Source organism: Hippichthys cyanospilos, chromosome 12 (assembly GCF_059441005.1).
Source record: "Hippichthys cyanospilos isolate Australia breed blue-spotted pipefish chromosome 12, RoL_Hcya_1.0, whole genome shotgun sequence".
NCBI lineage: Eukaryota > Metazoa > Chordata > Actinopteri > Syngnathiformes > Syngnathidae > Hippichthys > Hippichthys cyanospilos.
The window spans coordinates 12,913,287-13,019,968 of NC_142380.1; the positions used below are offsets into that span (position 1 = coordinate 12,913,287).

General features: G+C 38.9%; 7 protein-coding genes across 15 annotated transcripts; 3 read left to right on the top strand and 4 right to left on the bottom strand.

The window, feature by feature from the left end:
- Positions 1-2,915: 2,915 nt before the first annotated feature.
- Positions 2,916-11,574, top strand: mcm6 (minichromosome maintenance complex component 6). Its single transcript, XM_088429495.1, has 18 exons — positions 2,916-3,108; positions 3,513-3,659; positions 3,867-3,977; positions 4,095-4,182; positions 4,255-4,416; positions 4,494-4,659; positions 4,741-4,886; positions 5,642-5,792; positions 5,875-6,016; positions 7,319-7,460; positions 7,702-7,809; positions 9,174-9,329; positions 9,408-9,536; positions 9,611-9,775; positions 9,868-9,991; positions 10,508-10,681; positions 10,921-11,060; positions 11,150-11,574. The coding sequence occupies exons 1-18, from the start codon at positions 3,011-3,013 to the stop codon at positions 11,258-11,260; spliced, it is 2,460 nt and encodes an 819-aa protein (XP_088285621.1). The 5' UTR covers positions 2,916-3,010; the 3' UTR covers positions 11,261-11,574.
- A 418-nt stretch (positions 11,575-11,992) lies between these two features.
- LOC148414940 (uncharacterized) lies at positions 11,993-13,769 on the top strand. 2 transcript variants are annotated; one of them, XM_088429564.1, is made up of 3 exons: positions 11,993-12,066; positions 12,690-12,897; positions 13,028-13,769. In XM_088429564.1, exons 1-3 carry the CDS (start codon positions 12,003-12,005, stop codon positions 13,197-13,199), a joined length of 444 nt encoding a protein of 147 aa, XP_088285690.1. In that variant the 5' UTR covers positions 11,993-12,002; the 3' UTR covers positions 13,200-13,769. The 2 variants fall into 2 exon arrangements, with proteins under 2 accessions (XP_088285690.1, XP_088285691.1); XM_088429565.1 differs by having other exon boundaries at positions 12,025-12,066; positions 12,678-12,897.
- On the bottom strand, positions 13,426-24,543 carry LOC148414941 (protein lifeguard 3-like). The gene is made up of 12 exons (XM_088429563.1): positions 24,330-24,543; positions 19,792-20,145; positions 17,717-17,784; positions 17,398-17,462; positions 17,263-17,316; positions 17,130-17,180; positions 17,012-17,051; positions 15,160-15,197; positions 14,995-15,082; positions 14,615-14,710; positions 14,451-14,504; positions 13,426-14,371 (listed from the first exon to the last, which is right to left on the bottom strand). The coding sequence occupies exons 2-12, from the start codon at positions 20,138-20,140 to the stop codon at positions 14,225-14,227; spliced, it is 1,050 nt and encodes a 349-aa protein (XP_088285689.1). The 5' UTR covers positions 20,141-20,145; positions 24,330-24,543; the 3' UTR covers positions 13,426-14,224.
- Positions 24,544-25,892: 1,349 nt separating this feature from the next.
- Positions 25,893-32,516, bottom strand: LOC148414942 (caspase-8-like). Of its 2 annotated transcripts, none has more exons than XM_088429483.1 (12): positions 32,426-32,516; positions 30,899-31,056; positions 30,591-30,769; positions 30,392-30,497; positions 29,141-29,270; positions 28,450-28,505; positions 28,314-28,362; positions 28,183-28,223; positions 27,681-27,792; positions 27,101-27,228; positions 26,554-26,945; positions 25,893-26,254 (listed from the first exon to the last, which is right to left on the bottom strand). In XM_088429483.1, exons 2-12 carry the CDS (start codon positions 31,004-31,006, stop codon positions 26,095-26,097), a joined length of 1,461 nt encoding a protein of 486 aa, XP_088285609.1. In that variant the 5' UTR covers positions 31,007-31,056; positions 32,426-32,516; the 3' UTR covers positions 25,893-26,094. The 2 variants fall into 2 exon arrangements, with proteins under 2 accessions (XP_088285609.1, XP_088285608.1); XM_088429482.1 differs by lacking the exon at positions 32,426-32,516 and adding an exon at positions 32,172-32,323.
- A 1,461-nt stretch (positions 32,517-33,977) lies between these two features.
- Positions 33,978-42,271, bottom strand: catip (ciliogenesis associated TTC17 interacting protein). Of its 2 annotated transcripts, none has more exons than XM_088430517.1 (9): positions 41,991-42,271; positions 40,834-41,019; positions 39,468-39,523; positions 39,298-39,384; positions 38,283-38,450; positions 37,087-37,211; positions 36,919-36,995; positions 36,770-36,837; positions 33,978-34,862 (listed from the first exon to the last, which is right to left on the bottom strand). In XM_088430517.1, the coding sequence occupies exons 1-9, from the start codon at positions 42,106-42,108 to the stop codon at positions 34,767-34,769; spliced, it is 981 nt and encodes a 326-aa protein (XP_088286643.1). In that variant the 5' UTR covers positions 42,109-42,271; the 3' UTR covers positions 33,978-34,766. The 2 variants fall into 2 exon arrangements, with proteins under 2 accessions (XP_088286643.1, XP_088286642.1); XM_088430516.1 differs by having other exon boundaries at positions 33,978-34,955; positions 41,991-42,270.
- A 1,479-nt stretch (positions 42,272-43,750) lies between these two features.
- On the top strand, positions 43,751-51,234 carry LOC148414944 (granulocyte-macrophage colony-stimulating factor receptor subunit alpha-like). 4 transcript variants are annotated; one of them, XM_088429863.1, is made up of 10 exons: positions 43,751-43,786; positions 44,226-44,298; positions 45,827-45,879; positions 45,960-46,114; positions 46,219-46,394; positions 46,678-46,811; positions 47,112-47,256; positions 47,979-48,084; positions 49,502-49,583; positions 49,729-51,234. In XM_088429863.1, exons 1-10 carry the CDS (start codon positions 43,769-43,771, stop codon positions 49,810-49,812), a joined length of 1,026 nt encoding a protein of 341 aa, XP_088285989.1. In that variant the 5' UTR covers positions 43,751-43,768; the 3' UTR covers positions 49,813-51,234. The 4 variants fall into 4 exon arrangements, with proteins under 4 accessions (XP_088285989.1, XP_088285992.1, XP_088285990.1 ...); XM_088429866.1 differs by having other exon boundaries at positions 46,678-46,793; XM_088429864.1 differs by having other exon boundaries at positions 43,752-43,786; positions 44,229-44,298.
- A 2,480-nt stretch (positions 51,235-53,714) lies between these two features.
- LOC148414945 (uncharacterized protein CXorf38 homolog) lies at positions 53,715-66,307 on the bottom strand. Of its 3 annotated transcripts, XM_088429907.1 has the most exons (8): positions 66,244-66,307; positions 60,990-61,117; positions 57,924-58,058; positions 56,537-56,665; positions 55,355-55,390; positions 55,059-55,208; positions 54,803-54,979; positions 53,715-54,529 (listed from the first exon to the last, which is right to left on the bottom strand). In XM_088429907.1, exons 2-8 carry the CDS (start codon positions 61,011-61,013, stop codon positions 54,401-54,403), a joined length of 780 nt encoding a protein of 259 aa, XP_088286033.1. In that variant the 5' UTR covers positions 61,014-61,117; positions 66,244-66,307; the 3' UTR covers positions 53,715-54,400. The 3 variants fall into 3 exon arrangements, with proteins under 3 accessions (XP_088286033.1, XP_088286031.1, XP_088286032.1); XM_088429905.1 differs by lacking the exons at positions 60,990-61,117; positions 66,244-66,307 and adding an exon at positions 58,562-58,818; XM_088429906.1 differs by lacking the exons at positions 55,355-55,390; positions 60,990-61,117; positions 66,244-66,307 and adding an exon at positions 58,562-58,818.
- Positions 66,308-106,682: the final 40,375 nt, after the last annotated feature.

Sequence of the window (106,682 nt, forward strand, 5' to 3'; positions counted from 1 at the left end):
TTAATACAATACGACAGGTGAAACCAATTGCCTCCTGACGGTGTTCATAATGACCGCCATGTGTGGATGGAAACATGGCAAGGATATGGGAAGCGCCACGGGAGAGCTGAATGAAATAATAAAGCGTTTAATCTCGCAGATGGTCCTGAGAATGAACCCAGCCTTAGTCAGATTTCTTATGCAGGAGCCCGGTGTTCCTGTGCTCATTGTAAAGTGGGGTGTGTAAACAAGTAGTCAGCTGAAAACAGTTGTATAGGAAGTACCTCTGTGGAGGATATCTGAGGACAATTGATCAGGAGCAGAAGGGATTCAAGTCACTGTGGAGACTTAACTTGGCAGCAAATTAGTTGGGAGACCGACAAAAGGCTAAAAAAATATGGCAATCAGGAATGGCTGTTAGGAGAGATGCCGGGACACTCCATGGGCAATACTGAAATGCACTGTTTGCAATGTATGTATGTAAGTATGTATGTATGTATGTATGTATGTATGTATGTATGTATGTATGTATGTGTGTGTGTGTGTGTGTGTGTTTGTGCGTGTGTGTGTGTGTGTGTGTGTGTGTGTGTGTGTATGTATGTATGTATGTATGTATGTGTGTATGTGTGTATGTGTGTATGTGTGTATGCGTGTGTGTGTGTGTGTGTGTGTGTGTATGTATGTATGTATGTATGTATGTATGTATGTATGTATGAATGAATGAATGAATGAATGAGTTGGGGTGGCCGTGGTTCAGGCAGTAGAGAAAGTCATTCAGTTACCGAAGGTTCGCCTGTTCAAATCCTACTGTCTGAGTCATGTGTCCTTGGGCAATCCACCTTACCTACGGTGGTTGGTCGAGGGGCCATAGGTGAAATATGACAGCCACGCCTCCATCAGCCTTCCCCAGAGTAACTGCGGCTGCACAATGTAGTTTGCCACCACTGAAGTGTGAGTGCATGAATAATGTATATATAGATATTGTAAAGTGCCTTTGGGTGTCTAGAAAAGCACTATTTAAAAGTGATGCATTATTATTGTTGTGCCCTTGAACAAGGACATTACATATGTATGTATGTAATCATCCATCCATCCAAAGAATATTTACTTTTTCCATATTTTTCATTGCATAGATTCAAAGCAAACTAAGTAAACCCAAACACGAGTAAACCAAGGAGACAGATTTTGAATGGTGACTGTTTCTTCAAGCAGAAAAACAACAACAACAAAACACAAAAACTGAGCTATTGAAAAAAATTCTTTGTGAGAAGGAAATTGCCTAAAACCTAAAACTTAGCCACACTTAGCAGATACAATTTAACATCAAGTGTTTTCTATACTGGCAATGATTCTCATGCAGAAATGCTTGACAGTTTTTCTCCATCTGGCTAATTTCTTTAAACTTATTTCTTTAAACTTAGAACAAAATGAGCATTTGGTCAAACAGTCCTACAGCGCAACAATACAACTCATTCGCTAAAGTTCATAATGCTCCCAAAACACTTCACAAATACTTCTATATTGTCGCTACTATATTGTGTCGCTACCACATAACTGCAAAAATCCTTCTCAGATGGTTTGACTCATTGTGTGTTTTTGTCCCCAAAATTCTGTAAGGTGGAATAGAACACAACAAATCCCTTACAAAAATGTGCATCTTTCCCCAAACAGTTTTGGTGTCAAAATTGCATTCCTTTCTCAAAACAAATAATCAAAACATGGTCCCTTTGTGTGAGAATTGCTAATTAATATGAGATGTTTTGTATCTGTGGAAAAGGTCTACTATCGAATTTAATGATGTATAAATGAAACAAACAAAACATATACAAGAGCAAAACAAGAGCAACACAAGAGCAATAGCATAGGTTTGTTCATCCGTTTTGCTTCTGTCACAATTTACAGTGCAGTAAACAAAATGTTCAATAAATGCTCAATAAATCATATATGATGTTCATAACATTATATTCTTGACTCATTTGGTCACTTGAACAGACCATTGTCTGGCCTATTTCTTCGAAAAATGAGCTTATTACAAAACCATTTGCAAAGTTTCACTTAAACAAGACATTGGCACTTTAATGGAATCAATGAGAAATGACATTTTGTTGTGATCGATTACAAGGTTTTTTAGGGTTTTGTTTCTGTAATTTTGAGAACATCAAAGCAGTAAAAGGCAAATTGGCAGCCCTCTGAGACTGATTGAAAACGAGTGGATGTTCTACAAATGCAATACTGTACAAATCAAGATTGCTGAAACTAATATAAACTAATCTAAACTGTTTAAGATGGTGAAGCTGCTGAGGCAGACAGAACATATTGCAACGGACTATTGAATTTGACTTCCCCGTTAACCACTGGAACCAGAACACCCATGAGTAATACTAAAAAAAATATATATATATATATATATATATATATATATATATATATATATATATATATATATATATATATATATATATATATATATATATATATATATATATATATATATATATATATATATATATATATATATATATATATATATGATAGACTGTTAGAATAAACTAATTTGATTTATTAGAACAAATATTAGAATTTAGGTAAGAAAGACAAGTCACTTCGGTTGGGTTATTTTGGGCTATTTTCTGCCCCCTGTTGGACACTTGTGAAACTATATTCAACAACAATGCCATGACAAACTTAAAAAAACAGCAGTGAACCAAGACTCTGCCATACACTTTAAAATACATAAAATGTAGAATAAAAGCGATCAATCGAAATCATCTGGTCTAAATGGTTTTTTCCTAAATGTCATTGGGCACGGTGGGACCTAGGACTTCCTGTAGTTGAAAAGCCTAAGCTTGATTGGCTAAAAACGCTGTGATATTTACATACATGTTTCAATTGGACGACTAGGGCGCGCTAAACGTCACGTGATGTAGTTTTTCGCGCGAAATCGGCCCTCGTTTTTCTCGTGTTTGTCTGTACGGAGGCAGTGTTTTTTTCAAGTTTAAGGTTTTCTACTCCAGTTTTGGATCATATCAGCATGGATGTTGCCACAGCGACCGCAGACAATGCCGTGGAGCAGGTGAAAGACGAGTTGGCGGACAAATGTCAGAAGTTATTCCAGGCCTTTTTGGAGGAGTAAGTCGGGCAAAATTCTTCACTGCGTTGTGATTATCGAAACAGTATGCTTGCAATATGCAGTCAAACAGAGGTGGTAAAAGTACTTGAAAGTATAGATACCTGTTTAAAATAAGACCGGCAAATGTAAACGTCATGTCGTTGTTTCAGCAGAATTATTAAACTTAAGCGGAAGCCGAAGTAGTTCATGTCAACGAGGTAAAAATAAAACGCTGTCATGATCGTTTTAACCCTGAGCTCACTGAGTAATCTATTCAAGTACGGTAACGAAGTATTTATTCCTCGTGAATACATGTCCACATGCTGCAAGTAAAAGCGCTGTATAGTTCACTCCTATTTTACTGCTTTCCACCACTACATTCAAACAATGGAGATTTTGCTCCTCCGTATCCTGCTGTGTGCAGGTTCCAGACTGCAGATGGAGAAGTTAAGTATGTCCGGGAGGCTGAGGAGTTAATCCGACCCGAGAGAAATACACTGCTTGTTAGTTTCATTGATCTTGAGGTCTTCAACCAGGAGCTGGCAACCACCATCCAAGAGGAGTATTACAGGTGCGTAGTCTTTGAAATTGCATTATGAAGGACTTGATGCATGCTCATGTGTCCAACTGAACTTTATGTCTATATATTATTATTATTATTATTTTGAATCAATGAAAATAATAAACAGTTTGATGTTGTTAGCTGTCTCGGTTTCATCTGTGGTATGGCCACAATACCATATGCGTGTCAATGATTCTTGCTGTCCGCTGTTTTCAGAGTTTACCCTTTCCTCTGTCGGGCCGTCCGCAATTTTGCGAGGGATCATGGGAATGTTCCGCTCACAAAAGAATTCTACGTGGCCCTTGAAGATATTCCTACTCGACACAGGTAAGATGCATACATGTACATGACACACTGAACCTTTACAGCTGAATTTATTTTTACAGTTTTATTTCCTATTGAGTGATGATAAGATGAAATGATCAAAGTTGCTTTATGCTTAAGGATTCGTGAGCTGTCATCCATGCGCATTGGCACCCTGGTAAAGATCAGTGGTCAGGTTGTGAGGACGCACCCTGTCCACCCAGAACTGGTCAGTTATCTGGTGGCACACTTAAGTGGTGGCCTAAGCTGTTTTTCTTCATTAGCGTCCTGGTGCTTTCAGGTGAGCGGCACCTTCCTCTGCATGGACTGTCAGTCGATGATCAAAGACGTCCCTCAGCAGTTCAAATACTCGCCGCCCGCCATCTGCCGCAACACAGCTTGCAACAACCGCTCCCGCTTCCACCTCGACACGCACAAGTCCAAATTCATTGACTTTCAGAAGGTAAGTTTGAGTTTACATACGTGCGCGAAAGATCATGCAGTTCTCTGATGATGCGTTTTATCCTTTGGTACGCTCAGGTGCGTATCCAGGAGACTCAGGCGGAACTGCCTCGTGGTTCGATTCCACGCTCCCTGGAGATCGTACTGAGAGCTGAGGCGGTAGAAACCGCTCAGGCCGGCGACCGATGTGACTTCACTGGGACACTCATCGTGGTCCCAGATGTCTCGCAGCTCAGCACTCCTGGTCGGGTTTCAAGTTGTTCTCTTCATTTTCGAATTGGGACTGCTTTTTTTGAATATATAATTGTGTGGATATCTTTCCCAGGTCTTCGAGCAGAAACCAGCTCAAGGGTAGGAGGACCTCAACGCTCCGAGTTAGAAGGTCTGAGGGGATTGAAAGCTTTAGGAGTTCGAGAACTGTCCTACAGATTGGCTTTCTTGGCCTGTAATGTCGCCCCTACAAACCCTCGGGTAAGAGTGGGAAATTGCAAAATTGACACCATTTTGGGCATAATGCACTTTGGCGTCACCGAAGTTTATTGAAAGTTTGCTATGAACTCATGCAAAAACTATTGCATGTATTGATAGGTTTTTGCATGAAAATTAATGCGTGCGGATTGAAATTTATATTCAAACCGAATCATCAAAGTTTAGAGTTTTAATCAACTACCTTGACTTAGCCCAGTGCTTCTCAATTAGTTTTTTGGAAAGCCTTGCCAAAGGAAAGTGAAAGCATTTTGCCCCCACCATCACTTGCAGCAATCACTATAAATGTGATCATTATGTATAGAAATTGTGCAAATAAACCTTAACTGTTTCATTTTAAACATTACCAAAGGAAAAAAGCAATATTAGCGTTGATAATATGATAGCCCGCAAACAGCCTCCATGCAAAACATCAAAAACAAGCTACAAGCTGGTGCTGATGAATGGCATTTCACGTCATTTCAAATCTGGAAATTGTAAGTCAAGGTAAAACTCTACAGGAAGCTTTTCTACTTAACATTTAAACTTTTTGGGCTGCTGTACAAGATTAAAAAAAAGCGAACCACTATAAAAAATGCTAAGACTATACAGCACGTTGGCCTGATCAGCGATGAGGCTGTAAAATACTTCAATTTCAGTTCACTGAAATTGAATTTTTTTGGGGAAGATTTTGGTCATTTTGACAATTTTGCGACTCTTGAATTGTTGAGCAAGCGTTGCAATCTGATTGTCGATTGCAGTTTGGTGGCAAGGAGCTACGGGAGGAGGAGCAAACGGCTGAAAGCATCAAGAGCCAGATGACCGAGCGAGAATGGGAGAAGGTGTTTGAGATGAGTCAAGACAAGAACCTGTACCATAACTTGTGCACCAGCCTCTTCCCGACCATCCACGGTCAGCATTCCAAACGAATGAATGACACATGCGCTTGGTAAGCCATACTGTACGTTGTTTGAACGTGGTTGCGATTGTGTAGGTAATGACGAGGTGAAGCGTGGCATCCTGCTGATGCTGTTTGGGGGTGTTCCCAAGACCACTATGGAGGGAACCTCGCTGAGAGGAGACATCAACGTCTGTATTGTTGGGGACCCCAGTACTGCTAAAAGCCAGTTCCTCAAGTAGGTGCACAAACAAGCGTACTCCAAATGATCCCTAATGTTTTAAATAGTTCGCCAATATTTTATGTTCATAGTGACTGATTTTATGAGTTTGTACACAGTAGTTTCTTACTCTTTGGGTAATGCATTTATTTTCAAGTCAGCACTTTATTCCCACCATGAAATCATTAAACACAATGACCACACTTGCACAGGAGCTGCTGTGTGCCACAGCTCACAGTGAGACACACACATGCATACTCACCATTGTCCGTGGCATCTCACCAGGCCCCGCCTCTTTGAGGCATAATTATCAATCACACAGAGCACAATAAACTTTTTTCACTGTGCATGTTAAGCTTTCTGCAGCTCCCTATTACGTTTATCAGTTTCAAAATAAAGGCCTTATTTGGCGTTGTCTTCAATCCATCTTTTAACATATTTTTTAACTAGAAATGTAGGATTGTAGGAATGTAAATCGTCTGAAATAATCAAACATCAAAAATCAATCACCAAATGACTTATGGAACATCATGCAACCATGATAGTGTTAACAAAACAATAGTGATGCAGTTTTTATCTGGGGCTTATTAAGAGGAGGTCATTTTTGCACTGGAGCAGGTGTCAGGTTCTGGCAACATTTTAAACATTTAATAAACAACAAACGGGAAGGAAGAGAACTAGATTCCTTCTCAGATCTCCTTCCGGTCTAACTGCATAGCTCATCCGCACCTCATTTATTCATTTAGGTTGGCCCTGGTTACAAAAGCTATTGCTGCCCTTAAGGGTTGGGGGAGACATCTGGCAACAATGCAAACAGTTTGTGATCATGGGGGATGCAGTTTACGAATCCATGCTGCTATCTTCTTTACCAGGCACATCAAGAGTGACCCCAAAATGCATTGTTTCGCTCATTGGTCGGGTCGCGGTGCCTGTGTCTTTTTTTTTACAGCTACTGGAGACAAGTCACCACCTCACACCTTCTTAATAAACAAAAGTATCAAAAAAAAAAAATCCATACATACTAATCTACCAGTATACCTATTGAAAAAAAACAAATATGGTATAACCTATATGCAATTATTAAAAAGTGAGAATCTTCCATTTAACTTGTATTTTAACTGTTCGCATCCTGTTTCCAATATATTTACACTGTTAAATTTTTTTTTTTTATTGATCAGTGAAAATGGGATTCAACCTTGCATTTGTGTGGCTAAAACTATTAACATTCCCAGATTTCCACCTGTTACTGATAGGTAATGAATATATCCCGCTCTTAGAGTAGACCGTTCTTGACCTGACAGAGTGTGTCCGCGTGTGTAGGCATGTGGAGGAGTTCAGCCCCAGAGCCGTGTACACGAGTGGCAAAGCGAGCACTGCTGCAGGTCTGACAGCTGCCGTCGTCCGAGATGAAGAATCCCACGAGTTTGTAATTGAGGCGGGCGCACTGATGCTGGCTGATAACGTAAGTTCCTGTCTTTTCGGCTTTGTTTAATCAAACGAAGTTTATATGTATCACACTCTTTGCCGTGGATTCATTGTCTTAGTTTGCAGCTCGGAGTGTATTTATCATCATTTAATTTAGAGTACAACATTCAATATGAAAATTTCTCTTTGTTTTGTGAACATGAAAGTAAGATGCATAATTATGAGTAACGAGTAATATGCTCGAATCCAATTGGTCTAAATAAGTGTATGCTTTCAAGGGTGTGTGCTGCATTGATGAGTTTGACAAGATGGACCTCAAAGACCAAGTGGCCATCCATGAGGCCATGGAGCAACAGACTATAAGCATCACAAAGGCTGGAGTCAAGGTAAGATTAGAGACTGAAGTCAAGCTAAGCAATATTTTAAAAAAAAATTGTTGACAAGCAGATTATCACTACAATGGCTTTGTGTCCGAATAACTGAATATCACTGTAGTATCCCTAACCAAAGTACTATTTGGTAAACACTTGAAGGCTGTAACATATTGTGAAATCCTTTGAATGGCCCATTTTATTTTCATGTTAAAATGATTGAAAACTGGCCACCTTTATTATACACGGATTTATAAAAAAAATTGACGTACTTTCATCCAACATTATATTTCATGTCATGGTACAAGTTAAAGTTGTATAAACTACCTTGTGGTATAAAGAAATGAATAATCCTCTCTCACCAATTCCAAAGTTCCTAAAAGTTTGTCGTGGCCTTATAATTCTTATTCCCAACGTTGCACTGAAATCAAGTTCAACCGTGACTTGAAGACACTTAAAGGTGAAGTCAACCTAACATGTGAAAACTTTCTTTTTCTTTAAAATGAGCCTGTTTTCTAAATAGTATTATTAACTGCAACTGGGTCCACACTCCAAAAACATGCAGGGAACTAGTTCAAGGTGTTCCCCCCTCTACTGCCCAAAGGCCGCTTTCATAGGCTCCCGCATGCCCGCAACCCTTGTGAGGAAAAATGGTAAAGACAATGGATGGAGTGGATGTTCCACCAGGTATTTATTCCCCCCAAAAAAAACAAAAATGTTCAAAACATTGCATTCATTCACTGAGGTGTGGTGCCATATTTGATCTTTTGTTCTTGTTAATTCGCAAGATTGTGATGTACAGTATATCTGCCTTGCTTCTTTTTTACCCCGCCTTCATATCAACACATTTGCAGGACATTCAAATGCCCATGTCCCATTGCCAATACTAAATCATTCATTAATGAACAGTCAATAATTTATTATGCAGCTTTACTGAGTTATTAGTTTTTGTTTAGAAATGTCAAGCTTGCTAAATGTAGTAAAGCTACATAAACAGTGATCATTCGCTACGGTGACTTCTGCACTCCACGTTCAAAAATCTACTTTATTATGCTGATGCTCTATTAAAAATATTTTTAAGGATAATTTGGGATGTTATACTGTATATGTGCGTGTAACATACACCTGATTGAAGTGTAATATGTTGGTTAGTTTTGTTATTTATTTATTCACTCAATTCCTATGACAATACAGTTTAGATTATTTCCCAAATTTCAATTTCTCCTTGTTAGTAGAAAATTTTCATTCCTTTGGAAGACTAAGCACAGCGGTAACATCTTGCGCAACATCGTATTCTTACGCTACTGCACCAATGAATCGCTTGCGTGCCATTCGTAACCTCAAAATGTTGGGAATCTTCTATGTGTCGTCATCTCCAGGCCACCCTGAACGCTCGCACATCCATCCTGGCGGCCGCCAACCCTGTGCACGGGCGCTACGACCGCAGTAAAAGCTTGAAACAGAATGTCAACCTGACCGCCCCCATCATGAGCCGCTTTGACCTCTTTTTCATCCTAGTGGATGACTGCAACGAGGTCAGCTGCTGCCCCCCCCCCCTCGTCCGTGACCAGATGACCGCGGCTGAAATGAAGAATGCTCCGTTTGCGTTGCAGGTTACGGACTACGCCATCGCCAGGCGTATCGTAGATCTCCATTCACGTGTGGAGGAATCTGTGGACAGGCTGTACTCATTGGACGAAATCCGGAGATACCTGTTGTTTGCCCGGCAGTTCAAGCCGAAGGTACGTCCACCAATTCTTGTTGTCGGTGAATCGACAATTAGTAAACGAGGACGGTTGCCTATATATTTCGACAGATTTCCAGCGAATCTGAGGAGTTCATTGTCGAGCAGTATAAGCGTCTGCGGCAGCGTGATGGCTCGGGTGGTGTGACCAAGTCAGCTTGGCGGATAACTGTGCGACAGTTGGAGAGCATGATCCGCCTTTCAGAGGGCATGGCTAGGATGCACTGTTGTGATGAGGTAGGTCCACATAGAAAAATTTCAAACAAAAATGGAAACAATTTAGCTTGAACGTTTTGAGTTACATATTTTTCCTTCATTCACAAATCCAGGTGCAGCCAAAACATGTGAAGGAAGCATTCCGACTTTTGAATAAGTCCATTATAAGGGTTGAGACACCCGACATCAACCTGGAGCAAGATGATGAACAGGAAGAGGAGGAGCTTCCCGAGGAAGGTGCTGATGGCTTTCATGCATGCTTACATCCACAGCCATACCGCACATTGTTTTGTCAGCCATTTTACTTGAGGTAGTTAGCCGCAGTAGCAAACTTATTGATACTGAATCCCAGTGAACAGCCACTGTAATGTGATGGGCTACTGTAGCACGAGATGACTTGCGTACAATGAGAGGAGGCTGGTGCACACTGCAGTTGCCGATAATGGCTTATGACTCGAGAGGGAAAAGCACTTAACGAATTTGGCAGATTTGGATGTTGTCGTATTTTTTTTTTTAAATGAGTTTTACAGTCATGTTATGCTGTCAAAAAAATTATGGACCAATACCAAGTCCCAACACGAGCTGAATCAAAAATTCAACCTTTTACAATGATGGCAGTTTCTCACGACTGTGATTTTTATTGTAAGGTGATTAATGCTGTCTCAGCTTTTGATCAGAATTGAAAAGTCGAAAGGATTTTTCCCACTGAAAAACTTTTAATCGATTGTCTTGTTTTAACCACTAAAAATGCAGGAAACATTCCTAATGGAGTGAGTGGCGAAGTCAATGGAATAAACGGGCATGTCAACGGTGTGAACGGCCACTCTGAAGCTGGCACTCAGTCCAAACCGTCTCTGCGTCTGTCCTTTGCTGAGTACCAGCGCATCTCCAACTTGCTCGTCCTGCATCTGCGCAGATCAGAAGAAGGTAGACTTATTTAGCCTAGCCAAATCAGATGTGACAAGCATTTAACTCAGTAGTTGGAGAAAGCATCAAGAAGTCAACCTTGATGCACCTTTTTCATGCTCAAGCTTAACTGAATGTTCTAAATGAAGACTTGCCATTTAAAAAATAATGTTAAAAGGTGCCAAACGTAATTCAAAGTGATAAAAAGCTTCATTCTTCTCTCGTGTAACAACTGTTGCTTGGTATGATCGTGCCTGCAGCTGAAGAGGAGGAGGAGCTAAAGAAAACTGCAGTGGTTAATTGGTACCTGAAGGAGATTGAGTCGGAGATCGACTCGGAGGAGGAGCTCATTAATAAAAAGGGACTGATCGAGAAGGTCATCCATAGGCTGGTGCACTTTGTGAGTTGACCTGCTGCTCAAAAAAAAAAAAAAAAGCTTTGCAAGTCTGGCTCCATTCCTTCATGCTGTTTTTTTTTTTTTTTTTGCAGGATCATATCCTCATCGAGTTGTCTCAGTCGGGCCTAAAGGGCTCAGAGTCTGCAAGCACGGAAGAAGAGGTGGTTCTGGTTGTCAATCCCAACTACACCATTGAGGACTGAACTTGTTTTTCTCTCCTGCTACTTTGTTTCCTTTATACAAATGCAACCGCTGACACAAAAGTTCAAAAAATAAAACTGTTATCATGTTTAATACAAGTTCATTCCACATGGCAACCGTTGCTCAAAGAATGGAGCGTTTAAAGTTCACTTATCACATTTGATGTAAATATGCTGTTCTTCTGATTCAAATGTTTCAAATTATGTAAAAGGTGATTCTCAATACAATCGTTTCATGTGCTATAGTATTTTCCATTTTGACTATGACGTTTAATGGTTTAAGTAAATAAAAAAAAAATACACTTTCGGACGACTGTTTATAAAGTCTCGTGTATCCATCTATCGGTTTTTTTCCTGCTATTCATTGATCGGTAGGTGAGCTGCCGCCTATCTCAACATCATCTTAAATGTGTATGTACACAAATGCATTCTTAAATTAATGAATTTCAGATAACCGAGTTCAACAGAGTGAATTTGCATTTTCGTCATTATATTAGAGGTTCAGTCCAAAACTTGAAACGGATAAAATACGAAGTCTTTTCCAGAAGGAAATTGCTACCTAATCTACATAGTAAAAATGATTGTCCCTTATTTGACACTAATATTCCTTATGGTGAGTTGATTAATTAAATATTAGGAGATAATTTAAAGTACACTTAACTGCTTGTATTTTAGGGTAATGAGTGACATGACAAACATTTTCCACTAGGTGGCTAGCTGCTAAACAAAGCTGGAGACACTACGCATGTGCAAAACATTGCGTAATAAAATGGCGGCGTACAGGGCGGTCTTTGACTCTGCTTGCAAAGGTAAAGTGTGTTGCTCTCAAATGTTTACACTAGAACACTTCTATACGATAACTATCGACGACTTATAATTTGCCACAGACAAACTGTCCTTTTATAATTTGTCGAATGCAGTTTACGATTGTTACATAGACCGTATCGTTTCGTATTTTAAATATACTGTATCTCCACATTTAGCTCATAACCATCAGACATCTTCTAGAAAGTAGATGGAAAATATCCGTCAAGCCGACATGTGAGGCGAAACTTGGTGCTACAAGGTTTGGGAAGCTACTAACTAGTGCAAGACCTGCCTACTTTATGTGAAGAGTCGTAATACTAATACAGTACAGTGGTTTAGTAGCAAGATTGATTGTATAATTAATGGACGAAAATGGGACTAGAAATCGGGACAAAAAACGTGATACTAGTAAGACAGTAGTCCTAGAAGCATACACTTTCTGTTTTTTTAATAGTGCATTGTATTGTATAAGACAAACTGCATATTACTTCTGGGCATAAAGTTGGGAAATAAGAAATAATATAATGGTTTCCATAACAGTCAACACAATATCTTATGTAAAGTTTGTTTTGCTTTTTTTTTTTTTTTTTGGTCGGTCCTACACTGGTTATAGCTCTTGTTCCAGGCAGTCGGTGGTTGGAAATGAGCCTCCTTTCCCCCACACCCCGGCAGTTTTTGAGGCTGCAGATCGCATCCCTTTGCAATCATAGGACAGAGCCAACAAGGAGCCAAAAGGATAAAGATGATACGAAAGAGGAGATGGAAAGTGAGGCTCCCGAGTACATTCCCCTTAGAAAGGCTAAGAATCCCATGATGAAGATTGGGTATGCATGGTGAGTTTTGTGCGCTTATGAAGTACTATGCACTGCTGATGCATGTTCTATTGCAATATGGACTGTGTCTTCCCTCTAGTGACACTGTCCTTATCACTGAGCTACATTCATTTTCTCTGCTTCTGTCTAGGATGATAGGCCTCCCCACTGGTATTATTGGCTTCCTGTTGGCTAAGAGGCAAGTGGACAAGAACCGTTTGAAGCAACTGAAGATTCGACAAAGGATGCACAAGTCAAACGAGGGAGACTTCGAAGGAAGCCGCTACCGCCATACTACGGGGACTGTTAAACTTGACCAATAATGCCTTTGACGCCTGGACCTGCTGTTTAAAAGTCTGATCATCAAAAACACAGACCTTGTCCTGGGACTTCATCTGGGAGTATTCACTGAAAAACTCTTATCCTGCAAGGTCCCTAAGGGAGGGAAACTTTATAGAAAAAGTTTGTTTTAAGGAGTTATATTGTTTGCTCGTTTGTTTCTTTAGTGTAACAAAGAATAACTTCTGTAAAATCAAGAGAAAACAAAGCTTACAAATAAAACTATTTATTATATATGAAAAGCCAAACAAATATACTTACAAGTCATACCACAGGGATCACCAACTCTTCTTTCATATGATATCCAGCAGTGATTAATGATTCAGCAAAAAAGGAATCAAATACCAACCAGCAACACTTCCTATAGATCTCTACAGGTGTTTACAATATTACAATGTCCCATCACTATAAGCTTTTTTTTTTTTTTTTTTAAACAGACCACTGCCACCTGTTCATTTTTTTAATGTGGTGTGACGGAGTTTGTGGCAAAACAAAATTTTGACACATGAATTCCCATTATAGCAAGAAACTGGCATACAAACATTATGCAACAACTATACAGTAGTAGTTAAGGCATGTAACCCGGTAAGTGTTGAATTTAACCAATCCTCATGGAAGCACAGGTCAAACGCGAGTAACAGTTACAAACAAAACCCGGCAAAACATTGACTAAGTTGAGGCATTTCAGCGCTACGTGAATACAAATTTAAATATATATAGCCCACTGTTTACTTCAAGCCAGCAAGACTGGCAAAACTTTAAAACTGGAATACTTTTTTGGAGTACTGTATACATTATAAATGTAGAAATATAGTCGAGATTGCCTCGGAATGTCTTGCACAGTATTTGAATCTGAAATTCAGCCCTTAAGTACTAGCAATTGAGTGCAGCATGATTGACATGATATACATTCTCTAGTTATGCGTGGAAACAGAGCAAAAGCCTTTTAACAGCACGAGGCGCTATTGGAGCAACTAAGTTGGTATGACTGCTTGTGTACCCCCAGGACTTATTTGCTTGAACCAATAATTTGCAGCAAGAAGAGGAAGATCTGAATGATGTCGACGTAGATGTTAAGTGCAGCAAATACATATTCCTCAGGACTGATGGAGTACTTTCTGTTACCGATGAGGAGTTGTGTGTCATACGCCAAGAACTGCAAAGCAAATACAAACCAGTTCCAGAATGGTTTAGTTTTTTAATCATCCCAAACATGAAGGCCTCTAAATACTCACCAGAGTGAAAGCGATGGCTCCGATAGCAGCGTAAAGCATGTGAAGCCAGTAGATCTGCCAGAGCAAAAATAAATAATCATTCCCAATACAAATCAGTCATTTAAAATGTGTCAGTATGGACAATGATGCCAGGCATCGGTTATTGGTAAGAAGGTGACGCTCACGTATTTGAAAGACAGCACGATGACAGTGATGATGCCGGTCACAAAGACGACAATGCCGAGCACACAGAAGAAGCCCCGGCATTTGGTGAAGTCCACCTAGACAAACAAACCATTCAAAGTGATGATATGAGCCCTCAGGCCTTGTTCCATTTCACTACCGTTTTAGCTTGTGCGTGGCCACTTTGGGGAACGAGTATTACAATCAAAACCCGATTGCGCAAAAAAATGACGTGCTACAACTAGCAGAGGAAGCTTCAAATTTTTAAATCAAAATTATTCGCCGATGGTCAGCAAAGAATATTCCTAAAGTACTTTTTAAAACAAAAGGAAAAATCTGCTCCACAGGAGTGCATGTCAACAGTAGATTACTAATAAAGTACCTTAGTCTGGAAGCAGAAGACGGTGACGGCGATGCAGACGACAACAGTGATGGCCAAAGCGAGAAACACTGCCTTTGTGTCATAGAAACTGAAAGCACCAATGAACACAGTTATTCAAGTAAAATACTTGGGCATCAGTATCACATGAGAGCGCTTTGTTTTTACCTTGATATGGAACCAGTCATGTAGGACAGTGCTAGGGTCTGTATAAAAAAATATATTTGCATAAGTTATTCTTAAAATTACAAACATAAAACGTTTCTGAAACCTTTGGATAGTTGCACACCACTCCAGATGAACAAACACAAAATATGGGTGTAAAACTGAGCATTGCCTTTGTTACTTTGTGAGTTTTCAAGTATTCGGTTTTTGATACTTTTGGAGTTGTGCCGACGCATGCTCTGGCCTTGGCCTTGCCGTGTGACATACTGTATGTAAGGAGTCAGGAGTAGTTACTCGGAAGTCGACAGGAAGCGGGTTATTTCCTTTTTTTTTTAAATGAACATAACCAGTATTTTGTGAATGTATGTGGGTGTATTCTGCCTAGTGCCGGAGGACAGCTAGGATCGGCTCGGTCATGCTCGTGACCCTCGTGAGGACAAGCGGTTAAGAAAACGAATGAATGGATTTGGGGAAATTTTTATATTGATTGGGAATTGCAGTAAATGAGGAGCTTGATTAAATATTTGGCATGCCTCCATTCTCAATACTTCATTCTCTTTGCCTTCAAAAAACAGACAAAACAAATTTTGTAAAACGTGTGGGTGATTAGAATGTAAACATTTTGGGTCCAGGGACAGTTTCCAGAAGAGACATTTTTCCAAGGACCCCTCATAATCCTAACACAAATTCCACATTCCTAGTTTAACTGCTAAAACCAACCATAGACATTTCTGTCATTACTTTTTTACATTTCCACCTTCCACACCAATTATTTGTGTTTTCTTCAATGTGGAATTGCATGCCAAAAAAAGTCCAAGTAGCAATGCTTTATAGCACTGTCATCCATACACGGAACTTGTCAAAACCACAAACAAAACTAGAACGTCAGCTATCACAACTACAGTCATTTAAACACGCTCCACTTGCAGATCACGTTTCACTTCCTGGTCCATGCAAACTGCATTGAATTCTGCCTCTCTTCATTTCAGTTTCAGTACACTGCACCATCACCTTGTAGAAAAACATTGTATTATTGCTATTGAACTCAATTCATGGATTTTTGCCATATTTCTCATCACTGTTTATTGCTCAAGGTCAACACCAGGATCGTATGTGCAACTATTTTTCATTAACGCCTTTATAAGAACTGCGTCCTTTCCGGTCATCTTCAAAATGGACACTTATTGTTTAATATGTCACAATGTGTTAATTTGGCACTCTGATTTGATTGCAGCCTGTTGAACCTGGAAGGGGCTATCCGCTTGTGTATTTGTGATCTTCTCTGTGATCTTTCACTTGCGAAGCACTTTGAAACGGTTGTGATTAAGGGATATATACTGTACATACATTTGATTGGAATTATGCTTGGTTTTGATTGTGAGTTGTTTTTAGCAGAATTTGTAAGTTAGTTTGTACTTATCCCACTTTAAGTGAAAAAAGGTGTCAAAGGCCATTCTCATAAAGTTGATGAGGAAAGCGACCGTAACATTTTGATGGCTTAGATCCTTCACACAGTTTGTACTGCATGTATGACTAATGTCACAAGGCTCTTAATGCCGTTGGCTAAAAAGAGCGACAAACTGTCCTAAACTGTCCGTGCTTCCACTGCTGTCAGCAGCTGCACAAAGTAGTAACACATTCACATACAGCCACCAACCAACAAATAACACAAAGGAAAAAGAACATGTGTGTCATGAAGGGCTTTGTGCCAAAGTGCGCTGACTCAATCCTGCTGCTGCTGTCTCAGTGAGACACCGCCCAAACGGAAACTTTCCTGAGGACAGTTCTATACACTTTGTGATTCACATGCAGTAAATGACGTGTGGCATATTCAGATTAAAACTATCCAACTTACAAAGATGAAGAGCAATATCAAGTTCCATGGATGCTTCCTCCTAAAAATAGAATGTGGTTTAATTCAACCCTTTTTGCTTTCATGTTTTTTTTTTTCCTAGCTGTGATCGCACACTTACCGGGGGCCCTTACAGCAGACCAACACAATGTGGGTGACAAAATACACAGCACTGCGAAAATGAAGCATTCCAAATGAACACTCGCGCACTTTCTGGATCATGGTTTCAAATTTTGAAATGCGTCACAACTCACTATGATGCCCAATAGACAGCCTGGTTCCGCTGTACGAAATATCTGACCGGTTGCCTGTGAGAAACAGTCCAAGTCAGTTCACAAGAAAGGAAAAGCGGGGTAAAACAAATTAAAAAATATACAAATGATACTCACACAAAGGTGAAAACGGCCACAATGGCTGTTGTGACAAGCAGCTGGGATGCCAGAATCAAATACACCTGACAACACAGGCAGAACAGAAGACATTTTACACCATTGTCGTGTAAGTAGACCATCGAGAACAGGGAAGAATCTAATATCGGCCGGGACAATTATCAGCGCCGATATTTGACATTTGCCAAATATTGGCAATGGTCGTCTGTCGCAAACCGAGATACCGTAAAAACTTATGTAAAATGTGTGCTGGGAAGGAGGGAAGGTTTCATACATTATGGTTATGAGAGTCGATGTTTTTTTTGGCCGTTTGTTTTACCTTTCTGATGAAAGCATGCCGAATGCTCAGACTGTCCCAGTCGCTCCCCCTCGCAGCAAAATCGTCATCTGCCAATAACAGAGCAGAATTATGAACGGTCTGCAGTTGGCTTTATTCTCACAATGACAAGATTAATTGCAGGTGAACATAATGTACATAATTATTATTAAATACAATGTACATTATTATTCATTTTCATGTTTTCTATCACTTTCACATAAAATATAAAGTTCTTATTATTTTAAAGTGAAACTCCAGCACTGTTCAACTTTACAGCTAGAACGATGAAAATTGTAAGTAGTGTAATCATGTTGCAAAATTTCAGCTTCTGATGGTCCACAGGCTTTTAATTGCATTTCTGCCACTGCCATGGGTAAGTGCAGTTAATACGCTGTAATATCAGTGAACCAGCCTGGACACATGCTAACATGATTAGTATGTGTTGTTTGTTCTGCTCAAATAAATGGGTGGTGCTAACTGAAAACATTAAACTGTGCTTACTTTAAACCACAAAATATTCAGATTAGTTTTTAGCAGATCCATTCCAATAATCAGCCTGACATACTGTATTTCATTTAAAAGCAAATTACAGTAATGACCAATAACATAATTCCCAGAGCTCCTATTTCCAGCTAATATGATACACCAAGACGTCACATTTATTTTGGTTTAAGATAAGAGAGGAGAAGCATTTGATGTATGACAGTCATGGTAAACTAATGTGCTCGGTAATTTCATAAGTATGCACAACTTCTCCAAAACAGAAAAAAAAAAAACTGCAGCTCTGCTTCAGCGCAACCAACATTTTGCTCCCTGTCCCCATACACACAGAGCTGAAATACACCTTCAACTTCAGTTTGCTTTGTTATTACTATTTTATACGTAGTGTATATGTGGTGTTGATGTGTTGCTAATGTACCGGTTGAATATATGCAAAAACACGAGCAGGACCATCAAAACCATTACTGGCTGATTATCAATATTCACAAGCCAGTATGGTGCCTATTATATGTCAGAACCAAATAATCCCCACAAATAGCCGGGGTCGACAGAAAATATATATTTTTAGAAGAAAAAACAAACAAATAAAACACCTTTCCTTTTGCTTCACAAAATGCATTGTGTGGAGCAATTAATAAACTTATAAGGACATTAATTCGTGCCATGCTTGCTTGTGTTACAGTACTTCTAGCTGAAAGTATGTCATCTTTAACACATTTAAACTTATAGTGAAGGTGCTATGTGTTTTATTACTTTTTTTTAACTATGACTTTAGGTTGTGTACGTTTAACGTACTGCCATCTGAGTCAATCCATGGCACAACTTCCTAGCATTGCTTACGACTTGTAAACATGAAAGTTTGATTTGTTTTGAATGACAGGTCTTACAGGATGAGCTCATCAATCATCAAATTTCATGGCATATATTCATGGATAACCCTAACCCTTTTCTCTCACCCTAACTCATGGATTTATGTTTAGTAAATGACATCAGTGTTAGTTATATACAACTGCTGTAAATGGTTCACGTACATAAAGGTTAAAAGTTAACTAAATCAGCAAATATCAACCATTTGGGCAATTATCTTGTTTAAAGAGCAATATTGACCCTACAATTTACAGCATTTTTTTTTTTTTTTTTACTGATGGACTTTGCTTTCATTTCATTGTGTTCATGACATCATGATGCATAGAAATCTTTGACAAGAACTGTAATGTAAAAGAAAATGTATCAATTCATTCTTAGACTTAGTGGTAACCTAAAAATGCCCCCGGGAGGGGTGAAATAAATCTATATAATCTATTTAGGCGAGATTGGTAAATGGCAATGTAAAATGGCAGCCAGTGGCTGTAATCTGTAGCGTACACCCACATTGCTCACTGTGTAGCTGGCTTTATATTATCACCATAGTTTTGCCCTTAAAGTTCTGTCTTTTTCGTCCATCAAGCGCAAATGCAAATTTACTTGAGAAAGACTATATGTATGCCTGTTATTTGACAGTTCTTGTTTTTCACCTGGACTGTCAACACAAAGTTTCATGTACTGCGTTCACACATGAAAAGCTTCTGTCTTACCAGAGTTTATAACAACATCTGCAGGGATGGTTCGTGGGACCATGGGAGGCATCGGGGGCTGACCGGGATAGCCGGCTCCAGGAGGCCCAGCGGGATGAGGTTGTCCTGGGTACACACCAGGAGGATAGCCTGGCTGACCCGGGTAAAGAGGTGTGTTTGGGTCGGCGGGGTAGGGAGCGGGAGGCTGGCCTGGCTGAGGTCCGCCAAAGCTTGGGAAGCCATATGCAGGGGGTGCTGGGAAATTGCCGCCCTGGGGGTAATTGCCGCCCTGGGGGTAATTGCCTCCCTGGGGTGCATATGGTGGGACATGGGAGTCATCGTACCCTGGAGGGTAGTCTGATCTGGACATGTTGCCTATGAGGGCAGGAGAACAGTCAATTGTTTAACACACATTGATGGAAGATAACATCTTAAAGGAAAAAAGCCGATTAAGGCTGTGGCTAACACTGTGTGGTTCATGTGAAAATGATTTCGTCAAAGTGATTAAAAACATCTTAGGTTAGGCGACAGTCAGCGATCGACAAATAAACATTATGTAATACTTAATTTGCATTAGGCGTCATGTGTTCTGTGAATGTACACAAAGCCAAACTAATGTGTGTCACTTGCAATGTAACAACACAATCAGTATTCTGTATGTGTGTGGAAGTGGAGAAAAAAAACGCATTAAGGAAATATATTTTATATTAAATCAGTGCCAATATGGACACGCCCCTTTGCCCAACATACAGCTTCTATAAAGATTCACAAGAGAAAGGAATACATCAAAAAAGGATCTTGGAACATTTGTCTTGAAACAGTCTATCTAAATCTTCCAGCAACCTTAGTCCTCTTCTCTACACTCTCCGTTTAGCCCTTTTCATAGGTTTTTAAATGGGGTTGAGGTCTGGGGACTTCTGCTATGTTGTGCATAACAGTGTGCCTCTGCAAGGACAATTATATCTATTTTAGGCCTCTTAACAGATGGTAACCAGAAGTCTCAATTATTATGGAGAGCTTAAATAGCTAAATACTGTAAAAAGAATTTGTTGTCTGTACGTCTAAATATGTTCTGTGTTACCAGTATTCAAGAAAAATACAACCATAATCCCGGCATTCTATTTTGCCTGTGACTTTTAGGGAAATACACAGTAAAGGAATTCAAGAGGAGGCCCCACCTTGGAGTGCCATGACGTCACATCCCCATTAACAAGCAACAACACTCACTGAGTGGAAAAAGGCTTCCTCCTATCTAGGGAAGCGCTTTCCAGAAAAGGCCAGACAGTGTACCACTTCTCTGTGATTACTGTAAAAGGCTTGACAAGGCGGTCTGGGTGGTAGAAAATTAAAACTTTTGGTCTCATTGAATGGTTAACCAATTGCATGTGATTTCATGTGATGTTATATCAGAAAATGTTTAGCTCAGAACATCCTGACAAAATGTCTTGATTATGATTTTCCATTTCTGGCCCTGCTGCCATAGTCAGGTTAGGTGACATACCAACTGACATCTTACAAAATAACAAAACATTTTACAGCTTAACAGGGTGGGTGCTGCTATTTTAGTTCTTGATCTTTACTGACAACTCAAACGTTTTCAAAACTTTATTTACCAAGCCACCACTTTTTACAGTTCCATTCTAAAAGAGGCTTGCTCACTCCAGGCTGGGTGTTGAGACAAATGTTTTTTCAATAAAACTGCGCGGAAAACCTGCCATTAATGAAACACTTGATCGTTACTTCTATGATGGCCTCAAATAGCTTGTTTCTGGAATATCATTTGCTTTCTTCAAAACATTAGTGCAACCATTTGAAAAAAACACCTAATAGGAGAGAAATATAAGTATAAAGAAAAATTATTTACAGCGTGCATGCTGATGACATCTTAATCGATTGCGTTGCTGCTAGAATAATTCATGTTTACTTAATCCCGTCATGCATTTTCTGTCATGACTAAAGCGAAAATGCTCAGGTTTCACACTCAACTCACTACTTTTAAAATAAAAAAAATATTTATTTTGGATTTAAAAAAATACAGAATGGTAAATACAGAATAAACAACCATGCATCAAGCACACAAGATAACAGTACTGTTCATAAAGAAAAAAACAAAAAATGTTGCAAAATAAAAAGGGATCTTTCGCAAAAAAAAAAAGAATTTTTATTTATGTTTTTTTTTTTTTTTTTTAAAGAAACTCTCTACATGGGTAGAATGTCAATTTATTTTCAAACACACTACCTTAGTTTTTTATTCATCATGAGCCCTTATCCCGACAATGGTCGTGAGCGTGCTGGAGACTATAGCAGCTGTTTTTGAACAGAAGACACCCTCAACTGGTTGCCAGCCAGTAGCAGAGCACAGAAAGATAAGTAACCATTAAGACACACAAACACATTGAAAGGGAGTATGTGTAATTTTTTTGCATGCGCCTGTCGTTACGAACACATTTATTTACAAGTTTTTGAAATTTATAATCATTTAATTTATTCATTTTTAACGAAAAACGGTCTAAATCTTACAGTGTCACTTTAAGGTCAATTTAGAGTCTCCAATAAGTGTTAGAAAAAGTTGTCTGACCAAAGACTTATATCCTTTGTGAATGGACAAACAATGTCATTTACATTGCCACTTGCTAAACCTTGTCGAACTCTAATACATTGATTTGTCTGCCACATTTTCACATTATTTATTGCCTCTATGGGAAAAATGCAATGTGTGGCTTACGGATGTGCCAACCAATATGGACAAAGTATGTTTTCTTTGCTAATAAAGTGATTTTTTTTTTCTTATAAGGTACGGCTATTTGTGAGTGGTACTGAAGTGATTCATCTGCATCATATTCCCAGAGCCTTCAACAATAAAATGAAACCAAAGCTCATTAGAAAAATAAAAGGTTTTTGCAAAATGTGAACATCTGACTGACATAAAACATGCAATGAAACCAGTGTTTCAGCCAAAAAAATTGTTAATTGCAAATTTGGCAATGCAAAATAGCTGGCCTCCGACTTCAGTCTCGAGCTAGTCCATTTGTATCTAAGTCTATGGGTCAAATTCATTTGAAAGTGCTTGCAGTGCTAGCTTTACTCCTCCTCGTGAGTATTGACATTTTTTGCAGTCACATCATGTAATATATAGAATAGAGTAGCAGTTGTGGTCCACATGCTCTTTTTGAAGAGTAAGGCACTTGGCTTATGATTCTGGCTGCAAATTTGATTCTAAACTTGAAAAAGTTATTTAAAAAAAAATAATGTCTGCATTTATCATTCTGTCTGTCAAAGCAGACTGCAGCAGATCATGAAGATTCTTTCAACGTTTATAGATTAATGCTGAAATCATCCATCCATCCATTTTCTATAGCCCCTTATCCTCACTAGGGTTGCTGGCTTGCTGGTGCCTACCCCAGCAGTCTTCAGGCGGAAGGCGGGTGACACCCTGGGCTGGTTGCCAGCCAACTGCAGGGCACACCAAGACAAAGAAGCATTCACGCTAACAACCAACCTAAGGACAACTTGAAGTGTCTAAGACACCTACCATGCATGTTTTTGGAAAGTCGGAAGAGACCGGACTGCTTTGAGATGATCCACGCGAGCTTGGGGAGAACACGCAAACTCCAAATAGGAAGGCTGGGGCAAGCTGGAATTGAATCCAGGACCCCTGATCTACGAGGAAGACGTGCTAACGTGTCGTGCCCTTGCAGAAATCAGTGTCAATGAAAACATTTTGAAACAAAAAAATAATTTTGTATCAAATTGTACACTGAAAAAGCAGTCACATACCCATCAAGATTAGGAGATTTGACTTTCCAAGAGGCCTCTGTTTTTTGGGTTTGGTCATGTGACGTACACAAGCACTCTGTCAACATTTGCTCTTATATGTACGTCTACCTACAATGCAAACTAAAGTTGCTTCTAATTTCCTGTAATTTACGTTTTGGATCACAGTGTTTGTGACTCAGCCGGAAAAATTGGTGTTACCAATATGTGAGAATTTGCAATTATAAATATTGAACAGGTTTACCATTTACATGTCCAATTTTCTTGAAAACTCAAGGAGAGGGAAAAATATTTAACACACACCACAGGATAATATGAAAAGGTGTAAATACTCACATAGGGCCCAATTAGGAGTATTGCCCCATTTCTGAAGGCCATTCGTAGAGTTGAAAATACAAGCGGGACTTAGCTTCAGCGCACATATACACCAAAAAGTCGAAAGACATTCAGCATATACAAACGTGGGTATCTCAAAACCTGTTTTTTATTGAAATTATTGCTTAACGTCCGTCTCTTACGTAACCATTTTTTCTCCGATGCATCAGTGTGATAAATCTAAGCAAGCTGGAGCAGTACCCCCACGTTTGACAAAGAGAAGCGTTAATTCTCCATGAAAGTCCACTCACACAAGTATTTTCATTCGTGAGTCTGCTTAAACAAACCCTACTTCAAAATGGGATTGGAGTTACAAACTACGTACTGGGCTAAACAAAACACAACCAACGGCAGCTTTCCGACGGTGCAGGAATTTAGTTGAATACAAACCAAAATGCAGCACAACGTACCGAGTGTGCGGTCCCACGGAGAGTTCAAAACTTGATGACTTTTCTTTGCGAACGTGGAAAACTAGAGACTTCAGATTGGGTCTTCAGCCCCGCGAGACTCCGCGTTGCCGTCGAACATTTCCCGGAACACGGTAGATCCAAGCAGCTGGGTGGAGTCCACTGGAATCTGCCTCGCACACCCAGGCCGCTGTATCCATTGTTGAAGGCCAGCCCATTCCAAGTCTTGTTCCCGGTAGCAAATGGACGTGACGAGCCCATGCAAATGGTGTCATCTCTTTCTGCGCTCATAGTTTATTACATAAACACGTATGAGGCCATGTTAGAACACGTTCAACATCAATTAGTATCAGGAAACGGAATTAAATAAATCCTTTCCCCCGTCAAGCTAGTGCTTTGAACATTACAGTGCATCCTGACAGTATACAAGCGCTTGAAACTTTTTCACCTTTTGTCTTCTGAACGCCCCATTTGCAACTTTATTAAATCATTGTCTTACCTCAACATTCCACACACTATATGACAATGTAAAAAATGTATTTTTACACATTTTTGCTATGTATCAGATATACAAACAACAAACCCCCATTTAGATTAGCATTCACAGCCTTTGCTTAATATTTTTGGTGATCCACCTTTGGCAGCAATTACAGCCTCGTTTTTTTTTTTTTTTTTTTTTTAAATATGATGCCGCAAGCTTAACACACCTATTAGGGCCCTGGCTGGGCCACTCCTGGACATTTAGAGTTAGTCTGAAACCAATCGTTTGCTATTTTGGCTGTGTGCTACTGGTCATTCTCCTGCTGAAAAATAAATCTTCCCCCATGAAGCAGTTCCCGCTGCATGATGCTGCATTAATTTTGCCCACTATTGTGACAAGTCTACCAGTTCCTGCTGCTGATCTTCATTGCTGATGTTGCCTCAGATTCACTTTGGGGGTGGTATTGGCCTGGTTTCCTCCAAACATGACACCTCGCATCCACACCAGAGTTCAATCTTTGCCTCGTCAGACCACAGAATTTTGTTTGTGTGTCATTCAGTTGCTTTTTGGCAAATTCCAGAAAGGCTGACATGTTGCTTTTACTAAGGAGAGGCTTGCATCTGGTCACTCTACCATACAGGCCTGATTGGTGGTCTGCTGCAGAAATGGTTGTCCTTATGTAAGACTCTCCTCTTTCAGATCAGTGGGAAAAAGATGCACCTTAGCTCACTTTTGAGCTTATGGCAAAGGATGTGAATATTTATGTAAAAGTGATTTCTTTATTTTCTATTAAGGCATTTTTTAAAAAGGTTGAAAAAAATCAATATGTCAAACTTATGAAACACCCTGTATACAAATGAACTGTAGCTCTCATTAAGAATGTGCAAAATAATGGAATGACAGTGAGCTGAAATCCCCCCAAATAAATGGCATTTTATTGAATACTTCATATCATGGTAAATATTCTTCCCAAGAAAGCATAACAATTACTAAAATGCTATGCACTTTTATAGATTTAAAAAAAAATCAATTAAACCCGGTTAAAGTGTTTTTATTTATTTATTTATTTTTTTGGGGAGGGGGGTGATTGTGCAAAATCCCAAAGTTGTATTGCATATATAACTAACACAAGGCATACACAATAAGCAGCACATTGACAAATCAGAGAAATAATCTCCACAAACAATTATAAATATTATCACCAGAAAATAACATCTGAATTCTTTTCAGATTTTTTTCCAGAGTGATTAACAGTAAAAAATGCAGTCCTTTCTTCTTATTATTTTTTTAGGAGGCTTTCATTTGGTCCTCATCTACAAATTTTAGGATCAGTGTCCTGGTGAGGGTGTATTTAGGCTCAGGCATTTGCTTGTGTTTGAGATACACTCCTTTGCTGACCTCTCTGTTCACACGTGTCAGGACAGAGAGAATATCTTCGTCAAGTGAGCTGCAAACATCAAACATCACATTACGACCAATGACAAGGACATGCTTAAAGAGAAGAACATTAGATCATTTTATAAAGGCCCTGAAATGCATTTTCTTATAACGTTTTGCATGGTTTTGATGTGAAGGACTGTGTTGTTTTTTTTTTTTGTTAAAATGAGGTTTTCTCTTTTTAATTCTCATTGGCAACAAAATTCTGCCATTGCCACCTCGACAGTGTTGTTGATTTTGGTAGAAGTTTAGTATGACAAAAATCACAAAAATGTATGAAACGAATGTATTAAAATGACTTCGTCTCACCTCTCGGCAGATCGTCTGAGCTGCTTGCACAGTTCCTGGATGTAGATGGAGCCTGTGTTTATGTTTCGAAATGACTTGCATTCTGGCACAGTGGCCATACCGAGCAGAAAATCGGCATCTGCGGGCACCGTCTCGCCGAGGATGGGACCAGCATCTGCTTCCAGTTGACTCGGTCTGTCCTCATTGGCAACTTTCGGCTTTCGGGGGCATGGCAAGGATCCTGTCTGAACGTCTTTTCCTTGACACGCTTGGATGAAAAACAGTTTGGGTTTGCCTGCTAAGGTGGGGGCGACTCCACTTGTAAAAGGCTGAGTCAGTTCTCGTAGGAACACCTTTTCCTTATCCGTCCCATAGACACAACCATTATCCCCATGGGAGAGCACACACACAACCTAAAAACCAAAGAAAATGAAGTGCGGCCTTAATTATGGTGAAAATGATTGTAGTTGAAATCATGGCCTCAGAAATGATGAAACAAAAACAACGTGATTCTGCATAACCTGTCCGCAAGCTTTATATATATAAAAAAAAGTGCCATCTTGCTTACCAGAGCATCATTCTCTGAAAAATTTCTTGCAGCAGTGCGATCTAGCACCTCTCTTATCTCTTCTGCAGTCAAGTTTTTATAGGGATCCACCAGAAAACCAAATTTAGAGAACAGCGAGTGCAGAGCCTCTGTGAAAAAGAAAAAAGAAATATTTTCAGTTTTTGGGATCGTTACCCATTCCTATGCAGCTTATCCTGTTTGGACCCATAGGGTTCTGACAAAAGAAGGTCAATGGAGAAAAAAGGTCATAAATCCAAAGGGCCACATATTCTTTCTACCTTGTACTGTGAATGTAAATGTGTCATCAATATGACCTTGGACTCTGACTAATTTGGCTATTTTGAATTAGACAGCACTCAGAACCAACAGACTGGATGCTCTTTACTTAAGAAATTATCCACTGAATTAAAAGAGGTAGAAAATATAGAGGATTTATAGTAGTCACACTACAATTTGTGGAAAACAAAGATGAGCTCTGCATCAAATGAGGGCGCTATCTCCGTCAGGATTTCTTTTGTTGAAAAATACTGCCCCGCTTTGCATCCAAAATAGAATATTTTTCATTAGTAGAGGTACGCACGCTCATCGTGTTGAGTTCCGCCCCGTCTCGGCAGCGCCGCATTCACAAATTCCTCATTGCTGATGATCACACACACACCACGAGGGATGTGATTCATTGCGTAGTACTCTGTCTGTGGCACAAGCACACAAACAAATATATAAAGTTAAGATAATGATCAAGAAAGTCAATGGATAAATACCTTTGTAGTTTTTATTGTTGCACACTACAAAAACTCTGAATCCTACCCAATAAAAGCTTCTTATTTCCCATAGAACTTTCCCACTGTACTTGACAAAAAGTGTTGTTTGAAAACAACAAAGCTTGGAAACATTAAGTCTAAAACTGGGAAATATTAAGTAAAAAACTTATTTTAATGTATAATTTATTAAATGTTTGGGTTTTTTTTTGTTTTTTTTAGGAGGAGGGGGTACTCGTAATACAACATTTGACCACCTTCTAGACATATATAATCTTGAGTAATGAAATAAAATATATTAATCGATATATAAAAGTCGGATACCTGATCAGAAAGCGACGAAGGCTGGTTGTTGGTTTTCGTATCTAAAGAAAGATTAAACAAAAAGAGTCACAACATACTGGCAACATATGAAAATGCCATGATTTGTGAGTAATGAAGTTTAAAAGACGTACTGGGGGATTTACTATCAGATATGGACACAGAATGGGAGATCTTGACACTCTACAAGAAAAAAATCACAATCAGTTGACCGACTGCTGTTACTTTTGGCATACCTAAAAAGAAAAAAAAAGACATACAGATACACACCTGGAAACCACTAATGAGTGAAGCAGGAGTTGGACTGGCCGACTGCAGAGGTGCACCTACAAGTAAGTGTCATTTCAATGTGCTATACTTGTACGTGATTTTAAGCATGTCCATGTTGTTGTTTTGTTTGACGTGAATCAAAATCTGATGGGTGAAATCCTAGGAGTCAGGGAAATCCAGCTGGATCCCGCTGTCAGAGCGATTGACACACTGGCAATGGATTTTTACGGTTTAGTTGAACACATTGCTTATGCATTTAATGTGTTTAAAAATGGCTTAATGAAAACACTGGAGTATGGCAAAGTTCAGTCTAAAGAACTTTTAGTCTGATGTGTGAGCGTAGAGGCGCCCAATATAGGCTTGGAGGTGCCCAGTGGGGGTGTGGCCTTTGTCTTTAGGCTACTTTAATAAATCCAACCTTTAATGGATTATATTGTCTTCATATATCCACTCACATTTGTGTAATTTTAGAACAGTAATTATAATAGGCTCACATGTACAGTATATTGAAGATTAACATGGGACATCATCTACGTTTTTCTCTTTGTCTTGTTTTCTGTGTGGATTTTAGCTTGAGCAGACACACCTCCACATGATCTTATCTGTAAAACTTTCTCAACTTGAATGATCAATCAAACAGAAATACTATTTCTTCGGGGCTAAAGTGGTCATTCAAAGGCCGCCTCAGTACCTTGTGCGAATTTCTGAACCGTCGATGCCAGTTGTAGATCTACTTCCATCAGTACGGAATGCAGCTCACGTAGTTCTGACGGGGACAGTAACCCCACTTTTTCCAGTTCAACAAAGATGTCCAGCGCCGTCTGGAATTCGCAGAAAACAAATTCAGCGAGTGTACAGAGGTGCCAGCACACAGAAAAAGACACAAGTTACTATTCAAATATGACAGAAAAAAAGCAATAGAAAAATAAAGCAATAGATCTACAGGCAGTGTCTTCTATATAGTTATATAGAATAAAATAGTTATTAATAATAATAGTTGTATAATAATAGTTTTTATATAGTTATACCGTATGTAGGGCTAGCCAAAGCAAACTATATCCTGTACAACTGAGCCAGCTTGATCTCTATATCCCGCGAATAGTTATTTTCTTTTTTTAATCCCCGTAAATGTCTCGAACAATATTCTATTGGGTTGGGTGATACAGCGAAAGAATTAAATGTCAACTTTCTCTAATAATTCTGGACAATTATGATTAATGAATCAGATCTAATGGAAGGAAAAAAAACAACAAACATAGATTTAAGGTTTGATTTTTTTTTAACAATTCTGTGGAAAATATTCAGACAAAATACCTAAAATATAAGACTCACCTGTGTTTAGAACGTAGCCTTACTTTTAGGGTCAAATTCTGGTATTTTCGATGTTATTGGGTATAAGAGGCACCAACAGTTTGGCAATAAGGTAAAAACTATACCAAAACAGAATAAATCTAACTTTTGTCAATTTTTCATATTTTCTTGAGTTCATATCCATAAATTATATACTTGTTGCAGATAATGCGTGTTCCAGATTTTGGCACCTCTCTAAAATCAACTGGTCCAACCCCCTGGAGTACCAGTGGTACAGCGTTATTCCCTTCAGAATTCAGTGATTTCCTTTTTATATTATTCTAAAAATAATGTGAATGACAAAAGAAAAGCTTTCTTTTAGTGCTTCCTGAAAATATAAGGAGGCATGCATTCTTAATAAAACCACTGAAAAACATTGATGATTTGCCTGTTTTTCCAAAATTAAAGGACCATTCTGAGACAGTGATTCCATAATTTTTAGCAGATGCTGTTCCCAATTAAAATTGGGACCTATGCCTCTACAATTAATTTTCAAGACAAAAATCTTACACGTTATAACATTCTAATGTAAAAACAGGAGGTTGCAGTAAGAGTTTGAAGGATGCAACAAAACTTGCTGGGGTGTTCTCACTTTGCAGTCATCCAGTGGTCTCCTGCCAATCTTGCCGCTCAAGAGAAATTTCATCTTTTGAAGATTTTCTTTAGTTGTTTCATCATATATATGGAACAGCATAACTCTAGTCACAAAGCATGGAGGATTTGAATATAGAATTAGCTGTGAGCACAAGGTAATTAAGAAAAAAAAAACATAGGATCTCTAACGCTTTTACCTGTAATTTGACAGATGTTCAATAGGATTTGCATCAGTCTCCTCCTCACCCTGTCTGTTGTTCTTTAAGAGGCTGAGGAGATCATTCCGTCGGATTGTGTGCAGAAGCTGATGAAGAAATTCAATGTTCAGGAGATCTTTTTCTTCTAGTCTGGAGAACAAAACTTTTGCATCTTTGACCTGTATTGAAAAGACCAAGGAAAGAACACAATTTAAACATAAGGGTAACCCTAACCCTAAATTAATGCAAATGAAATGACATGATTAAAAAAAAAATGTTGAGCATAAAATACAGTATGTAATCCTCACTCCCTCAAGATGTTTCCAGTTGACAACATCACGGCACAAGAAGCAGAGAGCGGCCACTTCGGAGGAACCCAGAGCCTCTGAGATTTCCATCAATTGCCACCTCTCCATCGCAACCCCACTTTGGAGGTAAACCTCCAGACACTTTTAAGGAGAAATGGCTGAACAGAACATAAACATTAAAAGGTGATCGTTACATTAGAGACATGTAAACGATTCAAATACTAAACAATGCTTTTGTTATAATTAAGTTAATAGGTTTGATTTGATAGATTGAGCAAAGATACAACAAGCAAAAGATTCTGTCGGGAGGAGAAAAGTGGTCGTGATCATTTGAAGCTCCAATGACTGAAAATATTTTATAATTTATGGCATTGTTGTGGTGAGGTGCAACAAGGAACATCCGGACAAGAAACAATTGGAGCAGGCAGCTGATAAGAAGGGCGGGTGGACATAATCAAACCAGCAAGACACACAACACAAAGCACAAGAAAACATGAACAAAACTATCATTCAAACACATAGACCCAGACCATGACATATAATTGCTTGCTTGATTCATTTCTTGTCTTCAAGAAATTACCTTTGGACCTTGCATACTTCCAGTTTCCATATATTGCCCTCAAACAAAAAAGTTTGGACACCCCGAGCTAGTCCAATACAGGGCTCCCCTTTTGAGAGCTGTGTTTGGGGTACTGATCGGAGCAAACGCCCACTGATTTGACATACAGTTCTGAACCAGCAATTTTTCTCAAATCACCTTACATATATTATAATTATATGAGTAATAATTTTAATATACATGATACTATTTGAAGACAGTGATAATGGTAATAATTTCCCTCAACAATTAGGAAACTGAGCAACATCATATAGTACTTGTTGTGATGATAACTTCTTCGACATTCCAAGAAAAAGTCCCTTTACTGGTAAACTACAGTTGGAACAGAGTTTGGACACCCCTGTTCTAGGAGCAACCCGGCGGCGGCGGGGGTACAATTTGGTGCCCTCTCAGTATTCTGTAGCTCCCATAAGCAAAAGCAAAATGATTATGTGGAAACAAAAGTTTTTTGTTGTTGTTTGTATTGATTTACAATAATTTATTAGCGCATGACTGACAACGCGTAAACAGATTAATATCGCAGCGAAGTGACGTCATCAAGACGAGAATAAAAGCGACACAAACGTATATCGGAGCGTCAACGCCGTATTTGTATAAGCAAGCCAAAATTATTCAGGTAACAACGTCAAGCCGAGTTAAGATGTTAAACCTTACCGCTGATGGAACGTTTGTCTCTTCAAGACCAAAACAGCACACTGTTTTACAGGTTAGCGTGACAACTGAAGGGGAAAAAAATCAAAAACTTTTTTTTTGTTTGTCTGATAACTTTGGAGCTCAATGACAACTTGTAACGCAGATGTGCTTACTTTTCTTCTTCTAGCGGTTTAATGAGGAGTGGAAACTATGTTTAAGGTACATTTACTGCTACCTACTGGTTAAAGTGTTTAGTTCAGGGGTGTCAAACTTACTTCAACTCAGGACCGCATGGAGGAAAATCCACTGGGTCAGACGAGTACAATCATGGTACTGTTTTGCTATGCGCGCCAGCCAGGTCCCAGCGTGTGTGTGTGTGTGTGTGTGTGTGTGTGTAGATGCGTGTGTGTACATGTGTGTGTGGACAAGCGCTAGTGCCATTAAAGTGATCAGCAAGCTATTTTGCTCAAGCATGGCAAATGGTCACTTCTGCTTCTAAGTGTTCATCCACACGCAGGCCATATGTTTGACATCCCTGATTTACTCTAAAAATGTTAACCATTTAACCTAACTACATGTACTTCCACTGCAGGTAATGCATCCTAATTTTCCAGTATTTCTGTCAGCTGATATCTTTTTCCAAAGATGGCTCATGTCTACTTTCCAGGTCAAATTTGACAATTCCATTTGTCCTCGCTGACATCATCTTATTTGAAATGTTTAGTGTGTTCAAATATCTAGTGTGTCTGCCCACCCACACTTGTTATCTAACATAAAAGGAATGATAGGCTCATTTTTCAAATGCAGCTGAGATCATCTCTTAATGAATGGTTTAACAAAATGCATGCAACTCATGTTAACTGTGGGTTGTTATTACAAACGGTCTGTGTGATCTGTCAATATTTTATCATTTCTTTGCTTAAACTGGAAATCTAAAATATTGCCCCACAGTTGATTTAAAAGAAATCTGAGCATTGTGATTTTCTCCTGTGCAGTTATTGAGTCTTCTTTTGGTATTCGGATCAAATCTAGACAAGACTTGGTCTTGCCTTGCATTCAGGCCCAATGTGTTATCTAAATAGATAAAATGTTAACATGCTAAGTTGGTATGCTCACATTTATTGTAACAAGGTGCTCTTCAGCATCTACACAATACTGCACAGTAGTTGGTCAAAGGGAATGTTGATGTAGTGAAAAATCCACATTTGCTCTAATGCTGAAGGCTTTTAAGACATCAGAAAAACAAATCACAGTTCCACCTAATGATTGACCAATTATATTGACGACAGAAAAACAAATCACAGTTCCACCTAATGATTGACCAACCTAATATTTTTTTTTTTTATAATGAACATTAAAGTTCATCTGCATTTAACAGCAGACTATACTTTCCTCTCAAGAGATTTTAGACAAGCGCTCTAATTTTGATGTATAAGATAGTGATGTCGTAATCACAGGCTTGCTGGTGATTATTGAAAAATCACATGAGTCAGCCTGGTTTGTTCAAAGGTGATCAGTAGGAACAGTAATGTCAGGCTGTCAGCATCTTTGTGCACTTGTTTTACATCTATTAAACTGCCTTTGAAAATTAGCGCTGCTGGCTAGTGGATAAATTATGCTAGATGCTACTCTAAATGACACCGCACAATGCAATTTCTGAGTAATTGGCGTTTGTTCTGAAAAGATTTCAGAGCAACGTCTTGCTCTTCGTGGGAATTCATGAGCAAGCTTTTGTGTTGTGCAGTATAGGATGAGTCAAATCGTTATGCCGCGACACACTGCCAGAAAGGGACTTCAAAACAAAAGCGTACCAAGGCATTGCCCATATATTATTTGGTATGGTAGGATTTATTAATTTTTGGCAACACGTTTTACAGTCATGCGGGAATTAGCAAGCAGCGCATTCTCCTGTGCACTTCTGGACCAACAAGCAAAAAGACATCCATAATAAAAAATACATACAGGGATGAGAAAACGCATCTTGCAAGCTCTCGTCCTCTATCACTAATCCTAAATTCACATTCCAACTTTTTCACAGTAGGTAATCACTTCCTTTTGAGAATTGAGAACATTCTGACATGACAAGTTACTATGCTCACATAGCACGATTAAGCAAACTGAGAAAATGCCCCAGAACAAACTGTTGGAAAGCGTTTACCATCTTGCTAGCAAGTAACATGAAAACAGAGAAAAAGTTCGTTACATTTGGTCTTGCCTTGCATTCAGGCACAATTTGTTATCCAAATAGGTAAAATGTTAACATGCTAAATTGGTATGCTCACATATATTGTAGCAAGGTGCTCAATTCAGCATCCACACAGTACTGCACAGTCATTGGTCAAAGGGAATGTTGATGTCGTGACAAATCCACATTTGTTCTAAATCTGAAGGCTTTTAACTGCAGCAGCAATTTCCCCACAAACTGTGTTAATAGTGACACAATGACTTACATAAATCCCCACTCTTAAATAAGACCTAGTGGTCATTTAAACCTGCAGTACAATCATAAAGTATCCAAAAAATACTTTCTTGTGATCACACTAATGCCATGAGTCACACAAAAAACAAAAGTAGCGAATGATAATTAGTGAACACTATATAAAACAATCTGACTTTTCATTCTGTTGAGTTATCCACATCTGTGTCCAGGCCTATAGACGAGGTGAAGGGAAGGAAGTATTCTCTCGCGAACTGGAAGACGTCATCGGGTTTCTTGAGAAGCAAAAATTGCAGGAAGTCAGATATGAGCGCACGGATCTCTGGGTGGGCTTTTAAGTATGACGCATGATCATCCTTCAGTTCCTCCTGCAACATTTTCACAAACACACCCACACAGTGAGCTTTCTCCTTGCGCTGCCTTCTTTACCTGAAGCCCCTTGCAGACTGCAGGAGCCAAATCAGAAACTTCCTGAGGCACCTTGGTAGTTCAGAGTGCTCCCCTCCGTTCACACATAAAAACATTTCGGGTATGGAATGGTTCAGTCAAGGGTCTACCAGGGTCGAGGGGGGCACAAATGCTGATTGGTTGGTTGACCTCGGGGATGTGTTCAGGTATTGCTATATCCTCGCTATCAGCAGCCGCCATTATGTGACTCAGCAGTTGCTTTCACAGTGGACAGTTTAATGTTTTAAAATAATGGAAGGAGAACATTAGTCTCTTTCAGACTGCAGGAACCAAATCAGTAACTCTCTCATGTACCATGGTAATTTTGATTTCTCCCCTTGGGCTTATGGCATACTGTCAAATGGGCAGGGCAAAATTTGACCCTTATGTGGGCATGGCTAAAATACTACAACCCGAATTCCGATGAAGTTGAAACATTGTGTAAAATTTGAACAACTTTAAAATAAAAATGCAAAAATTCATCAACCTATATTTGATTGGATACAACAAAGACATGCAATTCAATATTTACACTGATAAACCTTTGTTTTTGCAAATATTCACTTGTCCTGAATTTGAGTCCTGCAACACATTCTAATTTAGTTGGGACAGAGGCATGTTCACCACTGTGTCATCTCACTTTTCCTTCTGACAACAGCTTTTGGGAACCGAGGACACCAAATATTTTAGCTTTGTAGATGGAATTCTTTCCCATTCCTTCTTGATGTACAGTTTCAGTTCTTCAACAGTCCTGGGTCTCCCTTGTCAGATTTTGCTTAATGGGAGATGGATTTGGACTACTGGCAAGCCAGTCTCGCGCCCGCAGTCTTTTACTACGAAGCCATACTGTGGTTAACGCGTGCACAATGTGGCTTGGCGCTGTTTCTGGATGTTTTTGATGTATGGCTTTTGTTTTGTATGGTGGAGTCCTGACTGAAATTTTGAGCTGTATTAAGTGACAACGAGAGGAAAGTTGAAATTTAATGTTAAGAAACATTGTTCTTAAATTGTTGAAACTATTTTTTCAAACAGTTGCTCACAAAGAGGTGATCCTCGCCATAGCTTTGAAAGGCTGAGCCTTTTGGAGATGCTTTTATACCCTGTCATGACATTCACCTTTTCAAATTTACAAATTCGCCAGTATATTCCAAAAAGGTGTTTATCAACTTTCCTTGTCTTTTGCTGCCCCTGTCCCAACTTTATTGACTTTTCATACACTTGATTACAATTTGAACCTTTTGGCTATTGGTGAATGAAAGTCGATACCTTAAGGTAAGGAGGTTGTTTTTGTAGAAATCCCAAGTGGAACATGTCGACGATTTGTATTTTCATCAATAGCTCAAAACTAATCTCCGTGACCATGTCCGTCTTTATTTGAGTGTTACTCATTCTAACTGTATATTATACAATGGCATTGCATCTTATGAGAGGTGTTTATAATAATTTGGATTCCTATTTTCGCTATGCAGTGTTCACTCACGAAATGGGGGAAAATTTAAGACTAACGACCCTTCAAACGACCCTTAAAACACATGATGGAGGAAAAGCACTACATTCATCTAAAATTCCTTAACTTCACATATATGCCCCAATGCTACATATGGGTTCACTGTACATGTGGGTGTTTTTTATCATTTTAAAGGCAGTAATTTTTTCCCATAAAACAATCAGATGTTGTATACTGTTAGCTTGTGCTTGCAAACCTGATAGTGTGCGTCATTATTTTCATTCTTACCTTTCTGTCCAAGAACTTACACCGCATCTGTATGTCCTCTTCCCAAACCAGGGGGATTTTCTCATAAGCTAAGGGAAAACATTCAAATAGACAAACGTATAAACAAAGAGGTTGATATGACAGAATTGTTTATTTGTAGGCGTTACTACCTTCTTCTTTCTGTGATGGCAGCTGCAGTAACCTTATTGTAATCGGAGAGCCCACCTGCAATCGGCTAGCGAGATGCCTAAGGGAACAATTCTCTTCAGCTGCATGCCGAAATGTACAATATAGATTTTGTTCATCATTTATTTTGCATCCAATGTATTGTATCATACCCATCAGACAAAAAGTAGCACTGCCATGTTGTAGGGCTTTCATCTACAGAATGAACAATTCTCTCGACTCCGAATATCTCAACAGTCTGCCCATCAATCTCCATTTGTTTCTGTTCAAGTCCTCGCTGATCACACAGAAACAAACAGAAGACCACAATGAAAAAGATCATATAATTTGCTTAAAAGACTGTGGACCAAATTCTGGTTGCAACTGATTTCTTTGAATTCCTAGTACAGTACTTTGAAAGAATGAACACCCATCAATTCTTTTTCTATACTATTTGTGACAAATCGGCATACACTCTGGTCTGGTCTTCTGTCAATCACAGAGCACATTTCACAGTCTTGAATTTATTTAACATTCATGTCTATTGAAAGTGGAAGGAAGCTGTAGTCTTGAGGGAATCAATGTCATCTGGGTAACCTTTAGCGAGGACGAGGGGAGTTAATAAAACTAGATGGAACATGTTGGAATATGTCACAACATATCACTTCCTTATCTTACGATGTTTAGTCCAGTTATGTCTTAAGGAACACATTTATTTTTAGTTTAAATATTTATTACTTAAGTTTCTTACATATTTATGCATAATTTATTTTAGACCACAAGCAATCATAATTTTGAAAAATGTGATTAAGAACCCACAATCACGTATATTCCAATGGTGATTGTTTTTTTTTATTGTATTTGAAATGACAGACATTTACATATATGTAAATGTACAGAGATAGTTACAATATGTCTGCATGTGAATAGAAACACAGATGCTCAGTGGTGTTTTTTGCTGATGTGAATGAAAAGACTACAAAAGGATTTGCTACAGGATTACATTCAAAGATTTCTCCAAGTGAATGATGCAAATTTTATGTAAATACAGGCAGATTATTGCGTGTGGACAGTAGCATACAGACATGTGCACACATAAACATCAGCTTTACTACATGGCGGTACAGCTGTTTAGGTTTTTTTCTTTTTTTAAATAAGTAGCTGTATTACTTACTAAGATGTAAAATTAACATGATTAGGCAGATGTTGACCATCCTCAGAGCCAATGGAGAGAAACGTGTTTATTTTTGTAATTGTTGACTAGAGCTCAGAATTTCAAATGTCATAGTTATCATGGCTGGTATCCGCATATTTTTTTATCAATACAGTGAAAAAATAATGTATGTACTCAAGTTTTGTAACAACTTACAAAAGTCGTGCCGATGAGGCGTAATTTCTGGTCAAAGGAGATGAAAGTCATGTGCTCTGGCACGGTCTTCCTCAACGCAATGAGGCGCATGAGCAAGAAGTTGGAACCCTCAGTTATGAGGCCTCTAAGGGCAGTCATGGGATATGAAACACTGTCCTTTGTCACCTCCTGGACACACACACACATACACAGTATTGCTTATTACAGCGGACAAGAACTTGAGTTCAATTATACTGCATTTTGCTATTTGGTTGCTGGGGCTTTTGTTGGGAATTACCAGACTTAAGCCACCTCTTAGGGGAAGTCAACCCAAAAGTTTTCTTTTCAATGATACTTGTATGTTCTATGCCTCTCCACTATTCTAAATCTGGCATTCTGATTAGTATTGCACTTTTAGAATCGGAAATAAGATGGAAAATCCACTTTTTCTTTTCCTCCACCGAGTTCCTCAAAAGTTGAAATCTAATTGGTTTGCGGAAAAAAAGTTCCATTGCTGATATTTGTCATTTTCGGCCGCGGGATGTCAAATAGCAATCTGATTAGTCAAAGAAACGGTGCCATTTTTCGTACAGTATGTCTTAAGTTACATCGGCCAGTAATATTGATTATGAATACACTGGACAGACATGTCTGACATGGCAGCACATAAGAAAACAATCTGAATGAACAAAAAACAATATTTCACAAACAATACCAGGATCAGTGTAGACAAAATAAATGCTCAGAACAGAAAAGAACAGACTGTTGAACATAAATTCATACAATTTCAAGGAAATAAATGTCATCGAAATTCGATTAGAATGTAATCTCTAAGAGTAAGTCAGTGCTTCTAAAAGTGGATAGGCCAGTAGAAAAAGCCTTGCTGGCCCAGACCAACCACATTGTATCCCTGCCCACTGCAAGCATAATCTAATTTGTACTTCACTGGTCATTCTTCAAACACATTCCGATCGCAAGTACCCTGAATGCATTTTGTAAAAAAAAAGCTTTTGGTCGCACTTCGGTAGTCACTAACCTTTCCATCAGTTGTGACTTTATCAATCCTCATCTCTCCATCATCTTGCACCATGTGACATCGCTTGTCCAAAATCTGACCATCAACCTAAAAAGAAATGCAAATGTCTTTAAAGGTATCGCAGAAGGCCTGCCATGAATGTGTTTCTCATAACGTGCTTGGTGACTTGCCTTGACATACTCGTGGTGGTCCTCCTCTAGCACATCTAGGTCAGCAGTTAGGTAGGCTAACCCAAAGCCAAGAAAAATAGATAGAAATTAGAGTCACCTGTGCAATCAAATAACATCCAAAGAGGTTCCACTTTTTTTTTTTTTATCCATCTCACAGGGCGGTCATTCTGACACTTGCTAAAAATGACATCATGATGTCAAAGGACTCAGCTAATGAATGGCATTTCGCCCTGAACCATGCGTGTCGAACTCCAGTCCTCGAGGACCGGTATCCTATATGTTTTCCGGATTTCTCTCCCCAATACACCTGATTCAAATGCTTAGCTCATTAGCAATCTCTGCAGGAGACTAAAAACAATCCTAATCATTTGAATCAGGTGTTTGGAGATTAACTTCAAAAACATGGAGTATACTGGCCCTCAAGGACTGGAGTTTGACACCTATGCTTAAACCATACATAGAAAGTGATGTGTAGAGCTCAAAGTCCTTAAGTACCTTAATTAAAAATTCACTTGAGGGATTTTCTTGCCCTAGACATCGGCTTCTTTACTGTACACATTAGAAAAAATAAAGCCAAAGCAATAAAACACACCTCCGATGTGGCAAGAAGGCCACCTTCAAAATAAACCTCGCCAGATGTGATCGGCTCTGGCTAAAGTATCGTGTAAATGACAAAAACAAAGGTCAAAAATATACTTTTTGAAATTCCTCCAAAACCTTCTTTTTAAGATCTTATTTTCATTTCCCAGCGGCCAAAAGTTTAAAGTTGTAGTCAACGTGCATGAAAATAAGTGATTCGGAAATGTTGTGCACCAGCTAATTTCAGTCTATTTGTAGCTATCATGTTTCATAGATCCTGCCTGGTGATCCTCAACTCTAGCGTCATTTAAAAAATTATATCTATAATTCACATGAATAAAAGTTGAAAATATGTCACAATTTGACCCTCTAGCACAAAACCAAACATACGTACATGTGTAAGTACAATTGTAAGCCATGTTTTGTACACAGCGCATACATAGTGACTGGTAAACATTAGACAGAATGTATAAAGTGTTCTTGTGTTTGAATGCAAAAAAAGTCTTGTCCCATCAAAATGTTTTCATTGGTTTCAGCTGACCAAATGCATTTGAGTTACAATATTAATGATAAAATATTAAAGTGGGCAACTTGGTGAAGAGTGGTAAGCACATCCGCCTCACAGTTCAGTCCTGAGTTCAATTCGAGTTTTCATGTTCTCCCTGAGCCCGGTGGATTCTTTTCTGAGCACTCCGGCTTCCTCACACGCTCGAAAAACATGCTTTGAACCTCATTGGTGTATGGAATTAGAATGTTAAAGGCCAAAAAATGCCAGAAAGGTCAATACCTGTGACTGTTGTTCCACATGGTGCGTCATCAATGGTGCCCTGGCTTTGCGCATGTAGTAGCATACATGGCTTTTGGTCTCTGCGAGCAAACTCAGCTGACACGCAGAACCTCCCCAAGTCTCGACCGCTTTCTGACATGGTCACCAGAGAATCTTCAAACAAACATTTCAGCAGCTCCACCGGCTCTGGCATAGGACATATTATGCCTTTAAGTTAAACAGCACATGCTGCTCATTCTTAAATTTAGAGGTAGATGATGAGAAACTCGACCAAATATGCCTTCAATCTGCCAAGACGGGAAGACCAGGAAAGTGATTTCAATGCAAAATCTGAAGAGGATAAGGCTCGTTTTTGACTCAACATGGTCCTTATTCTTTTTTGTATGGACAGCAAAGTAAGAATTTCATTGTATGAAGAAACTTCTTTCTATAGACACATGACAAACAATACATATGACAAACACTTTGAATCTTGAATCTTAACTCAAAGTGTGTCCTCAATACTGCCATGACAGCATCAACAAGGCTGTAGCAGTGAGGAAATTTAAATCAAACCACATCACAATTTGTGTTTTGTTTCTATTTGTATGGTAGATGGTGAAGTTTATTAAGATTATTAATAAATATGCAGGAATAAAACCCCTGCCTTAGATTTGCTTATACTGATACTTTAATAATGGTCACGATGGTGGTACTTGGAGAGTTGAGTATTCATTTTGGTGACACCGAATATTGCAGGCCTCAACCCATTTCAATGACGTCCAATGTGTTAAAAAAACGGATGAATTAAGATGTAAAATAAATTCATGATAAAATGTTGTGTGGCAACAATATAAGAGACAACAAAGCAACACAAAAAGCTGACATCTGCTCCTTGGTTAGGAAGGGACTGCTGTGTGTATGTGTGTGTGGGTGGGACATCAAGGACATTAATACAGTGACAAATGTCTTTTTTCATCCAAGTTTAGAAATCACTTTATTTAAATATTTTTGTGCATAGATTCTTTGAAATCTCGTTCCAATTCCCAAATTAACGCGCACACGAAATAAACCGTGGACCTGGTTTGAGCGTCTCAAATACAGGTGCCAAAAACAGGTGGTCGTTTTTTGAGAAGTGTTCACACTTTATATATAAACAAGCTCGCCCGTACACTCACCAAAGCTTGATATGAACGCGACAGCTTCTTCGGAGGCTGTCATCTCCGAACCGTGCTTGTTTCCTTTGGTTTCCAACAAGGGAGGATCTAGGGTCTCATCCTGATCGGGCGTCTCCATTATTGTCCTGTGTTGAAAACAATCTTTCCAAACCTACTGTAAAAAGTGGGAATGCTGCTAAAGAAGTGTGACCAGGTGGATGCTTGTTAGGACACACATGCTGTTGCTGACATTGTGTGCAGGTCTATTTTGTTCCTTTGCGACGTAAATCCTCCTTAGTGTTTCAGAGAGCAGACAACAGAAAGGTTGTCACGGCAACCACAGCTTCAGTGCCGTAAAGTTTAGTGTAAATGGGCAAGCCGATTTGAAAGTAAAGTACAAGTCGCACAAAAAAGATTATGTATTTTATTTAAAAACATATCGCCAAAATTCTGAATACCAAAAACGCGGCAAAATAAATAAATAAAAAGAAACGCACACATTTTAAAAATGTTTGATTTATTTTGATTAAAAGCGTAGAACTCATTTTAAGGAAGCAAGGGGATACCAACGCTAATTCAAACATGTTTGTATTATAAATGCTGAAAAAGTATCAATTTATTTCAATTACGCCACGGGATTTTATGCCTTCCACAGCTCCAAATAAGGAAATCTGGACTTGCGCTAACAACAAAATGAAGTTACACCCTTTTGTTTTTCAACAAAAATGGAGCCCATTTTGTTTCAGAGAATCTGAATTCTGTCTATTTGTAATTTTGAAAGTAGACTATTTCACACCCAGCCCCACTTTTAGCTCTGGCATCAGATCCTTCCTTTTTTTCTTGCTTATTTTGTGTGTATTCTTTAGCTGTGTAGTGAGCTGCAGAATGGTTGTTTTGTCTCTAAAACATGCAAACCAGCTGGTTATTCTCCTCTATTATTTATTTTGCTCTTACTGAAAGAAAAATAAGAGCTAGCGATTGTTAGCTTTGGCTTTTATGTCATCAAAACTGCATGTTCCCGGTGCTGACATTGTGATTGAATTGAACACAAAAAATAAGAACAACAACAACAAAAAACATATCACGCCAAAGTAGGTTATGATAGATTTTAGTGCTTAACTGTTTTAAACCACACGCACTGTGGTTTGCACAGTCCAGAATCAGTTTGAATCTTGTGGCGTTTGTATGTTCACAACATGCAACGATTCAAGTATCCTTCACCACCTGCCCAGTTAATAATTTTGGATAGGCACGTTGTATTGTCTTTTGTTTTTTTTTTTAATGTTAAAAGGATAAAGTTTCCGGTATACTTATACAATTTTCCTATAAAATAATATTATTTATAGTCTGCACGGCCAGTGTGTATGCGTGTGCATGTGTGTGTGCGTGTGTGTGCGTGTGTGTGTGTGCGTGCGTGCGTGTGCGTGTGTGTGTGTGTGTGTGTGTGTGTGTGTATGTTGGGGGAGCCCAAAGGTTTATTGATTCCTGGCGGGGCTTAGCAAAACATAATTGAGAGGTACTGGTCTAAATGGTAAATTTGCAGAATATTTATAAATAAAACAATTTAATAAACAGTGTATCATTTTTCATTTTGCTGTTTTGGTCTACGGGATTGTATTGTAATTATTCTTAAATTGCATTCCTATATTCAATTTGTAAACAACTTGATGGGGATAAACACGATAAAAAATGATGACCACAAGAAACGTGCAGTTTCCTGAAACTCATGAACAGCTTGTGACATCATACTTCTTCTTTCCCCAGAATTGTGAAATTGTCCTCCGACAGAAAGCAAAGGAATGTCAACGGAGTCGGAGGTAAGACTCTTTTCTTCAAGTTAGCAACTTTAACCTAAAAAGGAAGAAGGTGAATACTGGATGTGATAAACTGTGCCAATTTATCACAGTTTGAGAAGATTAGTAAAATTAATGTGTCGGTATTGCATTGCTTGCTATATTATTATTGAATAATACAAGATGTGAGAATGTGTTTATGTTACTTGAACCCATCATTAAATGGAATTGGATAGTTAGTTATTAATCATATGTATAAAATGTGTGAAGACTCAGAGAGATGTTTTAGAAATGTCTTCTGCGAGATATAGATGGCAGCTTTTTTGTGTGAACATTTACGAAGAGGAAGTTCGAAAAACGTGTTTTGCATTGCCTGACAACTGTACTGTACGAACGGAGAAGTGTGGTTTCATGCACATCTGTTTTCTTTGTTTGCCTGCTTGTGTTTGTGTGTGTGCACTAGCAGGTGGCTATGAGGGCATCTCCTGGTTCCCTAGTTTGCTGCTGTCTGCTGATTATGTGGACCTTTGAGATTGGTAGATAATATTTGATCACTCACAAACACAGTCATATAATCACGCATGCACGGTCACACACGTAGACACACGTAGACACACACACACACATATGCACACACACTTCTGAACAACACACACACAGAATCAGCAACAACAGTATGAAGGGAGAGCAGTGTGACTGTACAAGGGGGTGTCCAATTTCAAATTTAAATGATACTGTACTGTATGTTCGGTCAAACTTGGAAAGCTATGCCCTCACATCAATACAGTAAATAAATCAAATGAAAGAGCAACATCAGCTTTGATTTCAGCTATTTACTTTAGGATCTGTTGAACAATTTGGGAGATAGCAGGGTTTTTAACAGAACACTGCATTTTTTGGTGAGCTAGGTTTAAAAGTACAGTAAGTACAGTACAGTAATTGCATCGAGTCTGAGTGCTACTGAGATCCCCAGTAGCTTGCAGTCTACTGTTGTGATGCTTTTCAAGGCCTTTTTTATCTGGCCATACACTCAAAAAACAACCATCAGTTGGATCAAAAGTAACCCAATTATGGCTCAAAGAAGGACCAAACCTATATTTTAGTCAATTTGACGCAATCGTCTGTGTTATTTTATAGAAAACAACCCAGTGTTTGAGGTTGTTCTGTACAAAACAGCTGATTTTTGGATCAAATATACCAAAACATTAGGTCAGTCCTTTTTGACCCATACTTGATTATTTTTTTGTATTTTTTGTTGTTGTTTTAGAGCGTAAGAAAAAATAGGCCTGGAACCATCACAGCCGCCCCTCGCTTTGACGCGCTATGTTTTGAAGTAAGTCCAGTTAAAAAGGGGCGGAGGCCCAGTAGAGTATAGTCGAAATAGGTTGAGGCATTTAAGGAAGCAATATCTAGGCTTTCTCTGATGTACTTTCCAGCAAATCCAACCAGCGCAAACTGGGCTTTGTCCATAGACCAGTATGTCCCCTCTGCCAGATCCTTGAGCAAATTTTGAGTTACTGCCTAAAATCTCTGTCGAATGGCTGATACCTGTTGACAAAATAAGCAAATGCTCAAGACAAACATATATAAGGCCAAACATAATTAGCCGCAGGAAGTATTTACCAACTAGTGATGTTGGAGGCAAATGAAATCACTGACTGGACCACTAGTATCAAACATTTCAAGAACCCCACACACACACACACACATATATATATATATATATATATATATATATATATATATATATATATATATATATATATATATATATATATATATATATATATATAGGTCTTAGTTTGATGCAGTACAATTTTATACCAGCAAATAGAAAAAAATAGAAAAAGGTTGAATCTTGCAATATTTGTATATTCAATAAATTCTGAATTGTTCCCCTTAGGTCCTTTTTACAGGAACTGTGAAATTTTGCATCGAAATACAAACAAACACAAACACCCAGAACAATTAGACTGTGATCTACACTACATAAATGATGTATAAAGAATGTTGTGGATGGGGGACTTCATCTAATATACTCTATATGTATTCCTGTTTCAACAGAGACCACCAGTGCATCCCTAGATGTTTGTGCAGATGAAAAATCCATTTGTAATGTATGAAACGTGTTTGAACTTCCAAGTTATTAATTTGTGCAAATACAAATTGCTTTAATTTGCTTTTTTTTCTTTCCAAGCTTCAAATGTTGAGTTCCCCAGGAGAAGAGTACGACTTATTGGATATTGACGAGCTTGAGAGATTTCACTGTTTCCTTTATCCAACTAATCTACTCAACTGCTCTTGGGCGTTCCCCACTTTACCCAGGGATGCTCACCTCTATGTTTATATCAGGTTTATATTTCTCTTATCGTCATTACTTACACAATGGTGCAAAATGAAAGTTTTCAAAATGTTGGAACTTTTACATGTTCCATCTGTTTCTCCTGTCCTTGCAGCATTTGTGATAACAACAGCACAGTTTACCCCTTAAGTCTAATCTCTGAAAAACATTCTGGATCAACATCGATTATTCTGAGGGAATTCGACATGTTGCATGTCGTCGTCCAATTCAACGTATCCCTGCAACATATATGGTCTTTCTACAGCTATACATATGACACAGAAATGATGGGTAATAAACAAAACAAAGTCTTAATCATCTTCATATTTCTCAGATTCTCCACTGTCCTTTTTGATACAATTTCAAAAGAATGGAATTTATGTATATTACGAGACATTATTTTAATTCTCAAAAATCTAAAAATGCTATATCTGTACGACTAATTATGGTGCTTCTTGTGCAAAATTTTTCTCAACATTTGTGAGAAGAGCCCTGTAATCCTGCAGACACTGCATTTAATTATTTGTGAGTCATGTCTGGACGCAACTGAATTTTGATTGTATTGTATTGATAGAGGTTTTTCCCCCACCTGGAAACGTTTCTGCTTCAATCAAAGATGTAGACCTTGTGGTGACCTGGGACATGCCCAGGGGACGTGTTAATTACATGCCCTCAACTTTTGAATACCAGGTGGATATTGGAAATCAGGTAAAATAGGAGTTCACTGTACTGTAGTGAGGGGACAATGAAGCCTCATGAACTACTTTTATATTTTTCATTCCTCTAGATTGTGTTTCTGGTTGGAAGATAACCATCAATGCAATTCAAATCTATTCAATTTCAACTTCTTTAAACCACGAGTGCTATAAAGAAAAGCAAACAAATATCCAAAGTGCTTTATGCAGCTACATTTTCTCATCACAGCTGTACAGTATATCCAAATGTTATTTGATAAAATTACGCAATAGACTGTATATGTATCAATTATCACGATTCATTGGTGAACAGGAAAAAGGACCGATCCTGTGCAAACCTCTGCTTTGTATAGTCCAAAATGTCAATCCTGCGTCCACCTATAGTGTGAGGGCCAGAATCTGGAAAAAGTCTGGTTGTTCGGGGTCAGAAATATGGAGCGACTGGAGTGACACCGTTAGTAAGTATGACATCATTAAATCCTAAAAGATATTTTAGATACATATTTGAAATAAGGAAAATAGGACCGAGCATGGTAACCCATATGTCTTCGGTTACCATATGATGTTAGTTCTGCATTTCTATATGCGTACAGTATATATTGGCTTGACTTATTTAGTTTCTCACTATCTTAGTCATTTCTGAAGACTTTTTGACCCTTTAAAACTTATCCTAACTGTGCCCAATGTACCTTCATCATAATAACCCAAGAATCAAGATTTACAGCACAATGTACATCCTCTGTTTTAAGCCTCGCTGAAATGAGTCTGTTGTGATGGAGCAACCCTATCCTGTAGCTCATATTTATGGCCACCTAACTAAAAATTAAACTAACTAAAAACATAGAGAATGGATTTCTGGATGGGTGTAGAGATGAATAACCCCCCATCTCTTGCAGTTTCCATTAAGAACTAGCACTTAGTAATCTTCAAACTGCTGAATTATGCTTGTGTCAATAAGTGTTTATAGCGTATGCAGTGAAGACATTACCAAAGACAATGCGTGGAAGCCGGATGTTTTCCACTTTGAACATTTGGGGAATTTTCCACATGGAGCAAACTTATTTTGAGATTCCGTTGTACTTCATACTTTCTAAAGTGTTGGTATTAAGTTACTAATGGAAATCAGCAGAATTCAGTGTACAGTATACCCTCACTTTACTGTATGCTTCTTCTTTAACAGCAGTACAAAAGTCATCTTATACATTCAACATCCTGGTGATCGTCGCAATAACACTTGGAATACCCATGATCCTCCTGACTCTGCTGCTGTTGTTCCGCAGTCAGAGGTACTGTCTCTTATGGTTCTTCATAGATACAGTGAAGAAAAATTTGCTTAAAATAAAATAAATAAAATAAATTACTTCTTGTGTACTGAATTCACACCACGGGGAAAAATTCAGTGCATTACTTAGTGGAAATCAGTCAAGGTGCTGTTCATTTTTTTTTCTCTCTTCTGGTTTGCTTCCTGCAAAAGAAATAAACGATGTCAGTCATGGGATGCTGTGCTGCAAAACCAAAACAATCGCACACGACTATGCTTACATCACTAATTTCACTACTTTTTAAAACACTGGCATCGGCAAAGAAGTTTTGGAAAAAAAACTATTTTGCCTGCTTATAACCGGCATCTCTTATATTTCATGATGAACATGTTCAAATGTTATTTGTTTCTGTTTATCCAACAATGAAGCACCAAATTAGAGTTGCATGATACATGAAGTCTGTATAATCAAGAAAATTCATCAGGACAATTTTGTCATCACACAAATGACAATATAAGTAAATAGATTTTTTTTTAATGAGGATTTCATTTATTTAGAATAAAAGGCAATTATCTGGTTGTAATATAAAATAAATCGTCCAATTGAACCATATGAAATACAATGGGAAAGAATGTAATCGGGATAGTTCCATGGCAAAAATCACTGCTGACAAAAAAAAAAAAAAAAGAGCACAAATGTTGTCTCACATTTGACCAAAGATTTTGATTGACCCTCAAGCCATTTTGTGGTTCAATGAGACAAAAGTATAAATTTTAGAAGCTGTATTCCCCATTACATTTGGCACAAGAAGAACACGGTACGGTATTTGATAAATAGAACATAATGTGGTGGCAGTAAAATGGTCTATAGCTGCTTTGGGACTTCGGGACCAGGACGACTTGCTGTTATCAATAGAACAATAGTGAATTCTGCCATCTACTGTATTAGAAAATCCTGCAGGTGAATCTTGTTCCCTCAAGCCCTCAGTGCTTGTGAGTTACCGTATTCAGCAGGACAATAAGGCCGTACCAGCAAATCCACATTTGAATAATCCTAAGTAAAAACAAAACCCACAATGGCTGGGGGCCTACTGATTAGCATTAGTTTTTAAAAATCCTCCACAGCAATGTGCAGGGCTCCTCGACAGTCATTGTAAATGCTTGATTTCAATTATTGAAACCAAGGGTGGCACAAGCCGTTAACAGTTATAGGAAGCAATTATTTTTTACCTAGGGCCATTTGGGATGTTTGGATGTTTTCCCCCTTAATAAATACAAACCTTTGGAAACTTCATTTTACAATTTCTTACTGTAGATTGCCTTACCCACAATTTATTCCATTGTATACCTTTTATTTTACTTTGGCCCTCGCTTGAAAATATTTTCCAAAACCGAAATGTTTCATTTTCATTCAAAGTAGTGCTTTGTTCTCTGTGTTTTAGGGTGGCACAAGTTTTGTACCCCACAATTCCTCATCCCCCATTAAAGTACAAATATTTCCTGGAGGACAGCAACTTCTTGAACGTAAGGGACATGAATACACTTTCACTCACACAAGTTATATCTCACACATAAAAAATATCTAATTTTCCTGATATATGCCTGCTTTATCAAAACATGTCAGATATTTAATTTAAAAAAAATATATATATATATCTACTTTTTACAGTTTTATCTTCCCAGTCCATCTGTGAAGTTGGAGGAGATCGCAGTGGTGGAGGACGCAGGGAAACAGCTTATAACTTCACAGTAATGGCAAGGATGAAAGAATAATTATGAGCTCGAAAGCCAGCCAGTGATCGTTAGTTGGCGAGTTAACTACAACCACAATTTATGCTGTTATTTAATTGACTTAAGATACCAGTAAGAATTGGCCTCGACTGGCTAAAGCAAAACAGTTAATGGCTAATGTGCAATAACATTTCAACAACTCTGAAGCCAACCTTTTGTATTGCAGTGATTAAAGTTGAAACGATTTAAAAATGAAACAAAAGACAATGCAAACACCTTGCAAATTCACAAGATCAACGCTTGTATCTTGCAAAAGTAACGCATAGTCCTGCTAAAAATATATTCAGTAACTGCAAATATTAAGTGAATGTTAATCACAAGTGATAGGTTTATGTTCATATTTAACTCACAAACGTGCACATAAGACATGATATTGTGATTGAAATGTATTGAATTGTTGGATGAAACATGTACTATGTTGCTATCTTTGGATGGGACATACTGTGACTTGTCGCGAGCTGTTGGAATGTGCAGGAACATGAGTCTGAGGTGTTCCATTGAATAGGGAAGGGACAGCTAAATGGCCATCTTTGTGACAACCAGGAGCTTGCAAAGATACACATTAAGACCACACGTCCCTATAAACAGTTAACGGGAGAACAGGAAACACCTGGCACGGCTCAGGAGTTGGCGTGCCTGCAACTTACTGTATTAATCAGAGTTCGTGCGCCACGGAATAACTGAGTGAAGACATCACCAACTAATGACAAGACGTCATGAGTTAAGTTTCATGGAACAGTATAAAAAGCCTGAGCACAAAGGCTTAAGGTTTCTCCTTCTTTTGATTCCCTGCCAGGCAATTTGGACCATGAATACGCTTTGGAGTGAGACGATTTCTCGAGGAGATTGTTCTCACTCTACTTATTGGATATTTTTACATTTTTGTGACATTATTAGCTTTCAGAGGATTTCTTAAATACTTGGTAAGAAGTCAATCTAAATTTAGCCTATCCAATTTCCAACCTAATAATTTAATTAATTAGGATAGTATAAAAATTGAACCCAATCACTTCAGTTTTTATTCCAAATTGCAAACTGATTGCTTGGAGACTTTCCACCCTCTTTATTCAACTCTTATATTCATTTGATTTACTTTAATTACATTTTATTATATTAACATTTTGTTTGTTTTTTAATCATTCATTGGAATTTAATCAAATGATTGTAACATTGACTTAATCTTTTAGTCACTGTGAATCTATATTTTTGCCCTTAATTTTAAGAGGTACCGTAATTAGATAGTTGTTAAGTGATTGTTTGAAATGAATTATAATCATTTGATAGTTTGGGTCGACACACCATGTAGTACTGCCCGGCCACTGTTTTTGACTGTACAACTGAATTTAATGCTTCACTTTGGCTAAATAAAACGTCATAAAATGCATTCTGCTCTCTATCATTGTCATTCTTAAAAATCCATCTTCCTGGTCTTCTATAACTGAACATATAACTTTATCCTTAACATCCGTAATGCCATTTCTGAATAAAGAATAGTTACTCACTATTGGTTGCGTCCAGCCAAACGTGTCTGAGTGGTCATATAAGACCGCTGAACAACATCCTGGTCATACAAAGTGCAAAAATCTTGGAGAAAAGGAGCAGCTTTGAAAAGGGTGCAGTTACATTCCGATCACATCATCAAAGGTTACTCGATGGAATGTATGGAATGGATGCATAGAACCATTCATTTTCTTGGCCTCATTAACTAAGCTGAAGCTGGACTTTGGATGGCAGTTCTTGGTGCACCCTACCTTGTCACCAGAGCCAATTATGGGACACGTTTTGACAAACAGCCGTTTTAAAACTCACTAAAACAGAAAAAAGCAATAAACAAACATATGTACGTTTTTCACCCGGTTGCTCTTTGAATTGATTCACGTTTTAAAAATAAATAGACAAATCCAGGGCATACTGTCTTTGGTTTTCTTTTCATATATTGCCAAATTTCCCGTGTGAAGCAGATCTATGGGGCCTTGGCTTCAGATGAGACTGAGCGAGAGACAATAAAAAAGTTGTAAAAAGCCGACTTATCGTGACACTCATCATTTGATATGCAAGTATTGTTATGCAGTTTGACCATGTTTGTACTTGTAAAAACAACAATGCTATAGCCCTTACTATAAATACATTAACAATCATTAATGCTAATGGAATACTTGGCTTTAAATAAGATAACATTTTTGAAATGTACAAGTAAAAGTATATAATATTTTTAAATAAAGTATATAATATTTTTTCCATAATGTTTGTAAAATTCCTACTGATCAGACGCGCATGCGACCTTGTGATAGACGGACGGACGGACACATGATCTGAGGGGTCAGCCAAGATGTATCTTCCACAAAATACCATAAAAGAATGGTGCAATGTTCTTTACAAATAATTAAAACGATCAAATGCCTAACTGCAAATATTGTTGCTTTAAAGCCAATGAGTGGAGCCAGTGACTTATTGATAACTTAAGATCGACACATATTGCAAATATGAAAGACAAACTGTAAGATGATTCATAAATTTGTTTGCCCATAGGCATAAACAATGGATCATATATAGTAAAACTGACATGATAGGAAGCAGTAGGTGCTCAGCAAAGACAATGCAGTCCACACAACTGACACTGTGACAGGTACTGTAAAGAGTGCCACAAAGGCATGTGGTGAAATTTGTAAGAATACATCAGGTATGAGAAACGGATGTCTGAAATTGATTTGATAGCATGGCATATTTGTAAAAATGGTACTTTGCTAAAACACTGGTTCCGTAATCAGACTAGACGTTTTCAAAACTTTTATTGCCAAGGTCAAAATGAGTAAAAGCAGTGATTTATTCATAATCCTGTCAAGTAGATCATCTCATGAGATTTTTTGGGGTCCTGATACTATTTTATAATTTGATATAAATGACAGAGAACATGAGTGATGGATGTCTTCGTACTCTGTTCTTCTTCTCATTTACTGTTTGTCTACTTGATGAATGTGTTGTTGGCCGCCAACAACACTACCTGAATACACATGGCAGATGAACTCCAAACGCACATAATCTCTGTACAAGAGATCGTTAAATTCCTTTGGACATAAATGTCAGAATTTACACACTCGGTGACGCAAATTGATTCTGATATGTCATGGTAAAGTACCGTCACTTTATTTTTCAATTAGCCATGAAAAAGGATTATCCATAATGAGCTATAAAAGGAATCTGAACTCCTCTCAAAGGGCCCTGAAAGTGAACAAGCCTCTCGGACGGCACTGAACGAGAAATAGAAGGAGGATGGTGTCATTAAATCAGGTGGACTGTGAAGAGTGTAAAATGTAGCAGGTGACAAAGTAAGAACAGAATCTATCCAGCAATCTCCTTTCTGTTCGTCACTCTATTAAAGGTAATGGATTGATGGAGTTGGCAAAGTCCTTTATTGTTTTTTCAAGCAATAAAGAACCCCTACTTGGCAGAAGAAAGGAACTACTTGTGGTGACAAGGAAGTGCAAGTTCTCAATAGTCAGTGGGGTGTTACCAGTGATCTTGTAAAAAATCCTAACCCCCTTTGCAGTCAAGCTTTGTCCTTTAGATCAAAATTCGACCTTCTTGTGTAAGTTTGCATGTTCTCCCCATGCCCATGTGAATCATCTCCGGGTACTCCAGATTCCTTCCACAGTCCCAAAAACATGCACGGTAGGTATAAATAACGCTCCAAATTGCCGTTGGGTGCGTTTGTAATTGTGAATGGGTGTTTGTCTTGATTGCGATTGGCTTGCAACCGGTTCAGGGCGTCGGCGACCCTAGTAAGGATAAGCAACTAGGAAACGGATGTATGCATGCAAAAAAAATGGCTTTATTGTGCATTTCCTGTGCAATACATGAGGCTGACATCGTGGAATGCGTAACGAGGAAACACAGTCAGAGACAGAATTTCCTGCACCAACTCAGACATTAAAACGGTCACTTAAGGAACACCAAAAGCATTTTTTTTCAAAGCAATTTTTGGTCTTTTTTTATTTTTGCACTGTGAATAAAAAAAAATCATTCTTTCTTTAATATCAATGTTCAACTTGTAATAATGCAGTGTAACTAAGGTTTCCTTGCATATCATTCTAAATGTAGCTAATGTGACTGTTTTTTTTTTCTCAGTTTCATGATAATTTTAATATTTTAAAAGATATTCAAAAATATCATTTTTCAAATGGTTTACATAAATGATTTTTTCAGGTTAAACTGAAAGCATTTTTAATAGTATGTAATGAATACAACTTTACAACAATATTCTAAAATAAGACTAGCAACAATAAAGAGTTTGTGCTTGCTTAATTAGTGACAATACTTGAAGGTAAAAATCTCAAATAACACAAATAGAGTGTTTTTTTTACCTAAGACTAAATATTCACTATTGAATTACTTCCAGATTTATTTTGTTTATCTCATGTTTTCTCCATTAAGTGCACAATCACAAATACAACAACTCTTGAAAAATTATCCCATTAAGGAAGTTAGTGCATTAAATATAAAAAGTGTTGACATGGCAGCTAAACAATCAGATAGCCCCTCATTTTGGCTCTTTACTGTTTGTAACTCTTCCTTTGTCCAGCCTTCAATGTGCTGATGGTTTGCAGCTCTTCATAAAACTTTTCACTCAGATCTTTGTTTTCCTGAAGGAAACCATCTATCATCTCCAGCTGCTCGTTGGCCTGGGAAAAAAAAGGGGGATGGTTGAAACCTTAAGAGTTACCCTTCAATTACTATTGGAGAGAAGACGAATATGAGTACAGTATACAGTATGTAGCACAGTATATCAGTATAACATGACTACCGCATAGCAAATACTGTTTTCGAGCGCCAACTGCAATTAAGTTGCTCCCAATGTTTGCAATATTTGAAAATAATGATCCCCATCCATCCCCACCACATAGAAACGGAACTTCAAACGGTTGAAATGCTGATCCCCAATTTCATTTTCTCACCAGTGTCTCATCTTCAGCCATAAACCGCAACTCTCGCAGCCTCTCTTTTAGTAAATCAGCCTCCCATTGGCTGACTAATCCAAGCTGTATATTGTGATTCAATGAATCAGCAGCGAGTGCCATGTCCGAATAGTCCACAGCATCGGAAGCACGTATTGACAAATCAACTGATAGCATCTACAAAAACAAAATAAAAAACGGTGTAAGATTGAAGTATAATGTGTGAGATAATTGCAAAAGTGATGCACAAGCTCACCTCGATGATTTTTTGTTCAGCTTCTACCATGCTGGGTACTTCACTGAACAGCTGCACGAAACGTTTCAGCGTGATCTTGAATTTTTTTATCCACGCATTATTCACACGCAGGTTTGAAGAGTGCATCAACTCATTTCTGAATCTGATCAGCTGCAACACACATACAAAACAGAAGCAAGTGTTTATAAAGTAGATAAACAACACATGAAAATGAAAATTGAACACTTCTAAATTTTAATTCTACACTTAACTCCCTTTTAAAAATATATATACCCGTGTATAATACATGGTGATACCTCGAAATTGACAAAGTTGCAGCAATTTGGATGTTGCTGGGTTGAGAAAAACAATTAAAAGTTTGGCACACAGTACATCAATCAAAGATCCATAGCAATCAACAACATAGGGAAAAGTCATTTTCAGGAAGACATCTGGAAAGTAAGGACAACGTGTGAGATTTTAAGACTTTAAAAGTCTAAGACTTTTGTCCTTTAGCAGTTGAAATCACGGCATGTGAATGGTTGTTTTGGCCTCGATGCAAAAACAACTTTGAGTTTACATTTGATCTCCTGAGGAATCTTCTGCCAAAATGTGGTTATTTTATTGCATTTGGATACATAAAGAAAATTACAATGTTTTGATGATTCAACTTTTTTTTTTTTTTGCATTCAAGGTGATACAAAGAGAACACCCAAACACTTTATACATACTGTCATTACAAGTCACTTAGACGGATGCAAATTCGATTTTCACTTAACACAGCATGATGTGGACTTGTCATTCTACCACATACGCAGGCAGTTCATTTGCCACTGACGTGCATGGTCATGTCATCATTAGCAAACATTGCATAAAGTAATGACTTTGAGAAATGATCAAAATATTGGAATATTTACATGACATTATTACATACAAGGCATTTCAAAACATTTCCACTATGTTGCAGGTTTTGTGCGATGCTCTGTTCACATGTAAAGAGAAGACCATTTAACGCCCTTGTGTTTGCTACACAAGTTCCTTGAGTGCATGACAATAATGAATTACTAGTAGAAATAGACTTGTTCAAAAACGTGATCCAGGAACATATGATTACACATTTTTCAAGAGGATATGCGGTTCTGATAATGGATGGATGATTAAAAAACATATTCCGGTGTCCGGATCTCTAGAAAATCATAAACAATACAGCTCTACATACACTGCCCTTATTACCTTGTTTCGATTTGTATTGCCTACTTTATTATTTGCTCTATTATGTGGAATGTAAGTCTGCTCAGGGAAGTGAACAGAATAAGAATTTCATTGTGCAGTGTTACTATGTATATGACAATTAAACTCTTTAATCTTGACTCTAGTTATTAAATATATAAAACTATTCCGTTTTACAGAATGGCACATTGTACTGCATTTAATGAATCTCAGGGGGAAAAAAGCGACGTGCTAATTATTTACATATATAGCACTGACCAGATGCTTACCTCTCCCACATAATGTGAATCTGCATTAACAGAGACAAAATGGTTACAGTTGTTGATGAGGTTGAATAGAGCCGAAGGATCACACTGGTGTGCTGCATTCATGTGGGCCTTGCCTCGGGGCATATATGCCTGCAGAAAAAAAAGCACCAAAGGAGTAAACAACTTCTGGGGAATAGTTTGGAACTTGCAGGGTGTTTTAAGATGGCTTTTGAGCAATTGAAGCATGAAGTTGAACACTTTACACACAAATTCTTGGAATTCCTGTTGAATGTATCAAACATGCCGGTGACTCTCAAACAGGCTGCCATTCAATTAAAGATCATCAGAGGGGCCACAGGAATCCAATCCAATTTCAATTTGTTCAGTCATAATTATGTTATGTCAGTAAACCTATACCAATAATAAAAGTTCACTAGATTGAGTATCAAAAATATTCATCTGTACCAGTTTATAGTAGAGAGAGATAGGACAAAACACAAATCTCATATGATGAGATGTCTCACGAGAGTCCATGAGAATGAGGAAATTGAGAATGAGAATGAAAGAAATTTGTTATATAAAATAATGTCCAATATAAATTCTGAAATTTTGGATTTTTAAAAAAAAATGAGCAGACTGCAGGAAATATTTTCTTTTTATTGAGCAGACTGCAGAAAAATTAACGCTCTAGTGAGCAAATGTAAACATAAACAGGAAATGCACATTTGTTACAAGTAGTAATGCTCCGTATTTTGTCATGGGAATAAAAACAAAAATATATTTCTTTTGTTACTAGATGAAAAACAAACATAAACAAAGAAGATCAAATAACACACTTTCACAGTGTACATGAGTCATTTTTGTCTATTACACTGCCTCTCAGTGGCTAGTGGCTAATTTATGCTGGTCGCTGCATTGAAAATGCCAGCTTAATTACGCCGTTTTTAACACCCAGAATTGGTGATTCAACGTGATTACAGAAAAAGGGTACGGTGTTCATCCCCCATATCAACTAACAACACACACCGGGAACAAGTTAGAACGAGTCAAGACAATTATTGCCACAATATGCTTCTGGAAAGAACTTCAAAATGAAAGTGTCCCAAGGCATTTGGGACCATACATTATTTTGTATCCTAAGGTTTAATTTGAAGCATTTTACTTTCATTCAGAGCATTAGCAAGCAGGGATTTTTGTCTGTGTATTCCAGTCCAATAATAATAATGATGAAATACAAGTCTAACGGCGTTCTATTCTCAGGAGATCTTGTTTTTTGTTTTTATTATGATTTTTCCACAATGTACCATCTTCATTGATATTCTAATCAAACCATCACGTAAAATTGCAAAGATTTTCTTTACCAATACAGCTCCTGCAATGTGCAGTCTTGTTCATTTGGATTGAATACCTTGGCCAACTCCCAATGATGTGTCCTCCATGCAGAAGGAGTGCAGTTATCCCAGTTGAGAGTAGAATTAGGTTGTCTGTGGTGGTTGAGGATGACAGATTTCCACTGTAAACACAGCCTGCATGCCCTGGAAAGCTGCAAACATGGCCACATTAAGACTTCTGAACACTTGAAGCTTTCTATTCGACTGCTTCACAAATGTGTTAAGCTTGTATGGATATATAGTATAGTTTCAAGACAAATTCAAACAAGATTTCTTTTTCAGCGTATGAGAAACACGAAGTTAGTTGCTACTTGTGACAACTTTTGCGACATTGAGATTTCTCGCGACTTTTTTCCCCACTATTAATAAATATTTGCGCAAGGAAATTAGCCTAGTTCGAATAGAACAAACCACGCAATAATTACAAACATTTTCTCTGCCTGTTCATTAGACGTGCCCAAACGGTAACTAGGGAGATTTTTTCAGGTATTTTACCTGAATAAGTAAAAGGTCGTCTTATTATTTAAGTTGATGAGATAATGAAAATAGGGGTAGAGCTGTTGAAAACAACTAACACAACAAACCGATGTTGATCGAGGAGAGTGGCATTGGTGCACTCTAAACTAATCACCAAAAACAGAAAGCGTTTCCACACCTTGACTTCCCGGGACCGACATGATCGTGGACACTGTTCACGGAGTTCAGGCTTGTTGCGGAGCAAAGCCGCGTGAAAATCTCGCATCTGCTCATCGGCGAAGGGATGGAGAGCGTCCTTCAAAATGTACAGACATTGTCCCGCTTTCAGCCAGTTTGCGTATCTTTTGTCGATAAGTCGCAACGCAAGATCTTCACACATGGTGTTGTTTCCTTCTTTCTTCCAAACTTGGACGAAGTCAGGTAAAACCTAATGGAGGAGAGCTCCGCCTCCTCAACACTACAGTACAGTACCCCATCTCGTCTTTAGATGGCGCTGTTGACTGAATCTGAATTGACAGCACAGGTAGACAATACAGCAATCTGCACCACTGGTATTTATTTTACAGCAGTGCTTCTCAACTGTTTCAGTGGTGTACCCCTTGTCAAAGTGAAAGATTGTGTAAAAAAACAAAACAAAAAAACATGGCATCAGTGTCTGATTTATTAAACTTCTGAACCTTTCAATCTTCATTCGTATTGGTCCACAAAAAATGATCAACATGAAATGTGCCCTTTTGGCTCATAGAAGCGATCTGTTATCATAAAGAAATGACTTATTACAGATGATTGTGATGATGATGATTATTATTATCATATATTAGATGTATCATTATATATTATTAATACATATTTGCCCCCCCCCCCCAAAAAAAAAATCAATAGCCTACAAAGTGCCAGACCTAAAAAATAAATAATAATAAATAAATATTTGTCCACAGAAAAATATTAAACATGAAGCGCCCTTTTTTGGCATTAAAGTAATATCTTTTCACAAAAATAAATCATAAACTTAATTATTACTATTTCTCCAAAAAGGTATAATCAACAGTGTCAGACTTGTTCTAAAAAAAATAATAATAATGAGAAATATGTTTGCCCACAGAAAAATATTCAACTTAAAAGTTCCTCTTTTGGGATCATCGTAGAGATCTGTTCACAACAGTAAATGATAAACTTGACAGCTCATGAGAGGTGGCACGTGACAACTTGGGTCAAACCATTCTAGTATGGGGGAGAATCTGTCTTTTCAAAATAATGAAATTGAATATAAATATAAAATGTGTTTTATGAACTTATAGTTTCCTGAAAAAAATGCTTCAATGATTATTTTTAAAGGACTTGCATGTTTATGCATGTTATGCATGTTTGTTTGTTTTATTCAAACTCTCAAGTACCCATTGGAGTTCCTTTAAGTACCCCCAGGGGTACCCGTACCCCCATTTGAGAACCACTGTGTTAGAGCAATTGCTAATATAATATGTGGAAAAAATATGCTTTTGTTTATGTTATGTTTATGTATCAATAAAGAGCTGGATAAGGCACTCAGCACAACCCAATGATCTGGAGACAAAAGTACTCACACTTTTAATTATACTAATTCTAATCAGAATAAAGGACGTAGATTCTCTTATTTTAAAAAAAATATACAAGTAAAAGGAAAAAGAGAAAGAGAAAAAAATTGTCAAACTAATGGTGACTCAAGTTTTTTAGGCTCAAAACACATTTCAAGAGCTTTCTTAACGTTGCAAATTGACAGACAAAATAAACAATAATACTGCAGTTTACAATAGTTAAAATACATCTTACTTGTCTGTTGTTAAGATTAGACATTTTTTTATGCTTTTAATTCAAGTCAAAGGATGGTGAATATCTTAGTTCTCCATCTGTTATGTTACTTATTATTATCTTTTTTACGTTGTCATAATCCACAGATGAAGTAAAGCATGCCAGTTATGATAAAGTAAGCGGTACAAAAAAAACATCTGCTTTATGTTTTCAAACACGGGGACTAAAGGCAAAAAGTTATCAAATGAAGACATACTCAACCAAAGTATGGCTGCCTGAAAAATTGATTGATCTTTTCAAATACAGAGAGTAAAAGCAAAAAGTTGTGAGATCAAGAGATACTCAGATGCCTGAACAATCTGCTCAACTACAACACTCCAGTATTTGTTTCCCACCTCCGCTAATGATACCTTGTACGATAGCTATATTTAAACTTCAGCCTTGAGAAGTGCTCCTCATCTTATTTGCGACATTGAAGTGGTGGGGCCCACGGTGATTTTTTTTTTTTCAAGGATCTCCAAATCCCTGGTGGCTTCCCTGTTCCCAAGTGCCTTCAGGCAGTTATATTTGGAGCTGAAGACAGCGGGCAATATTTAAAGGCAAATAAATGCTCTCTTAAGAGTACCGATACTGCGGGCTCCAGCCATCCATTTTCTGTAGCGCTTATCCTCATTAAGCTTGTGAGTAAATCTATCTCAGTAGACTTTGGGTGTAGGAGCTGTCTTACCTGGGCTACACCCTGGACATTAATAACATTAATCAAAATGATTACACATGATTCAAGACTTGATCTCATGCACTTTCCACGTTAAACTCGGTACCTGGAATCGAAGTGTAATGATCATTTGGGAGATGGGTTCGGGCTCGCAGTTAACCCAGCGGAGTTGTCACGGTGCCATCATGAAGCTTCCCCCTTATCAGAGGTGGCGGAACCAAGCTGCTATATCTGCTGTGAAAAGCGGGGATGAAAATGTGAGAAGGGCCAACAGCTGTATGCGCGGGTGTCCCTGACATCCCTGTTGGAAATTTATTCATCTGGGACGGAGATGTTAAAGTTACTGGCAGGTGCCACGCAGCATGGAGCTTGGTGCTTGTGGGCAAAGCAAAGCCACCAATGGTATTTGGAGTCTGAGCAGAACTGTAAAAGCACACTGCTGCATGAGAAGAAAGTGCTCCATCCAGGATGACAGCTATCTGTCTTGTCACAGCTTCCTTTTATGGTTTATTGTGGGTTTATTTGCTCCAATTCCTGCAGACAGAAGCTCAATAGTGAAGATATTGATGTCTGATGGCTACATCTTCACAGTAAAAAAAAAGTCTCAGCAATCTCAGCGTTTACAACAAATGATGCTGTCACCTGAATTAGATGAAGACAACCGTGGCTGTAGACATTTTAAATCAAAGTTTATTGTTTTTATTTTTGTGGGGCAGTTGAGAATCACATTGCCCTAATTTGAAGAGCAATTTTTTGATTTTGTGGACATTATTTTTGCAAGTTGATTGCAGGGTCTAGAAGCAACGTATTTTTTTAGAATAACAAAATAATTAAATGGCATTATTAACAATTATTACTGCAGTTACTTATGTTAAAATGCATGGGTGGCCATGTTTCTGTTCAATTTTAAAATGTCTGACTGCATTTGAATGCATCATACTTCTTGTCTACATTGGCAGCTAGCGGAAACTTGAGACAGGCAGTGTGACCTTTGCATCCTTAATCAGCAATTGCATCTTATTTGTTTCACTGCCAGTGTGGTGATATTTGTATCCATATAATGAGATGGTAATCATTTGCGATACATGTACGAGTCAAGTTGATTGGAACAAAACCACTAATCCATGGAAAAACTTCAAAATAAAAGCCTGCTAATTCTATTGCATTGACATCCTTGTATTTAATGGCGTGTCTATTTTGAAGTTCAATTAAACATTAATGTATGAATCCTTGCATACTTTCTTACTTGCATTACTGAAGCACTTGTTTCACCTCGATTTGCCAAAATCTTCCCACACATGTAGTTTACAGGATATCTTGACTAGACTACTCCTCTCGCTCCTTCTCCTCTGACAGTAAATGTATAATATGAATCGAACATGCAGCCTTCACATTTTTTACATTGAGCAATTCACGAATGATGTGTGGCCCGAAGCGTGGCATTAAGCGATTGACGGATTAAGTCTAACGGAACCTGGCAGCCTTGAGCCCTCTTGAGCAATTCCAAAATTAACGTCGCAAAAGGCGATGCAAAACCACTTATTTCAAGCCTTGTCAATCATATCAAAACATAACCGTTACTCTTAGGCTTTTAGTAAGTTTTAATGAATAGTTTAAAAAATACTGTTAAATTTGCCAACACAAAATGAGTTTCTCTGCCAAATTTAAATTGTGCTTCTATGTAGCAGCCTCCCTTGTATACATTTTGCAGTTTTGAATCAATAGACCCCACCAACTTAGTCACTCTTCTGTATACTGTGTGATGTTCATTAAACCCTTTAATAGATCTCTACCTTCCTACAACATTGCTGTTACGCAATACACTTCCATATGGAATCAATAAGGTTTTCTGATTCTGAACTAATGTGGGTGAAGAGCTAAAGGTTTTCCAAGGAATACGTCTACATGTCAGCATTGCCAATAGATACATGCTGTGCTGAAGTTAGAAATAGCCAAAAGCACCAAAAATGTTGTGGAGTCGATGAATTAATGAAAAAAACAAAACAAGAAATTGACAGGGGAGTGTTATTGTGTATGCCATTGCCAATGTGTTTATACATATGTATATTATGTATTTAGTGTTTTTATACACATAAGGCCACGCAATGACCTCAGCGCACTGCTAGCACTTGCTGCGATCTGCAGTTCGTTTTTTCAAGGTAAATGGCCAGTTATGCAAGGTAAAAATGGACTAGCAAAATGTCGATGGTCCTGGGGAAAAAATGGAATCTTTAGTCTTTGTGCTTTGTCGGCTCTTTGACAGATTTCTCTGCGTCTGTATTGCTTACTGCTAATAGCTGGAGCCATGACATGACTCTCACACAAACTCGAAAGGTAAGGGCTTTTGACAACTGTGTCTCATTTAAACAGCACCAATTAAACATATTCCCATTAAATCATGAAAATGAAAATACATTTGTGATGTGGCAAATAATTTTAGCTGTACATGAAAATTTAATGAGTCTTTTAGGAAGTACCGGGAAAAACAAATACCCCTCTATCTTTGTAATTGGATCTCTAAGGATTTGAAGATAGTTAAAGTAGATTAGATGCCTCAGAGTGTGTTTATGTGAGCCAATTGAGCGCTCATATGCATATGAGCCCTGTTCTGGGATCCTGAGCTCATAGGTAGGGTGTGCAACTTATATGTATTGTGTGCATATATAAGAGAGAGCCAGCGAGAGAGGAAATGTGCATGCGTATGTGTGCCCAGCAGTCCCATCGTCCCAGCAGGGTGTTTCTTAAGCAGAGGAGATCAAAGCCGCATTAGTATTCTGAAATAAATCACAATGTTCAGTCCTCACTGAGCGGGTCCCCAAACACACGCGCACACGCACACACATTACCATCCCTCCCTTCAAAAGAGAGCACCACCCCACCCTTTCCCTCCATCCAATGCTCCCCCCCCTTTCACTCCCCCCACCACACCTCACACCATACACCTCCCCCCGCCCGGCCCCAAGCGGCTGTCAGAGCTATCTGCTTGCTGAATCCTTTGTTACATCCTTTCACTTTTCACCTACCAACACGAGCCTCATCTCCCTCCTTCCGCAATCAAGCCTAAAACGCCTTGTCAGAGGATGCTGGTTCACTGGTAAAAAGTCGTAAATCTATGCTTTTTGGAAAGTATTTGCTTAGGAAGATACTACGCCTCTCACTGCACCTCTAGTTACCAAAATCGCTGATACTAGTTTTTCTGATTCCACACAAAGGTATCCTGAAATATAGCAGGACCAGGTTGCGTTTGCCAACGGCAGGAGGGGGTGGTGGGTGGGTGGGGGGGTTAGGAGAGGAAGGAGCACATCGAGGCCCCAGAATTAGAATGAGAAGAACACATGTGTCCCGTAAAGAATGCTGACAGTTGCCATATCTGTGACATTTCATGAGTCTTTCTGCTTACTTGTCCTTGCGCGGGCATTTGCATGTGTGTGTGCTTCTGGGCACGTGCATGGGATGGTTAGTTTGGGACAATGTGTCCATGCATGTAGTTATTTATGTGCGGGTATGTTTTGTGGGGGCCTGCTTGTGCTTGTGTGTGTGTGTGTGTGTGCGCGCGCGTGTGTGTCATTTTGATAGCCGCCCACATGAATATGTAGATCAGTTTTAGGGAGCGTATGTGCTCAGCATTAAAGCCCACTATCCAATGCTGACCCAATTTCACAGTGCACTTCGTGTGTGTGAGTGTGCGTGCATGTGTGTGTGTGGTTGTGTGTGCGTGCCCCTGGTTTTCTCTGCATGGTGGGGACCAAATTCTGGGTTTTACTGTTTTTGGAGGGGGGGACACATTTTGCCCCTATGGGGTCCATTTTTGGTGGACCCCACAAGTTTGAACCTCTTTTTGAGGGTCAATACTTGCATTTAGAGTATAGGTTTGAATTGGACTTTGGTTAAGATAAGGGTAAGGGCTGGGCAATCTGTTTTGATGGTTGAGGTTAAGGTTAGGGTCTAGGAAATGAATTATGTCCCCTTTATGATAGAAAACCTTCCGTGTGTGTGCATGCGTCTGCGTGTGTGTGCGCACTTATCACTGCAAGCTTGGAGAAATTGCACGGTTTAAGACGAAAGAGTGCGAGTGGGTGTTTATGTTAGTGAGGTAGCCTACGAGTGTTTGCAGTGTTGATGAAGCGAAAAACAAGAATGTGATATAAGGCTTACCCACCAAGCAGTTTCATACATTGTACAACCAAATTCATAATACAGGACCATGACTAAACCCTTGGAATAATTCCTCAGCATGGACCCAAACATTGTTTCTCCAAATTTACATGAGTATCTGTCATACCTTTTATGAAGCCAAGTGTGCCTCAATTTACTTTTCAATTAGTACAACGATTGTTGACCTTTTGGTAGATATGTTTAAAAATACAGCTGTCATGGCAATCAAAAAGTCACAAAAAAGTCTCACCAAAAGTTTGTTTAGTGAGGCTAATGCAGTGCTTCTCAAACAGTGGGGCGGGCCGACCTGAGGGGGTGCGAGGTGATGCCACGGGGGTTGCGAATGAGCCCAGGGAAAAGGCTATGTTATGTAAAGTGTAATTGCAAAGAAATAAGAATTTTCATCTTTTTTTTTTTTTAAGTTTCAGGCACATTATTTTTTTGATTCATATTGATTTTTTCGTTTTTAAAAAAGGATAAAGGTTTAGGTATGTTTATACAATTTTTGTAGATAATAATCATGTAAAAACATGTACAATGTTAGCCATATCACATGTTAGACAATTTTATGTTTGTTAGTTCTACAGTGTAAATTGTTGGTGGGAGGTGTGGATGAAACAAGTGGAAAGACCAATGCAACTACAATGCCAAAAACACTATTGTTTGTGGACAAGCCGGCATATTAATAAATTATAAAAACGCATCCAAAACTGTAACAAATATAGATCACGAAAAGTTCGTAATTAGAGTGGCCACTGTACGTTCAAACGTATTTGAAATGATCAAAGATGTTCAAATGCATTTAAATATATTCAAACGTATCTTAACTATGTTCAAACGAATTTGTCAACAACTTTACTCCACCACTGCTGCGCCATGATTCCATAGTTAAGTTTACTTTTTTTCTGGTTTCAGTTTGCAATGGCACATACGTACCTGTACTGCATGGTAATGAGATCTGTTCTAAATCAATTGCGGCAACCAAAATATTGGTTGTAATAAAACTATTTTGTAATGAGCTTGTATTCGATGTCGTATTTATCGTTGGCCATGAATTCGAGGTAAGTAGGTGTACAGTATATATCGTGGCAGTTTTGTTTTTGAAGTTGAAGGTAAAACAATTATCATTCTTATATCCTGATCCAATTATAGTAAACGTCTACATGGAATATTAATTTTCTTAAATGCAATATTAATTTTCTTACCCGGGAGTATATTAGTGTAGTGGCAATTATCCAATTAGCATTCCGTCCTTGATGTCAAGTCAGCACAAAGAGCTAAAGATCCTTGCAGTTTTTCAAACTACCGGTAGATGGGGACGTGGATTGGCAGGAGGTCTGGATTTGGCTGAGCTGAAGTAATAACTCAGCTCTATTGTTCCCAGTTTTCCTCCACACCTTCCAACCTCTCTTTGTGCTTTCTAGCCTAAACTCCCCCTCCCGGACTTCAAAGGGAAAGAAAGAGTAAGGTGAATTAATTTGTCTCCATATTTCACACAGACATGTTGCTGCGGAAATGCCTTTTAATTGCTTGGGCTCTACAGTACATACAAAACCTGTGACTGCACCCTTTACAAAAGGATGAAATATGCAAATGCAAGCAGCCCTCATAAAAGATTGAAATCAATTCCGTAGCCAAGCACCTTGAAAACAATTTGCGGAAAGGACACCACATGCTCGCTCAGTAGGGCTTTAACAAGCTCTGGCACTCAGTGCTGCAAACTCTGGCAGACGTTCCTCAGCATCTTTAACCCTCAACCCAGAAGGCCCGACGCACTGAACTCTGAGAAATAGATCAATGAGAGGATTATGGCAGGACCAAGATGCCAGAGCGGCTCTGCGCTGAGGGAAGAAGATTGAGACGCTTGCCTTTGATCATGTCCTGGTGCATCTGAGAGGAGCTGCTGCTGATGATAATAATGATGATGATGCTGAGGACCTTTGCAGAGCCCGGCTGGGACGGGGCCACGCTCTGGCTCTCCAATACTGCTCGGTTAAAAGGCTGCTCTTTGGAGGCTTGAACGGGACAAACGCATTTAGTCAGATGGATTAAATGTTCGTTTTTGTCTGAAATGCAATGCAGTGTGTGTGTGTGTGTGTGTGTGTGTGTGTGTGTGTGTGTGTGTGCGTGTGTGTGTGTGTGTGTGCTTCACTTGTTTCTTCCATCACATTAGATCCAGCTGAACACCTCTGTCCTCCTTCAAGGACAAACCCTCCCTGCTTTGGCTCCTCCATCCCTCAGTTTCCTTCTCTCTCTCTCTCTCTCTCTCTCTCTCTCTCTCTCTCTCTCTCTCTCTCTCTCTCTCTCTCACGTGCACGAACACACACACACAGACACACACACACACAGTTCAGATACATACTCTCATTCTGTGACAGGCCAAGGTGCTGGAAGATGACTGCTGACATTCTGGAAAGTAAAGCACTTTCGGTGCATTGTATGTGTGTGTGTGTGTGTGTGTGGGGGGGGGGGGGGGGTGCATGTGTGTATTTTAGAGTCCACACGTTATCCCTATTGTGCTAACTATCCATTCTTGACTTTGCAGTTCGACTTTTGATGAAGCTTGATGTTGATGATAATCGAACGAGAGGTCAATAATCTCTTAATTAGTGCTAAATGGGAATTAGATTAGGTTTTTGTTCATTTCACAAACAGCTCTCGTTAACCAGATTAGCGCTGCCTGGATTAGGTCTGGCATGAGGATGGAACACCAGAGGTCGCATTCAGGTCAAAGCCACGCTGACCGTGATTTGTACATATTTGTAAATGAGTGTACAAGTGCATTGACTAATTGAAAATGAATCATTACTCAAATTAATAAAACATATTTTGATAATCAATTAATTGTTTACATACTTTTTTTTTTCAAATTGCATAAATTCAAGAAATTTAAACAGCCCATGAAATAAGGCTGATTATACTAGTGTTGAATCAAAACAACATTTGATTTTATTTTTGGAAAGCTGTGCTCCACAATCTTTCCCATACACAGACATGTTATGGACATTATGAGTAACTGCATCATAATGTTTGTGCAAGAGATTTCCAAAAAAACAGTTCTTATGAGCTACCGTAAGTATCTAATGATCTAGTTCAAATATTTTTAATCTTACCTCAAACTATCTGAGAAAAACCCTCAACCTGAGTTTTGTTGTATTAAAGTGGCTTTAGTCATTTACTTTCTTGAACAGACTTGATCTAGTTCCGGGTGCTGGCTGCAAACTTAGTTTCAAGCATCAGGAGGAATGGCGCTTTTTTTTTTTTTTTTTTTTTGTCAATCACCAAAGCATTAGGAAATAGTGTCGTTCAAATAAAACATTGTCAATCCTGTCTATTGCAGACTTGCTTAAATATGATGTTTTCCCGAGTTCAACTCTATGCTTGCTAAATCAATGCCTATATTGCTGTTGTTGGCTCTGAGTGCAGCTGGATGCTTTGCATTTAGGTGGTAAGCAAAACTTGAGCTGATTCTCTATTAATTATTCTGTTAGTATTATCACGCTACCTTCATCAAAAATGCCGCCGGACCTTTTTTTTCCATATGCTCTTCCATTTCCACATCTTTTTTCTGACACAACACACACACGCCCACACACACACTACCCACAACATGAACCTATCAGGTTATGTCAACCACAATATGTTGTGCATGATAAATTATTTATCAAAATAATCAACAGATTATTAAGACAATTGTAAATTGCAGCCTGAAAAGAGTGACCGTTTCATCCATTCTACAGTCAGGACATTCAAAAGATCATGTTAATGTTATCGTTCCAGTTGAGGAAAGAGTATTCAAAGACTTAAGTGAATTGGTCATGGACAACCTCTGAAACACAATGAGGTTAGTCATGATTGGTCAGCAGTTGTCAAGCTATTTTTTTGACCTCAACGACTTATAGACTTCCACAAACCGTCCGCGTATGTTTCTCTGTAATGCGTTATAGCTGTAATTTAGACTTTTCCCTTTCCCTCATTTTCCTCTCTCCTCGCTGTCTTTGCCCTTTCTCTCATCATCATCATCATCATCATCATCATCCTCCCCGCCTTCCTTCCCTCTGTACCCCCCGTCTCTTGTGCAGCCCAGCGTGGGTGGCTGAGTTTAATGAATTCTCTTTTCTCTCTGCAGCCATCCACTGATTTCTGATTGTGAAGAGGTGTGCCGTGAGCATGTGTCTTGGAGTGAGACGCGCGCACACACACGCACCCGCGCAGACTACATGAACACACACTGCATTTAGTTTTTTAAGTCTAAATGGAGCTCCACCTTTGGGTTCCACTTTTCTCTCAGAAGAAAAAAGTCACTGATTGTCATCTTTAAAATAGCTCTGCCCCTGGATGTGTCTGTTGTTGTCAACAATGTTGCCTGCCTCCAGTCGTCAGTCAAGCAAGCACTTGTCCTTGGCGTCTAATGCTTTCCTAATGTGCAGAAAAATGTTCGAATTATTTAATCAGCGTTGAACCCATTATTCTATGTTTGTTACGAGCATCAAGTGCAATTATCATCTTCCTAAAAGAGGGATTGTTGCGGCTAATCACCATAATAAAACCTAAGAATAAAGTGAATCCATGTCCTTTTTAAATCAATGCATGAAAGAGGAGAGGTTGCTTCAAGCTGCTTGCACAAAGACTTCTGATTAGCAGAGTGCCAGTGGGGACACTTAGAGAAGACTCAAACACATAAAATGCGTTGACAATTACAGCATACAGGAATAGCCCTGGATAATGGGTCACAATCTACAAAGTCTAAAGACAAATAACAATCTCTGATCACATGCCGCTGTCTTTTCCGTTTCAGCTTTTATTTTATTTTTTTAAATATAAAGACCAGATTAACCTTTAGGTTTTCCTCAATCTTGATTCTGCAGCATAACGAGAAAATCCATTCAGGTTTACGAGGGATAATTCACACACACGCAAATTTGTTGTTGATATCAAAATATTTGATGCGCTCTGGTAAAAGGGTCCACATTTTGAAGGGATAAACCTTTGCGTAAAAGACAAATTTAGATCTCGTGGACAAAAAATATTGACTTTGAGGATTCTCCAAAAGTACCACTTAGGGTCTTTACTTTCATTTCCCAGCATGCAGTCAAATGTTGAAATTGTAATTCAAGTGTAGTAAATAATGTTTTTTTTTTTACTGACTTCCATACGGCTGTATTGTTTAAATCATTGTCATCTTGGGATCCTGACACCTACAAATGTAATCCATCAACTGAACCAAAATATAGTTAGTCATCAGTTCTGGCACCTCTTTCTATAATGAGTCTATTTCTAGTTTTAATTCAATGCGTTCAAAGCAACTTATGTCATAAACACGAGAAGACATAAACTCCATACAGGAAAGCTGGAGTCAGAAGCGAATCTGGGATCTGAGAGCTGTGAGGTGGACATGCAAACCACTGTCCGACTGGTCCGCCTTTGTTGTGACACAAACTTGTTAAGTCTAATTCCCCATGGGGGTAATATGATCGTTACAAAAACAAAAATCCTTGATCTTAATAGGATCTTCAAGTTGTTTTGAGATTGTAGCCAAATCACCATTTTTGCCCAATTTAATCTGTTCAGGGGCCAAATTTCCTTTAATGGCTTCAAATCTCTGACCATGCCCTTACCTTATATCGGAATGTATGTTTCAGTGATCTTAAATTCTTCCTGTAAGTTCATAATCAATATATTTTTTTTTCTAAGGAACCGGTTGCTATTGAACTTTGAAAGATGTATGTGCCAAAACTTAAAATAGTTTTTCTTAAAAGTAGGAACTTCACCCGAGCTACAGTCAAGCCGAAACTGCTGTTACTTTGTCAATTTTTGAGCTATCTCCATGTAATATATCACATTTCGAAGGACGTGAGTTCAGAAGTGAAATATGAATAAATCCATTTTCATTTTTTGACACGAGCGGTCATAAGTGGAATTATTTCAGCTATCACATGGCCAATTGATGCAAAGTTGAAGTCTTTTCAATTTAAAATCCAACCTTACATTTTGAGGTGAGCAAAAATGTTTAAAAAGATGGATTTAATTCATGAATCGATAATCTTAGTCTTGTCTTCAGTGAATAAATTGCTTGATCAATAAAATAGATCTTGAGATTAACTTTTCAGTGAAATCTTTTTCCTTCCTAGTAAACTCTTTTGTTGTTTTGTGTCAATATCTGGATGCATGACAAAGGATCCCTTTGGTTACATCTTTTTTTTAATTACTAGACAAACTATTTCGGCAGACTTCTGACTTCATTTTGCTTCCACTATCATGTGTTTACATCATCAAAAAGTTTCACAGCTCCATCTGAAAATCTTTCCATATCTTCATCATTGTTGTTGTTTATCTCCTCTGCCATCCGATGTTAGTTCCTTTAGTACATCTGTGTTTTATTCCTTCATCAGGACAGTTCACATAGTTATTTCTGCAGTATCAGCACAACTAATGTAATGCTTTTTAATGCTGTACATTTTTCTTTGCAAATTAAGCAAAAATTAATCGGAACAACGTATTGCTATGTTGGAAAGTGCAAAATGTTGAATGGCTTTATTTGTTAGGTTATATATGGAACGAGCATCGTCATTAGCGATGCAATTTTTCAGCAGACAAGCCACAAATAAAACAGATGATGCTACACAAGCTATCGTCTGGATTTGCTGAATAAGGTTCTCCTAGATACCACTACAAATGCATTTCCATCCAAAAATGCTCTGGACTGATTAGGATTTACTAAGATGGAAAATAAATAAATAAATAAATAAATAAATAAATAAATAAATAAATAAATAAATAAATCCCAGGAGGTACATCACCGGAGAAACCAGTTGAGACAAATTACAACTATCAGTCAAGTGTTACAATACAGTACTTTTGCTCGAATGAAAAAAGTTGGGTTCTAACAAAAACAAAACAAAAACAAAATGTTTTCTTTCAAGTTCTAAAAAAAACAAAATTGACTCTTGTCTCTTGTTCGCTAGCGAAAACGAGGACATTTGCCTCACTGTTATACTTATACTTTTGGAGTGGTCACACTCACATTGACGCCTCGTGGTACACGAACCTAAATGGTTTACCACCACTGACTTTTCATGAGCTGAATTTGTAATAGCCAAGTGTCCCAAAATTTCTGTTTATATAGTCTCCCATAAAGAGTGTCTGAGGTGATAAAGCCTACAGCATACTGTATAAACTAATTAGCGTAACCATTTTTCTCTTGACCTTGGCAACAGACTTTTCAACTGCTTATTTTTTCCGATGCGCTATTGACGTCCTAAGCAGCAGCAATTGCTCAAGTTTGCAGTAGAACTGCATATGAGATTTGACTTTTCATCATGCAAGGTCAATATTGCTGCGCTCTCTTGGGCCGTAAACTGATATTTCTGCAAGAGGAAATGGTGAGAAACTAACATTGTCAGTTGGATTCGGTGACTATTCTGCTCTTTAAATTGCTAAACTCTAATCCTATAGGGACATAACATCCAGGATGGGGGAGCCATACACTGAAAAAAGCGACAGATATTATTTACTGAAAGTTTGTAGAATTAAAGTTAATCATTTTCCTACTTCTCTTCATTCTGCACATGCATGCAAACTATTCACATCTCGTTTCCCTGAGTCAGCTGCTAGACTAAGTTTAACATCTCCCTCCAGACACATTCATTGATGCGAGTGTACATTTTCTTTAAATCCTACTTCGGCAGGTGGAGCTGGGAGCATGATTTGTGACACCAAAATGAGTTTGGTCAGCATTGTGTGCAAATCAGACGCATCCACCGCACAAATGCAAATAAAAAGCTTATTGTGAAGGAGGGGGAATCTACTAGCATGCAGTTAAACCTGTGAGGTGGAAAATTATTTCTAACATACAAATGAATGTTTTAATGACAAAGGGGGGAGTGGGTGGTGTTTTCAGGAATAATTACAATATTCTCTTATTATGTCACATTCATTTGTTATGGCTAAATACACTAAATCAATAGATTTCTGATCAATTTTGTGAAATTCTTCTGTGGTACACCTTTAGAGCTCTTATATCACACTGGCAATCAGAGTATTAGACGCAATAAAACGTGCGTGCCTTGATGAGTAAACGAGGGCAGTGTGAATCAATAAAATATTAATGTAGTCATGATTGTTTGGTTTGTAGCGTGAAACACATTCACTAAAGCATTAAACTCATTTGCTGTCGGCCATTTTCAGGAACCGCAAGATATTATGGTCAATCCCAGATTGAAATTGCGATATCAATGTAGCACACTTGTTTCTAAGGATAACATTTACAGTGACGTTGCATCAAGCTCTCCCCCAACCATCCCAATTCAAAAACGTAATTGACAAGTACACTCGGCAATGGCAGTGAATGAGCAAAGAGTGAGGGGTTCTGGCTGAGCTTGATCCGTCCTTGACACGGACTGACCTCTCTGAACTCAGTGTTAAAATGCATGCCACAACTGCGACATTACCAAGCATTACACGTCCATCCAAAATTGATGAAAAGACCAGAAAGAAACTGGTCCGAGTGGCCGCCAAGGGCAAAAATGAAGGAGCTGCCATAAATCTATGGTAAGTACAGGCTGTTTAGTGCATGATGTGACAACAATATCCTGTCTTTTTGTAAAGTACTGTCTGCCTGGGCTATGGGGTAGTTTACAAGACTAAAGCCTTAGCTTCCAAAAAAAACCCAAACTACCTAAAAAAAAAATTAAACCCGAGTTCTTTTTAGACATTGTTTTGACAGATGTATTGATAAACAACAACAAAGAAGGTGTCTTTGTCATCTAATTTCTTTAACGACTTTAACAGACACAGTTGTAACTATTTACCTTCAAATGCAATGGATACTAGTCCAAAATGTTGGCTACAACCTTGAATTTTTGAATGTTTTTTTTTTTTCCTGCCGCTTACCAAATTTTTAGAAACTACCATTAAGATATTTAGCGCAGACTTGCTTAGATGCGGTATGTTCTGGTGTTTAGTTGCCAAAGAGCTCTACTGTGGCTCACTACATTAGCATCTCTGTTGCTATTGGTTGTGGCTGGTGCTTTGCATTTATGTAGTCGGCTAAACTTGAGCTTCTGTGTAATCAAGCTCCTTCATATAAAAAAAATGCACATCACTCTACCTTTATCAAGGGTTCAATCTCAACTTTTTTTAAAGTGAAATTTACCATCCATCGGATCGACAACTGTCACATGCTTTTACATTTTCATTTCTTACTTCTGCGCCTGAACTTGCCCTTCCACCCACAACTGGAGCCAATCAGGTTATACTAAGCACAATGACAGCCAATCAGTGTCCACATCAGGGTCTGATTGACCTTTGTTTTCCAACCCTCAACAACTCAAGCACAAGAAGTCCAATGCAAAAAAAAAAACCCAGATCTAATTAGCATCAAGAAAACAGAAAGTTAGCGATCAAAAAGATCAACAAGATCAATTAAAACAAACAAAAACATGCTTTATATATGACTAATTATTTGATCGCAAGTAACCTATTATTTTTACCTCTCAAAACAAAACGTCCAAGTCTGGCTACGTATGGCAACACACTTGAAATTTCTCAAAAACCGTAAGAAAATGTATTACTTGTATATGGCAAAGAAACCAAGGTTGACCTCTTTGTCTATATTTTCAAAAATATGTTTGGAGCAGGGCGGCATGGTTGCAGAGTGGTTAGCATGTCTGCCTCACAGGTCAGAGTCCTGAGTTCAAATTATAGCTCACTCTGTGGAGTTTGCAAGTTCTTCCCGAGCCCATGTGGGTTCTCTCCGGGCATTCTGGCTTCTGCCCGCATTCCAAGCACATGCATGGTAGATGTATTGAACTGTGAATTGTAAATTGTCCTTAGGTGTGATTGGGTACATAAATAGCTGTTCATCTCTGTGTGCCCTGCAATTGGCTGGCTACCATCTCAGGATGTCCCCCGCCTACTGCCCGTAGACAGCTAGGATAAATACCAGCAAGCAAATGACCCTGGTGAGGATAAGCGGCATGGTGGATCAAAAGCTGTGGATGCCAAAAAAAAAACTGATTGACCATACATTAAAAAGACTTCATGAGTGTCGGCCCCCCAAAAAACTGGATCTGGTTTGAGGTTGAAAGATGAAAAGAAGTCATTCAAGACCTTTAAAACATATTTAAAAAGACATTCTCCACAGTTTAAATTTGGTTGATAACTCAAAGGTGAAAAGTTATCTTTTTCAAGAGATAGATATCTTTGACCATGAATGCCTCACATTCTTCAAGTCCCTGAAGGGTCTTGCCAAAGAAATTGTCTGGATATCACCATTCACCCCACACCGAGGATCGGTTCCCAGTCCATTGTGATGAGGGGTTGCATTCTTAACTACAGGACTATTAAGCTGCACGGATTTAATGTCGAGGGTAAATTCCTGGCAGGCAACGCAAGTATGAAGCTGCAATCCAGGAGACACTTTATTAACTCAAAACTATCCTTATTAATTTTGGTATCACATTTCTTGATGGCAATTATCGCTGGTATGAATGAGAAACACTAACCATTCTCTAAATCAGATCAATCATCAGCAAATTTGAGGAACATTTGGACCTGATAGGATCAGCTGAACATCACACAAATTTCAACTGCTTTTGAGCAAAATTTTGAGCACCTTTGATAGGCTAAACACACCCCAGTTTTAATGAACTATTTTATGACATTGGGCAAGCTAAACACAACCATATTGTGAATGACTACTTTTGGACTAAATTTGAACCGTTCTGGAGGGTCAAAACACAACTCAGGTTTTCAACAACTATTTCTGGACTAAATCAAGTCTGGACGGACCAGATTTAGGCCAAAATCCAATGTCCAGTAGACCTCTGTAATGGGTGGAGTGACCCATCCACCTCACAGTTCTAATGGTGGTTTGAACATATTTTTCTATTTCTTCAATCAAATACAAGACATTTTCTTAAAAAATAAAAATAAAAAATGACTGCATAAATTCCTCTATTTCCTGATGAGTGGGTGAAGTCCTGATGATTTTAAGCTAAATGATTAAATGATGATAAATAATTAAATGATCTTCATAAATTCCATTAATTTGATTGTCGATTAGTTGTTGGTTTATTGATTAATCACTGCACCTCGAATCTGCTGTGTTAAAACAAAGGAAAACTGTCTACTTTAAAACTTCAAAACCATTGTGCCCTAAATCCAAACAGCAAATTTGGATCATCTCTGCATCTGTCCATGGACACCACAGGTGTTGCCGCTCTCCTTGCTACTAATTTGCTGTAGACGCTTAACGAGGGAAATCAGATTAATCTGATCATTGTCTGCGTGATTAAAACATATCCAGTAATTCTCTGCGGTCTCCGATTTGCTGTCCCCCTGATTAGAGTCACGCTTATTCTGGCCCACACTGACAAATAATGGAACAGTTGTTGTTAGGACACATGCTCAAAATGCTCGGAGGTGCGGTGGCGCTCGTGTGCACACACGAACACTACCACATACAAATTCACACACACGCACACACACACATGCACACACACATGCACACACACACACACACACAGAAGAAAACACACAGACAGACAGAAACACGTAGGCCCTCGTGTACAGCCCCCCTGTGGTATGGTAATGAGCTGCTAATCTCTCTGGTTTACACAGCCAGAATGTGTGTAGGTGCGTGCGTGTGTCAGTGTCTGTGTGTGCACATTAAGGTGCAGTGTGCAAAAGCCTGAGGTATTCTCTTAGGCCGTCATCCTTCTGCTCTCACTTGTGCACAGGCTGTCAACACATTACGCTGCGGAAGCTGTGGGTGCGTGCGCCCGTATGTGTATGTGAGTAAGAGAGAGAGACGCACACACACACACACACAAACACACACAAAGCCAGTGGAAAGTGGAAACTCAGTAACATTGTAATGGCCAGAAATTGAGGACAGAAAGCAACAGTACTGTATGGATCAAGCCGCAGCTTTTTGGTTGTTTACTTCCCTTTTACATGAAAACTTTTTCCGTTGAATCTGAAAATCCACTGGCTTCTCTGTTCTTCTTTGCGTTTCTGGTGCCGCATTGATGCTCGTGTATGTGTTTATTTATTATGCTGGAGCCACATCACTAATTAGTCCCTGGGAGAAGCCTGAGGCCATTTGCAAAATCCCACTGATTAAAAACAAGACCGAATCCAACCTTGTGTCGCATGCGTGCGCGCGCACACGCACGCACCGGCGCACACACACACATATGATGAGGAAAGCTACTTACTGTCAAGGCCGGCACACATGTGGGCGAGTGTTTCTTGAACTGAGCTTGTGCATGCATGTTAAACGTGTGTTTGAGGGCTGTCAGTTATTAAGGGCAGCTTGAATATTTAAACTCTGTCTCCAGTTATCATGGGCACGGTGTGGTCCCTGTCACACAGGAAAGACACGCACACACTCAAGATGTCACAAATTGTATTTCAAGGGCATCATGCATCAGCAATACCAGAAAAAAAACATTGGTATTCATTATTTTAAGAATTACCTAGTTGGGTTGAGACAAACAATCTTGTTTGAACTTTTCACGATTACCTTTGTTTTATATAATCCAGATTGTTATTTTGATTGTGTTTTTGCTGCTAAGAGGGAAACAGGGCTAAACCTGAAGGGACATTTTAGATTGGAGCCAACCTCCAATTCATTCAATTCTTGTAAATTGGTTTTGAAACATAAATTCATGGTTGCATTACAGTTGTGTATGCTTGTTTATGTGTTTTGTTTATCCAGTTGTCAAAACAAAGGGATTAGTCTTCTCTTCTTTGAACCAGCTTCTGCCTTGTAAAACCTGACCTTGCTCTTTTTGATGTTCTTGGTTGTGTTCACCAGTGCAAAATCAGCACAGCTGACCACTGTTTGTTTTGAAAATTGACACGTTTGGGAAAATGACATGAAGAACAATCAGCAAATGTTTTGCATTTGCAATTGAAAAAAACAAAACAAAAAGTTGAATTTGTTGCACACTAGGCACATAGTTCACTTAGCAAGGTGCTTGTCTTAATTGGTCATATTCAAAAGCATTTTGTTAAAACCTGGTGGGGTATTGGCTCCAATGGTGGTGGTGGTGGTGGTGGTGGTGGTGGTGGTGGTGGGGGGGGGGGGGGTGTCGTCAGACTCGTCAGAACCAAATGTATTGTTACTGAATTCCACTGATGCATCTTCCTTGTAGGAAGTAGAATCTGGAAACTCTGAGGTGGGCTCTCCTCTCTCTTGAAGTCACCAAGCTCGTCAAAAAATCCTTGGTGGAAAGGCTTCTGGGATGGATGAGATGAACCCTGAGATCTTGAAGACTCTGGATGTAGTAGGACTCTCATAGTTGACGTGCTTCAACCTCGGTTCGTAACTGAGTGTGAAGTAGTTGGATGAAGTTCAGCACCCCCAAATCTAAGACCATGTTCCTCAGTTGGGAAAGGATAGAATGCCCTCTGCAGGTCAGGGAAGAGGCCCTACCCCAAGTGGAAGAGTTTAAGTGGAAAAAAAACAGTTTAAGTATCTTGGAGTCCTGTTCACAAGTGAGGGCAGGATGGAATGAGAGATCAACAGACTAATCAGATGCTTTACCGCTCTGTGAAGGAGCTAAGCCGAAAAGTCAAAGCTCTCGATTTACCTATCGATTTACATTCCTACACTCACCTATGGTCATGAGGTGTGGGTTGAGACTGAAAAAACGAGATACCAAAAACAGGCTGATGAAATATGTTTCGTCCGCAAAGTGAGTGAGGGAGAGCAATAATCGATATATGATTAACTTTAACTTTATAGTTATACAGTATTCCATATTTTATCTGACCGTCTGCTTGAGAGTTTCCTCCATGTAACCCGTGAGCTGAGATGAGTTTGACACCCCTGTCAGGTAGAACAATACACTGCCATTTCACAGGAAATGAGAGTACCAAAATATCTGAAAAACTGTTGCCAAAATGAAAAAGATTAATATTCCTCAGTATGATTATGACAAACAAGATATGAAAATAAACCTTTTCAAGTGAGCAGCTAAATTAAGAGTAGAGGGCATGAAATGTGTGCCAAGGATGTTAATCTCAGTACCTGCAAGCATATGGGGGAGCATTATCAGTAAAAATCACCAAACCCGTGACAGTCAACCCCCATTCATTAGCAACAGAGTGAAACGATACATTCGGATAAGCAGCCGTGTGCCTTTTGTGCATCAGACGAGTTTGCAAAACGCATGTTGTCAGAACAAAATTACTAATCTAATTTTTTCATTACATTTGCAAATAAACAATTTCTGCGATGTTGTTTTTGAAGTAGAACACTAAAACGTTGGAGTAGGTGAGTAGTGATTACCAATCAGTCAGTACTCGTCACGGAGGTAGATCCAGTATCAGCCATCCTCGTAACTGTTTTACAATCCAAAACTGGAAATAACTATTATGTCTGGTATTTGCGCTTGGAAGTGGGTTTGCAGTATTTACCACATGTATGGATCAGCACACTAATTTACAAGTGTAAATCAATGATTAGGTAATGAAGTATTGCCCAAATAAGTCAAAATGTCCGTCTCTATAGGTACTTTCTTTCGTCTTCAACTCTGGACTGTTTGTGACAAGCAGCTGTCAACACGCCATAGCTCCAACTTGACAGCCCTTAATGAGAAATGGTGCCCAAAAAACCCAGTCATCCTAAACACAAGTGGATCTTTAAGGTCCTCTAATTCTTGATTTGTTGTGTTGGTTGATACTTTCTAGATGTAGTCAATTACAGGAAAAATCTATAAATTTGAGTCTTTCAGACATTCAAGAAGCTACAGACCGGAGACAGGAATTAATTTAGAACAGCTATTCTGACCCCAAGAAGAGACAGAAAAAGAGTAAAATATGACATTACACGCGAAAGCGCAAGACATCTGCTGCTCCATCTTCACTATTGGTCTGACTAAAAGCTTTTACTGTTGCTGTATTCATGTTCTGTTTTCAATCCAATTCATGTTGTCCTTTTGACTGGGCTCAAGGCCGCTCATTGTTTGCACTTGCATTGAAGTGTTGCCAGCAACACCAATGCGTCACCTTTTTTGTTAGTATAGTCACTCTTTTTTGCATCGGTAGAAACTTCCAACAAATAGATAGAAAGGCTGGAAGAAAGACTGATTTTGCAGACAGTCTGATAAGGCAGAAAGTCAGATCAGGTAGATGGAAAAAGGCTTAACATCTTGGTAGTGTGGCAGAAGGGCAGGGGGGAAGAAAGACAGGCAGAAGGTGTGCCCGGCAGTCGGACAAATGGACAGCAAACATACAGGGAAGTGACAAAGGACATACGGGGACAGGAAGACTGGTAAACCGAGAGACAGCAAGACAGAGGGCTTGACGGAAAGGCAAGATGCAAGTAATCAGGGAGGAAGACATATGGGCAGAAAGAAACGCAGACATGATAATGCAGAAAGACAGGAGGACTGAATAATGGTGAGCAAAAAGACAGTTCAGGGACAAGAGCTATACTGATAGTCAGGGAGACAGGCAGCTTGACAGGAAGGCAAGCATGCATTTAGTCAGTAGTCGGGCAGGAAGACAAATCATTATGTGGGCAAACTGACATACCATCAGGTAGTTAAACACACTACAGACACGCAGAGGAATGCAAGGATGCAGGAGGATATGTCAGTTAGCAAACAGACAGGCAAACAGAAAGGATTGAAGATAGAGATGGGAATACAAGGTTGTCGGCCGATGGACAGACGTACAGCGAGACAGAACGTATCCCGTGAAAATAATTTAGTGCAGAAATATAACAATCGGTGTGAAGGGAATCACAAGCACAAAAATGACTAATTGCTTGGGCCTACTACACAGTGCAGCTTATGGAAGGGTGACCGGGCATTCCCTTTAAACGGGACAATCCCAAATTTGTGTCCCGAGTCCTGATGGGTTTCGTCAGCCCAATTCTGTTGTCCCAATTTTGTGTAGATCGTGTCTGCACAGTTCGTTGTTGTTGTTGTTGTTGTTGTTTTTTGTCCAGCAAGTCAACTGTTTCGGCTGTGCATATGGCAATCACACAGTTGTTGTAGTGATTTTTACAAAAAACAATTAAAAGGAATATAAAATGTTTAGTTACACATTCACATCCTCCCAGAACTAGAACTACTTCCTGCTTCCATGTCAACAAATAAGGAGAAAAGAAGCCAGACCATAGCAAGTTGAGTTGCACAATGTAGTACAGGGAGATATGTTGTGTTTAATGAGTTTTATGATCCAGTTTTATGAACAAGGTTTTTACATTCAACAATCGATAGCTTCATCGAGAAGAAAAAGAAAGCAAGCCAAGTACTGTCCTCGCTCACGCAGTGGACTGAAGGGGCGTTCGTTGACTACTCACACAGTGGGACATCTCAGACACCAAGACAACTAATAATTCATTGCACCAAACAAAAATGACTTATGACTAATCACGTAATCGCATATCCAGCCCAATCACATCATTTTGACATGTATTTTTTTTTTTGCTACCAAGCAACAAAACAAACCAGAGATACTCAGATTTTGCCAATACAAAAACAAAAAACTATATCGTAAACATGTTTTATTTTACAAAGCATCACAACATAGCCACAAATAATAAATGCAGCCAGTTGAGGAATGTTCTGGTCATGGTCAGAGGAAGCTAACCTGAGGCTAGTTTCATGTAATGATCATAATGTTTGTCATATGGGAATATTTTATCATGGTAAGGGTGACTTGCAGTGTTTGCAAACTGAGCCCAAAAAAGGAGCCTTAAGCCATATAAAACGTCTCATGTTTTGATATTTTGTAATATAATAAAATAAAATAATAATCATACATACAATTTGGATGTACAATACTATTTCACCTCCTCATTGCCGAGGTATCAAATCAAGACCTGAACCTGGATTCGGTGACTTAACTAAGCATTTACTGCCATTGTACACAAGTATGACTAGTGTCATTATTTATTACACATAAATCTATACCATAACTCTGTATCCTTGAACATATGCCAAAATATTCGTTTGTTTGTTTGTTTTCAAACAATGATTAGGTGAGCAATGTAAGGAAGGTGTGCAAAAACTTGAGCTGGATCTCACTAATACAGTTCAGCACAAATAAAAACATGTTTTAAATGAAGCTTGATTTCAACTATTGCTAACACAAACACATTATGCATTCATAAGTGTCCATATAATTTAATTAATTATTATAAATGCATTGCAACATTCACTGCATTTTCGAAACCAAAATGTACATTTATATTAAAGACAATGAATTTATTTGCTATTTACGCTAAATAGCTACCATACCAGTCCGCATATCGCAAAAATCCAAATTTAAGCAACACCCACTGAAATGTATTGGTGGCAAACAACTACCATTTTATTCATTTTAAAATTTTTAATTAACTATCTGATTAATCATAATCTGTATTTTTCATGCCAAAAATGAATTCTGTTTTGAAAAATCCATATTGGTTAGGCTCTACTGGGAAAAAATCATTGACCAAAGAATGAAGAAAATGGGTTGGGTGAACACTTGAATACACACATTCACACACACACACAAAACCTTCATCATCATTGAAAAATCATTGAAAATCTGGCAAAGTAGAGGGGCACAGATTGGGGGACAAACCCCTCATTCAAATCAAGACAAAGACTGGCCTGCACAGACACACTAACACACTCACACAGAGTCAGCCAAGTGGAAGGGAAGTGGGGCGGTCCCTTTGATACACTGCTGCATGTATGCATACACACACACACACGCACACACACACACACACACACACACACACACACACACACACACACACACACACACACACACACACACATTGCACAAACCTCACAAACAACCCTGAATACTTCTCACTCTTCCAGCCAAACCTTCATCTGCATTTATTGCTCCCTCCATGAATGTTGTTTCATTCAACCATTGAGTGTGTGTGTTTGTGTGTTTGTGTTTGTGTATGTGAGAGAGAGACTGACTTTGTTATTGTGAGTGAATGGACCATTAGTTATTCATTTGTGTGTAGTTAACCATTGTGAGGGCAAGGCAACATTTTACTTGTCTGAACCCAACCCTGACCATATGGCTGAAACTCCACCCATCTTCCTCCCCTCAACTCTCCGCCATTCAACCATTCAACCACCAGATTGTTCTTCTTCTTCACCCCCAAAATTGCTTTCTAGCTTTGGCTGACTTTAAGAGCACTCTTGCAACGTGTTTGCGTATCGCTGTGTAAAAGTGTGTGTGCGCGCGCGCGCGTGTGTTCTAGGTCGACGGGGACAGTCCGCTTTAGCTGTCAGCTACAATCAGGCCTCACGTGTGCCTGTAATGTTGTGTATTGTCCGGACACATCACTGGAGGAGCTTCTGAGACATCCATTAAAGTTCAAAGCAATTTATCACAACCCAACTCTACCTCACTGCATCTCCCTCCTCCTTCTCCCCACGCTGTCACAATCTCATCCTTCTCCTCGCCTCATTCCAATCTCACTCCTCTGTCTCCATCCATCACTTCTGCTCTCCAGTGTTTTGCCCTAACTTGAATTATAATTCGAGTAGGATTAGTTGCTATGACTGAGGGTAACATTGTGATGCAGAAAGGAGGCTAAGGTCATCACACAACTGTGATAAATTACACCCTTTGATTCATGTTCATATTTATGTTGAGGGGCAGCAAATAGTGATGGGCTAAGATTTTATATGATGCCTGTAAGGTCAAAAATTGATGCACTCTTCTCCACTATGATTGGCAACAATGTTGTAAAAGCATCACCAGGGGTAATATTTAGGTGTTTTACCTGACGTATTGTGAAAATTTGTGTAATTTCATTATTATCACTGAATGTTAGCTGTGTGTTCAATATACCTACCATGCATGGTTTTGGCACTTTGGGAGGAAGCCAGAGTAACCAAAGAAAACCCACAAGGGCACATGGAGAACATGCAAACTTCACACAGGAAGGCCAGAGCCGGAAGTGAATCAGAGCTCTCAAAACCGTGAGGCGGACGTGCCAACCAGTCTTCCTCCGTGCCACCTAGTAATATTTCAAAAATAATTAATAATATTCAAGCGTGAATCCCACAACATGGATGCAACACTGTTGGCGTAAACGTTTTACCATGGGAGAAGAAGAAAGCAGTGAATCGCATGATATGCTGCACTTAAAAATTGTCAACAATTCGGTAGAGCAAACATGTCTTCTCTTCTACTTTCCAAGAACCTGATACGGTTGGTTCACATCTGTAGAATGTCCCTGTGCTCGCCATGGGGATCTTGAAGTTGTTGGCCTCACTGATAGAAAGTCCAGCAACCGAGTATCCTGGCGCCTACAGGGTACTGTTCAAAAACGTTCCGAAATTGTCCATGATGTCCTGATGGTTTATGAGACAATTGCTTGGCTCAGAGAGATGAGGATGTCCGTAACAACATGCTGAAGAGCCTCAGCAAATTCCTGTCAAACATCGCCAGTCCAGCTGTCTTGCTGTTGTTGATTCTTGAGAAAATCTTCAAATCCCTTTTAGAGGGAGAAAAACTTATGACACTCCTTTGTTGCAAGTACTCACTGTAATATCATTGATAATGCTTCATAAAGTGGACATCTCTGAGGTCTTATTAATTGGGCCAAAATTATTGCCCTACGGGCAATAAGAAAGATTCAGAAAGGTACTTGCTGGGACAACGGCCACAGACCAAACCTCAAATTCCCTTATTATGTCCAAGTGAATGGAGGACTAGGAAAACCATGTATCAGTCTGAAGAAGAAACTGAATGTTTCATAGCAGAACATGAGCACATATGTGAGTGCGCCAACAAATGCACACACAAAAGGCCCTAGTTGAATGTTTCATGAAGCTTTGAGGTCTGAGGAAGGAGGTGTTGTGTAGTTTTTTAAGCCTCAGTGCATCCTAGTGGCATTTGTTCACAGGAGGGTGACCTGTGAGCTCCAACAAGAAGGCTGGTTTTTATTCATGTGTGTACATATCTGTGTGTTCAGGGGGCTTTTGTGGGGGGCCAAGGGAGCTATAAAAAATGCAACACCTCTGGCTGTATTGTTGTGGAAGTAACAAATGTTACCATTTAGTGATCATGCATGAGTTATAAGTCCAAAGATATTGCTTTTGCTCTTTTCAGGGTGCATTTTATGACACTCTAATTTAAGTTAGGGAAAATTCATGAGAGTGAACTTTTTTCATATCTATTTGTATGACAAGCAAGAGCCTTCTCCCACAAGACATTAGAAGGGATTTAAAAAAAAAATGAAATGTACTGCATTTACTATAAAGGAGATTTATCATTTGCTTATCCATTTGTTTATTTAGCTCCAAGTATTTAGTCAAGAACACACCAACCAAAACCAAGACATCAAGGAGACTGGAGAGTAACATGACCATGATAAGAACTAGATTTTTGGAGGTTGACAAGACCAATACTTTTAGTTTGAGACCAAGACGAGACCAAGACTGTAGTAATGTGTCTAGGGCTGTAATCTTCAAATATTTTTACAAGCAATGATTCTATCTATTATTTTATCGATTCCTCAAATAATCAGATTAAATGCCTCATTGAAGTGTACAGCAAAACCACATTTTCCCCCAAAAACTGTTTATCGAGCAATTACTGTGAGGAAAAGGAAACAAACAACAATTAAGCAATGCCTCATGGGATGGGTTGGTGATATACTCACCAAACATTATGAAAGTGAATCAGATAGTGGTTTGGTCATCGTTTTCCAAAGTAAGAGCATAAGTTTGAATACCTCCTATTTTGATTAAGCACAAAAGAGAATCAGTTTGCTTTCATCAAAGATGACAGAAATCAAAGAATAATTACTGCTGACAGGCTGCAATCAGAACATTTGAACAATTTTAAATTGAGTAATAACTCTAAATAATTACTCAAAAATAAATATTGATTAATTAGATAATCAATTACTTGTGGATTAAAGAGATAAAAGTGTTTTGAAGAGCATTTTTTTCAGAATGGTTCATGAATGAATGGCTCCCTCTAAAGAGTCAAAGATTCCATCATGACAAGTCTACATACTGTATATCAAGGAGAAATCACCACACGAAAATGCCATATGACAAGATTTTTTTTTTCATTTGCAACAACATCAAATTCTACTATGTTGTCTTTGAAATAGTACCATGAAACAAATCTCAAACCAAAGCAGATCTGTTTTTTCCCTTGTACAAATTTATGCAATTTCTCACTGATCACAGCAATAGGAATTATCTCGTCCAGTCTGCCCCGTTGAAGACCAATATATGATCAAGTGAAAATATATTTGATTCCGAGACAGAACCCTTAAAAAGTAACCTTGAGACCAGGTCTCAAGACTGAGAAACGAAACGAAAGAAAACAAAACGAAAGAAAACAAAACAAAACAAAACAAGACAAGCACAATTTTTGAAGCAAAACATGAGTACTGTATTTTGCAGAAAAGCAAATGCTATGCAGAAAGCCTTCCCTATTATATTTTTGAGTTTTTGCGATTGTTTTATATTGTTTGCACCCTGCATTTTCACTAAAAGCGCAACTTGAACACATAACAGAATGGAATATACAAAAAATTACAAACTAAAAGCGCATGAGTGTACGTGAAAGGAAACCTCACAAGGATGAGACAAATGTAAACACACACATGTAGATTGCTATGCCTACCACCACCTCCCCCTTCATCCAACTGATCACAGACATGAATTGAAGAACAGAAAGGAAATATTCTACCTCAAAGGGCAGATCATTTCTGACAGAATGCTTAAACACCTTGCACTGTCCTGATACTTCACAAGCCTTTGTAACACTGAATGACTTATGAAGGCCTGTTATATGTGTGTGCCCTTGGTTTTTGCTACATGATGGGGACTAAATCCAGGGTTTTACTGTTATTGTGGGGACCTCTCACTCTTGTGGAGCCCATTTCGGTGGACCCCACAAGTCCAGACCTCTTTTTGAGAGTCAAGACTTGCTTTTTGATTGTAGGTTTTGATTTTGTATGAAATTAGGCTAAGGATTAAGGTTAGACTATCTGTTGTGATTAAGGTTAGGGTTAAGGGCTAGGAAATGAAATCTGTCAATGGGATGTCCCCACTATGGCATTCAAACCCTCTGTGTGTGTGTGTTTGTGTGCATAAACGTGTGCGTGTGTGTGCGCTTGCGTGTGTGTGTGTGTGTGTGTGAGTGCACGCGCACATCCACTGTAGCACTTCAAACCAGGGGCCTAATCAGCATCCCATAGCCCACCCACACAACCTCTCCAAATATCTCTCCCTTCTATTCTCCTCATACTCCATCCTCCCATCCCGCTGACTCTTCTTCTCTTCAATGCCCTCCATTCTGTCTTCCCTCTCCTCAACCTCAATGATGCTTGTGATGGGAGAACAGAATCTCCTGGGATGTCTACGCACAATTGCAAGCTCAGCTCCGAGGTCAATTGAATGTTTTGCTTTTGGTCCTGGCGGTGATTTCATAGATTGCAAGGCTGGCTGATCTAGGATCTGCGTCTCTGGAGACAGGCGGTGACAGGGCCTCTGGCAAATGTTATGACGCTACTGAAATATTAAAACTAATGGGATTGCGCCGGTGTGTGCGTTCACATGTGAACATGCGTTACACAGAAGACTCATCTAGTGGAAATGAGGCGGAGCGGACAAAGTGGAACAGATATGGATAATGTATAATGCTCCTGAATGGCACGCAGCGTATGGGCTATGATGATGGAAAAAGCTTGACTTCTGAGTGTGAAAATTGTTAGAAGGAAGAATAAGATGTCGCATGAGAGGAGGACCAGAAGTAGAAGAAGAGAGGTGAGGGAGAGGAACAAAGAACGAGATGGGGATACACTTTGTTTACTAAGATCTCTTAGATACAGAGATGTTGATAGACACACACGTGCTCACGCACACACATTCGGCAGCTTCAAGCCATATCACACACTTTGCCTGGAGCACAATACAGCTCATTGTGAGGTGCGGTACATGCACAAAATGAGTCCTCTCTCAACCCACTCATCATTGAAGCAGTTGTCATTGTTATTATTTCCAAATGAATAGGCACAAGTGCTCTGTTGTATTGGAATTTGCTATAAATACCCTCTATGCGCGCTGCATGGCAAACACACTGACAAAGACAAGTGATCAGCTACCAATACTAAAGCCTATAACAGCATATGTTTGTGGGAGAGAGAACATGAGCAACAATTAAAAAAACAGCAGTAGGTTGACTTTGTTTGTGTGTGCGCGCATGCGTGTGCGCGCAAGTGCTGTGTTTGTGTGTTCAAACACCCACTGGAGCACTGGCTCATGTGAAACCCGAGAGAAGCGTGTTGAATCAGTGTTGCTCTGTGCAGCTCGTGGGCATTTGGTTAAATTATGGATTTCAGTTCTCTGTCACTCCCTCACACACAAGTGCGTGCACGCACAAACACAAAGGCGGCGGATGCGCAAAGTTGTTGCTGTGAGGTATAGACAGAGTGCTGTTTTATCACTGCAGTTGCAATGTTAATTAAAGTCAGACAAAGATTCACAAAGTAAGTCGGGCTCATTTCCATCCTGAGCAAAAGCAGCAAAGTAGGCCAGTGTTTGGAGGCGCGCCACCTATGTCCTACAGTTGAGAAATGAGTGACAGGCCAGGAGAGGAGGAGAGGACAGGACAGGAGAAAGCCCCACGCCCCCTTGTTTGTCATCCTGACAAGCTGCACAGACATCAGACTTGCGCCTCGTCCTCTCACACACCCTCGCTCTCACATAACCCTCTGAACTTGGGATCCCCGTGCATGTTTTTTGATCATTTGAACCAGTTGTGTTGGGGAAAGAAACCTGGAAAACATGCAGGATACTGGCCCTTGGGGACTATTTTTGGACACTGCTGACCTAGATACACCAACACGAACCCAAATTGGGACCGATGTATACCCCAAGTCCGCCTTGGCAAAGCGCTTTGTACTATGGAGTAAATAAAGCACTATAAAAGGTACACTTCATATACGGTTACGATCAATCTAAATCCTTTATATTTTATACAATCACATGTTCTATCAGTAACCCTTTCAAAATGATTAATGTGATAAACTCTTTCAGTGCCAAGCATTATGTGAAAAGTGAACCCTAGAGTGACAGTCGATTTCCAGCATTTTGTCACAAGGCTGACAGAATATTGTATTATACTGTATTTTATGACTATGCATTGGTGGTACCATGTGAAAGATTGGATCCCATTCTTTATAGAGAAAAACAAAGTAAGATTCTAGCATATTCCGTTTTCGAGTAATCACCGGTTGAAAATAGATCATTTGAGTTACAAAAGGAGAAAATCTTTTCTGCAGTGACTTTGACACACAAACACACACACACACACATATATATATATATATATATATATATATATATATATATATATATATATATATATATATATATATATATATATATATATATATATATATATATATATATATATATATATATATATATATATATATATATATATATATATATATATATATATATATTTGTAGTGCCCGAAACATCTCACAGAATTAGCCAAGCCTCCAGCCTATAGGTGACAGACAAGGCAACCTACGAAATAAGTCCAAAATTAGTGACTGTATGAACATATGCCCCAGTATAATGAGGAGACAGCGGAATGGCGTAAAATTGAATAGCACTCACTAATACTGTACTGTTCCTCCGACCTCATGTACATCTCTTGAAGTCATCTCATAAAGCCTATTGATTTGTCTAATGCTACTCAAACTAGATGATGCACAATGTGTGAAGCCCTGAAGCCTGAGAAAAGCATCAATGTAATCCCTCCAGCTGGTCACATGCACTTATTTGCATTTGCTGTTTTTCAGTTAAGACACTCGGATGTACCCACCTACAGCAAACACACATATGCATAGGGAAGCGCGTAAGAGCTCTACGGGCTCATACATAGTAGTTCCATCTAATTTCCCCAGACCCAGCCAATATCTTTGCCAGCTAAGATCTAAGATTTCAGGGAATTTACCAGCCAAAGGGAATGGAGCGTGATTTCATCATTCAAATGTTATTCCTCTGCCTCAGGACCTGTTTTCTTTGCCAAGAACATGATAGCTCACTTGTCTCCTTGCTGAATTGGTGAATTCATTAGATTAAGTGGATAAAAGGTCACTGTGGTGGTATTGTCACAGTGGGTGGGAATCAAAAAGGGGCAATAAACTTCTTTGTCATGTTGGTTTCCAACAGCTTTAAAGCACAGGTGGGAAAGAAGAGGCCTGCCAGGGAGCTATAGACTTTATACATTTTACCTTGAGTATCCAATGTTGTTGTCACATGAGCAAACAAAATGAAACTTTAAAGAAAACACAATCGGACCTGTTTGACATAAACACAGCGAAACAAAAAATAAGAAGACCCAAACATGAAGCCAAACAAATCTAGTAATTACAATAACCAATTTTTTCCTGATAGCTTATCTTGTTTTGGGAGAGGTGAGGTAATGCATATTACCTTCCCATTATTCTAATGAATACATTTTGTCTAGGTTTGAAATCTCTGAATGCAAATGCATTCAAATGCACTTCATAGCTTGTGCACTGACGATAACACTCCCATTATCTACTAGCTAGCAACAAGGTGGGTGCATGTGAAGTTCCGGTATGTTGCAAAAAGTTCTGATATGCTCAAGACTAAAATTGAGAAGTGCTGGTGTTGGTACCACCACTGTGTGACGGCTCTTTTAAAGCACTGATTAAAAGTGTTCAGAGTTTTGCCTACCTGCAGATTATATTTGTAACCTGTGGACTGTTCTTTGATTTGAAAACTCACCTAATTGCTGTCTCAGGCCAAAGCCCGTATTGATTGCTTCAGGGTCTTTTGGTTGCACCTAGGGGTATCAAAACCCCATGTTATTGTGAGGAACGAGGAGCTTCATTTAGCTATGCCATAGCTAAATATAATGCAAAAGTGCTGTTTTGTTGCCATCTCATAGCATCTATAGGCAATCCAATTTTTGGGGGGAAGTGGGGGGCTTGACATTGATTATTCATGGAGTTTTCCTTCATACACCATGGCTCGGTCCTTATCCACAGCAAACATGTATCATATGGATTGCCTATGAGTGTGCCTTAGTGTTTTGACATTCTTATGTGGCTAAAGGGGGTCACCAAAATATTAATAAAGTCACAGTGCAGTTATGGCTGTCAGCTACAAATACAATAGGCTAATTATTTCCTACTGCCTCCACGTTGTCAAATGTTCCGAAACGTTTCGTTTATGCTGATAATATTTTTAGAAATGATTGCGTTTGTCTAAAAACGGACTCGCATTTGACATCTTTGCGATAGTATCAGAAAGTAGGTGCTAAGCACTTTGCATGGGCACACTTGATGTCAAACTGTCTTCCAAAAATCAACTTTAAAATGTGTATTTTTATGATCCCTCCTACTTCTTTCTTTTAACTCCATCTCTTCCCCAATGGGCCCCGTTTCTCCAGAACATTCATCTGTCTCGTTAGAAGCGAAAGCTCGGCTGGTGAGCCTGGTGCAGCCCGCGGGGGTTTGCAGCTACAATAAAACTCCCGCAGCACGAACCCATTCTGCACCGTTTAGCGAGGAAAACTCTCTGATGGCTTTTGTCTCGTTCGGACTAATGGTCCAATGGCTCTGCACGACGCTCCTTTGATGCATCTGATGTGGCTCATTAAGAGCTGAAATTTACACCTGCCCCGCACATTCCTGTGGGTTCCCCCTCATGTGGGAGTGGGACTGTTTGTTGTGTGTAAAGAGCCTCCCATTTCTTCATAAATTCTAGTCGCAGCTTAATGCCTTTTAACACATTTTGCATATTAATGCACATGGGTGACTAAAATATTCAAACACTGTACTTACGGTAAGGCAGTGCAGCTTCATTTTATAGAGCCCCATTTCATACACGAGGCAACTCAGTGCCTGACACAAGCAAAGTCAAATCACCCAAATGGATTTGAAAAGAGATCAGATAACAGTCAGAAATATTGGCAATATCAAACACATTAAAAGAGGACTTTAAAACTTATAAAGGTACAGAAAGTAGGTTTTTATGTTTATAAACATAGCACTTAAAACTAGAATGATTAGTACAAGCAAATAAAAAATGATGATGATAAAAAGTGATGGTAAGTCTGGTCAGTGGTAGGTAAGTTTAAAAGCGTTAGTGGCGCTTTGTTCCCCCATTTAAACGTCTAACTGGCAAAGCACTTGTCTGGAAAGATGAAAAGTAAAAGTCTCAATTGTGGTGGAAAAAACATGCAGGATCGTAGCCCTCGAGGACCGAGTTTGGACACCTCTGGTGTGGGGATTTTAAGTAAAAAGTTATCAGAAAAACAAAGAGTCAAGTAAACTAAAGATACGATAACATATACCCCTGTACAGGCGAAAAGTATTTGCGCTAAGTTACTTGATTCCACCAGTTTGTGATGTTTAAAGGTGTAGAATAGAAGTCTGCCTTTTTTTACGCACACACATATACACGCTTGCATTTTAATAGTTCAGCTTTATGGATTCTGATGTTAATTAGACCTGACTAGACTTGAGTCAAATGATACAAAAACATTGAAATTCAGCCCAAAGGGTAAATTGCAGGCTGTGGGCTCACTGCGGGAAGCTGTTCTCCTTAGTTAATAAATGCAAACATTTGTTCCTGACGGCTCACTTAACCTCTTAATTTATGTATGACCAGCAGATCCCTATTCAGGGCAGAGACATCGGTCAAACGGGCTGTACAGAAAAGGGCGCCGCTTGGCCTCTCTCCCACTTCCAGCCTTGCGCCTTTCACACAGAAGCCCGGGCAGAAGTGGCGCTCAAATGCGCCTAATTGTCCCAAGTATTGACCGAGTCGGTTCCGGTGCGTTAGTGATTTTCCGCTGCTTCACGAAACTGAGCCCCGGCCGAGCTTGGGACATCTGTGGCAGGTCAGGGGTGAGAGCGGGCGGCCCCGAAGCTGCGTCCATCTGCTCAACAAATACCCAAGCTCGTATCCAGACACAAGGCCGCTAAACACCTCTAATAGCATGTCGAACATTCTCATTAGGATTCCTAATGAGCCTAATAGAGAATGATCCCCTCTGCTTTATCAATGATGAAAAAGCGTCAGTAATGAATAATAGCTAGAGAAATGAAAATAATGACACTGTGTGAATTCTCCCATTATCTCAGCCCAAAGCTCCACAGCCTGACTCGCCTTCTATGTACAATCAAAAGGATATCCAGAAGGATCTAGCACACACACATGAAAGTGACACTTTGAAGATGGTTTCCTAATCCCCTCTTTTTTTTCTGCACCCACACCCAGAGATGTGTACATGAAGTCGATGGGTTTTTATGAAAATTCAACGCTACCTTGTGGAAATCCTGAGTCTCTCTTAAGAATAGACTTGATACTGAATATTACAACGAGCTCAAAACATCTGCTAAAAAGCAACATTATTATAGAGAATGTAAAGTACCAGTAAAAGGTTTGTAAATGCTTTCAAACTCAAATGGTCTCTATATGGTCCCATTAAGAGAGAGTCTACAAAGTTAAGCTATTAACACTAGACATCACTTTTCCAAAAATGAAGCCTCCAAAGCGGCTTCACTTGCCTGTAAAGTTGACCCCATTGCCGGAGGTCCATATTTTTAAAATATTTCCGTTGCTACATTCGTTCTCACATGGGTTGCGCATGAAGTCAACCTTCGATCTTGTCACATAAGATTGACTCACTCAAAGGCGACAGCGATGGCACGCCAACTCCACAACGCGGATCTGTGCTCTATGTCGCACCTGCTCCCTTAAAGCTCCAATGAACGGCTGCTGTCCGTGCCCCGTATCTCCTAAGAAGACAATTCAGTCCTGTGAACAGCATCAGCATTTGAATGTTGCTGGGGTTCACCGGAACAGTTGCCAGTTGGCAAGTCAGCTGTGATAGCTACTTAGCTACAGAGAGTAGCATACTGGCTACTGAGAGCTGCTGGCTGTCTGTAGTAAAAACTTTAGCATCCCAAAGTATCTGAAAATTATGACCAATCATCATCAAAATTCAAATGCCTATTCCTACTCTAAAAATATAAAAATGATCATCGCAATATTTTAATATTTGTCACATGATGGACTGCAAATTAGTGTCGCAATCCCTTTTATATTAGTTGCAAGTTAAACTGGACAAGAGTTGGAATGTGTGTGTGAACTGTGGTGGGAAACAAAACCAGGAAAAATGATCATTTTTCTGGATTTACGCTGGTTCCTCCAAGTTTGAGGTATTCAAGAATTCATTGGAAGCTGACAAAAAAAGTAAACATCATTTGCACTTAACTGGCCTACTAAGTAAGCACCAATGTTTAACTCAGTCAAGTGTCCCTTTAAAATGGACTCTTAGCACTTTAAGTCATTAAATCACATTTACATGAAACATGAAAAATGCAAATTATCAATGGTTTTTTTCCTTCGGTGTTGTACGATTCGTTGTTGGGCTTGTTGGAGCTCGTTTGTAATCCACGGCGAACTGTGAAATCAATCCGTTCCAGGATGTCTTTCGTATCATAATTTCTTTCATATCTTGAGTCTGTATTCTTATATAAATGATCTAATTCATGCCAAGCAAAAACAAACAAACATCTGGAAAATGACCAAAGTCAACATCCAAAAGTAAAGAAGATGCTACTATACAGTATCTTAAAGCACAAAATCACTTGTTGAGAAAGGTAGGTGGTGAACCTTGATAAAAGAAAATTCTTCAAGGATATCATTCCCCGAGGCCAGGAAGGTGAGTGAAAGCTTTATCGAACAGCAGCAGACATTTTAGAAGGAATCGCTTGTCTAGCAGGTATTTCTTCACAACTAAACCGAAGCACAAATTGACCCACTCTTCAGACAACCGCCTTGTTACCCAAGCTTCCACGTTAACCCTCCACATTGCTGAAAGCTAACTAACCAACGGGAGAGCAAGACGACAGAAATGAGTCTACATTCGGCGGCAAGCTAATTTTTCAAATTTTTCTATCTCAAATTTTTAGTTACACTGAAGAACTTCACTGTAAGCATAAATGATCTTTGCATCTCGACTTGTAACTCTTATAATTCTGATTCCTGTGGATACCATCACTTCTTCTCTTGTTCTTTTAGATTCCACCCCATGAGTTATCCTGGTCGAAGATATTCATCACCCCACTTTCATAAAATTAACCAGTGGTGAGCCGTCAGGGCCAGCAAGGCCTTCTATATATATATATATATATATATATATATATATATATATATATATATATTTGCCACGCAGACTTCATTTGACATTGTCATAATGTCATCGGCTATTATGTGTATCATTTTTGTATAAGAGATTCATTTAATATAGTTTGGAATAAAGCTGTAAGATAGTAAAATGTGGAAAAGTGAAATGCGTGTCTTATTGTCTGTCTACAAGTTTTATGTTTCCCCATTTGCGTTCAAATGATTACAGATTGTAGTGTTAGACAACCACTACTTAAATGCTGGTGACTAGCATGCAAATGTCATTCTGCATTGTTATTAACTTAAGTGAGTAAGGTAGTTTTAGACACACAGCATATAATTCTTTTTTTTTTGTCTATTTCAAAGGTAATCTTCAACTTGGAGTGAAAAGTCTTTTTTACAATGCACCTGACTGCTGCTTGTTGTGACATGAATTGAGGTCACTGTTACCACCAGTCTCACTGTATATGTAATTTTGCTCTCAAATCAGAATTCAACAACTGATATTTCTTATATTGGGTCCAGCAGATGAACTGCATAAGTTGATTTCAGAACTAAACAAAGTAGTAGTTCATTAGTTTTCTTGGCTAAAATAAAAATTGTGTTTTTAAGGTCCGGCCTCGCCTTCTGGAGCGCAGCCAGCCCCACCCACCATGGCCCAAAACATAGAAGACCCTCAGTCTGGCGGAACAAACCAAATTTGGCCAACTCATTGCATTTGTTAGCCCCACAGAGACCCTGAATATAGAACAGCTATTCTATCTAATGAGGCAGAACTTCATGGTTGCCTTTATAAAACTTTGTCAGTTTTCTGTTCTCTGGCAGCAACAAAGCCCTGAATTTTAAAAGTTTCACTTTTTTTTTTTTTTTTTTTTTTACTCTCTCACTTTCTCTCAGTGACACACAAACCGATGAGGCAAAAGCAGGCTTTTCCCTTTCCACAACGCTACCACAAGTGCAGCAAACAAAGATGGCAGTGTTCGAGAAATAGGGCGCTTAGATGAGGGGAGCAATCAGGAAGAACGTCTCTGCAGGGATAGCTTTGATGACATGGCTTGTAGTTTTACAGACTACATTGGGCTTTGTGTCGAGGGGCTGTGAGGACTTGTACAAGAGGGGACTTTGCTTCGTTTAGGTTCAAGGCTCCTGTGAAGATGCTTGTAGGAGCTTAGAGGCCAAAACATTAGGGACACCTGTTCAGTATACGATAATGGATAAGTCGATAATACTGTCAGCATTACAACATTTTATTTCTAATACTGCTCAGTTTCATAAAGGTATAAGTTATAGCAAAGTGGCAATTTTCAGACATATTGAACTGAGCTGCACTGCAAAATACATAGTAAGTGATTTGTAATATTCAGTTACTTTATGATGTTACACTTTGGGAGAAATGGTTTGGTTTGAAAGAAATGGTGGACTGACAATGACAGAAGGGGGCCAGAATGCCAACAAATCATGAATGACGGTCCAGAAAAAATTTGTAGAATGCCCACACATTCGTCCAAGGTCAACCTCGGCCTAACATTTTTCTTCAAGCTGAACTAAATTGTAATCATCAGTTTGTTTTGTTTTACTCTTCCGTCGTCACCAGAATTAGACATTTTACTCGTTTTGGCTGGGGGGGGGGCTATCACCTCCTTTTTCACGCTACAATTAAAAGGGGAGGAGTCCAATTTGATGTTTACAGATCAAGGCTCCACTGCAGAGGATTTTAAAAACACAATAGTAAAAACAAATGGTGCTATAATAGGAAAGAATCCTTACATTGGAATATACAGTAACGTTAACATGACATAAGGCCGATTTTATCTGCAGATTCAGGTATTGTGTTTCAAAGTATACAGGAAGCAGATAGAATTCATCTTACAAGGTAGAAGCACAATGCTCATTGTGGGCAGGCAAAGCATTAGCCATGCACTGTGGTGAGGACAGAGAAATGTACCGTACCAGGATGTTTGTACAAAGGAGAAAGCGACTCCATAGTTGTATACATGTGCATGTTGTGTAGGCGTAATTTACTATTTTTTTTTCATAATGTATGATCACAAATAACAATTCAAAGAGTGATGACAAGTAATGATCCAAGGAGACTTTGACACCCCACATCAGAGGGGGAACACATCTGCGTTCTCTCGAGGCAGTCGTCCTTATTCATAACTGCCGCTCAGACAAGTATCAAGCGGTTCTCCGCAGACTCCTCCGGGGCTGATCCAGTGATCCACAGATCATGAAAGATTATTACGTCTCGTCACCTTCCTTTGTTGGGCGCATTGTCTCCAAGAGAATCGCCTCATTAGCCATTTCATGGCCTGAATGAACAAACCAGACTGAGCTGCTGAAATATTGATCAATCCAGTGGGCATGGAGATCTTTTTATTTTCGTTTTTGTGTGGTGTGAGGCATATTTGTCAAACGCTGCCTAGTTATTCGTCTTCAGTGGCTGTTTATTCCCAAGGGAATCCAACGCGCTCCCTTCAAAGTCCCGCTGGCACACACAGCGAGGATGCACAGAGCCCACAGTGCGGTGTACAGCCTGTTTATGCATGCGAGAAGCCTACGTGCATCACCGCAAAGTATTCAGGATGCCCGCTCATATTTTGCATTGTATTATACCAGGCGCTGGCTGTGACGTTCAAAGAGAATGATAAAGTGTTGCTTATGGAGGGTGAATCCATAAACGGTGGCTTTAGTGCCGTGAAAGGCAGGAAGCAGCCAGCTGGACTTGTGTTACCTGCACAAGCCTTTTTAGTCACATTAATATGGCTGTGTGCCATGCTCTAAATAGCACTGCAGGGACTGTTAAAGAGCAACAACAAAAATGTAGAAAAAGAGAGATATGGGAAAAGGTAAGATGGGAGAGGAGTGGGAAGAGATAAGAGAGAGGATTTACAAAGTAAGTGAGAGTGGGAGTTCTTATCAAATAGTTTGGGAAGTATCTCCACCTTGGCAGCCAATGCGCTCTGCGATTGTCTCATGTGACTCATAAACTCGATAAAGTAGGTTAGTGGGTTATTGTTTAACGTTAAAGAGCTAATAAGATTTTATCCGTGACGAGGATCATTAAGCAGTGAAGAATTTTGCCGTAACGTTTTTGTGTGCTGATTTGACGTGTCATTAAAAGTGAATTTTAACTAGCGCATGAAGCTAAGCATTGGGTCACCCTTGGAGAAGTCCAACTTTTATTGTGCTATCAAGCAGTATCATGGCATTCAGAGAACTGCAAAAACCACAACCAACTGCGACCCAATTTTGTGACCATTACGAATCTATTTCCAAAGACTTTCGAGGTACTAGTTGTCTTAAATACAGGCCAGTATGGGTGGAAATCTGTGATGGTCTTGCACTTTGATTTGATTCTGATTCTAGGGTGTGCAATTCAATTCAGAATCAAATTTTGATTTAAAATGACTGTCAACTCCTAAATATTTGACTGACAATGATTTTTGCTTCAATATATTGATGTGTAAAGAGTTGTTTTGAAATACTCTAGTCTGGTTTAAAAGACCAAATGACAAATGGAGGCATTAAAGTGCCTTTTTTGGACATTCATTCATTCCATTTTTTGACATTCATTAAGTTTTGAGTAGTAAGGAAGTGTCTTGTTCCACAAAACAGCAAATGGATCATTAAAGGAACTCTAGTTTTTATTTTGATTCATTGACATATCAACCACAGGAATGGAAGACAGAAGCCCTGGTTTTTGATTAGGTATCCTGAACCTAAGTTACTTGGCCGATCATTTTTTGTAATTATGCAAAACATTAAAGAAATTCCACCCCCATCATTCTTTTTGATATATATTTAGTACATTCAAATTTCCAATTATTGGCACTTGACCCATAGTTGGACCTTTTAAAAGCACCGCATAGTTAGCGGCAAGCAGTGTTAGGACCATTGCATTGCTGTCCATAAATAATTTGGCTGTTATTTTGTTTTTTGGGTTATTTTGGAGTTGTCGTTTTGCAGCATGCCACTGGCATGCCTTGATCAGTGTAGTTAAACAGAAGCCAAATTAAATTTACCAATTCGATTTTGGGAATCGTACCAAATAATCTTTTGTGCATACATTTTTTGGCACACCAGATCACATTATTTTCATCGACCTTCTTACAATTCCTCGGTTTTCTCCTGCCGACTAGAAAGTAAGGTCAAAAAACGATTGACAACCTTTTGGGTCATCTTTTTTTACCCCCAAAAAGTTGCTTCAGATAAATACCCTCCAATTTTCAGTAGTTGTTTTGTGAGTTATTCGTTGTTCTTGAGTCAACAGGAACAACCCACAAAATGAAAAGATTTGGGTTTGTTTTAGGGTTGTCTAATTTATATACCTAAACTGTAAAAAAAAAAAAAATATAACCCAATATGTTATTCACATGACTTTTGAGTTGAACAAAACCCAAAATGTCGAATTGAACCGTTTTTGACCCAAATCTTTTTAGAGTGCACACTCTCAATAAATTCATCTGAGAACTCAAAAATATCCAAACTTAAACTGCTGTTGGACTGCCGAATGCAGAAATATCGTCAACATTGTTGAGTTTGTGTGTAAGACCGTTATGAAGTACTTTCTTTGAATTCTTTATTCCAATCCCGCATGTCTGTGTTGTTTTTCATCTTCAGCCAGCTTTCTGTCTTCACTCACTACAAACCTGCCTTGAACCTGACTTCCTGCCAACTTGAACACAGCACTTGGATACCCTCTTCTCAAGTTTGTGTTAATAAAAATCTCATCATCCCCTTACTCTGTTATTCTCCTTCGTATCTGCACCTGGCCAACTCCTCACCATCAGTCATAACATGTTTCACGTAATGATATATTTATATCGGCATAGAAACAAATGAGGACAAATGTTTAATAATACAACACATTATTTTGCTGAGTGTAACACACGTAACACGTAAGAGTGAGTGAACCCTAGAACACGTGGAGATAGGTAAGTTTATTGACGATTGAATGTGGGAAAATGACTCTGCTGGGCAACAGCGGTAGTCTTGCACACAGAGGATCAGGAGGCAGGGGACAGACAGACAAAGCTAAACCGGGGCAGAGAGTCTGATGAGGGGCAGGTAGAGCGGATCTTCTTACAGGGGCAGCAAGTGTTAGGGTAGTCAGGGTCAGAATCCTTGGCAAACACGAGTGACCTTTGCAAATGCAAATTTGGCAAATCTTCACTTTGACTTGAGGATTTAGGCACCCACTGTATGTTAATGTTTAATGGGAGAAAAAAAAAAAACATGGACGTGTGGAAGATTGGGCAGAATGCAGACATTTATCTTTTGTGTAGACTAGGCCAGAATGTAGCTGTTATTAGTGGGGCTCCTGCTCTTCTTTTGTTTCAGCAAGACAGTTCCATCTTAGGGTAATGTTTTTAGAAACTTAAATGACTTGTCTTTGATTGGCAGGTAGTCTCATACGCATGCCTTTTGGGACATATTCTGCATAGCGGAATGGGTGTTGAGCTTCAGCTAGTTGTCAAATAGTTTTAAGTTCTGTTTTTGGAAATACATTTTCCTTTCATTGTTTGCAATGCATCCAGGCGCGCAGCAATGCAATTATAAACCATGATGCTGTCCCCATCATACTTCAAAGTAAGAGTAAGGATTTTGTTGCTAGTGGGATGTCTTTTTTTCCCTCCATAAAATGTGTGCTCCATCCAAGCAGCACAGCTTTGGTTTCATCTGTCCACTTAATGGCTTGCATCGAGCACAGTTGAACATCCAGGGTTTCTTTCGTACGCTTCAAAAGTGCAGCAACAATAATGGCTCCTGCCTCTGTGTCCTCCCACGACGTCCGCTCTTATTTAATGTTTAACTTTATCATCAAAGAGTTGTCAACAGAAATGTGGGCTTGTGCCAGACATTTCTGTAGTTCTTAAGAAGACACTGGGTTTTTTCTTTACCTCGCTGTAAATCCTAGAATGTGAACATCTTTATCTATTTATAGGCAATCTGTATTACTATGGACTGGTGGACATCAAGCTTTTAACCATTATGCAGTATTTGGATTATTTTGGAGTCATTTTCATTCCACATTATTCACACTGTTTTTTAGTCAAGGGATGGTACACTCCTGGTTAGTGTGATAACTAAGTGCTGAACTTTAGCCTGTTGCCACCATCTGGGTGACGTTCCAGCTACCTCGTGTCATGTTTCAATGCTTTCCATTTTATGTGAAAACACCTTTGATGTAAGTGTCAAAGGATTGGACAAATGCCACACAAGGGTTAAAGATGCATGTCAACAATACTTACTCTTACTGGGTAACTGTAGGTCAACTGATAGGTGACCAAACAATGTAAAAATGCAAGTAATGTCAAAGGGGTGGCATTTTTTTCTCCAAACTGTTTGTGACCTGTGTTTGACTAGCGACCTAAGTCAAATGGCGTAGGTGGTAGCGAGGTGTACCAAGTTCATGTTTTCTGTGTTTCTTTGTTTACCTTACTGTCAGAAGGGAAAGTGGATAAACCTTTGCCGCAATAAAGCCTCCCAACAGTATGTGTTTCTTGCACCTCTATTATTATATTAGAAGCACCTTTTGTTGAAGAAAAAGAAAAACAAGCTCAAGGGCCAAGGTGTGTATATGTTTTGGTGCAGGGCTTTCTTTTGCGTGCTAACAGAAGAAGAAATACGAGAATTTGGGGAAAATTGTAAGTCACGGTCCTACTCTCTTTTAATCGTGCACATAATAGGTGTGTGTCATTTATACAGGAATGTCAATTGGTCTTGCAAAAAAACGTGTATTTTTTTGTATATTTTCATATGTTGTCAACAAAAGTGCTGCAAAGATGTCTAAATCCATTTGACAAATACTGATGTGTTGACTCAAAGATTTGCCTCTCAGGTACAGTGGCAAAATATGCCCTTTTATAAGAATTTTCTAGAACCCGTGATTATTTTATTTTTGGAGTAGATTACAACATGAGTTAACGTCCTTTGGGAGTTCATCATTGTAAAGTGAGCAAGTCATGGTCTAATTTCATGATAGTATATTCAGAAATGGCTGGAACAACGCTTTGTATGCTCTCCTCCCACATTCCAAAAAAATGCATGTAAGGTAATCTGAGCAGTCTAAATTGTCCAGTGGGTTTAAGTTGTTTATGTACCCTATAATAGACTGGCAACCATTTACTCCACTAGCTCACCTGCAGCCCTAGTGTAGAAAAGCAACATAAAAAATGGATGGCTGGATCATTAAATAGTGATTTTCGCTCAAATAAACAAGTGGGGGATGCCTGCCCACTTGAGCAAATAAGCACCTCACTGCAAAAACAGTGGTCTGTGTAACATATGCTGGATCAGTGCTTTGCAACCTTTTTTCAATGATGTACCTGTTAAATATTTTTTTAGATAAGTATCCCCCTCAACAGGGCAAAGCGTTTTTGGAAAAACATACTTAAAAAAGACTGCTGTGAAATTCAGATTTATTCAACTTTGGAACTACATTTGTAGAGCTATTGATAAGCGTATTTCATTCAGCAACTCCAGAGAATAGATTGTGTAACATCCTCTCTTTTATTCCTGGCTGTCTACAGTAAATTTGTATCAGTAATGACATGTGCCACTTGTCAATTCTACAAATTGACAAGTGCATCCTCATAAAATTTCACAAACTAAAGGTATTCAACTCTCATTTGAGAACCATTATGGTAGGTGGGAATTACCTTTACTCTAGACTTGTTTAAGCTATTTAAATTTATTATGGTGCACCACCATTTAATTTGATTTTTCCCTCCTGGTGTTATGGTGTTATATATGTAGCAAAGATTGCTCCATGAATTGCCCAAATAGTGGGATGCTACGGCAACAAATTCAACAAAAAAGAGAAGAATGTTCTTTGTTGTTACCCATTTTATCAAAAAAAAAAACAGTGCTTTTGTTGCCCTGCCGTTCAACAGGTTTTCCGAGGATCACAACAAATGACTTAGTTAATAAAAATAGAGCAAGCAAAATCTACATCAGCATGCTTTAAAATGCAAACTTGAACAGATGTTGGAACAGTGTGTGCCTCTTAGGAATTAACACCTGCTACAGCTTCAATTTAACAAATAAATAAAAAATAAAATAAAAAAAAACGTTTCCCTATTTGAGGTGGGGGGTTTCAGTTTTGTTTTGTTTTTTTCTATTTGTGCCCTACTTTGTCTCATACTTTGGCATAGACAGATCTTTGGCTTCATTTTCTTTATGAGTGCTTTGTGTGCTTTTTTTTTTTTTATCTGTGTAATGCAAGGACATTTATTCAGTCTGAAAAAAAAAATGTTCATGCCAGGGCATACATCAGTTTACATCACATTGGTTAAGAAATAAAAATAGACTGTCCTGTTTGTCCAGACTGTCAACTTGCACAGAAGATGAATGATGCATATTTGTCTCAAATACCTCATTAGCAGGGCAAATTGCAACATTAGTTTTTTTTTCAGAAATGAGAGATTGATCCATTAGTTCTCTCTTTCAGCGGTGGATACAATGGGTGCAATAAACCCCGAATAGTATAGTATCTGTAATGTGCATGGGCTGTAATGAATAATAAATCCGGCATGAAATGAATAGACCCACACGCATTCTCACAAATAAACCACTGGACTGACGCATATCAGCCAAAACACAAATTACTCCCAAACCTCTCTTATAAATACAATGCCCTCTTTTGATTGACTACTTAGCCCCATTAGTGTGTTGATATGTATTTTTTAAATGTACACAAAGGAGTGTCAAAGCGAGATTTGGACACATAACTTCACATGAGTAATATCCAAATGTCTGCCACCCTCCCTTTATGCTCTTCTTAAGTCAACCCCCCCATCTGTTCATCCAAATGCCTTACACAATCTGTCTCCCCCGCTACCATCAGGTGCACAACCACCAAGCCACGCACGCGCTCAACCCCCAGTCTCTATCATTTTTCTATCAGTAAACGCGCTCTGGTTTATCCTGAAATGAGCATGCAGACGTGCGAAGGGCGGAAAGTTGAATGCATGTATGACCAACACGAAGCCTTTATTCCAGCCTGATTTGTGAATCTTTCTGGCCTTCTCCTGACCTCCCGAGAATACAAGTGAGGGGAAACAGCCCCAAACAAAAGAAGGACAGATTCAAAAGCTTTGAAAGGAAACCAAGGGAGGAGGGGGGGGAGTTGTTTTTTTTTTTTTTTTGCGATGCGCTGGGACGGGGCCGCGCCAGCCTTTAAATCACCATCGAAAAGTCATTAGAAAGCTGGCGGGGCCGGGCGGCGACGGCCGCACAGATTGCGCGCTCCCGTGCACAATACCGGCAATGAAGTGGAAGCGAAGAGGGAGTGTCTGAGGGCAGATTTCTTTGCACTAGTTACTGCACCGGCCCTAAAGTTTCCCCGCAATCTGTGTGTGGGTGTAAAAGGCTGTATTCATGAGGTGTTAACCGTTTTGTTAATCGGGAGGAATGTATTCAAAAGTGTTGCAATCAGCGACAGATGGGCTCCAAGGTGATGGATAGGAGCCGGAGTTAACTAACAATAAAAGGGGGAATAAATGTTTAGGTAAATTGGACGTTATCAAGATGGTGGCATTCTGGTGCCAGTCCATGCTGTTGCTTTATTCACAGCAGGCATCTAAATGGTGCGTTTCACTACGCACGGGTCGTCATCAAAATTAAGGAAGTGTAAAGTTTATTGCAGACTTGAGAAGAAACTCTCCTCGACATCTGAGTTTAGGATGAGCTGAAACCTCTTTAAGATGATCGCTTAAACATCAGATGCCCACCACATTGTGGCAAAAGTTTGGAATTCACAAAATATTAATTTATAAAATAATATTAAAATGGTCAATGAATTTTTCACCAATCTTGGCTCTGTATTGGCATTTTGAAATTTCACCATTTTTTTTTTTAAAATGAGAACATTTCAACAGAAGATAGTGCCACATAAAACAATATTTGTTGCAGTAGTGATGTGCATTTCATTCTCATTCTCAAAAAACTTGTTTACTAACTTGTGATTCGCCTTTACAAATTCATCAAAAATTGATATAACATTTAATTTGTCACAGTAATCATTTTTCGTTATTCAAGCCCTCAGATGAGTCAAATATGCGGAAACGCCCCGTATAAACTCTCTGAAAAGTATTTACACTAATATTCTAATGACAGATGAGCCAAAGTGTGTTCGCTGAAATCTTTGTACTTCTTTCCTTGGTCGAATGACCGAGCTAATGATTTGACCAATGTCAGACAAAAACACCCCAAGTAAACGAAAAACCAACGTTTTTAAATGGTATGGTATTTTTTGATCACACAAAAAATTTCAACACCACCTGGATCTTGTGAGAAAAGGTAACTACTGTATTTTTAACTGCGCGCTTAACCTAACAACTGGATGTGCAAATATCAGCATCAAGCTTTTTCTTTAACTGCCGACGAGTCTTTCACATCTATGTGGAGATTTTTAAGCAAAATATTCCGTGCAGTTTAATTCAGAGATACTGGAGCATTTTCTGACATAAACAGTCTATTTGAGGTCATGGCTCGAGATTTCAATTGGATTCAAGCTTGAGAGACTCCAAAACTTTCAATTTTTTTTTTAGCCATTCTGAATGTGATTTGCTGATGTGTTTTGTCCTGCTGCAGCTCCCGAGTATACGCTTCAGCTTGAGGTCACAACCTAATGGCCAAATATTCTCCTTCAGGATTTAATGTTGAAGAGCAGAATTTATGATGCCCCCAGTCACAGTAAGTCAGCCAGGTCTTGACGGAGCGAAACAGCCTCAGGCAATCACACTTCCACGTTGCTTGAATGTTGGTAGGACATTCTTTTTCTGAAATGCTGTTACGGTTACACTAGATGTAATGAGACACACAGCTTACAAAAAGTTCAACCTTCATTTTGTCAGTTCACACAATATTCTCTCAAAAAAAGTCTAGGAACCCAATCAGATTTAGTTTTTTTTTTTGTTCTTTTTTGTAAAAAGGAAGACACGTCTGGTTGTTGGAGTCACTTTTGTAGGCCAGTCACTCCTGGGTAGTCTCAACACTGTTCAGTTCCATCCATCCATCCATCCATCCATCCATTTTCAATAGCTGCTTATCCTTACAAGGGTCGCTGGATTTTCTGGTGCCTAATCCTGCCATATTCAGGCAGTAGGTGGGGAACACCCTGAACTGGTTGCCAGCCAATTGCAGGGCTTCCAGAGACAAACAAACATTCACCCACCCAATCACACTAAAGAAAATTTAGTATGTCCAATACACCTGTCATGCATGTTTTTGGAGTGTGGGAGGAAGCCGAAGTGCCCGGAGAGAACCCAAGCACGCTCAGGAAGAACTTGCAATCTCCACACAGGATGGTCAGAACAAGGTGGATTTGAACTCAACTCCCTGAACTGAGAGGAGGATGTTCTAAACACTGCTCCATCGAGCCAGTGGGTAAACCCCACTTAAAAACATCATCTTATATTTACCTTGTATCTGTAATCATA

Coding starts and splice junctions, on each gene's coding strand:
- LOC148414942 (XM_088429483.1), bottom strand. CDS start 31,006: ATGGAGAGGTGGCAATTGATGGAAATCTCAGAGGCTCTGGGTTCCTCC. Junction 28,363..28,449: donor CACTCATTAGTGGTTTCCAG/GTGTGTATCTGT, acceptor TTTTTCTTGTAG/AGTGTCAAGATCTCCCATTC. Junction 27,793..28,182: donor CTTCGTCGCTTTCTGATCAG/GTATCCGACTTT, acceptor CTTGTGCCACAG/ACAGAGTACTACGCAATGAA.
- mcm6 (XM_088429495.1), top strand. CDS start 3,011: ATGGATGTTGCCACAGCGACCGCAGACAATGCCGTGGAGCAGGTGAAA. Junction 7,461..7,701: donor CACTGATGCTGGCTGATAAC/GTAAGTTCCTGT, acceptor TATGCTTTCAAG/GGTGTGTGCTGCATTGATGA. Junction 9,330..9,407: donor TAGTGGATGACTGCAACGAG/GTCAGCTGCTGC, acceptor TTTGCGTTGCAG/GTTACGGACTACGCCATCGC.
- LOC148414944 (XM_088429863.1), top strand. Junction 45,880..45,959: donor ATGAAAAATCCATTTGTAAT/GTATGAAACGTG, acceptor TTTCTTTCCAAG/CTTCAAATGTTGAGTTCCCC. Junction 46,395..46,677: donor ATATGACACAGAAATGATGG/GTAATAAACAAA, acceptor TTGTATTGATAG/AGGTTTTTCCCCCACCTGGA.
- LOC148414940 (XM_088429564.1), top strand. CDS start 12,003: ATGTGCAAAACATTGCGTAATAAAATGGCGGCGTACAGGGCGGTCTTT. Junction 12,067..12,689: donor CTTTGACTCTGCTTGCAAAG/GTAAAGTGTGTT, acceptor CTCTTGTTCCAG/GCAGTCGGTGGTTGGAAATG. Junction 12,898..13,027: donor ATGAAGATTGGGTATGCATG/GTGAGTTTTGTG, acceptor GCTTCTGTCTAG/GATGATAGGCCTCCCCACTG.
- LOC148414941 (XM_088429563.1), bottom strand. CDS start 20,140: ATGTCCAGATCAGACTACCCTCCAGGGTACGATGACTCCCATGTCCCA. Junction 17,317..17,397: donor GTGGCCGTTTTCACCTTTGT/GTGAGTATCATT, acceptor TGTTTCTCACAG/GCAACCGGTCAGATATTTCG. Junction 14,711..14,994: donor TCTTCTGCTTCCAGACTAAG/GTACTTTATTAG, acceptor TTGTTTGTCTAG/GTGGACTTCACCAAATGCCG.
- LOC148414945 (XM_088429905.1), bottom strand. CDS start 58,762: ATGTGTGAAGATCTTGCGTTGCGACTTATCGACAAAAGATACGCAAAC. Junction 58,059..58,561: donor GTCGGTCCCGGGAAGTCAAG/GTGTGGAAACGC, acceptor CCATGTTTGCAG/CTTTCCAGGGCATGCAGGCT. Junction 56,666..57,923: donor ATCATTGGGAGTTGGCCAAG/GTATTCAATCCA, acceptor TTTTTTCTGCAG/GCATATATGCCCCGAGGCAA.
- catip (XM_088430516.1), bottom strand. CDS start 42,108: ATGGAGACGCCCGATCAGGATGAGACCCTAGATCCTCCCTTGTTGGAA. Junction 39,524..40,833: donor ATGTGGAACAACAGTCACAG/GTATTGACCTTT, acceptor GCTTTGGGTTAG/CCTACCTAACTGCTGACCTA. Junction 37,212..38,282: donor GCCTCATCGGCACGACTTTT/GTAAGTTGTTAC, acceptor CTGTGTGATCAG/CGAGGACTTGAACAGAAACA.